At 39.7% G+C, this 144,179-nt stretch overlaps 2 protein-coding genes across 4 annotated transcripts; one reads left to right on the top strand and one right to left on the bottom strand.

Moving 5' to 3' along the window:
* Positions 1-38,578: 38,578 nt before the first annotated feature.
* Positions 38,579-53,331, bottom strand: PDCD10 (programmed cell death 10). Its single transcript, XM_065640068.1, has 8 exons — positions 53,256-53,331; positions 46,511-46,722; positions 45,815-45,868; positions 44,379-44,496; positions 43,612-43,738; positions 43,151-43,229; positions 42,761-42,843; positions 38,579-39,691 (listed from the first exon to the last, which is right to left on the bottom strand). The coding sequence occupies exons 2-8, from the start codon at positions 46,604-46,606 to the stop codon at positions 39,610-39,612; spliced, it is 639 nt and encodes a 212-aa protein (XP_065496140.1). The 5' UTR covers positions 46,607-46,722; positions 53,256-53,331; the 3' UTR covers positions 38,579-39,609.
* A 231-nt stretch (positions 53,332-53,562) lies between these two features.
* On the top strand, positions 53,563-104,041 carry SERPINI1 (serpin family I member 1). Of its 3 annotated transcripts, XM_065640037.1 has the most exons (11): positions 53,568-53,640; positions 76,586-76,669; positions 78,074-78,341; positions 80,041-80,271; positions 82,865-83,059; positions 83,895-84,099; positions 91,767-91,864; positions 97,709-97,795; positions 99,074-99,163; positions 100,933-101,055; positions 101,303-104,041. In XM_065640037.1, exons 3-10 carry the CDS (start codon positions 78,092-78,094, stop codon positions 101,007-101,009), a joined length of 1,233 nt encoding a protein of 410 aa, XP_065496109.1. In that variant the 5' UTR covers positions 53,568-53,640; positions 76,586-76,669; positions 78,074-78,091; the 3' UTR covers positions 101,010-101,055; positions 101,303-104,041. The 3 variants fall into 3 exon arrangements, with proteins under 3 accessions (XP_065496110.1, XP_065496109.1, XP_065496108.1); XM_065640036.1 differs by lacking the exon at positions 101,303-104,041 and having other exon boundaries at positions 100,933-101,231; XM_065640038.1 differs by lacking the exons at positions 76,586-76,669; positions 101,303-104,041 and having other exon boundaries at positions 53,563-53,640; positions 100,933-101,231.
* Positions 104,042-144,179: the final 40,138 nt, after the last annotated feature.

Raw genomic sequence — 144,179 nt, 5'->3', positions numbered from 1 at the left:
CATTCAAGCTTCACTTTTAAAATTGCATCGCCCACACTATTCTTATGGCATTAACTCTCATTTCTCTCTCATTTTGAGCATATCACAGTGATGTGAGAAGTGCAAGACTTATTCTTCTTTTGCCTGGCAAGGATGAGCTTTGGGTAAAATTAAAGCTAAAACAGTGGGAAAGTTCTGAAATGCTGGAATTGCCTATAATAAAACAGTATTTTACACCTTGCCTTTCACAGGAAAAGCAGAGAGAGACATGGCAAATTAAATCCTTAATGAGAAATAGCATCCCTTGGTCGGATGAAAACAGGCACCTGATTCAAAAAATTAATGCTCATATAACAATTAATTCGGTTGGCCTTGCTGAGTCTCCTGCAAACTGTCTAAGACAATCAGGTTCTTTCAGCTCATTTCTTTCCGTCAGCTTCACTACTGCCCTTTGCTGTCCATCTCACCGAAAGCTGATAGTGCCTCACAGATACCATCAAATTCTGACCTTCGAATAGCTGATATTTGCGTCTACAAACCGCGATCAGTTGAATCTTGTAACGTGCATGGTCCTAAGTGTCGTGTATCCTTCATACCACGCGCAGGTTGGTAGCTGTCACGTTTTGAGAGGAGGTTTTCTAAATAAAAGGGAGAAACTGCAAAGCAAATTGCAAAGCCATCAGAAAGCCTCATCACACTAATGAATGCACAAGTCAACTTCTTTAATACATCAAATTCAGCAGTTATAAACACCTTGCCAAGAGGCAGCTTGACTTGAACAGTGGAAAGGTGTCTCTGAAGTGAGATGACACCGAGATACCGAATGCTGATTTTAAGGAGGCCGACATGCTGACATTTTACTGGGACTTCGATTAGTGTTTGGTAGGGACACGTAAAGCAGAAGGTTGTGTCTGAAGGTGCTTGGTAAGGAGAATACAGAAGTAACTGAGTTTTTCCAGCCTCCTTTTTTAGTGCTATATTTCCTTTCGAAACATTTCCAACTTTGTTCCGTTTCATGAAAAATGTGTTTTTAATGACTGCTTAAGCCATCACCAGGCACTTACACATTCAGCGTTGGGCAGGGAAATGAGGAGTTGTCTGATGCTGCTGGGTTTTGGCTGCAACTTCTCCAAGGAGAAAATTAGTTCTCAAGTTCAGTGAAGCAGCTGCTTGCCCAGCTTTCGTTCTCCCATCTTCAGTCATCAGTTATGTGTTCCAAAAGGACGGAGGGAAGTCTTTCGTCTTATTAAACATCACGCCTGGGCAGAAATCATCTGGTAGAATATCCAAATATCATTTCCCTCTCATACTCTTGGACATATCTTCTAAAAACCTGTTCACAAATTAAAATCCTTTTTTCTTCAGTCAAACAAATTCAGAAGTCAGTATTTCAGACTCATTTTTTTTCAATTAACCTGTAGAGCCTGATCCAGTGCCTAATGAAAGAAGTTCTGATTTTTCCAATCAAATTCAGCGGGTTATGGAACATGCCCTTACAAAGTAAGGATTATGTGTCTTACTACTTACTTGAAGCCTCAAATCTGCTGCTAAGCCATAAATCTTGGAGTTCTCTATTACCTTCATCTCATTTTAGCACAGATGGTAAAAGCGAGTGACCTTTATTTTTTGCCTTTCTGCACTGAGAGCTGGAGTAATGAGAATGTAATGAAGGTCTACTTATTTTCCAGCAGCCTAGCAAGGCTCAGATTTTCAGAGCACCACTCCTCTGTCTTTTCCCAGAAGTATTTCTCAGGGAGAAGAACAAAGTCAGACTCGTTCGTGCCATCCATCTCCTTGAGGGCTCCAATATTCAATGACTTAAACACACCTTAAAAATCCAGTTTTCCTGAAAAACCAAATGTAGTTGTGCTTCTGTGAGAAGTTAACTTTTCTTATCTAATCTTCATAATATTACTCTACCAGGCAGACAATCTAGTTACAGGCAAAAAATGTTCAGGACCTCTAAACAGGTGTGTAGGATAAAAAGATGATTATTCTTTTCTGTAAGACACAGTCGAATACTTTACTATCTCTCAGGAGAAAATAAAAAAGTTACCTTTCTTTCCTAAAACCAGCTTCCACTTGTGTTAGGAAGCCAAAGCTCTGCCTGCTCCAGACGGCATCCTTCCTAAATGAGATGAACGCAGCTAGTACAGTAAGCACTGGGAAATTGGGCCAGCCTCTTGAAGATAACTAACAGTGTGAATGACAACTTCATTTTGAGAAAACAAGCCTGTACCGAGAAAAATTCAGGTGCTGTGTTTCATTTGTTGCTGAAATATTTAGATGTCATTTGCGACAATGATACTGAGAGAGTTGGGCTCATATCAAAGGCAAAAATGTCTGTGGCGCAGCCGAAATAAATCTGTACTTGGCTGCGAGTCGCATCTCTCACGGACTCCCCGAGCACAGCGAAGGGAATGGAAGGATCTGCCTCAAGGTCGGGCTTACCGGAAGGATCTGCCCCTATTGATCCGGGGAGCAAGTTATTCGCTGTTTGCGTGTCAATGCCCACATTGCCATGTCGCACATGCTGTCGCCTTCCATCTTTTGCTTACACATAGAACTGCGAGATTCATCTGCATTTGAAAAGCATTTGGGGGAGATATTCTCTTTATATATACATTTTATATATTTATTTTAAAATATTTATGTAGTTATATATTTCTATATGTATGTAAATACGAAACAGACCTTTAGGGAGGAATGCAGAATAAAAATTTTATTGCTTGTGAGCTAAATAGGAAGGTTTAGGCAGCCACAAGTGCTCTGCTTTTAGATAAATCCCTTTTATAACGTGTCTGAAGAAAGAGGTTTGAAACTATAACCGTCCTTTTGTAGGAAGGCCCTTTTGTATTAACCATTCTGAAAAGAAAAATTAAAAAACCACCCCAGAATAGTCTGTGCTTAGCTCTACACGTAACTAGGGAAATTATGTCAAAAGAGCTGTGTACCACTTCACTGCTTCATGTTGGTTTGGCTTTTAAAAGTTTCTTTCCTCTGTGAATTTTTCCCAGGCAAATGAAACGCTTTTTGGCTACAGTATAAATAGAAAACCCAAAGGGTCGCATGGACTCTCTCCTTTCGCTGGGATGAGACCCCTTTTCAGAAATAGCCACAATTTCCACAATAGGGTGAAGGGACGGGGCAGGCAAATGTGTTTGCAAGTCTGTGCAGCTTCTGTTTCAGCAAGTGTAAGCAACACAACTAGTCGTAGCAACTTATGGTCAAATTAAAAGCCCTTTAAATCCAGATTCTTCACGGTTTTGGAGGGCTTCAGCTATTTGCAAATTGTACGTGAAATGACCCACTCGTCGTGCAAATACGAGCTAGAAGTTTAGTGAGTGAGTCAGAAATGCGACTTACATAATAAGGCTCCTGATCATCATTTTTTAATGAAGTTTTAATGATGTAAAAATTAGTAACTGCTCCAGAGGTTTATACATTACCATAAAAAAAGAACACACTCTCAGAAATGCCTCGCGTCACTGCAGAATTGGAAACTAGGCCACGTTGATGTGATCCCAAAGCAATTTTTACTAAAAGCACTATTTCTGAGGAGTCTGGCTCTAACAAAAGAGAAAATCCCTCGTGAGGCCAATTTCTAGTAAAATATTTACAAGAACACCCAACAGCCAGTTTCTTTTTCATGCACTTGTAAAAATGTACCCAAAGTGGAACAACTTGATCTATTTCTCTTTTGGCACTTCTGGAACTCAGAGACAAAATCTCTGCCATCCCGTCCCTAAAGCCGCCTCCCGAGGCTGGAAGGTGGCAGAAGGGGTTGGGAAAAGGCAAAAACCAGCAATACCTCAGAAAAATGCAAAGAAAACTACACTTACTTAGCAATAAGCAATTCTCCTATCAGAATAATATAAACTACGATGCTGGGCCAAATCCAGGTCTGATTTCTAACTGCTTTATAGAGCAAAATCTAAGGGGAATGCTTTGAAATTCGATTCTAAAGCATATTAAAAATATTTTTCACTCTCTTCTTTTTATCTGCCTCTCAGTCTTTCACAAATACTATATCCCGTGTAGAAATGACTCCACAGAGAACAAAATTACCTTCAATTTTAATTCATTTTGATGATTCAGATGGTATAGTTAAGATTAAATTTGTGAATGTTATCTAAAAAGTATTTTCATACTGTAAGCATTTCAAGATTTTATGTTCAGAAAAATTAATGCAAGGACATATTTTAGTACAACCGCCTTTTATTCTGCTTTTGTTTTGTATAGTCCATGCTACAGAAGGTTACTGAAGAATGAAATGCTTAAAAGTGTACCAACGCAATAAAGATTTCGTACATCATATTGTCAGCAGGACTAAATATTATCTTTCATAATAGCATCTAACAAAGCGTACGTAATTTTTGTGAAAATAGAGTCCATAAATGTAATAATAATGCCATATACACTATATTAGCAAACAGGCATCACGCTATACCGTCCCCTTTCCATTTGAAGGGGACATTTTTGGGCACATAAACAAGATGCGCTCAGCACCCGCCATCCAGGTGATGCTGGAAAATTCCATTTGCTCTTTGAATCCTACATTCCTAACTGGATGGTGGGGAAAGCAAAGCATGAAAAACTTGAGAAAGCACCTGAATTTACTTAAAATATCATTTCTATTACGTTAACAAACAAATGGTTCAAATTAGAGACAATTTCAATCTTTTATTTTAACATAAAATCTTGAGGTCTTCCAACATTGTCAAAAAAATTGCGGCTGAAGTGTCCTATATTTTTTGGCTTTTTATCCAGTTTTGATGTAATAGGTCAAAACGTAGCACTGCATAAACCCACCTTTTATAAGTTAAATTACTGTTTGTCCTCCATGCCAAAATTAGGAGATTCCTCTTCAAGACAAGGGCATTGTTTTTCATTGTGCCTTCATCCTCATCAGCCTTTTTCCTGGTACTTGTTTTTGGCAACATCCTTCCTGTGAAAGGCAAGATTTTCAACTTGCTGATTTTCTCCCTGAAAGTACGGAGCAAAGAGTCGCTCAAAGCTTGAATAATTTCTTGCAGTCTTCAAATAAAATAGGCAGACTCTCCTACATATAAATAGATCAATTGTCATCCTTTTCGCAAAAGAGAAAAAAGAGACAAAGCAAGCTAGAACAAATCTCCCCTGAGACATCTGTAGAGCTGGAGTATTTATTTCTACCATGGCAGTTCTAAAGAGTGTTGTTTTTAAAAGTCAGAATAACTACCATGCCACGGCTATTTTTTGTGTTTCATATTTCTACCCAAGCACTATCTAGAGAGGGAAAAGTCACTCCTAAGATATTCCAGCCTTGCCGAGAAAGAGCTGGTCGAGCTGAGCAGAACGAGCGGGCTGGGGCTCCCCAGGCACAAACAAATATACCTAGAATAGGGGCAGGAGGTGCCCAGGGCAGTGGTGGAGTCACCATCCCTGGAGGGGTTTAAAAGGCCTTTAGATGAAGTTCTCAGGGACATGGTTTAGTACTAGCTGGAGTTCGGTTAGGTTATGGTTGGACTCGATAATCCTGAGGGTCTCTTCCAACCGAAATGATTCCGTGATTCTATGAAAGCTTCCCCAGGACCATGGGTGACCGCTGGTGACCCTGGCCCTGGAAGGCTGATATGGAAAAGTCTCCTTCTGCTGATCCCTATTTGTGGTGGGTGAGAGGGAAAAGAGTTTTTCTTTAGGTGCCTGGTTGAACACTCCTTAGGGGCAGGTAAAGGGCTCCTGGGGACTTTGCTCAGTAGCTTAGACCTGATGTTTGAAGCTTTGGCCCATTTTTCCCTTTGATAAATAAAATAAAGCCACAAGTGAAAACTAATTCCTTTGCACTTCTCCTACCAAATTAGAGAACAACAACAACAAAAAAATGTAGACCAATTTCTTCGTATTCTACTCTATATTTTCACTTTCCTGACCTGTTAGGAGACACTGACTCACTTCACCAGCAGCCGTGATGGATCCAGCTCCAGTGTGAGCGTCTCACCCACCATCAGCTTCCAGGGATAACAAAGTTTGCTCCACACTCCTCCTAAAACATGAGTGTGGCCAAATGGGCAGGCTGAGCAATTCTGCAGAAAGCAACCTCTGTTGTGCACGAACCGATTGTTCCGGCCACTTTTAAAATATCTAATGGGACAAATCCGCTAATAAATTTCATCCGCGTGAAATACATATTCCAAGTGGGTTGCTAGAAGCATCCATTTCCCAAAGAAATACGAAATGCAAAAGAATTACAGCACCAAAAAAAAAAAAGTTCTTTCAGAAATGTAACCTTTATTTCCTGTTCATGAATACTGTGATCCAAATCTCTGTATAAACAGTTTTCTTTATAGGAGTGAAAGTAACTGGTGAAAACTGCATATGGATGCAGAAAAAAAAAATTTTTTTAAATCAATAGCCCTATGAACAGATTTCTTCAAACATAGTAAATAAATCCACAGCTTTTCAAATCATTTTGTAGACATATGATCCAGATTGGAAGAATGCCCAGTAGAAGCAACAGAGTATAATTCACATTCTCAAGACAGAAAGCAGCTGAAGATACCAGTACAAAACCAAAATGTGCCCTGACATATTTCCTATGCAACCTCACTGACTTTGGAGCAATTTCACAGGCCATAAGTCTGCACATATTATAATTCTACGCTTGTTGTCAGACTGAGTTTACACTATTTAAATTCCCCGTCAGTATCAATTATGTTCAAATCATTTCACAAGAAAGTGAAATGGATCCATAACGAGACTTAATGCTTTGTTGTTTGAAAAACTATTCCAACAGGCAATTAAAACCTCCAAGGTCTCTAATTGCACTGGTTTTGGTTTTTTGGGTTTTTTTGGTGGGTTTTTTTTAGAAAGAAAATTAAAGATTGTTACACACTTAATAAATCAGAGTCATTAATAACCCCTCTTCTCACTAAATCTCATTTTACTCGTTATAGACAAATTGAGCCAAGGCAGTGTACAGAAAATACTTTAAAACACCTGTCAATGAAATATTCCTTCTACCATCTAGAAAGAAAAGCCTCGAAGCAAACTGCTGAAATCGGTGTCAGTCATTAAAATCACCTGCAGACATCGTGTGCCTTCCAGAAGTCCTTTAAGCACAAGCACATTGCTGTTTTAGTCACTGCTTATCTACAAGAGATATTCCCGGCTTTTATCAAGGAGCTGGTGTTTGTAAATAGGCATTACAAAAACTCACAGTCAATTTTCCCGGTTTTGTACTTCACCGGCTTTATGAATCCCGATCTCTTTTGAAGAGAATTTGCACATTCGTGCAATTTTATTATAGCGAGCTAAATTCTGCCACCCTTCATCAAGATAAAGAAAATCATATCCCAGAGATTAATCACTGAATTTCAGTAGAACCATTCATTGACTAATGATCAAACTCAACAAACAAGGCGGCAGATGGCGGCCATATGAGATTTCTCGTGCCTTCTCTAATGAGCACAAAACAGCCTCCATCTCATTTGCACATCCCAGCCACTACATCAATGAGTTGTCTACACACAAGCAGCTGTTTGAACGGAAAAAGCGGTGCCTAATTACGGGGCCGCATCCTCAGCTGATGGAAATCTGTCTTGTTGCTTTTAGATCAGCAGAGTTAGAGAATTTATGTGACCTGAACATCGGGTTGGGGACTTCTGGAGGGGTTTGTGTGACTGCAGGATCACCAGAGACACCTTTTCCAGGGAGCTCCGGGGCTGCTTGCTCAGGATTCCAGCAGCAGGCTGAAGAATAACACCTAAAAGCTCAATAAGCTGATTGCTCCTTTGACATATCGCTGACATTCACAGGATTGTGAGCCTTCCTCTTCTAAAATATTTAGCTCCTTCGAAGCAGTCAAACAGATATGCATCCTCGCTGGCATACACACACAGGAGATCACTAATTTATTTCTTACAGCCCCCCTGGGTGCTGTATGTGCAGAGACAACTGCATTCCCAGAAACAGCCATAAATATCTGTATTTATTTTCCCATCATGCTGACTGGGGAGTTGGGGAGCAAGAGCTAGAATAAGAATCATAGAGAGAAAACGGCTTGACAAATACTCTCAATACCCTTCCTTCGGTGGAGTACTCAACATTATTTCTCATCTACTGCGCTATAGTTTGGAGTGGGCCATAATTACAGATTTCCAACCGGCATGATGATTATTATATATTAGATTTTAGTCCGTAAAGACTGTCAAACCAATGAAATGTTCAGGTTTTGAGTGGCCTCCAGGGTCAGGCTCCGCAAATCTCAGTTTCACGAGCAGTTAGCGTTATGTATAGTCTAGAACTAAACAAGGTAGAAATGAAGGGAACGCTGCTCGCTGAAGGTAACGATATGAAAATGCTGCTGCAGGTCTGTGACAGCAGACAGAGCAACAGCCTTGGGAATATATTGAAAGTGTGGAGGTGAACAGAGTGAGCAGCACCTCAGGGCTGCTCTTCGTCACTCTGACAGGACAAAGTCGTAAATAATCCCCCCCAGCCTACACTCAATTATCAGTAATTTACTAGAACCCAGGATATTATATGCATGGGAAAATACAGCATGTCACCTGCAATTCTCAACAAAATCACCTGGGTAAGTTATTTTTTCACCTGATTTGGATTGCAGAGGCTTTGGAGATTGAAGCGCAGTTTAAGATAGATATTTTCCATACTGTTGTTCCAAACAACTTTTCCACCATAGCTCCCTGCTCTAAACAACAGTAACTTTAAATGAATTGGCCAATCACGAGCCAAAATTACAGAAAAAACAAAAACCAAAAAAAAAAAAACAAAACCAAAAAACTTACCAAACCAAACATATACATGTGCTATATGAAGGTTCACCTTAGAAAGAGTAACAGAACTTGCATTCCTATATGGGTGTAACACTAGTCACTGGAGGAAAAATAAAATAAAATAAAATTGCATTTTGTGAAGATCAGACTATTAAAATATTGGTAAATGTTTTCTAAGGAAGGGAGAAATGAGTCTTAGGGCCTGTGCTGGTCTGTATATCACAACTCCCACTCCTGCCCGGATTGATTCCTTCAGGCTTTGAGATGGGGATGGGAAATGTGGGGTGGGCGAAGCTTTTCTCTCTGCCCCTATTAGGCAGGAATAAGGTTCATTCTCAAGGGCTTTCAGTCCTGCCTCCTTGAAGTCAAGACACGAGCTTTGCCTTGTATCTTCTTTTCAGTGCCTGTGTAATTGCCAATTCTATTAGCAAGAACTGAACTTGCAATCTTCAGTATCAAAAAGGATCTAAATTAAAGGCTGAAATGCGTTACCTGCTATCGCTGCTACAACAAGATGCTAAGGAACACACACCAACTAAGTCAGCAAGTTATTTAAACAGCTAAAACCACACTGATTCAAAATGAAATCAGTGAGGAGTAAAGATTACATATAGCACTACACTGGAAATGTTTTTTTGGAGTGTGTACATTGTACTTTCATGCACGATGTGCTACACAGAATGTTATTTTGATGCGTGTAGGATGATACGCACCCAACTGTCCTCTCAGCCACTGTAAATCACGCACATCCCCACACGCCTCTGGGAAAAAAAAAATGCCATATTTGAGAAAAACTTGTCCACAGTACACCAATATAAATGTACATTTGTCCTTGACTCTCAAAATGATCCGATTCGGTCATGTCTGGTAAATAATAGAGCTTGGCCACCAGCCAGCGCCTCGGTCCACCCACCGAACCATCGAGCAGCCGCGGTGATAACGGTGGCACGTTCCCGGCTGATCTATGAGGCAATAAACATTCTGCTATCTGTAACGAGTGAAACAATGCAGCACGAGGGTAGGATACGGACAGATATGGATAGCGACCCCCCCTTCCCTTCTTCGGCTTGAATGGAAAATTGCTGCAGGTTGTTCAGGTGGAAGGCTGTAATTACCCTCATAAAAGATGCACAAATAAACCAGGCGCAAACAAATTAATCTAGTCACGCCTTACTGCTACAGAGGTGTGTTTTATCTGTATTGTCTTAAATATGATTATTATTTCTAATAGGTTGAACTGAATTTTGAACTGAGCTGCCATAAAAATGCCATCTGCTGATAAATCAAAGGATGAAACAGTAAGTGCCACAAATGCTGCTTCTCACCAGCACTGAACACTGCCCCGAATACTACTTATATCATGGCTACAGTGGCCCAAATATATATATATATGTGTGTGTGTGTATATATATAAATATGTGTGTGTATATATATAAATATATGACCATACCAGTATCTCAGAACATCTGTTACCTACAAAGTACAACGACATCCTAACCTCAAATGATACTCGGATCTACAACATGGGTATGTGGATCTTACCACCTGAAGAGGTGGTTGATGCTTTTCCAATGACCAGCACTTAGGGGGATGTCAGTACTTATCCGGAATTGTAGGAAAGCCAAGGAAATTTCACTTAGGCATTTCATTGATAAAATTCATTGCATTTCTATTTAGCTATTGATTGGAAAGAGAGAAACAGAACCAGATAGCAAAATTGGTATCTCCCCAAGCAAGATTATATAGGATACAGGTGGACATGGCAAAGTTTTGAACAGGGAAAACGGCTGTCTGTGTACCTATGGTAATTCAATAAGACTTTGCCAGATAGAAATAGGAGGTAGAAATTATCAGTAACAATAATATTTTCTTTAATTTTACCATTTGCTTTTAGGAGGGAAGAAAGGCAAGTCAGTCAAGTGATCCCAGCTGAAAAATGACAGGCTCAATAACCTGGTAGAAAGGTAACAGACTGATCTTCACCAAAACAGAGGTCTTTCAATCCTGTCTAATGTACAGATTACAAACAGAATTTAGTCTGTCTGCTACTGTATTTTGCACAGCACAGCGATGTTTTATTGTCTGTAGACTAACATTGACTTTCTGCTCACCATGCCAAACAAAACTGTATTTAAAAGAATCAAAGCCATATCTACAATTGGAAAAAAGAACAACAATTCACTGAAAGGACAGTGTGGAAAATAAAACAAACTCCATGGCTCCAGTTAGAGCCTGAAGTGCCTGTGTGAGAACAAAGGTGGGTTGTCCCCAAGCAGAAGTCACCAAGGACATTGGCCTTGGAGCTCACCATAAAGCCCAGAGGGACCAACTGGCTCCAGAGAGCTTGGGCAGAAACTCAGCATTCCAATAGCTCCAGAAAATGAGTTGACAGCTCGTGGGGATTCATTTCATCTTGTTGTCAGTCACCTGTACATTGGATCTAAACCAGTTCCTTAGTCTTCTACTACGGTCAACGGAGCTTTAGAAAGCAGCTCATCCCACCCACGAGACAAAAACCTGGAGACAAAAATATAAAGAAAAAGAAAATCAAGCATTTAGATGATTGAATTTGGGTGAGGTCAAGTTTAGACCCAGGTCTCAATTGAAAACAATGTAATAATGAATATTCTCAGTTCATTGCCATCACGGATTCAGGGGTTCAAAGGGAGTTTTAGCTACTGAGGAGCAGTGATGGCTTTGCAGGCAGGTGTGAACAGCAACAGTGTGTTCCCACCTTGCAGCCGGTGGTTATTTCATAAAAACAGTGAGTACTATAAATACTGCAAAATACAGAGAGATCCCATGCACATTGGTACTAAAAGGCATTTTTCCCCATTTCCAGTGTGCTGCCAATGTATTATCTCCAGCACGCTTTTGGTCCTAACTGGGTATTTTCCTTATTGAATTTATATCCTAAAAGGCACAGAAAGATATCTGGTTTGAAAGTTTCAAAGGAGACAAAGACACTAAAGCAATTTATCCCTTTTTATCCCTCATTTCACAGCAAACGACTGCTGTGTAAGTCATCTCCGATAAAAAAACATCTGCATTCTTTGAAATTCCAAGTTTACAAATGAAATGTTTGCAAATTATGCCTCAATATTTTTCATAATAATGGTATAAAAATTTAGCAGAAAAGTACTTTTTATAGCTTCAGTTCTCGGATGATCTCGAACAATTTTAAAGTGCATTTTCTTCTCTACTATAAAGCAGAGAGAACAAAGCCTTGGGAAGTCAATGTTGCGGCAACCCTGTGCTGTAAACACCAATTTTACAATAGCCTGAATAGGGACAGACCCGTGGCTGGAAACACGGCTCAGGATTCACCCTGCAGAGCTGGTGCTGTAGTTTGCAAGAGGTACAGTAACACGTTTCTGCAACTTTTAAAGCAACATTCAGTGCTGTGCCAGACTTAAATCTTCATCCTGCACCGAGTTGCCAGCCAGTGAGTTACTAATTTGAGAAAATTAGACTTTGATAGATTTTTATCTTAAAGCTGAAGCAAACAATACATTTCAAGAATATATTTTCTCCTGTTTTAAGTTATATTACGTACAATACCTGTCCTAACATGTAACCATTATCATCCTCTTCAGTGCCAGGATCTGGGAGATGTCAACTGCTCTGTCCTTTCCGACACGAAGTTCACGATCACCGTGAAATCAAACTTTTAAATAAGAAACCAAAAAGAAGTTAGTGTAGGTGAAGCAGAAAAATGCTCTAGTATTTCAGAGCCAACAAAGCAAAGGAGGAATATAGCAAAAATAAACATGATATAAGCAAAAAAAATAGGCGACAGGAATTACTAAGGCACACGCTGCTATGGCTAAGTCAAATACCTCCCATTATGGCTTTTTTCCCCTCGATACACAGAGAAAAGCAGCATCGACAGTATGTCCCGTTTTACAGGCAGAGGAAATGGACAGAAAATCAAATTACGCGTTGCAGGTCATAACATAAGACAATAACAGAACTGTGTATCAGAGGCAGGACACGAACCAACGACATGATGCAAATTTTATCCAAATCTCCACGCTTCTGTTTGCACAACTGAATGCTTTGAATGAAACTCCTCTGTTTTTAGTTAATCCTATGCATAGGATTGTATAACTGAGTTTTCCCTGCATTAGCCCAACATCATGCTAAAAAACCCCATAAATTCGCGTCTGTACATTGCCACACGCCAATATCTGCTTTTCCTAGGCTGACATTCATTAATTTACAGTCTGGCTTCCACAGCTTAAAATAGCTTTTCACATGACACAGTTTGGGGAAATATTGATAGTACATCTCATTTTAAATGCAATATAATTCACGCAGTGATAATTTATATTGACAGTAATTTCAAATAAGATGTATTTGCCACTAAAGATGGAACGCATTGCACCTGTTGGTATTGCAGCTATGCATATTTCTTGGCAGGAATCTATTTCAAAGGCATTGCATACACTTGTTTTATGCAAGTGAGATTCAGGGAGGCTTCATCTTCAAGTTTTATTTACAAGACAGAAAAACTAAAATAAGGAATTCTGCTGCTATATCATCCCTGCTGGAAACACTCGACCTCAGCTTCAGGATACTAATTTCAAAATCTGACAGTTAAAATTTGGGCTTCCCCACCTTTATTCTTTTAAGAGCACAACCATTGCACCTTTTTTTTTTTTTTCTTTTTATACCTATTTAAAATAGGGCTATGGTTTTGAAATGCTACTTTTTAAAAGTTGAAATGGAAGACAGGTATAATACCTAGAAGACCTAACAGACCTAATGTTCTAAGACAGAACTTTGGTATTTAGACAAGGCCTAATGCAGCATTAAGAGAAGCCTCTTTTCCAGGAAATGCTTATTACTGTTACTATTATTAGGTCTTCCCATTTCTCTGAAGCGACATTCCTCTGAGAATACTACTTATTAGACAAAGCCAAGAGTTTAATTCACATTAACCTCGGCACCAGCATCATGGATAACAGGGAAAGGCATAAGGGCATAAGCTTGACCTTTGTCACAAGACTGAGATCAAGGCAGCAAGAATGTAACATTTAAAAGAATTTGCCATTATATAGAGAAGTTTCTGCCTGTGAGGTACCACCAGATACCAGAAATACTTTGAACTCCTACATTCGATTTTGACTGTCGTGTCTCAGCTACACAGTGCGCACCTAACTTGCAGTGACTTTGGTGACTGACTTAAGTCAGTCCTTTAGTCCAGGGTAAACCAGATAAGCAGTGTGCTTGGAACCAAATCTAGTGATTTCCTAAAGCATCACCAGAGAAGTTCAGCAGCAGCACGGTCTGGCCAGCAAGCACCACGCTGGGAACCACCACACTGATTCCTTGTCAGCTCAGCTGCTGAATTCATGCGTTACTTTTACTAACCTTGCGCTCTTTCCACTGCCACCCTTCACTCTGCAGGACCATGAACTCTCTGCACATGGATTTTCTGCTAGTGGCTGTGAATATATATGACATGTTTTATTATAGAGCTCGTAAATGAAATTGGATGTGGCAGAGCTGGCCCCTCTGAAGATGCCAGTTTGGGCAGTAAGTTAGAAAGACTTTTGTGTGCGTTCAGCTTAACAATTTACAGCACTACATACTGGCCAGTTCTTTGCAAAGCAGCTATTTTCACCTGGAGCATATAGGCCAAGGTCCAAGACTAAAGTCTCCTTAGTTCAAGCAGTGGTCTGCAACATCACCAAACATTTGAGAACATTACGAACCTGTTTAATTCTGATTGCCTTTTAACACACCGGTGTTTGAATACACACCGCCAGTGTGTCAACTAGCATGTTTATAATCTTTACTGACATAACTCCCATCTGAAAATATTTATATTGCAGCAGCAAACATATTAACCAGTTGATGACACATCTCTCTAACTGATGAGTGCTCCAATTAAAAGTCCTGCTTCGGTTTTCAAAAGCCTCACACTACGCTGGGCCTGGCACGTTGTAGGGACTGCTCAAAAGCTGCGCTAAAAGGCACCAGAAACCAGTGAGGTCAGCTCCTTGTCTGATTTCTGATACAGCCTCTCTCATTTAGCTGCCTAGAAAGAACTGAGTAAGAAAAGCAGGATTTCTACCAGATGTTGCACTGCCCTTGAGGAAAGGATGTTACGGTTTATGTGTCTATCTAGGATTTTAGACAAGTAATGAAATCAAACTATTTCCTCAACAGCATTATAGCTTTAACATCTATCTTAGCAAGGCAGTGGAAAACAATATACGATTCTTCTGACATTTCGTATTTGGGTAAAACTGCAAGAGAAGCCAATATCTCGAAAGGCTGAAGGAGAAGGATGAGCTTTCCTGCACCTTTACAGTTCCACATGTGCTCCCGGTGAAAAGCCTCGTCTCGCTTGCATCCAGAGCTACAGTGCTAAAGAACTCCACATCACCATGACAACCGGTAAACGGTTTGATTTTCCGCCCACTGTCAGTCAGCAAGAAGGTAACAGCAGATCCTGTGTTCCAGCTGAGTACCTGGGGGAAAGCAGAAACTGCGATGAAATATGAAGTCTTGTTATATACATCCTCGTTACAATAACCTCATACACACGTGCTCTGAACTTACGAAATGCTTGAATCCGAAATGCAAATCACAGAGCAGTTGGCACTGATTTGTATTTCTTCCTGCTCTTTTTCATTAAAAAGATCTTTGATCTTGCACTATTGAAGCTCCTGGGAAGATGGTGAAACAGGGCAGCAAATCCAGCCACGAGCCGCTCACAATTTGGGAGGCACGACAAGCAGGAGCTGGTTGGTGCTGAGGCAGATCTTTCTTATTTCCCTCAAACAACCAACACACCTTGAGTAATGAATTACCAGCCCCTGGAAAGTGAAATTCAAGGAGACTGAGAAGAGAGCAGATGTGCTTTAGAATTCATCAGTCAAATCAGATTTACAAGTTAGGAGAAATTTCATTTAAAATCCACTGTAATTGTTTCTTTCCTGTGTTTCGGTCAACGGACATGAACTTGCTCCAAGTTAGAGCCCTGTCATCATTTGCTGTAAAGTTACACCAGAGAGTCATGCCTGATCACCTTACTTCAATCTAAAGCCAAGAAATCATCTTGCGATGCATCAGAAGGCATCATTTCTAGTTGTACTATGACAGTTAAAGCCCTATTTTTATAACATAAAACTATCGGGCACTTCAAACTTAAGAGGCATCATCGCGAGTCTTCTACATGTCAGCTCAGGACGGAGCCTCTGTGCGGGTAAAGGTGCTTCAGACTCATTCTGTATTATTTGTATCTCACAAGTAAGACACACACACTGCACTGTCTGATGCAAAAATAACACAGGAATTTTTCCTGGAAGCAAATGCATAATACCTTCCAAATTCTTTGCACAAAAGTTTCTCACTGTTTTTAAGAGACAACTTCGAAAGTTGTAGTTCTTCATAACGCAATTCAAATCTAAGAAAATACCCTGGGGTTTGCAGCCAATGCACACGACTAAACTGGAGAAACTTATATCATAAACTAATGCTTGATCTTAACACAAAAGGCCATAAATTTAATACTAATCTATTCTAGCAACAACTGGTCGAAACTATCAGAAATATTTTTTGTACACTCGTAAAAAAAATTAATTGAAGTGAGGCAGCATGAAGCTGCTCTTTAGAAGGTCTTATAATATTTAATTACTTAAACCTATTTGAGAAGCAACATACTTCATACTTACTACATTACAAAGGCTGCTTCTGCCCTTAAAAAAATCTCAAACAGAGCAAAAACTAAACTCTGAGTATCAACATTCATGTTAAAAGGAAATTTGCTTATATTTTCTTATGCATTCTAAGCTCTTTATTACTGAAGGATGCTGAGAGGGTACAGGTTGCTCAGAAAGGGGAAAAAAAGAAATATTGTATATTAAGGAATTATGCACTGTCTCAAAAATATGCTGGTAAAGTTAAAGGAAAAAACATCATGGCAGCTATCATGACTCAGATCACTGATTTCAGAGGTTTTATACATACATGCATATATATATATAAATAGTGCTTTATAAGGAACTAGCAGAATCAAGAGCACTGAACAGTACAATCACACAAATGTGAAAGGACAAGAATTAAATAAAAAATTAAAAATCCCAAGGCACACTACAGCAAGAAGCAATTTGCCAGAGTCAAAGATAAGAAGAATAAGAGGAAAATCAGGAAAAATGTTGGTTCATTAGAGAGAGAGTAAGATTTGGGCAATGCCAAGAAGGCCAAAGTGTTCAGTGTATTATTAAATTAGGCTTATTAAAGATGTCAAGCAGGTGGTTAATAGCAATGACAGAAGGGCAAGAGCTCTCCATGAAATAGGTCAGCTCATAATCAGACAAGACGGGTGTTTGCAAAGTCTGAGCAGCAAAACCTCAAAATCTCAATAGTTCTCACTTGAGGAATCATGGAAAAATGTGCAATAGCAGGAACCTGGAAATGGCAAGTGTTCTCCTTGTCTGCTAGAAGAGGGAGAAAAGAGATGAGAAAGAAAAACATGACAGCATTATTTCCATCCCGGAAAAAAAATAATAATGAATAATATAATCATATTACTGGTAAGCAGCACAGGGTAGCGAGAGGTGAGGAGGGGTCAGCACTCACTCATCAGGAACAAAACATCTCATTTCCTTGCACAGCAACGTCGCAGAAAGCAGTTAATTGCATATGTCTTGATTTTAGGCCGGCATTCTCCTAATTAGTTGTCAAGATGAAGCTGTTCTAGGAGAGAAGCAAAGCAGGTGGACGGTCCTGATTTACTGCCGGCGTGGGAGGGCGCGCGATGTCAGCATGTCAGAGCTCTGGATCCGTCCGTGACTTCATTTACCATCTGGATCGTGGAAGGGATCTGGAGACATGGATCTGGGAGGAGACTGAATTAGAAATCATGATAATTCTAGCTGTTATTCTTCTGCAAACCCCAGAAGTTAATGATGTATTGACATACCTGTGAGACCTTTGAGGCATTAGAACTGGTCAAGCTTCCCGTGCAACACCAGCCCAGCGCTGGAGAGAGGTCCAGAGAAGATGCGGATCAAGGAGAACAACGAGACATCCAGACATGATTATTTTAGTGTAGAGGAGGCTGAGGAAAAATACGATAACAATTTCCAATTACCTGTGGGCTGTTGCACAGTGAGAAGGGAATAACCTGTTGTCTGTGGCCACGGGGGGACAGACAAGCGTTGGCAACCTCAAATTGCAGGAAGGAAAAATCTAGTTAGACATTAGAAAAAACATTTTTAAAGCTTTTTTTTTTTGAATTATTCTAGACTTATGTTCTCTAAAAAAATTAATTATTTGAGGAATTAACAAAGACTCCATTACCAGAAGTTTTTAATGGCCCAGGGCTGCCGGCCGGGACCTTGTTTCTCCTCCATGGCAGAGGCTTCTGATCAACTCGTCCAAGTTAATTTAAACAGGGAGCATGAGAGAGAAGTTCTTATCTAGTCATAAAGAAATAGAAAAAAAATAAACAAGATAATTAAAAGAACTGACACCAAGAAATGTAAGCTCTGTTGCTGACTATGTCAAAATTGTCAGATAAAAGGTACAAGACACAGAAAATGTGGTTGTACCCCAGTATGAGAGAAGGTCAAAAGGTGGGGAAATTTGTTTAGCACTGGGCAATTCTGGTTACAGCTCCAGATATCTTTTAGAAACTAAAGAATAAAGTGTCAATATTGCTCTTGTGTGATTTGATTACCAAAGCAGTAGAATTCAAGGTTTACTTGACCTAACAAGCATTTCATGGCCAAGTCAGCAGACCAGTTACTTCAGTGAAGGCTTTTCTGTTCAAGCTTACCCACGGTTTGGGATACGATCACTTTGGATGCTGACAACAGTGTTGAATTTAGCATTAAATTCTACACCTCACTTCCCCGCTTTTGTAAAGACCAGTTTCCTGGATGAGGCGTTATACGAGGATTTTTTTACCCCCTTTTAAACCATTTCTAACAGGTATTAACACATTTAGTGGTAATTGCAAACAATTTTCAGTGTATAGCTGCATAGTTAAATCTTGCCTTTTAAACCAGGCAGACAGTATCCTAACTGAATAACTCAGTTTTTACAACACGGTTCCAGTAGGATAAGAAATGAAGTTTTATATAAGAGAATTGTGTATCAATGGGTGATACTGAATATGCCAATCTCAATAGATGTACTTACTGGAAGACAGAGGCTGCTCATTTTAAAAAAAAATCAGCATCTAAAATTGAATGAGTAGAAGACTAAATAGCAGAGGGGAAAATAAAACACAGGGCAAGGGATATGAAAGGCCCATACACCAGTGTAAGTGAAGATGAACATTTATAGCCCAGAAAATGTATATTTCACAGGTACCTGCCCTGAATGTTCTTTATTTTCACACTTCAGCAAGGCTCCAGATACTAAAAAAGCCAAACTAGATTTAGTAATAAAAACCATAAGCCAGAGGGCAAGGAGTTAGGTTTAAATCTAGACACTAACTACCCTAAATATCTGAGGGAATAAATCTGTAACCTAGATCACATCCATTTATAGATGCAAGACAGATTTGCTCTATGGAAGAGGCTGATTCATCTAAATAGATACCAGACTTGTATTTTAAGTTTTTCTGAGATGCTTCTGTTCTCTTTCACACGGACCTTATTTTATTACAAGCTTTCTTGAAGAAGTGTTTAATTTCAGAAAAGTCAACTAAAAATGCAACATCTCATGTGAAATCCATGATGCTCATTGCCGCCAGAATTAGCTGTGGTATTTAAGCGTTTATTCCCAAATCACCATGCAGCAAGATCTCACCTTGTTCCTCTGAGCCTCTCCAGTAGTTATGTGAAATGCCGTATGCAGAAATAAGAGAGAAATTGATAAATAGTCCACAGCAAGCAAAAAGGTTTATAACGAACAATAACTACCGTTTTTTCCCCAATTTCAAATTGAGAATTTTTCAAATTTTAAATATAGGCTTAATTTCAAGAGGGAATGTTCTTGATAGAAAGCCTGGACTAAGTTGAGCAGTAGGTGTCTCCATTTGGCAAGGGCAAGATTTTTTCCATGAATTTTGTACACAGTGATGTTTTAGAATCCTGAAGTAAACAAAACCAAACAAGCAGTAAGAGGTCCAAAGACACGTCTAGAATGTAGAGACTGAGCTGAGGACCCATCACTCCGCCCAGCACTGCCACAGGTCTCAGTGCTGCCACTTTGGTTTCACCCTCTTGGCAGCATTTTGTGTCACAAATTACGGTCTGTGCTTTGGGTATTTAACTTTTTGGTGTTACATCACAACAGATTGACTATCCAAATTCACATATATGTCTAGCTTTTGACTATCACTGCCAAAAACCCCTTATAGGTGGTTTTGTTCCCAAAATAAAGGCAGCCAGGGATGCTGCTGTCTTAAGAGAGTTACTCATCCTTTCCTTTGGATTCTGGTTTTGTGGCTCACAGAGCCTTCAATTTCAACAGCTAAGCCGAAAATGCATTTACCTTGAAAATAGTATTCCTCTTGCTAAGCAAGACTTTATTATTAACAAAATTAATTTTATACTTAATGCTCCAAATCCCTTTGAAGTCTTAGACAGAAAACATACAGGAACTGGTCCAGGGAACTTCTGCTACTGCCACAATAAATGCATGCATTTGTTTTATAGCGTTAGAGTAGTAAAGTAGAACTCAGTCAATTACCAACAGGAGAGGATTTGCACTGGCAAAATGCAAGAGTCATGGCTGAAAACCAGGTAGGAGACCAGTGCTAAAGACTCAGCTTTTCCTGTAGCTTCTTCAGCCACTGTGCAGAGTTGGGCTTACTGACCACAGCTGAAATTCAGCCTGTTTACCCCAACGTCAGCACCAAGTCCTGCATCTCCTTAGCTGCTCGCTCAGTTCACCCGCGTGTTCCCACAGGAACACAGAAGTTGCTCTCAGCCCACAGCCGTGTTTCCCTGTCACGGCTCGGGCACCAACACTGAGCTGGAGACAATTTTCCTCTGACACGCTGGCAAGTGACATTTTGATTCAGCTTCCCAAGACAGGAAAAAACTCTCAAATACCGATCTCATCTGATCCAAATACGAACTACACTTGAAGATGATAGATTTCCAGCGTACCCAAAGCTATTTGGGAAAGACAATTTACCAGCATCAGCTCCCAATGATTCTAAAAGCTGTTTTAGCACTGTGCGATGGCTGACAAAAAAATTGTAAAGGGATAATTGCTAATTGTGCAGGCTCCTAAGAAGAGATTGCATTAGCGTCCCCATTAACGAAACAGCAAAGTAACTTCTTGTAAACAGGGTTAAAATCATCTCAACTTCTCTCAAAGCTTTAGGAAACATATTTAAGAAATATTTGTTTCTTTAACCTGAAAACACTCAGTCCAGAGGGAGAGGATTCTGAATTGTGTTTTCAGAGAGATGGGCACAGACAGATGGCTTTGACAGCAAACTAGATCACTGGCTGCTTTGCTTTGGCTTTTTTTTTTCCTTATATTTTTTTAACAAGATTGTAGCACTGCTGCCACACTACAAACATTCATTTGCACCAAACAAAGCGATGAAAAAAAGACACAATACCCCGTATCAGAACACAATAGGCTCCTAGGTTTGCATCTCAGGCAGTAGGTATAAAAAGATGCTGTTTGGGCTGAGCTCTAGAAAATGTTATCGGAGGCGTTTCCCTGTGTAACAACCACAGCTCTTCATTGAGATGCAGGTGCTGCTGCGATCCCAACGTCTGCAGCGCATCGTTAAAGTCCTGTGAAGACAAACAACACTCGGGCTGCATACCAAGTGGTGTTACATTTAACAGAATCACTTCAGTATGAACACATTCAGGTCTGCCACCGGGAGCCACTTGTGTAAAAAGTGCCGCCAGAAACGGACCTGCACTAATCACATTTCATACGTATTTCAGAATTGACCTCAGGGGTAGGGAAAGGTGGTAATAAAGAGGAATTTTGTAACTAAGTTCATTTGCAACTGGCAGCCGCAGGAAGACTGGCTTTCCTCAGAGATAACCCCAGATCAGGAGGTTTATTTCTATTACGGTTGTTTCACTGAAGCACAGGACACATGAAGATTTTGTATCTCTTTGAAACACCAAAAGTTTATCAGAAACTGAACCACTTTCAACCGTGAAAGGCTGGAGCACTTGAGCTGATGTGCCAGTGGCACTGGAGTTTAGGAGAAGCCGATTACCCGCATTTCTCTCCAGGGAGCAGCACAAAACATCACAATTAGGCTACAACAGTATGAGATCATTTCCTATCCAAAGTCAAGGGTGGTTTCTTTTCATTCCTCTGAGCTTTTGGAAATCTTTTCCAAGGACATATTTCCAAGCTTTTTAGCAGGGACATGCAAACAGGTCAGTTTGCCTTATTCCTTTACCTGGCTCAAGACCCAACAGCTCAGACACAACTATCGGCTTTCTCACTGTCTCCGATGCTTCTAGTTTCCTGCTCCATTTCCAATACCTTCAGTTCATTCTTAAAAGAGATAAAGGGCCATCTCTGAGCTTCATTAAAATAGAGAGAAGAATGGGATTTCAGGTCTCTGGGAACAAGCCAGCAATCTTCTGGATGTGCCACTGATGCCGAATGTCTCAGATCCTCAACACCTGTGAACGTAATAGAGAAATCACCAGTTATCTCCACTTTCTGCTTCAGAATGGAATTCAGAAATTAATAGCTTGCACTGCAGCAGGTCTGCCTTGCTTATTATTTTCCTCATTTGCCACTAAACATATTTTGGTTTGCCTTGTAAGGAGCTGTCAACCACCGTTTTCCATCATTATTTGTTTCGATCCAATAGCCAGGGCTCTGTTGTACTATTCTTCATTGCATGAATACACAATATATTTCAGCGACACCCTGTTCCTACTCCGGCACGTTATACTTTATGGTTTTCACATTCCCTTACAAAAGATTTTATGTTATTGTATGGAGCTGCAGAGAGAGGTTTGTGACTTGCGATACACGTGGTTGTGAAGCGGTGGGGACACCCGAAATAAAAAACAGTGCGGAGGTGCCTGTGATTGTGAGGGAATCGACTCCATGATCCCCGGCAGCGCTTCTAGTCATCTATTCTGAAGACACAGTCTTTGTCTAGACGGGCTTATGTATTGCATGTTCAAAGCGGGGGAAAAAACCAAGCAAATAGGTGATTTATCCAAGGTGACGAAGTAGATAAAGGGCACAGTTAGCGATCAGTCCTGGTTCTGATCTCAATACAATGGCTCGGCTAATGAATCACGCTCATTTTCTCTTCCACAGTTCGTGACTTTCTCATTTGATGCATCTGCATGGAAACGTATTTGGTTTATAATCAGGCAAATGAGAGGAAGCAAAGCCATTATGACTAAAATCTCTTGCACGCAGAAGGAAATCAGTTATCAGAAAAGCTGAAACCTCAGCAGTGGCAGAGCTATGTTTTGCAAGGGTCTCCAAAGACCTGGAAATATTATATATTAGCTCTGCAGCTAATCAGGCCGGTTAGGAAGCGATACAGTAAAAGTCTCCTGTGGAATCACACAGGGACTGATGCAAGAGACCAGCGGCTTAGAAGGAAATACCATGGTCTGTTGTGCACATAAATGAATAGCCAATTTCTAAAGCAATATTTACTCGGTGTGTCGTAAAGGGCTTTTCATAAGCCTGTGGCAGTAACTGCGACAGATCTCAAGAACTTGCCTGTTCTGCAGGGACACCGGGGGTCCGTCCTTTGTAGCAGTCCTGAAAACATAGAGCTGCAAGATATCAATAACTAAATGCAGACAAGTAATCGATATGCAGGCTCCTTCAAACAGGGCTCGCCACACATTTCCTCTGGAAGGCAAAGATTTTACTGAATGAACTAATCCCATTTCTCAAAAAAATGAGTGGACTATATCCTTGATATATCATCTTAAAATCTAAACATTTATTACAGTGGTAATTATACGTAACGTTTTTACCTTTAATTCCATCTTCGACTACCCAAAATTTCACCCAACTTATATTCCAGACTGAATCTTCTCTTTTTACAAGGTGATTTGTCATTTGAAATCACAGTCACCATTTAATTGCTGCGATAATTCACCCCGCTGGGTGATGTGCACACAGGTAAAGATCCATAAAGAAACAGTAAATGCTGGCACCTGACTTGGGAACCACAACTTCTCAACACAAATACTCTACGGTGTGACAGGATCAAAATGCATAATGACCTGACAAATCCTCATGTTATTTTTTCTAGTTAAAACTAAAATGCATTTTTAATTTTTGCTCTGCAGTCCATAAGGGAAGACAAATGAGGAAGCTTAAAAGCCTGACTGGTGCTCGAGGACTCGAATCTGCAAGGTTGTAAGTGGCATTTATGAAAAGTTGTGTTTCGCGAGCTTGGCAATTTGCAATTTGTTACAAACTCATTTCTGATTAAATTGTATTGTAAGTCATGCTCCTCAGAGGACGTCTGACTAAAAGGTGATGTTGAAGTAATTTCTATAACATCAAACTATGCAACAAATTAAAAACTTCGCAGAGGAGCAAACTGGGGAAAAGGAGCAGGCTGAGATGGAACAGATTTCTTTATGGTAGCACTCAAAAGGGGAAAATTCAGCTATTGCTCTGAAAACTGTGATGCTAAACCTCTCTTAAAAAGCACAGCATTTGATTTTCAGCTGTTTGACAATGTCTTACTTCATTCTTAGAAATCATTTTTCAGCAGCATCCAGATACCCAGTAAAACGTTCTCCAAGAAGCGGAGCCCCCGCCGGTGCCCACCAGCATAGCCACCACCATTTGGGAGCTTCGTTGCATGGGGATCTGGGCCCCAAAGTTATAATAAGCAAGATGAAAACCAATTCTCACATCCTAAAGAAAGGATTGAATCTGCATGTACTCCAGCAATCACAATAATGTGAGATTCTGAGGGGAAAGATTATTTCATCATTCAAGAAAGAAAACATTTGCAGCCTTCCTCTTAAGAACTGGCTGATCATTTGAATGAGCAAACTAGAGCAGTGAAGAAAATAACTTTTACCTGCCAAAGACAGACCTAACGAGGAGGAAAAAAAAGGTTCTATCAACCTTGAAATTTCAAATCAGGACATTTATCAAGGTGGTTGCACCAACTGCAGCATGGAGATCCCATCTTGTTAACAATCCCTGTCTGGCAGGTCTTTACATTTTAGCATCACTGTGGTAGCTATTTTCCTTAACGAGATTGAAGGTGGTTTTCTTATGAGAGATTGAAAGACCTAAACATGTACAACTTGGGCATGTGACAAATAAGGTGGTGACAAAGTGAGAGAGTCATTGAAGGCAGCCAATGTAAATAGGAAAAAACCTGTTTAGTATAGTAGGATGATTATAAATGTGAGGAATTGCGTGCAGCAAAGATGAGGGTAATTTATCCTGAATATTAGAACAAGCTCTAACAGTGAGACTGAATTCATGTTCTGTGCTGTCAAGGGAATGGACTAAATGACATGAGAGAGTTGGTTTTTTTTTCTCCTGTAATTTCCATCATCTTATGATTCAGTGATATTTCCTTCCTACCTTTGTGTTTCATTCCAGTCATGCACAGGTACCGCACCAGCACAAATCTCCTAAGCCACTGGGTTGAAACCTGCGATGCTGGGAGCAATTTATAATAAAGTCTTTTCAGAAATTTAGTAATATCTCTCTCAAATGCAGTAATGCCAACTGGAGATTTTCTTGTTGTTGGATAGTTTGTATTTTCTTCTCACAGTTTCCACTGGACAGCTGTAAAACTACTCACCCTAATGATGACAGCACAACTAAATCATTCAAGGGCAGTTTATCTATGTTCTTGTGCTAGTACTGTCCTTTCACCTGGCTACATTTTTTCCAGCCCATTTATTACCCTAAAATATATATGAATGCCACCACACGATGCAAAGAATGAGGACTTTACCTTCTCATTTACTTAATGGAGATATTTTTCATTTTAAACTGGATTGAAAGTTATTATAGAATTTTTATCAAAGTATGACTACGACATTATGTTTAAATGAGTGTCCGGACATTACTACCTATGAATGTCAGAGTGACTTCATGCTGACCATGACTTCCTATCAAAGCTTGCACGTCGCAGTGCTCCTGTACAGTCTGTACTGAGGACTTGCTGGAATTTGGGTTACAGCAGCAAATCTGTTTAGTTGCAAGAACAACAGCTATAGAAGAGCCACCACAAATTAAAAAAAATAATGCATTCAATAACTTACATATCCCTCTAACAGAAAGGATTTTACAGAAACTTCCATGAATCGGTTACTGGTTATTGTTGGTACCAACTGGCAGCAGGATGTCTGATTGCTCAAGTTGACTCATTTCACCCTGGAGACTCTAAAAAGGGCAAGAAAATAACTACAGTGTGGCTTCTGTTGCTCATAAATCTAAAATTGTACTTACCAAGGAGCCAAATCAGCTTAATTATGAGTTGTATCCATGCCACCAGTTCTGAAAGATCGCCAAATATCTTGTTATCACAATTGAAATGACCCATCTGTAATTTTAATTATCAGCAAAAAGTAAAACACATTCAAATAATAATTCTTGTCAGCATTGTCACCTCCAAAGTTGACATAAAAATGTTCAGACTCAGAAGACCAGTCCTAATCTCATGATCAATACGGAAAGGCTGTGCCAACATGTAACAATGACGCAGTAAGGTCAGTATTTGAAAAAAATAAGAGGCACATATTTTGAACTTTAGACAGAATTGATAGTTGTGGCGACTTCCCTGACATTCAAGGATGAGTTTACTCGACAGCAAGGGATGAAGCGTATGTGCCAGCACTTGCTATAATCTACAACTGTAACGACAAGAGTGAATTTCATACATTCTATTCAGCTCAAAAAAAAGCAGTAATTCCAACATCTTTCAATTCCCTGGAGAATACACAGCGGTATTGCTTTCTCTCTGGGCCACTCATTCTGCTGAACCTCCAAAAGGTGTAAATTAATTCCAGGTCTAATGAGGTGGTTTTTTTGTTTGTTTTGGTTTTGATTTTTTTTTTTTTTTTGAGCTTTGGACACCTGAGAACAGAAGTTTATTTCAGATGATCTATTGATTAGCTGTTGGATGGTAACGATTTTTGATGTGGCAAAATTGGCTGGAAGCTCCTGTATCTCATCAGTGATCTCCTCGGCAGTTACCGTGGAGCACAGTTTACCTCGATTGCTTCAGTTGTCCTTTACTAGCAACAAGTATGGACTTCTTTCGGGCAGGGTGGTGGAAAATAAATTTAGGAATACAATCCCACTTCTTCCTGACAAATTCCCGTCTATACCAGTAAATTTTTATGATAAATAAAAATATGAGAAATAAAGTTAAATTCAGCTTCATAATACCTGTGAGGAAAAAATCACAACTAATTCTTATATCAGTTCTATTAATATTTTCTTATTACTATTTCTGCTAGTCTATATTCCACATTATCATGATAGTCTAGACTGCAAACAATATATTTGAAGAAAAACTTATTTCACTCATGAGAATGCTTTATGAAATGTAAATATACCTGGATTTTCTAAGGTGCGAAGCAACCCACACTAAATGCTTTGCCAGCGGGACAGTAAGAGCAGAGACAGAACAACTTACGTTGTGTCTTGGTGGCTGAAACCTAAAGTCAAATGGGAACAAAACAAAATCATTTTTCACATTGTGATGTATAAGAAGTCCTCAAGCTGAATCATGAGTTTTCTTTTACTAGAAATGTTTTAAGACTTAAAAAAAAAAGCCTAAAAATTAAATTTCTGAGTGTACATTTTTTAAAAGTGTAAAGGTTTGGGTTTTTTTTTGCAAGTGTTGAACGAAGAAATCTTGATTTTTTTTTAAAAATAATATTTCCCCCATGTACACACTTCTATTTTGGTAGTTAAGTACCAACTTCAATCTGTTTTTACAGCCAGTTTCAATCAGTCCAAAGCAGCACTTTTCACCGCAAAAGAATTTTGCGGTCGAGAAAGCTCACTTAAACTTTACACGAGAATGGAGCTTCGGTACATCCGCTCATTGTATCATCACATGCTCTAGGTCACAACCCCCTTCCAAGCCATTTACAATTTATAAGAGCTCTAAAGAATATCTGATAAAGGGAATTGCCGTTGTCTCACACCCCTGCAGTTCATCACGCTGAGTTCACACTCTCCAGGTGCTCAATCGGTTCCTCCCGTAGCAGCCTCAGCGCTGTGTCCATCTGGCTGCAGCCAGATCGCTCACTTAGAAAGCAAAGCCCAAACATCCCACCAAAAAGAAATAAAGAAACTACAGTTTTCTGTCGGGGAGAATTGCATCCCTGGCCCCCAGCAGCAGCTTGTGATGGGGACGGCGCAAAGGCTCACGTGGAAATCAGCCGCTTTGCAGCCACTCACCCTTGCGGACAGATAAGCCTCAGGTATTTATAGACTTTATCTAATTTCCTGTCCCCAGAAACTCCCCTGCACAGTTACACAAGGTCTTCCAAGAACTCTAATTCCACCTTAAGGCCATTTAGGTTCTTTTTGCTTTTAAGGTGTTTGGAAGAGCACACAAATTCTTCCTTAAACAAGGAGGAACCTCCACTTTTAATAGCTAACAACTGTAGACATCATATTGTCATAATAATACCAACGTACAACCACATCACCTCTTAGCTTAAGCAATTCTCTTTTTATGACTCTCTAATATTAATGCAGAGAGTCATAATCTCTCTTCTGACCTTGATTAGATTTTGAACAAGCCAAACCCTTAATCTCTCTTCACAAAAAGATTAATCGATTCCCTTGATCTTCTTAACCGCACTTCTCTGGTTCCATTTCCATTCAAGGCAATCTCTGCGAAGAGGTTCCCAGAACCACCCACACACATTTCCAAGTCACCACTGCCCATTATAATTAAAAAATACTTCTCTGACTCTAAAGGTGTTGGAGATGCTTCATCTACTCTCTTCCAAAAAATAAAGGGGATGCTTCTCATGGCTCTCATGCTGGTGCCCACAATCATCCTTCAATCCAGATACACATCTGAGATGTCCTACATGTAAGCGATCTGCCTGGACTCACCGAGATATTAAAAAAAATTCTGCTTCTTTTCCAGCGTGGGACTCTCAAAATGTCATCTACAGGTGCACCAGTGCTCAGGCTGCTTACAAGTGTTACTCTGCAGCAAAGAGAAAAAATAGTAATTGTTAATTACCGCAGGCATACTATATAAAGAAAGTATTAGGGCAATGATTTCCCAAGATACGCACCACGTTTTCATTTTTTATTTTCAACAGACAAAGCATTAAAGCCTTGGTCAGGCAAAACCAAAGGACTTGGCCTACTGTAAACACATATTTAACCACAAAGACAGTATGTGCCAAAACATCTTCAGAACTGGGTCTGTCAATCTAACCTACAGATGCGCTTAATGTAAAAACATTTTCTTTACCCCTTTTGACACCATCGCCTTCCTCTTTTTCCATTTGATCATCTTGTGTCAATTACAAAATGTAACTTACAAATTAACTTGTAGAGTCAAATTGCTGCCATCTCCTGAGTAGCCTCTGAAGGAAAAGATTGGTTGTTATAACAATAAATCTAATTTGCCCAGCTCTCCACTCTTTTTGCCCCGGTATCAGCACGTGATGCTGACCAAGGATTAGGAAGACGTAGAGTGCACGACCCTGAATACAGTTTGAAGTCCAAGATCAGGCTGTTCCCCACCAGCACCACCTTACATCAAGGGATTTTTTTTTTTATTGCAATACCGCAAACTATATTACACTTTTGTGTGATTTTCTGTGATACTCTGTCCTAATGTCTTTGTTCCTGAAATCAGACGATGGGGTTTTCCCCTTGCAGACACAGGCTGGTCTACACAGAAGTGACATAATTCAATAGTTTGGACAAAAGGCATAGGGAACCTTGTTTCTTCTTACATTATGCCAGCAATCTTTGGCAAAACTCTTTCCTGTTCTACGAGTCATCCTGGTTTGAACTCCAAGCTCTTTCACCCCTAATTTATCTCCGCACAAAATGAAGCACAACAGGACCTCACTCTGAACTGACAGCTTTCAGTATTACAATACAATAAATAATGCTGTATTTCGGGAACAAGCTTGAAATAGAGACCACCTAGGATTCATTTCTCATAAAGATTAGGAGCTCCTACTATATTCTTAAAACAGAAATGATGCTGAAGACGACATTTTGTTGAAGCCAGCATGTTATACAGCAGCCCCAGAAGCCTTGAATTGGGAATAAAGCAGATATCTCAGCCTGATATCTCCAGTCTTGGAGAACGATGTGTGTCCTGTGTGTCATGGTACTTACCGATGCCAGCAGGAGGACACGCGGCAATAGGTGGCTGCAAGATGTCCAAATATTGTCCTGGCCCATGGAGCCGCAGGAACCACAGCTCAGTTCCACCTGCACCTCTGCAGGTGCCGCAGTGAGGAACGGGCCATTTCAGACACCATTTGCATTTTCCCGCTCTGGGAAGAAAACACGTAGTAGACATTTTAATGAGACAGTAAAGATTTTTACATTCCACACAACCATTTTCTACAAATTATGACTATTCTTCCCTCCCAGTATTTGTTTCTCTGATTTTGTTCTGCAAATATAATCCATGCAGAAAATTGTCAGAGTTCTTTAGCTCAAAGACACTTGTTTTACCGCAATTCTAAAATATTTAGAGGGTACCATCTAGTTTTTGAATGTTCCCATACTGCAAGTGATTTGCCTTTGCTCACATTAAAACGTTTCTCATTCTAAAGACTATGCAGCACTGTAAAATGTGACAGACTCATTGGCTTGCAAATCTTTCCTTTCTGCTTGGGAAATTTTATTATTATTACAGTAACATAGCTGAGATCAAGGCCCCGTTGTGTACTCCTTAAATAATGAGCAAGGAACTGAGGCAGGGAGAAATTAAACATGCCAAAGGAGGTCAGACAAAGGTTGGGATTGCTGGAACTGCAGCCACCGTTTGGGATAAGGCCACCCTTGTTCTCTGCTGGCCTGTGCTGTGGTGTCAAAACTGCCCCAAAACTAGAGACAAAACAACCCATCCACCACTTTTAACAAAAAAGGGACCACTTACACCAGCCATACAGCAGAAATACATGAAGAATGAGACAAATGCATGAGTCCAGTATAGACGAGATGCACGTGGTCTCACATCCCTGTTCCTCCAGGCTCTATCCCAGCTATAATATTACTTTATTGTGCCAGAACGGGTACGAATTCACGCTGCCTACCAGGTCCAAGGCAAGTCCCAGCAGACATTTCCATCTGTGTCATGTACAACATAATAGGATCTGCCTTTATTCCGTTAAAATGGGAAATAAATCTTGTGGCATCGCAAATTTGCTGGCAGCATCAAGAACAAATGTTATATTTTTGTCACTGACCAGAGTTAGGAATGGGGGCTGTGGGTTCGAGGCATGGTTAAAAGATATTAAAGGGGTTTTATGTTTATTTTAAAAGTCCCAGGTTATGGCAGTTCTGACTTGAGCATTGAATATTGTCACACAAAAGAGAGATTTTTCACAAGAAGCAAACTGGCCCTAACAATAGTGATCCATGCAAAAAGGAAAGTGAATCCCCCCTGCACCTGCAAGCATTACTGGGATTTGATTTTCCTTTTCAACTTAGAATTACCTCTGATTGATATTCTACACATTGCGAAAACGTTGATATACTTTGGATATGCAGATATATAGTGTTTGCAAAACAAAGAGAGACCTTTATCAGCTAGAGACATTCCAACACTATGTCTAAGGTAGGAAGGAATTGTTGTGAGGTTGTGAACAAGCAATAGCAGGAGTCCCGGGCTTGCAAAAGCCACTGCAGGTTTGATTTCCGTAAGCCAGCACTTGGCTACAGAGCAGGGCTTCCAAAATCTGCCACGTCTGGAAACCTATTTGCACTGACGGGGGCATCTCTCGGGGATAAACTTCCAGTGTCGCGCTTTTCATAAGGAAAATTTCAATACTTATTTTAATACTTAATAACAGAATTTCAGACACCGTCTTTCTAGTTTTCAGTTTCCATTCATAATAGCATTAGTTCTTTTGTCCAGCTTGGAGTTCTTTAACTGAGATGAATCAGCAGAAAAGCAGCTTTTTACTGCAGAGACTGGAGGACAGAGAATTTTCAGCACATCATCCCTGAGAGATGCAGATTGTGTGTTGGCTTCCAGAACTCAGTTCAGGAATGAAATACAAAATCACCTCTTTGGTTTCTGTTGCCAATCCAGCTATAAAAATCCAAAATATGCAGCAGCTTTTACAACTCCTTTGCTTCATTGGAAGGAGAGATCATTTCAGCAAAGCAGCGAGAGTCTTGCAACTGGTCCTAAACATAACCACCCAAAACGTGTAAAATCCCCGCACATCAAGCTATGCTCATACACTATAGTCTACAATATACACACCATATAGTTAAGACTCTACCAATGGCACAGGAAAAGGCAGTTAGAAGAGAAGCAATGTCATCCCAACAACAGTAAGCATATACAGTATATATAACCAAAAATCTCATCCTGCTTCCACTGTGGTGGGGTAGCCACACATTTAATTCAGATGGAAACATTTTCAGACATTATTTAAAGGTTTAAGTAACTTGAAATCAGCATCACCTGACCCCACCCCCAAAAAATAACAACCCATGAGACTAACACTCACCGCTTTGAATATTTACATCTGTTTTGTTGGCCTCTGGAAAAGGCCAAGTTTTTCATTCATTCATTTCTACCACATTATTCTCCAAACAGCTTCCTATCTAGAGACGAACAGAAGCAACACTAGTTTGCAGCTTGACCATTCCCCTAGTAAAATCCATTTTTCACGGTGAACTTTTCCACTTGTTCCTAAAGTCAAGCTCAAAGGACAGTGAATTCTGTGATTCTGTGAATAATTGTGTGGAAAAGAATTGGAGCTTGTGGTCTGAACACACCAAAGGCCAGTGACTGCTGCTATGAAAATAAATGGCAGCGTGTAGATGTACCTTGTCCAGATGAACTCCGTCCATTTTAAGCAGCCTCAGAGGCCACAGGAGCAGAAGAGTCTGGAAACAAAGTCTGTGCTGAAAGTTATGCCCCTGAGCCAAAGCTGTCGCCTGGCAAAGAACAGCCGCGGGCAGAGTGGGGACCAAGAGGTCTCTCGAGTTCACCCACCCTCAACCAAGCGACTCCAGGTTCTTGCTCTAAACCCAAGAGCTGGACCAAGAGACACAGTTGGGGCCTGTAGAAATTAAGGAGGATTTTGTCTCAAAATTGTTAAATAAACAAACCAGCAGGTTTGCATCTGCTTCTTCTTACATTTTAGAATTGCGATATATATAATATCATGTGGAAGACGACGTGGTAGTTGTTCATTGACTCAAGAATTGGGTGGACAAAGCAATATCGGCTCAGACCGGGGGTGCTGTTGGTTTTGTCCCCCGGCAAAGCTGATGTGAGAACACCCAGCGTGTCCCACGGGGCTCCGCATCCTTGCGGACAAAGCACTGGCACAAGGTTACACATCACACTTGACACCTCAGTAAATGAGAATTGGCCAAATGACAGGTTTGATCTCCAATTATTCCAGAGCGTCAGCCTTGCTGTTCAATTTGTGTCTAACAGACATGACTACTGCAGGTTTTTTTCGCACCTCAGCTGTATTTTTCTTACGCATTATTATGCAAATGCAAGTTGATTTCTTATATTGGCAGAGAATTACAGAAGCATTATTGCATGTTCATGAGAAAAAGCTCCGACAGAAAGAAGCCAACAGGTCGAACTTCACTTTGGCATCGTCAGCAGTTGTTATTGCTTGTATTTCATGATAAAACCATCTCTATGCTAGAAGTGAAAAAACATAGTTAGCTTTTCTGTCCTGGTAACGCAGACATTTGTTTTCTTTTTGAAAACAGTTCTCATCTGGGTAGAAGGCTTTACTGTTAAATCTTTGCTTTGGTTTTTATTTTTAAAATTATGTAAAAATGCAGGTTAAAGTCAGCTCTAATTATGTTTTCCTTTGCCCCGTAACTTTTGTAATTCTTATTGAATAGAAACAGATAGGATTTTTTTCTCCCATTACCTACAGCAACCAAGGCTCTTTGTGAGAGAAACTTGCACGAAATTTGAGTTTGACAAGACTCTGATCGGCAGCACAATTCCCTAAATACTAGTGCTGGCTTAACTGACCACAATTTGACTCCACCTGTGGTGTCACACACATGGGACCTTTACTTAGATATCACTATTGCAGAGATGGTCTAGATTGAGAGGAACCCTCCAGCTGAGATTGATTTGCTTCTTCGCCTTCAGAGCTAAGATTTATTTATTATCCTTCCCGCATCACATCCTTGACAGGAATTTCTGATCTCCCATTCCAAACCGCTTAAAATTCTGTTTGTCCCTCATCAAGTAGCTGCAGAAAACCACACCAAATTATTAATACCAGAAATCTACGCAAACAGCAGTGAAAATTGTAGCCACATTTGCCTTGGTAAGCAAGGCAAAATCCTTCCAATTAACATTTTAATTAGAAATTTCACTTACTATGAAAGTGTCCCGCATTTTCTTAAACGTTATAACTCAGTCTCCTTTCAAATTCTTCCATTTTTCACTGTGGTTCTATCCAAGATGAGACACCCAGCAGCAAAAAGGGAGTTTAAGTGAATTAAACTTGTAGCTCATACTTGATTCTCTTTACTTTAAAAGTTCAGGCACTCAGGCTTCTATTTCACCCGTCACTTGTCCTTGGAGCCAAATGCAGCTTCGGGGAAAAAAAAAGCAATTACCTACTGAGAAAAGTCTAGTAGTTACAATTATGATTTAATAAAATGTCAAAGATTTCTAATTTAGATAGAGAGTTTTAAACTTTTTAGCTTAGTGAAATCCTACAAAATATTCTCTAAAATCATTATATCCACCAGGTACAACGACCCCTTTGACTGTGATACCACGTGCAAATTCACAAACATTTACACAGCACATCTGAGCGTGCATTAGAAATCAGCAAATTGAAAATCTGTTTTGCTTACCTTGTCACCAATAATGGAACTACGGCGCTAAGAAACACGTTTCCTTCCTGAATATACTTTGTCAGTGGAACACTTGTGTCTGTAAGCTGAAAGGAGTTTAACGTTACCAACACTCAGTGTTTTTCTTCCTCTCAGTGCTCACGAGTCTCACAGTCCCTGACAGTCCCGACAAAAACACCTGAATTTCCCTCCACAGCCACCTTTGGCTTCTGGTTTAAAAAGGAAGCACCTATAGGTCTTTAATAGCAAGAAAGAAATCCCAAAGGAATACCAATAGAACATCTAAACAAGGACAAACCAACTGGAATCTTCTGACCAAACTCATCTTTACCCAGCAATGCCCATTTTTCCGGAATGACTCCTAAACTGCAAATTCTCACCGCACGCGCTGCCAGATCTGAGCCATCGTAACACCGTTTGACAGGTGATAAGAGCACTGCAAGGTGGCAGAGACGGGGAAGAGATTAAACCTTTTATCCGATAATTGCGTCCCCTGATAGCGTGCAGGAATCTTTATCACACTCCAAGCTTTTCATGTGTGCAACGCAGCCACAAACAATTCTTGCGCCTCCCATATTGCTGAGTTGCACTCCTCATCCTTACAATGTTTTTTTTAAAAAAAAAAAAACAAAAAAAAGAGTTGTGTTTGCACAGATCTTCATCTCGGAAAACAAACAGTATGTCTACGAAATCAGGGAGAGGCAGAAGAGAGGGCGCGAGAGGCCAAGAAGGGACATCAATTCCACAGAAGTCTCCGGATGAGTCAAATCCTCCACCTTGGAGACACCAACTCCAATCAATTTGGTTGCAAAACTCAAGTTTGTGTTATGAAGACAAGGAAAAAAAATTCTCAGCCTCAAAAGAGCAAATTTATCATTGCCTACTAACTCTGCTCTTCTTAGAGAGGACTAAAAACTGGGATTATGCATCTTTAAAAGGCAAAGTCCAAGATGGTATCCAGTTCATCCCAAGACTAAGCGAAGAAGTGAAAAAGAACAGTTGGTTGCGGACAAGGTTAGCGAGTTCTTTATCATAAATTAAATTTATGCAGCATATTAAACTTGAGTATTTGAAGGTTTTTTTTCTTTTAGACTGTTTTAAGGTGACATCTAACAATAGGAATAAGGACAAAGAAGTTGGCTTTAAAATAGAACCTGACAGATTTATGACCAACATTATATGATACTTTTTAACTTCTGCAACAGGGAGCCAAACTCGATGACCCAGGAGTATCTTTTCAGTCCTATTTTTTAGCACTGAGGTTACTGCTGGGAAGCACATTTCCTACTAATCTCTTTTGAAAGCAACATCTGCCCAGAGGAATATGAGGAAAAGCAAAACAACGGAGTGAAAAATGACAAAATGAACAAATGCACAGAATCGTTATGCAAAGTTTGAAGAATTCCCAGACCTCACAATCGGAAATTCCCTGTAACCCCTTTTTCCAAAGGCTCTGGTGGGTCCTGCAGAAGGACAAGCCAGGCTGAGCACAGCAGAGCAACGTTCTCCAGCACGACAGCCAGCGACTACTCCAGAGATAAGCGATAATCATAATCCAGTTATTAGTACTGCACACATCAAGTTGCATTTATTTCATCTCCCTTTCATAATGGAATAATCTCAAACTTAGATTTATGGCAAACTTGTCTAGATAACCTTCTTTTCGCTCCCCACCCAATTCAGAGAAGCAGACACAGTCTCTTTGTAGAATAAAGAGATCAGATAACACCTGCAGAATAAACAAGGCACGTCCTCCCTTGACTTATGGTGAAAGATCTGAAAAGAACATCAGGAAAGAACACTTCAGCGGTAATCTAGGTAAGATCACGTGAAAAGATAATGCTTAATCAAGACTGATACCATCCTGTCTTACTGTCTGGATAAATGGAAGTTCTGACACCAGAACACTGAAATTTCATACTTACCACTTTATGTCAACTCAAGATAAAACTTCTATTGAGCTGGGCACCTGGCACATCTTACGGAATTTTAAACAAAACTTTTTATCAGTATTGAAACAAGAAGCTTCTAACCAGAAATAAATCAAAACTTCTTCATTTCTTTATAGGCTGAGAAAGATCAAAACAAGTGATTAAGACATTCCTTTGCTTCATTAACAAATATACAAAGTTTTATTTTGTTTATTAGATTGGTTTTCTGTACGTTAACATTATCATATCCATTATAACCCATAATCACATGAGAAATTTTCTAATAGCATTTTGCGACGCTAACTGCTGTATTAGAAATCCTTAAGAGAAACTTATCTTTAGCTACTCAGGTAACTTGAATAATAAAGTGCAAAACCACAATAAAAATTGACAGACGTATGCTCCAGACCATATTCAGTGGAAAACAAAAGTTTGTAAGACCACTAGAGAGGGATTCAACTGCACACAATAGATGAGCATGACCTGAAGACATCTGGTTTCAAGTTTTCCCATTACAATGAATAATTTTCCTTTAAGGGTAACAAAAAGAAATCACAATAAAGTTACAAATGAAACATCATATTGGCCAGACTACCCGAAGCTTAGCCCTCAACTTGGTACCTTTTACCCAATAAAGGTTTTAGGAAGCACTGATGAACAGAACAGTTCATTTCTTGATAAACTCTTTGATTTTAACTTCAAGGAATCAATCAGCAGGACATAACAGCATCTTGTTCGGGATCCAAATCAATTATTTACTTTTTTTCCTATGCCTGCAGACAAACGTGGTATCATTCAATCAATCAGGATTGCCCACACTACCGTCCCTCTCAATCCAAGAAAATTCCAACAAAATTCTGAGATTTCTATTAAGTCCAACTCACAAAGTATAACCAAAGCTTTCATGTCTCCCCTTGCAGCCACTGGTGCAACCTCCCCAGTACCAAACACTCTTCTCAAGACAAATGAAATATCAAACTCTGGGTGCTTTTCCCTTTCTTCTACCTAATTAGTTTTCATTAAACCCTTTGGTCCTACAATTTAAAGTTCACATCATTCGCAAGGAAGACTACTCAACCTTCTCACAGCATTCAAAAATGCAAATTAAATACTACTCCAATGGAGTCAGCCTGCCTCCTCAGGACCTGCTGACATCGCTTCTCTCCTATCACTTTCCAAGAAATTAGTTTAGCATGCCAGGCCTTAATAAATAACAAAAATTTTAACTATAAATTGTATGCGCATCCCTTTGTCACATTTCTAAGCTCAATTTACTGGAAAACACTAAATACTGTCAGAACAGCAACCAGCCTGAACAGCCAGCTTTAAGGACCATGTCCTGTTTATAGCTTCCTGTAACCAAGAACTTCAAAAATACATTCCCAAGGACTCATTTTTATATAATAATCTCATTGATGATATTTCACTAGTCAGTGCTTTCATCAAGGGAACTCTTCTATGCACAGATATATGGCAGAACATCCAGAGCTATTTTGGAGGGCCGAAAAGAGCGTTTTCTGCTTTTATTTCATTTACACAGATAACCAAGTTCCAAGACCCAGCAGTTGTCCTCTGGATAAGGCACTTGCCCCAAAGGAGCAATACAGCACCAGGCTAGTGTGCAAGAAAAGTCTGGATGTACCTTTTCATCATTTGTACCTAAACAAGGAATATAATAGTTGTGTAGCAACTGTGCTTTCAGTCTGAAGTGATCCTTCTGCAACAGCTTGTGCAGCTTTACAAACTCCTTCACATTCTTCCCCAAACTTACTAGTTGCGTAAATATTTTGAAAGTTTCCAGAGGTTTATTCTATAAAGATTCTTTTTCAAAATAAACTCAAGGTGCACCTCAAAGGGGCAGGCAAGATATTCGTGACAACTTGCGAAATATTACCATGAAATCACAATGCTAACATTTGAATCTGGCCATCAGCAGTTCTTAACCATCTACATCGACAAGTTTTGTCAATCGAGGTCTCACAGGATTTCAGTCCCTGGAAAAAAAAAAAAATAGTTGCCTTATTGGCATGCATAGTATAGACATCACTAGTGCTACCTGGACGAGTTCCGTCTTCTCCTCCCTCCCAACAGGGCACCAATATAAAACCCAGTTAGCTTAATATTTTAAATTCACCCTTTGCTGCATAGTCGACTGCATCTATATAAGTTATTTTCTGCTCAAAACCTCAGAGTAGTCTCAGAGTAAAAAAAAGAAAAAAAACCCACACACATTAACTCACCACCAACAGAAGATTAAGAAAAAGGGGAATTTAGTTTCTACCAAAAACAAATGCACACCTCACTTCTGGGGTTCTATATGATTTTGCCAAAGACATTTAAATAGAATTATTCTAAGTATTCTGGTCTAGTATTATATCACAGGCAAAAATATCAGCTTTAAGGGAAGACCCTTATTTTGTACTGATTTGAACTGCCAGTAGTTTTAGGCACCCCAATAATTTCAATTTTTCCATGTAACGAATGTTCCGCAGTTCTAGAAAGATGAGTTCTGCATTGTTGTTCACATACAAAAAGACAGTCTAACAGATGTAAACTATTTATTGAATATTTGCCACCAATATTGTTAAATACATAATCTTGCAGTTTTCCCGCTTTCAAGTTAAAATGTCAGAAACAGAACACCAAATATTTACAATTCTTATAAGGAATGTTACATAATGACACATTAAGGCGAAAATTCTTTTGGCTTATAATTCTGAAAAGAATGATAATAGCAAAAAGTGATGCAAAATCTTCATTGTGAGATTATGATTAAGCTACAATGTTTTACAAAAATATGGTGTAAGATGGCAATAATCCCATTCAAAATCCTGCATTAGGCCCCTCAAGAGGGACTGATAATTTATACAGTCAAAACTTTAAAATTTACATATAAAGGTACCCTATCCACCATTGAAAAGTACAACTCTCAACATATACAGTTTTCAGGCCACAGTTTTGAAGGTCTGGAGTATCAAGTTGGTTTGATGAATTAGTCGGTTGGCACTTATGAACACATTTATTGCCCTGTTAAAAGAGAAAGATACTGCATCAGACATTTCCAGAAACATATCATTCAATAAATACAGCATCAACTTTAGGCAACTAAATATATTGGCATCTGGGCTCTACAACTTGGAAGCATATTGATGTTTTACCCTATGGTGATTCACCTGAAGCTCACCGCTGGCAAACAGACTGATTTGCATAGCTAATCCTAGAAAGACTACATTTATTGGCAGAAACTTAAAGACTTGGCTCTCAATCATCACTGACATCTCAATCATGTAGCTCTGAGGTGTTAGCTGACCGAGAGTGGATAATCATTAAATGCCTCTTCTTTTCAAAGCTGAACACTCCATCCCCTAGTAATTTCAGAATTTGCAACTCATTCCTCATGAAACACTAAGCATGTGGAAGCGACATACTATTTTAGTTATCTTTTTGTTAGCTCAATAATGACATCCGTGAGCATGATTTTGTTTAGTGCTGTTACTTTCCAGTGGGAGCGCAGTATCATCTTTGACATGCAGTTCAGACAGATTTAAATTACTTCTGATTCCACAAGGATATGAAATACAAGCTTTACCTGGGATTTCTTGCAATATTGATAACACTCACACTTAAATTATGCCCACAATACACAGCACAGTATTCACTTCACGCAGGGCTAAACAGAGCTGGTGTCTTTCAGTACCATGGGGGTACATGCACAATATCCAACTCTTTCCCCATTTTTTCAGTCAAATACTTTTCTAATCAACTGAGACTGTTTAGATCTAGTCCATGTGAAACTTATCCATGCCTCTGTTCAGTCAAAGCTAACAAGGTCTAAATTTCTCATTTTGGTATAACCAAATTTAGCCCCGATTTCAGTAAGAGTAGGAAAAAGAATCTTTGATAGGTAACGTACTATCCCCTGGGTGCTGTTAGCCTTTGCCAAGCTCAAGACCAGACATGAAAGTTAGTTCTCATCTTTAAAACAGTAGCACATGGAACACGTTGCCACTGTCAAGATCTGAGTGGAATACACTCAAAATCCAAACCGGTCACTACAGTGAAATGTAACAGTAGTGACTTCAAACCCAAGGTGAAGACCTGAAAAAAGCCTCAGTTTGAAGGCTAAAATATTCAAATATAAAAAGATAAATGAGCGGAATAACTCCAAATACTGTGAAGCACTATAAGGAGCTATAAAGGACAATAAAAATGTAAATCAAAGAAAGCACTGCACAGATGTTTAGTGTTTGCAAATGGTATTTCAAATAGGTACACTACTATTTTTTTTTTTTAATAAAGCACAATTTTTTGTCACTGAAAAAAACCACACAAGGCCATGAAATTTAACTTCACATATTCAAATTGAAAGCTAATTCCACACATGGGTGTTGTATGGTGGTGCATTTAAAATACTTCCCTTCCCTCAAAAGCATTACAACAGGAATAAAAGTATTTTAAAGCAGCTATGGTGGCCTGAGGACACAGATGAGGAAGAAAAATTAGGAAGTCCTGAAGAAGGCAGCTTATCACAGAATCACAGAATCACAGAATGTTAGGGATTGGAAGGGACCTCGAAAGATCATCTAGTCCAATCCCCCTGCCAGAGCAGGAACACCTAGGTGAGGTTACACAGGAAGGCGTCCAGGCGGGTTTTGAATGTCTCCGGAGAAGGAGAATCCACAACCCCCCTGGGCAGCCTGTTCCAGTGTTCCGTCACCCTCACTGAGAAGAAGTTTCTTCTCACATTTAAGTGGAACCTCTTGTGTTCCAGCTTGAACCCATTACCCCTTGTCTTACTGTTGGTTGTCACCAAGAAGAGCCTGGCTCCATCCTCGTGACACCCACCCTTTATATATTTATAAACATTGATGAGGTCACCCCTCAGTCTCCTCTTCTCCAAGCTAAAGAGACCCAGCTCCCTCAGCCTTTCCTCACACGGGAGATGCTCCACTCCCTTAATCATCTTTGTGGCCCTGCGCTGGACTCTCTCCAGCAGTTCCCTGTCCTTCTTGAACTGAGGGGCCCAGAACTGGACACAATATTCCAGATGAGGTCTCACCAGGGCAGAGTAGAGGGGAAGGAGAACCTCTCTGGACCTACTAACCACCCCCCTTCTAATACACCCCAGGATGCCATTGGCCTTCTTGGCCACAAGGGCACAGTGCTGGCTCATGGTCATCCTGCTGTCCACCAGGACCCCCAGGTCCCTTTCCCCTACACTGCTCTCTAATAGGTCATTCCCCAACCTGTACTGGAACCTGGGGTTGTTCCTGCCCAGATGCAAGACTCTACATTTCCCCTTGTTATATTTCATTAAATTTTTCCCCGCCCAACTCTCTAGCCTGTCCAGATCTCGCTGGATGGCAGCACAGCCTTCTGGCGTGTCAGCCACTCCTCCCAGCTTGGTGTCATCAGCAAACTTACTGATAGTACACTCAATTCCCTCATCCAAGTCATTGATGAATATATTGAACAGTATTGGTCCCAGAACTGACCCTTGAGGCACTCCACTAGATACAGGCCTCCAACCAGACTCTGCCCCATTGATCACAACTCTCTGGCTTCTCTCCTTCAGCCAGTTTGCAGTCCACCTCACTACCCGATCATCCAGTCCACACTTCCTCAGTTTTGCCGTGAGGATGCTGTGGGAGACGGTGTCAAATGCTTTGCTGAAGTCAAGGTAGACCACATCCACTGCTCTGCCATCGTCAATCCACCTTGTTACGTCTTCATAAAAGGCTATGAGGTTGGTCAAACACGACTTCCCCTTGGTGAAGCCATGTTGACTGTCCCTGATGACCCTCTTATCCTTGATATGTCTTAAGATGGCACCAAGGATAAGGTGTTCCATCACTTTCCCAGGGATGGAGGTGAGGCTGACCGGTCTATAGTTGCCCGGGTCCTCCTTCTTGCCCTTTTTGAAGACCGGAGTGACATTTGCTTTCCTCCAGTCCTCAGGCACCTCTCCCGTTTCCCAAGACTTGGCAAAGATGATGGAGAGCAGTTTGAGCGGATGCCCAAAAGCTTGTCTTATTTTCCCCTGTTAGTCAAGAAGATCTGCCATTACATAAAACATTAGTATAAAAACATACTTACTTTCCATCTTTAAAATAAGTTTTCAGAGTATCGCTGAAACTTTTGGAGTATTTTACAAACTCTTTCTTTTGGTGCTCAAGTGCCTAAGAAACAAAACCACCAAGAGCAGAGTCTTAGTTCACATATGGTTGGGTACAGTCAGAATCTTGATGTTAAACTGAGAAGATTGGCTAACATTAAGGAAGTATAGAAATTTTGATGTTTTATTAGATGATGTGCAGAGAAATCACCTTCTTTCTATCAAAATGCTGAGATCTACCAAAAAACAATCCTGTTGTTAAAGTATTATGTCATTGACCAGTTAAGCTCTCCTATTAATCCTTTGATCAAAAGGATACACTTCCTCTTATACTATTAAAAATATCGTGTAAAAACAGTTATTGCACATACCCGCCGGTTCTGGTATTGGTATTTCTTGAAGACATTATTTACTGTGTCAAGAAGTTCCTTTATTGCACTCGCGATGTCCCTGTTTGGCAATAAAAAGATAGGTGTAATATCCTTAAGATATCCTATTTAAATGTTGGAACTTAATCCCCTTCTCATAGTCAAATATTTCTTAAAACAGTCTCTACAGAATAAGTAGCAGACAGGATATAGCAAGATCAAATTCAAAATGCCAGATCAGTGGACATGGGAATTCAAACTACAAATCAGCAATTTAAGTCCAGTCTAGTAATGTGGGGCTCTCGTTAACAAAAAATCCTCAAATCTGTCCATTTATAAGCGAGGATCAGGCTCCTTTCCAAGGGAAACAGTGTTGTTAGCATCTCCTACAGCACCTGAACATTCCGATTTCAATAAAAAGTTTGACCCCTCAATCTGTAAAACATACATAATACAGTACTTACTTGATTGTCTGAAGAAACCTCACTCTGTCATTGATCTCGTCAGGAATCTTACTAAGAATCTGTTTAAGTGCTCGTGCCTTTTCATTAAGATCTTGGAATTCTGGTTCTGGTCTTTCAATCATATACTCTAAGAAAAAGAACATATCCAAAAATACCATTACTTTTTCCTCAAGTCTCTAGTGGCAGCTAAAACCACGACTTCTCAAAATGCAGCAGTATTGCCATGTTACACTTGAAAGCAAACAGCACAAAAATAGCCACGATCAGAAAACTGCAGTGAATACACCCTGCATCAATAGAAACACAGTGCAACAATAATCTTTATTGCGGCAAGTTGGAAAAAGAGCTCATCTTTATTTTAGTGAGACACTGAAGACATTGTACTAATCAAGTACAGTATTAAAATAACTTAAAGCCTACTGTATGCTCTGACAGTGTAACTACTGCTTTTCATTTGAAGCAGAGAAAAGGAAGGTGTATTATACTCCACATACACTTTTTTCTAGTTGTTAGCATCAGAGAAGGCGAACTATGCACACACATAAACATAGTTCTAAACATTCATTTTCTTTCTCTTATTAGTCAACTATGTTTTTCAGGGAGATTTAACTTCTCCAAAAGAGGCATTCAGAAAATACAAATATTATTTTGCCAAGCTGAAAAAAGCTATTTAGAAACAAATAACCTGTTCTGAAAACAGGCATCTAGAAATACATGTTCCTAGTTAACAGTGTAATGAAAAATACTTATTCCACATAAGATATTACCTTCTACATCATCAGCTGCCATACGCAGGAGAGACTCTGTGAAGTTGACATCCACACTTTTTTTCTCCAGAATTTTCATAATTATGTCCTGTGTAAGACCTGGATTTTCTTTTTCAGCCTGGATGGCAAAGAAAATTTTTTTTCTTTAATAGGCAAGACCTGAATATTGCAAGCACAAAGGCAGATTTTCATGTCACTTGCTTCATATACTGCAGGACTTTGCCAGAAACTTTACAAGTCTGATGGCTTTAAACTAGCAGACTGCATTGAAAACCATATTTCCATGACAACACCCATTTTTCTCAGATTACAGTGATTTTGAACAAACAACTTTTCCAATAAGCTTTTCCACTCATTTCAATTTGAATAAAAGTTTTTCATGAATTCTATATTCTGTCATATTTCCCTAAACACTAAGCTTTGAGACAAAGACATTGTATCCACTGGGATTTCATTCACTCAAATACAGGTGCTACTCCCCCATGACTTTTTGTAAATGTGCCTCTTACGAATCACATCATATGCTCAAACATCATCTTGGAATTGCTTTTTTTAAAACAAACAAAACTTTTGTTTGATGATATATTTAAGTAAAGCTAAGCTAGACTAGCATTGGAGGTACTCCCACTACCTGTGCTGCTATCAAAAAATTACGAGGGTGTGTGGTTTTTTTTTAGGTAGCACTACCGTTTCCATCAATATCTCAGATTGACATTATTTGTGTTTAGCTTAGCTCCTTACCACCATTCGTAAAAGTATTTAAATTGTACAAGCTCCAGTTGAGACTTAAGACTGCCTATGTACACTCGGTAGTGTAGAAAGTGTAGAAACAGGAGAGTGTTGCTTAGTTGAATAGCTCATATGTTAAGATATGCCATGTGTACAATTATTTTTCTTTAAAGAATTTCAGATGATCACCACTTCAATAAAGCACTATAAAGGAATATCTGTATTTTCATTCTTTAGGAAAAGTTATATGAATCTTTTTTCTATTTGATGCAAATACAAACATTGAACTTATCCTCATCCGCAAAAAATCCCATTACCATTCACTTTGTAAACGATTTTCAAGTCTGCTATATGCCTGTTTCTCATGAGCACCTATTCTACATAGTCTCATCATATTTAGACTAAGTTTATTACCTTAACACCTTCACTGACTGATTCCTCATTTAAGCTTTTATACTACGTAGACAAGATTCTATTTGTTTAAAATTGCTCAACATGCTTGTATCATTCAGATTTCTACTAGTAAAATTTGCAGACATCTCAAACTTATGGTCCATTGCAATTGTCCACTTTATTTTCAGACTATTGGATCACGGATACATTCTTCAAACATGAAAACACAAGGAAACAAGGCAGCTGAGATTTTGGCTTCGTCATGTACGGTTTATCTCTTAAACATGCATTCTTCAATACAAGTTGCTTCTCACCTTAATAAAAGCTGCTCTCAGTGTCTGAGCTGCAGACAGATTTACTCTTTCTAGCTGCAACAGAAGTTGAGAATTATTAGCAATTCTAATGTTATCAGAACAAAACAAGTATTCATGCCTTGCCTTATACAGCATAATAAAAAGGGGAACTGACAGAAGTATTCAAATTACTGGTCTCATTTGAGGGAGAGATACTATAAAGTTTCATCCCAAAGGAAAGACTTCCCCCCTGCTCCAAAATAAAAACATTAAAATCAAACATGTCACTGCACATATTTTGCATTTACCCAGACTACAGCAGAGGTGTCACGGAAGCTTTTGAGAATATCTCAACCACCTCCGATATTCACAGAAGAGCAAATATCGTATTAAATTATATCATTTTGCTGCTAATGGCTATGTATCAAACTGCTCGCAGGTACATGTTCAACTGTATGTTACTTCGTGCCATCAAATGCAGGACCTAGCATTTTCGTGAAAATCCTCTATAAAGGGTAAGAAAAAAAGATAAGGTCCAAGACAACTAGCAAACTTTGATGAGCAAGAAATTGTATTTACAGAAAAAAGGATAAAACAGTACATAGAAAGATGGTGCTGGACACAAAACTTCCCCAGTGAAGAGGAGCAACCTGCTACCGTGATCATATTTCCCAAAGTAAAGGGGATTATTACATTTTAAAGCAAAATGTAGCTTACCTCGTTAAAGACTGGGTACATAACAGCATAGAGAGGCATGGAAACCATAGAAGTGGTCTCTGCTTCATTCTTCATCTCTTCCATTGTCATCCTCATTCAAAGACCCACTTCTCAAGGAAAACACTATAGAAGCAAGGAACTCCTCATTCACTGGAATGTTTTTCCTTTTTCCTCGTTGTGCAAGAATACTTGAACTTGAAAAATATACAGTCCTTAGGTTGTGCAAGAAAACAAAACAAAACCACAATTATGAATGCTCCTGACTGGCAGGTTCTAAAAATGAAAAGGCACAGAACAACATTAATTTGTTACTGCCTAGAAACTAGGAATTACTTATGACATTAGTTGAGTAAATATGGAATGACTACTTCATGTAACTTCAAAACCTTAACTGAAATCTATTAAGTACACAGATATTTTAAAGAGTAAGGTATTACCCAAGACATTTTACTTCAAGTTCTCATGGAATTAATTTTTCTGAAGAGGTTTTATTTGATATGTATTACAAAAAACTTGCCACCACTTGTAAGAAGCAGCATAAAATTCCTGACAACTCACATATATAAAAAGCCTGAAAAGCATTTCATGCTGTAAACCCAGACCCCCTACAGATGCATTACAACAATTAACATTAAGGCTACCTATAAATATTCGGTATTTTTGCATATGGTCAAGCTGTGATTCTGCTGGAGATCAGTGCCTACTTTCTGCCCATTTGAATTCCAAATACTACATCTTTGTTTTTATATAAGCAAAAATCTTAAGTCATGTTTCCACTCAGGGTGTGTCAACAGCTACGTTAACTCAATGGAAAATTATTGTTCCAGTAACTGAATCGAGGTTTTGGAAATTCTCCACCCAGTCCAGCTCATCATATCCAACACAGAGTGATCATTGCTCAGACCCAGAAATTATGTGGAAAAGAAAAAAGGTCACCCTAGAGTTCATAATAAATCTTTATTACAGCCTGCTACATTTTCTGTTAATAAGATTATTTAAAAATATTTTATGTGACATAATTGAGTTCAAAGACCTGAAGTCCAAGTTAGGAATAAAGATACAGAGAAAGAAATTAACAGTTTAAATTTTTAGATTTGCCTGGAGTATTGAATGCACGAGAGGAGTTTTTTCCTCCTAACAAGCTTCAGACATCAGGCATTTGTATGTTTGTGTACTGATTTTATTGATATTTTAGTAAGAAGCAAAAAAAGTGAAATTTTTAAGAAACAGCTGAAGCTACTACAGTAATCGACATCACTTTCCAATAGCTTGAACAGGTTACAAAATGCAAGGCATTTTTACAAGCTATACTCCACACTTGCTAAAAATCTTCAGGCTGTTTAAACAGAAGAACAGATATACTTTTTTTGCCCAGGGCAGGTATATAGTAGTTTAGTTATCATTATATAAGTGAAATTTGTTATTTATTACAGTAAGCATAGAGAAGAACTTGGATGAGTAGAAAAATCATACGTCTCATCTGAGCATAAGATTAAGCAGTATGAATATACCCGAAAAGTGAGAAAACAAGTGAAAAACTGGTCACGCTACAGAAAGAGCCAACCGTTAAAACCTGAGTTGAAGAAAAATGAAACATGACGATAGTAACAAGCAACAGCTCTTTATACAAGTCTTCCAACATGGACAACTGATGGCAAAAATCTCATCTTTGTTTCTCTTACTGTTCCAATCCTTCAACATGACATACATGAGCAGATTCCTGTAGGCACAGAACGAGATTACCGGGACTTTAAAAAGGGTTCTGTGTAGATGAGATGCGTCCCCATGGATGGAAGTGCAAAAAATCAGGGCTCTCATATTGTTTATCACCTACCCGTTGATATTCTACAGCTGTCGAGAACATGGAAGAATACGAGTGAGTATTTACCATTCCTCAAAAAGTTGAATATCTTTAAAGAACTTGTTTCAGAGTTACATAAATTCATGCAAGGTCTACTCACGTGGCAGGAGGAAACTTGTCTGAACAAGTTTTCACTCACAACTGCAGGTACAAGCTGTCCCATTTATTATACATGAATGTTCCCTGCACTACAGACTCTGGTGTGTAAGGGGCAGAGTGGATGGAGAGCTGTTTGTTTTACCGCTTAATTCAGTGTTACTGGAAGTTCAGTAAAAATATATACTCATGCAAGATACTACACTAACAAGCATCACAGAAGACAGCCTTCACAGATTAATTCACTGCAAGTTTTTATCTAGATTACTGTATTGTCAACAGAATAAGTTTTTCAAATAGTCAAATCAGGTCATTGAACATTGTTCTAGTCTACCCAGAAGATTTTTCATCAGAGGAAGAAGGGCAAAAAAAGGACAAAATAACCATTAGATACAATTACTTTGGTTTTATGGGTTAGCAGTATCCACAACGAAAAGGAACTTCTAACTGAAATGATGGATTTTTATGATGATGAAAAGCTATTACACTGTGGACTACCATGAAGAACTCATTTTCTCCTGAAGAGCCATAAGCTATTGTTACAAATCCACAGTATAGTTAAACTCTCCATATAAAAACAATTATACACCATCTATTACTGCTTTACCAGACACTGACACTCTTCGAACAACACACAAACCCTTGGATTTATATTAACACAAAGGATACAAGTGTTGCGACTGAAGACAAGAGGTAGATTCAAATACACATGCACAGAAGAAATACATAAGAACAAATACTTTTGTTGTCAACATATGAAGAGAAACGTATCCAATATATCGCACTGGTTGTTCGTTATTCCAGAAATCTTCCCATTTTCCAGAAGATACTTGCACCAGAGCCTGACATTACCTTGTGTATCTGACTGCTAACGTTGCCACACTATTTGTCTTTGCATCCAGGGATCAACTTCTCGACATCTTTCAGATGTAACTTAGATGCACTGCAGTCTTTTCTAGCGTTAAATAGCAGGGATAAAAATCTTCACCAAAAAAACGCCCACATTTATTTGTATTAGAGAAAGATAGTTTGTCATAGCTGAACTATACCACATACAAACACCTTTGAAGAAAGTCCCAATCCAGATTGTGGCCCAAATCCCCATGAAAACTCAACTTTTTGTTCTATTATTTAGATCAATCATTAGAAAGTCCACTAGCTTTCAAAATAGCCTGACTAAAGCCAAAGTTCAATGCACGTTATCACGCAGCAACTAGGAGTTTTCAGTATTTCTTTCAGTATGTGATCACTAGCAGCCACCTGTCAAGCTTTATGGCAACGCTGTCTTCTAAAGGCTTAACTTCCGTTCACTACAGTCTCAAAACAATCTTATTTGAGATGAGTTTACACTAGTTTTGCCTGCCAATTAGTTCTTCACATTCTCAAAAAAAGGTGGAATAAGATTCCATGAGAAGGTGATCTATTAGAACAGCACAACGTGGTTGTGCTGTTCAGAAAATCCTGGCAAATTGCTGTAAGATCCGAAAAAAGGTGTCACTCTGCTGGCAAACTCGTTAATTGGTCTGAGAGGGAAGATAAGGACAAGACTTATATATTCATCTGCACACAAGATTCTTTTTTTGCTACAGTGATCCCACAGATTCAAATCTGCTTACGTGCCATCAGAATCGTGCTTCATGCTACATCAGATAAAAATCAACCATCGGAGAGAATGTACAGAACAGTACAGAGGATTTAAAGAGAATCTAAATTTGAAAACTACGCTAAGATGCCAGCTAATACAATCCCAGCTGCTCAGTCTTAAACCATCAAACACATCAAGCTGTATTCCAGGAGATGTACTAACATGGAACATATACTTTCAGTGTTACTATAAATTTTATATTCTAACCTTTAAGTTGCAGCACTAAAATATTATCCCAAATATTCAGCAAACACTGAGAGAACTGGTACATTTTAGATGAGGAACAAATTCAGATTTTTGATAGACCTATTCCCCAACGTCCATCCAATAATATTTTAAATCATTCAACTGAACTTTATGAGGAAAAAAAAAAGAGAAAAACACCCACAAAAACATTAAAATAAACTTCCTGTAAGCCAAAAAGGGTAAACAGCAAAAAAAACACACTTCCCAAAATGTACAGCTACTGTTATCAGTATCTTAGGTGACAATTTGTTTAATCTGTGTCATTTACTGACAGACTTCAGGTCATGCACTAAAATCAAGCAGCAGAACTGCAGAGCTATTAATAAGAACGTAACCATCACAATGTAAGTGCAGAGTGCAGTCACCTTCCACAAACCCACATCTGCTCATTGGCCAATGACAAAAACAAGCAAGGTATCCATGACAGAAAGGTGTTTGATTAAAACTACCTTTTCAAACAGCGCTGAAAGAGAACAGTTTCACAATTAGAACCTTTAAAGAGTCTTAAAACAACAGAAACATTAGGGATCAACTGGCAGGATTACAATCTTTGCTTATGTCATCAGTAGATCTACCTATACTGATGTTGTCTCTATTCCCTTCTCCAGGCTCCACCTACCTTAGATGTGAAAAACTAAGCACCTAGACATTAATACTCTTTTTTAGAAAAGTACTAATGAGGAGCAAGGCCTGAGGCAGTGATCTACCAGAATGATTATTTCAACGGCTGAGTTCTAGCAAAAATTACAGCTCTATTCCCGCTAGAAAAGGCTGCCCTTACTGCCAAGAAGCTCAGCTTCACTTTTTGCAGTGAGGATTCAAGAAGAGGTTTGACTTTTAGCCTGATCTATGACCCCTGAATTACCAGAAAAACTAATTTAAGTTCAGGAAGAAAGAGTAGGGGGAGGGAAATAGCAGCATGAGTTCCATCCTGAATTCAGCAGCAAAGAGTTTGGCTTCTGTTTGAAGAACCAACATGCACGGGAGAAGGGAGTTTTGGTAATTCACTAATTACAGTTGCAAATTTTACAGAAGAAGAAAAAACTGCAGAGTATGCTCTTTTTAACTACATGCATACCCCACACACAGCTGGGTAACTAAGTTTCCATTATTAATGGCCACTTAAATAAAAAAACCCACGCTCCTTTTCCTTATCAGATGGTAACTTACCTACCAGCAATGTATTTCAATTATAGATTGCAATTATTTCCCATTGTATAACTTAGATCTTATGGTAAAAAGCTTAAAGGCTTTGTGCTTCAGATACAGAACTACTTTCCTTCTTTTTAAAGCTGATATGGCTTTACGGCAGTATGGTTGAATTAACTGGAATTGTATATAGATCAACTGCTACAATAACAATGTCTGTATTTTAAAAATCAGTAAAGATAACGAGAAACTTTAAAAAGGTACTCTGCTGTACTGATGCTATATTCTTCTAATGCTTACACTCAGCAGCTTCACTAAAGGAATGTCATTAGAAAATAGCATTGAAGTTTTAAAGTATCTTTAATTGCCTCTCACTAGAGCAGAGATTGGCAGTTTTCAACTATCCATACGCGTAAAACAGCCACTTACAGTTGAGTTCACTCTGACAAAGCGTAACTGCTTATGCATTATTTTAAGAGCAAGTCGTATGACTAATTCAGAAGTCACACAAACTCACAAGAAGTCCAAGATGTCTATTTGTAGAATCACATCAACCTAAAAACAAACAAACAAACCCAAACAAAATCCAGGCCTGCTCTTAAAACAGATTTACAATTAGTTCATGTTCTTTTGCAATGCTGAACTTCATGATTTAGTCTGTCCTAATACATCCAGCTTTTGTGTTTGCTTACCCCATGGGAAACTATAGCCTCCTGCACTGTGCCCCAAATTCAGTAGTTAGAAACACTGAAATTATTATACAGTATAACTGAAACAAGTCATGGTTCTTAGCTGATGTAATCACAACGTATCCCTGGTTTTGTCTTTCTTTTTTCCCTCTCTGGAAACATGAAAGTAAAGCTGTTACTCTACAAATACTAACAGCTAAGGCACAGTTTCAAACATATAAACACATTCCAACAAACCAACAAATACCAGAGGGCAATCAGTTCCTCCGATAACAGGAACAGCACCAGCCTGGCCCGGGGTTTCTGCCATCCGCCCGTGCCCCAGTGTGTGTAGGCTCCAGGAAAGGAACCAACCAAACCCCCCCAGCTCAGTGAGCAGCTCAGTGGGACACTGAGCGTCTCCCCAGCCCGTCCCGTGTCTCAGGGGTGCACACCGCGGTACCGGTTGCCCCTGCCCGGCAGTTTCACCCCGGAGCCGCCAGGTTGGGGGAGAGGAGCCGAGACGCCTTTTCCTCCCCTCACACCTGGGAGGGCCCTGCCGGCGCCGCCGCCACCTGCTGGGGCTCCGCTTCGACCTTAGGACGAGCTAAAAATAAGACACATAGCCGGGCCTACGCTGCCCGGGGCCGCCTCAGGCCGGGCAGCCCCCTCGGCCGCTCCCCCGCCCCGGAAGGGCAGGGAGAAGGACGAGCCCTCGTCCCGCTGCACCCCCGCCCCGAGGGGAGAGGAAACAGCGCCGGACCGGCCCCTGTGAGGGAGGGACGGGCAGGGACACCCTCCGCCTGCGCCGCACGGCGAGGCCCGAGGCTGCGCTCACCTGCGGCGGGAGGTCCCGGAGCACCTGCCCCCGCCCCGTCCTCCCGCCGCCGCCAGGCCCCGGTGCTGGAAGGAGTTTGAGGCGGCGCAGCCCCGGAGGGCGAGCCAGGCCCTGCGCAAACACACTAACGGGCCTCCCCACCCTCCCGACGCGCTCGCTCCCCTGCGGACACACGCCGGGAAGGGAAGGGAGGCGGTAAAGCCCAGCGGCAAAGCCCAGCCCCTCACCGGCCCCCACCTCACCTCCCCCGGAGCCCTCGAGTGCGCCGCTCGCCGCGCCGGAAGCGCCCGCGAGGAGGAAGCGTCGGCCGCGGTTACCACACAGCAGGCGTTGCCCGGAACTAACCGGCGGCCGCGCGGGGCCCTGGGGGTTGTAGTCCCGCCTCCCGCGACTACAAGCCCCACAATGCAACGCGAGGGAGTGGGGGGCGGAGACAGGCGGGGAAGAAGTAGGCGGGAGTGGCCAATCAGAGCGTGAGGCCGGCGGGTGGGGGCGGAGCTTCTGCGCGGCGGCGAGACTACCCCCGCGGCGGCGGCGGGGGGAGCACACCCGCGGCGGAGCGTGGAGCGGAGGGAGCTCCGGCGGGCAGCGGGCGGGGGTGCGTGTGGCGGCACCGGCAGCGGTCCGGTGAGTGCGCTCGTCGGGTCGCTGCTGGGAGTGCGCGTGCTGGGCGGCGGCTCCGGTTTGTTTCTTGAATTGCGGGGCGCTTCACGCCGCTCTGTTTCGGCACTAAGCGGGTGTTGGTAACGGCGGTGCGGCGGAGCGTCCCCCCACCCCCGCGCCGGGGCCGCCGGTGGGAGCGCCGGCACGAGCTCAGGAAGGCGCCTCCGCAGCGGCGTCGGTGCCGTTAGTGCCTGAGGGGCGGGAGGACGCGCCCGGCGGGGGGAGGCGGCGGCGGGGATGGAGGCGCTTGGGAGTGGGGGCGCTTCCCCGCCGCTCAGAGAACTTAACGCGGGGGGGAAACCGAACCCTGAAGTGCTTCAAGTGTTCAGTCCCCCTTTGTCCCTCCACCTGCCGGCAGCGGCGGGGAGGATCCCGCTCCCGTCTCCCGGGAGCTGAGGCGGCCCCAGCCCCGCTCGCCACCGTCTGCGCCGCAGCCCCAGCACTTCGTTGTCAAGTTGCACTGTGGTAAGTGTTGCAGCAACAGTTCATAAAAACCCGTCCGTGCCGAAGAAGGAGGTGTCGGGCGGGTCCGTGTGGCCGGAGCTGGAGCCCTTTTCTGAGGAGATTTTTTTTCGTGGTTGGCACAATCGTGCTGTTAATTTGTTCAGTGCTCTGCAGACCCTGTGCTTAGATGGAGTTTTTTGTCTATTAAAAAAAAAAAAAAACTTCACTAAACTTGTATGTTGTTCATCGAGATAGCTGTGTTACTGGGAAGCTTTAAGACTTGGAGCTTTTGATATTTTAAATCAACTCTATTATTGAGCTGCTAATTCAGTTTTGGATTTGATTTGCGCTTCTGATGCATCAGTGTGAAAACTCGTCTTTTTTTAAAAATACTGATCAGCATCACCTGTGCTAACAAGACAGATGGATTCCAGTGCAAGCAGGTGAATTAGGCGGTAAATAATTAAACTTGTCAAATGTTGGCTGTAAGTTGTAGCAGTGAGATGGCAAAGTGGGAAGACTGTCTGTGGGAACAGCCAAATCCTGTGCACAGACTGTCACCGGTCCCCATCACCATCGTGTAGGTGAGCAAAGAACACTGGGGACAGGGAAAGAAAAAAAAACCACCTGGATTGTTATATTTGTTATGTGCACAGAGTTCTCCCCCTGCCACCTTGTTTTATTTTAATCAGGTCTGTGTATGATTTAGCATATACCAAATACTCCACGCATCTTGGTATTGAAGGGCTACTTAAAATTTGCATAATGTGTATGAATTGTGTGTTGTTAATCACAGAGTATCTGTGATTCCTCAATTCTTGTCTCATCATTTTCGATGCAATCAGTACTTCAGTCTAATGGAGAATGATGCCATTCCGCTTAGGTGAGAGACGTTTACCAAAATGTCATAGCGTGGATTGAGCCAAATGCATGTCTATGGTGTTTTATCTGTTCAGTGAAATGAGTATGTTTTCAAGTAAAGCTACAAAGCTGCAATCCTACTGGTGCTAACACTTGAAATAGAATATGTCATCCCCCTCCATCAATTTTGTGATACTTCTCCAGAGTCTGTCCTTTTTGATTGTTTGTTATAAAAACAACGAGGTCTTGGACCAGATTCATATTTTCTTATTTTTATGTACATGGTATTTTTCAGAATTGTTGTGGCTTAGTTGAGTGTGTTGAGGAATAATTGTCAAGGAGCTGAGTGGTTGAATGGTTGTTGGCTTTTCTGTAAGGTCTGGGTTGTCTACAGAATTACAGCGGGCAACTTAAGAGGTAGTACAAGGTGAAGGCTTGTTAAGTTTGCTGTTAAATGCAGTCATGAGTTCCAAAATTTATCTTCACAAGACTGTCCGTCTTATGTGTTCACTTTCTCAAGTCGAGTTTGAAATTGAGTTTGGGTTTTCAAATTTGCTTTGGCTTTGTCTCCCCATCTACCGTTTTCAGGGAATGGTTTGTTCACACGCTGATGAAAATATTGGTGAAGTTGTCACTCATCTACTTTCATATTCATTGTTGAAAACACACAATATCCTGTGTGTCTGCTGGTCTACTGAACGCCATGGTTACGGTGCTGCTGGCTCAAATTGATTCCAAAAATGGCCTGGGATTAACGCACCTCTGAGCTGCGGAGTGACCGGTGTGGTGTGTTTCTGTGCCCCTTAAGACCAGGGTCTCTTGTGACCTCCTCTCCTATGGAAGAACGTGTATGTGTTCATATATAGTCTAGCAGAGTTCTGGGAGCGCATGGCTGTGAATGCTACAGAGTTGTGATAACTCTTTTGAAATTTGTTCTGTAGATGTAAATGTCATGTTTACATGTAGTTTAATTCAACTTCTGATCTTAAATATCACAAAATATAGCAGTGGAGAGGAGTTAGTACTGGTAGGATTCTTCACATCGAGATCAAGCTACTCTCAGCTCTTCAAAATCCTTTTCAACTAACATATCTAATGGTTTTTTTCCTCAAAATTTTGTGTTTGTTTTTTCGTTGCTCATCATTCATGAAGACACATTTTTGATATGGCTGAATACCTTTTGAAAGAATTTCTGCCAGTTTGTGTTCTGTGTAGGCAATATGTTATTCTGTCTCTGTAAAACACGGGCTGAATATGAATTAAGATAGGGAACATCTGTCCTATACTCAGTCTTTAAGTTGTCCTCACCTTAAATGCGCTGTGTGGTCAAAATAATGTTAAAAAATGGTGTGTAAACATGGCTTTTAAAATGAATGCCTGATTTTCTTTATTTTGTGTACACTTGCCTGTCTCTGCTTACATGTCAGTATAATGGGTACATGGTAGGGAAAGATGTCCATATAGTCAACTGTGATTAGTAATAGCTTTGTATTTTTCCTCAACTATATGAAAGACCAGCGTAGTTAAATTTGGAAATGTCTTTAAAATTTGGGGATTTAATTAGTGTCTTTTGAGTGCTGTTAGTCTTGTGAACTGGATGTCAAAAGGTTAGTGGAACTTAGGGTGGAAATAATGCAACATGTGTTCCTGCGGGAGGAAAGGAAATGCTTTCTGAATCTTGGATGACTGACTTGACATAATAACACATTTTCTTCAAATTTATTTGTAAAATTATGCTGGAGATAATGAAGCTGTCCACATCAAGACCAAAAAAAAAATCACCATTAAATAATAAGAGTAAAGTTTTGGACTTACTTTCCATTCTGTGCTCGGCATTTGAAGCACTACAAAATGATAAAGATGTAAGTAAACTGCATCAATCACATGAGGAATATATATATTTTTTATCATGTAAATAGCTTAGTGCAGTCATTAGCAAGGGGGTTTGTGTTGGAGAAGGTCTGTAACAGCTCAGTGCTGCAACAATTCAAGTAGGATGAATGCTGGTGTGAAACCGCTTCAATTTCCTGACTTCACTGCAAGAACGCCATGTCATCTTTTTTCATTTTCCCTCCTCAAAATTCTATTTCTACAAAGGTAAACATAAATGTAGATAGTCTGTGCTTTTTGCTAATAAGTAAAGCTATGCCACACTGCATTATTTTAAAACTAAAAGCTTCCATTTCTTTTTTCTCCTGGCGTCGTACACGTGAGTGCATTGTGCTTCTTGCTGATCTCTCAGCCCAGTCAAGATTCGAGGGTCGTGTTGGTGGTTTTCTGGTGGCTTCACATTTAAAAGCAGCAAAGCTCCTTTGCAGGAGGGTCACCCTTTGGCTTTTTCTGCCCATTTGTGTTTTAGGTCACTCTGAATAGCATCTCGTTCGATGGCAAAGTGTGCATGGTAAAGAGTTGTTCTTATGTGGCATGATTAAAATATCAACTGTAAGGTCATATTCTGCTTTGTTTAATATGCTTCAAAGCTAATGATTATGAAAACTGCAGACTGTGGCTAATGTGATAAAAGCTGCGAGAGTTATCCACATCCTTTTTGGTCTTCTAGAGTGACTGCAAAGCAGCTGTAGCTGTGAGATGGGAAAAGAGAAAATTTCTTATTGATACAAGCTAATGAGTTAAATATGTGTCTGGCTTTTGGGTTAATAAGATTTGACCTCTTGTATTGTAAAGGATTTTTGGTTTAGTTGAGTGTTTAAATATTATGATAATCCTTCAGAGCTATTTTTTGAGACCTTGAGACTATTCTTTCAGGAAGAATCAATAATGCCAAGTTATATTCTGGCTAGAAGAAGAAAGTTAAACAATGTGGTTGTATTCAGTTTTAACAAAATAGCTAAGTTATTAATCAGGAGGCTTCTTAGCACTTCTTTATGTACTTCAGCCCTGCAGTCCTTCACCATTGCCATTACATCTAAAAAATTGTTAAATGATGGAAGCTATTTCTAATCTGTTGTGTATGTCTGACAATTCTAAAGCCGTGATGACTTGATGGGGCTAATGGACAATTGGTTTCCTCTAGAAAGATCAGCTCTGTCAGAATTGAAACTGAAACTGTACCATGTGTGCAGTGGGATTTCTTAAGTATAGAAAAACCAAGCACTTGTTAGCTAGGAATGATCTCTCCAAACCTCAGAAGAACTTCAGGTCCTGTGCCTTCATCTATTTTTGTCTCCATGTTTCTGTATGTGCAGTGGGCCTGGGGGACTTCTTCATCTGAGAAGAGAGAACCATCATTTCCTTTCTAGCTTCTTTGAACAACATATTTAAGGCTTTGTTTTGCTTTTGGAATTCTGACCGAATTCTGAGAATTTTGCTCAGACACCACGGGAAAGCAAACACTTTAATTGCCTTTGCAATAAGACAATATGCCCAAACACTTGCTCACTAGTTGCATTTTGCATCTGGTACTTCTTGAGCAGCGATGCCATTCCAGCCCTTGGTTCTCCTGTAGAAGTTTGGAGTAAACTGGAGAACTTGAACATCTACTTTTCAATGTGATTTTTATTTATTCTTTTTTTTTTTAACTGACCTTGGCCTGTCAAGGTAACACTAGGAACATGAGTGCTTTGCCGGGCAGCCTGTCTGAACTCCTCACCATCACTGAGCTGCTCTCCTTCTGTGACAGGAGAGCAAAACATCATTTTTCAGTAACAGTTTTTGTCTTGGAGGTAATATTCACTGCCCCGGTTTTCCCCATACATCTCAGTTATGTAAGTTGTAGTTAGAAAGAAAATAAGTTTAAAGATTTAAGACGTCATTAATTGCTACGCTAAAACTGCCCCTTTGAAAGGTTTCCTTTCCACATTTAAATTAAAGCAGTTCTTGGAGCACTTAATGATTGTGTACTTCACAAAGCAATTCGAGTTCACTGAAGCAACTCATGTTTTCTTTCTCGGATACCTTTTTTATAAGAAAAGTGTTTGCTCTACTTTCTAAACTATTTAAAGATATTAATCAAAACCTAAGACAACAAGAACAGCTTACTGTAGTATCAGGTCTTCAACTTGGGATCCTGTTGATGTAAAGGAAAGCTGCATAGGTCCCTACCCAAGTTGCTGTAAATATATGCAAAGCCTGTAGGTGAATGAGAACCTTTTAATCTGCAAAGAGAAACATGAGAAGTAGGAGGAAGAAGAGAGGGAAGCCAAGTTATTTTTACTGTAAATATATCAGTTTATTGACTTGTTAATTTCAGATTTATGCAAAAAAAGCAGGAGGAGGAAACAGTAATGTCTGCCAAAAACAAAGTAATTAGTGGGAGTTGAAATATGTCTAATGATTCTTACAAGTACTAAAGAGGAATAAACTAGTCTCTTATGAAAGTGGATATGGACTTTTAAAACACTGTAGTAGTTCTATTTTGTCTCTGAAAGCATGTGCACTTGCATATGGTGAATAAAAACCTCTTTATAAAGTAACATTGTTTATTCACAGTAATGTTACAGGCAACAAGTGTTTTTGTAATTTTTTTTGTTTTTTAAAGGAAGAAACCAAAGCTGACTCCACACTTCTAAAATAAAGGTTCAGAGAATACTTGACAAAGCTTTTGCCTTTGCTTTAGATCATTCCTCTGCAGCAGAACTGGGCCTTTCCTCTTCGTGTGCTATTCCTCGATGCCCAGACCTGACCCTGGAGACGTCCCTCTGCAGCTTCTGTGCCCATCTTTGCTGCTTCTGATCTCCAGGGGGCATTGCCCACCTCCTTCTGCCACCTGAAATGCCATTTCAAGGGAGCAGGACTGTCAGGACTGCTAGCTGTGGCTTTCTTTTCAGAGTACGAAGAAGTAACTTTTTATTACCTCTTCAAACAGGAAATAACAGTAGTCTCTGAAATATCCTACCCCATGAGAACTTGTTCAGAAGAGGGGTTGTTTTAAAGTTTGGTTTTTTAAGCCAGAGGCAAGAGAATGATGAAAAGCTGCTTCCCATGTCTCCCCCTGCCCCTTGTCTGACAAACTCAGGTGTGTAAAGAGCATCTCTAAATACCTGTTGGGAATTCAGCAAGGCGTGAGGTAACATTCTCAAGACAAGTATGATGTCTGGTAGGACTGAGCAGCCTGAAACAATGTGTGCGGTGCTTTGTAGCTGGAAGTTTTCTTGTTATTCTTTGTGGAGATGGGTTCTGAAGTCTCACATGCCATGCACGCCTTTATGCAGCTTCTCAGTTTGATGTCACCTGCGTGGTCACTGCATGCTACAATCACACTTTTTCTCAATTTCCTGCAGGAGAGTGTCTTTGATTAGTCCTCCCCAGCATCTCTGAGGCACAGAAAATGTCATGGTAGCACAGGAACCCATGTGGATTTTAGAGCTTTTGGAGTCTCCACTTGCACAGAAGCTACTTGGCGTTATCTGTAGCTTGCAGTTTCCATCTGCTCTCCCTACCGTGCATTGTGTTGGAATATTAGAGAAAGCAGGATGTTAGATCTGTGAGGAGATACCAAGAAAAACAAATATCAGAAAAACAAGCAAGCATAAATATCTAATTATGTGGGATATGGAGCAGCAGGGCATATAGAGAAGATAGATATCCATGAAAGTGAGTAAGAAACAAATTGACTGTAAGTAGATTTATTTCAGGGGGATGATATGCATGAAGTGAAAAAATGCCATTGGTAATTTTTCATATAAGAATGTGAGGGAGGAAAATGTACATACAATATCAAAACACAGTGCACTTGTGAATTTGACAGAACTGATACCAGGTCTTCCTATATGAAGTGACAGCAAAAACCCTTTAGCTTGAAGAGGGCAAGCCTTCACTCAGTCACAATTCAAATAAATTATTGAGCTGATGGAAGCTTATTTCTCAACAAGAACACTAGGATATCTTGTATTTTGAAGGAGAAGAAAGCAACATAAATTCAAATCCGCATATAAAAGTTGTTTCAAGGAGCTGGGTCTAATATGGTATCATCTTTACCTGTAGTGAAAGCCCTATGGAGGCAGATGTGTGATAATGTGTTCCTAATATTTGTCACTTCAGGATTGGTAGTGACTAATTGAATTGATATTCAGCATCCTTTCCTAATCCTTATCTATGTAACTGCCCTATATTTGAGTTATTACTTTATCTCTTAAGAATTGTAGGGCTTTAGAAGAATCCCCAGAAATATTGCTGAAGCGTCAAGAGATCAAGAAAAAAATCAAATTCTTGCTTTCAGAAGCTCTAGGATTGTCATAGGTGCTCAGAGAAGGTAATGCCAATGGATAGCATGGGTTTAAAGTAATAAGAAAAAAAGCTTGCTTGTTTTTAGATCATTTGGTAATGGATAAGTCATTTAATCTGTACTTAACCTGTGCTTCCCCAATATAAAATGAGTCATCTTACTCATAAAATAAAATCTAGTAATGAGCATGAGGCATCTGAGTATTAGTTTGTTAAAAGGTGAAGGTCTCTTTGAATGTGATTAATACTTTTAAGAACCATAATGTATTTGTATATAAGCCATGTAAGCAACTAGGTGGCCATATAATTCATCAGGCATGGCAGGCTTTGCTCTGCTAGAGCAGCTTGGTATAGATTTTTTAGATATATTAGATCATTCATTTTACTTACTCTAAGGATAAATGGTAAAATTTATCATAGACTTCCCATTTTTATTTTCTAAATCTTTCAGTACAATGATTGAATAACATTTAAGAGCTAACAATTGCAAATCCTAGATATCGTTCGAATTGTAGAGGTATTTTGTACTGTCCTGATCAAAGTAACATGTCATCAGTAGATTTACATAACACATAAATGTTATGTATGTTCAAGGAGACCATTAGAATACAGCATTCATTTGGGAAATATTTGAGATAATAATGTATCGTTCACTCATAGAAAAATTCAATATTGAGTTGAATTTCAATCAAGGCTGTGAAAATACTTTATCCTTTAGAAACAAGAAATTGTGCCATCTCTGAAGTCTTTCAAGGTTGTGCATAGACAGGAAACAGCGAATTAACATAAAATTTCCATCTTTTTTCATGCTTAAATGGAGTAGATGTGAAGTGAGTTCATTCAACAAAGCACCAATTTGGAGCTACTTTACAGAATTTGAGACAACGTGCTCTTGCTAGTTCACTTGAATATGGATTATGGTAACTCCTGAAGATTTTTTTCGCATTTAAATTACAATTTTTTTTTTTCTTTTTACCTGGTTGACTAGAGAAATTTTTCTCACTGTCTTCTGGCTTACACAAAATATAGTTAATTAAGACATGCTATACTTTCTCCCCAGAGTCAAAGTATAATGTTCAGCTGGCCGACTTGCATGAATAATCCATCACTGTGAATCATTAATTTAGAAGACAAGCTATGGTAATTGATGTCTTTATGCAAGCTATGGAAATGCTTAGGGAAATCACTTATTTTTCTTGTTGGTACATTTTAAAATTTGTTCTAGAATATTTCTAGGCCTGAGTAATGTTGGGTTGTAGCCTCTGAGACTAATTCATCTGAGATTAACTGTTCCTTTGGGAACGTGAGCTGTTTCTTCTTTCTGAGTAAAAAAGTGAATATTTGTGTTCTGTAAAACTATTAAAATTGTAAGGCGACCTTGGGCTCATCTTATGCGCATATACTGGATGAACCACTGTTCAGGTTTTGGAAGTTTCTAGTAAAAGGACTTGGCATAGTGATATTAGCAGAAGCCTTTATGTGATAAAAATGCCTTTCAAAACTCATGGTTATTGTATCTGATAATGCAAACAGGGATTGCAAGCGCTAATACCTACTGTGTAAGTTGGAATTTAGACCTTCCTATATTCTGTTATGTTGGAAGAGATTACCTGGTGAGATGGTTCTGCATCAAACTAAGCATATCAAAGGCTGATGATATATATATTTTGTTGGAAGACTTCTGCTTGAAGGTAGTTTAGAACACAATTCATGAAGTCTGCTTATATGTTAAATTATACCCTTACCATCATGTCTGTATGGCAAGAAGTGTTACTAATTTTTGTTTCCTTTGTTAGGAATCTCTTCACTTTCACTCATAATTGAAATATTAGGGTCTGCTAGTCTGCAGCAATACATACCAATTTACAATTATTTTGTCTGTCTTCAAGACACATGCAGCTTGGTCAGTATTTGCCTGGGAACCGACAGCTTGGTGGCGTTTCAGTAGCAGTTCAGAAGCAGAATATCAATAACCCGTTAAAAAGGAGTCAGGTTGCTGAGGTAAACACACCAAGTGGCAATGGCTTTTGTATTATTGCAGATCAAGGTAGTTCCAGTGATCTTTTCTTTTGTTGCTGATCTCCTATATTTGAAAATAAAATGTCTATTCTGTCTCTAAAATTCTTCCTGTATCAGCAACCAAAGATGTTTGTCTTTCAACTTCGTACATTATATTGCAGTTATGGAAAGGTTATGAACTCCTCCTCAAATAGACTTTACATTTTTCATTAGAAAAACAATTTTATGAACTTATGAAAGTTTTTTAATGCATGTGTACAGATTTCATATATGCAAAATATGACAGAATTAAAGTCTTTCAATTTATTTTAATGGGTCTTGTACTACAGGTATGTAGCACTGGGTTGTTTTCTATTCCATAGTGGAAACTTCTTAAATATTTCTAATGTGTTCAGTAACTGAAATGCAAAGTAAACCACTCCTACATATAGTCTTTAAGATGTAATGATTCTTAAAACAACCAGGCATGTGTTTGGCTTTTTTTAACCTGGAGTATTTACCTCCCATTTAGGCACCAAAATAGAGGTTTTTAATCTCATGTGCTTGGCTGCTCCTGTTTGTTCCCAGCTGAGCCCTGGTACGCTGAGCCCCTAGAAACCCAGCCCTGAATTTTGACATTATATACAGGAACAAAAAGAGAACATGTCCACAAGAAACTGACGTTTGAGCTAAATTCAAATAGGCTTTGCCATTTTGGTTCAATTTCACAAGGTATGAGAAGTATCATATTGCTGATAGCTTCAGTTATTGAAAAACGGTAATCACAACTTCTATAAAGGGAGATAAACCGTGTTTATTAATGCTTTCTGTGGACATACAGTGATTTGGCCTTGGAAAATTAAATGAGTAATTGGATTGTGTAATTAACTTTTTTCCCCCTATGGACTGAATGGCTAAACATGAAAAATTTTGAGTAGCTCCAAAATAATTTTGTAATATTAGTTCAAGGCAAGGGAAAAAAAAATTAATTTTTCAGGCCTTTTAAATAAAAGCAAAAACGCATAGTGAACAGAACTTATCTCCTAATGGGGTTTGCATGCCAGCCATAAAACTCACAGAACAGTGACTACTTCTGTGTTTCCACACCTGGTGCGGAAGAGAGATTTGAACCTTAATTGCCTGCTGGGCCAAAGAATTCCAAAATCATTGAACCAAAACAGATTTTGAGCTGGACCTTTCTTAGTTTTCCTATAACATTTGTTTCATTCTGTGTAGAACATATGTTGGGAGCAGGTTTATGTGGTCTTTTTGTCTTGCTTTCCCTCATGCACCTCCCAGGCAACCTGTTCAAGAGCTTTGTTTTATTTACTGGCAAAATGCTTTCGTTCAAGTCCAGCCTGATGTTTTGTTACTGTAATTTGAGACTCTTCTTGTCCCATCCACTATGTGCACAGAATCAGAATAGTATTTTAAATCTTTTTTTTTCTTTTCCCTCAGTGATTGATATCAAAGAAACTGGAATAAAATGTTACCAAACTGGCAAAATTTGAGCTTTTAAATCCACGTTACTTTCATACTTGTCTACCTCAACTGGCATTGCTGTTATTCAGATTAAAAAATAAGCACCTGCTTTAAATAATTCATAGCTGAACTCATGTCGCAGACAAGCTTGGGAGAAAATAACTTAGATGTAGAAAATACTTCTGTTTTTTGAAAAGCACTGCTTTTATTTCACAGTAACCAGCTTGACCTCTTTGAAAATTCATTAGCAATATCGTAAACCAAATATACTATCTGAGATGTTTCCCTGTAGTGTCCTGATCAAACTGTGGACATTTCTAGTATGCATTCTTGAATAAAATCATCTCAGCAATTGTTAGAGGGAGTGATGAGCTGCCAGTGTCAGATAGCAGGTGAATATGGTTGTGGTTCCCTTCCTGAAACAACTCAGCAAAAATACAATGGTGAGACCTACAAAAATCTGAACAATCTGAGGACTTTGAGGTAGTTAGTGCTGTAATACCATGGTCTGACTCTTTGTATAAACAGGTTGAACTAGTAGAACCTTTAAAACAAGTACAAAGCAATATTTGTTTAATAAGGCCATGGTAAAGATTTTTTTTCCTAATGCAGACTGAGAGAATGGGAGTGGAAGCAGTTTGAGGTTAGGGATCAGCTGTGCCCATTCAGGCTCGTAATTACAGCTGTGATAAGTGTATTTTCAAGTCTTGCTGTACTGAGAGTTTTCTTAATCCATTATTTTATTAGGCCTTTCATTGCCCCTCCTATTATATCATAACAATTCCTGAAGCCCTGTGAATCACGGGAAAGCAAATGTTAGGCTATTAATTTCTAGCTATATAGAGACATAGGTTTAAGTCTTACCTAGGCAAGTGTGTGGTCATGTCTGACAATATTATATTTTGTAGCCATGGTAAGTGCGTGAATATTACAACTATATATGCAGCAAAGGCTAGACTATTTAAAGTCTAGCTTTTTAATTTAGCATTCGGGAAAAAAATGTGAACTCTTAGTTTATTATTAATAGGCTTGGTTACTGTGGACTTTAAGAGCTAGGAAAGATGTGTCCTGTTTAAGGTGTGATGTTTGCTGCAGTTGCTTTCCCTATATTTGGATGAAAAGAAGCACGGAGCTGATGTCTCACTGATTCCCGTGTGCTCTTTGAGCCCTGTGGAGATCCAGGCCATGGAGTGTCGAACAGGGTTGGACACTTGGTACAGTGGAGCTGTGTTCACCTGTTCGTGGGCAGTTTACTGCGTAATACAACAAATCTCTCAGTATTGTTCTTTGTGTATTTTCCACCTTGGATGACTTTGAATAAATAAGAAATAAACTTAAAAAGAACTTTGGGTGCATAATTTCATACTTTTATCTGCTGATGAGGCGGAGGCGGCTGAGGTATGCAGTCTGGTTTCCACAAGGTGTACAGCTGATCTCTGTGTGCTTCTTCAAGGATTAACAGATTCCTTGTATGATTAGAGATGAGCTTTTGTCCGTTTACACTTCAGAAGGTATTTGATTCCAATAGAATAACTGTTCTGTGGTGAATAACTAAAAAAAGTGTGCATGCTTTGGGCAGTGCTTTGCACACAGCTGCACCAACTCCAGGAGGTCCATATGAGGCAACACATTCTGGTTAATGGTTGGCTAATGAGTTTGTTGCTGAGATATATTGATTGAAAATTAAAATATCTTTCCTGCTGTGACTGTGTTAATGGAACTGGTTGGTACAAACTGGGTCTAAATTCCTTATGTTGAGGTACAGCTGTCCACCTCACCTACTTAATAATGTAATTTAGACATCATGATCAGAACCTGTGGAAAGCTTGAAAATTGGCATCTTGGATACAGGCACAAGGATTCAGGTTGGCAGGTTTAGTCTTCAAAGCCACGCTAATTAAAAAGATTAACCTAATTTTTAATAAGAATGCGTATATTATCCACAGATGTGAAATATTAGACGCACATGAATCATAGCATATAATATAAAAAATGGGAGTAGTACTGCAGTCTCTCTAACAAAAGGTAGAATTAATATTAACTTACTGTAGGAAATCCTAGAGGAAACACCTATGACTTGCTGGAAAACAGGTAGTCTGGTTTTTGGGAGGGGGAAGACAATGAGGTTTCAATGCTCATTTTTCACACTGAGTGTTGGAAATGATTACTTTCTGTAGGCTCTTGAAGTTTTTGAATTACGAAAACCCATTTAAAAAATCTTGAAAATTAAAACCAAAAAATCCACAAAAAAGCAACCAACCAAAACCCAAACACCCTATGTAAAACATACCATGGGGGTGTTCATGTAGCCACAGGTTGCTCGTATAGATGTGAAACAGTGAACAACAGAAGTTGACTTCATGATTGCTCTTCATGTGAATTGCTTTAGCATTTAGAATCAGATCTAACATGATACAAACTTCTCTGTGTGGGAGCATAAGCAAGATTAAGAGAAATTCAGCTCCCTGCATGTGTTGTTTAAAAGGCTCATCATCGCGAGGACACTTGGAACAGCAGCAGTTCCCATAAACACAAAGCAATGAGGCTTGAACAGCGATGGCAGAACCGCGCTCTGAGGCCAGATTCCGCACACAGCTTGAAAACTGGACTCTAAACTGAGTCGTTCTGTATGTGGTGAGCCAAGAGGGATATATCAACAGCTACAAGTCTCCAAGGCCACGATAAACAAAGCTATTAGAACAAAAATATGAATATTTCCTTTTTTTATTTTCTTTCCCCAAGTGAAATGAGCCTTGTTTTTTGCCTCTAACTGAAGAAACTCTATTTCTTTGGTTGTCGCATATCTTCTGTTGTGGATAAGATACTTGCACAGCAGGGATTGTTTTATTCTGCTCTGCCTTTCTCTTTATGTTTCCAACTTTCCCATTTATCCCTTGAAACTGTTGCTGTTCCAGGTATTCTCTCTGAACAATTTCAGTCACACATGCAGGGCGCTGAATTTGCTTCTCGTCTTCATACCCTGCCAGCTCACCCACTTTGAACAGGATGAGGCTACTACTGTTTCCTTTTTTTTTTTTTTTTTTTGCTTAAGCTGGATGCTTAGGAAAAAGAGGGAGGGAGGAAGGAATTGAATGATGTGGGGATTTTAGTGGCAGTTCTGTCCTCTATGCCACGCTAGCTGGTTTTTCCTCCTGTCCAGATATTATGGGAGCTGATCAGTTGCTTGTCTGTAATCAGGCAGACACTCTGGGTGCTTTCCTCTTTTTTTTTTTCCTTTCAAACATATTTGCAGAGCTACTCTTGAGTGGAAGCAATAGAAAATTGGAATTCTGGAGCTGAAGAAATCATGGAGATAAGGGAAAAAATGAAAATATTTGAAAGTATATGAAAACTACTAGCAGAGCAGATGGCAGTGATGTGGAAGCCCAAGAGGCAAGAATTGGAATTGGCCTTGGGGCAGGAGAAGTTGGATTTTCTTCTGCACATGGTCTTTCCGTGCTTCTCACTCCTTTGGGAATATCAGTGATCAGCTTGCATCACATCAAAAAGAAATTCTGATCATATGCCTTCTTTGGAGTTTTCCACTGTGTGAAATATAGGCTGAAAAATTCTGCTAGTAGCTGAATTTTGCATCCAGATTACTCTGTAGTTTTTAGAAAAAAAGTGTTTATTTTGTAACAGATGTTATGGTGTTAGAGTAATATTTGAAGTGGTGAAGCTTACATGGATGTGCTATATTTTTATCTCAGAGTTACTGATTTTTTGATGAAATGAACTTTTTCACTGACTCCATTTTGCTGGTTCAAAAGTAAACACCCTCTGAGTGCCTCTTCTTTCTCATCCTTTTGTCTCTGAAATTTGTGTGCAAGACCAGCTTTACCGGGTGTTTGCATTTTGACTTTTGTACCAGCTTTGCTGCTGGTCAGGCTCAGCACAGTTGCCGAAACAGTGCATTATAAATAACAATCCTTGTAAGGATGAATGCTATTTGTAATTAATCAGAGGATAACATCTACTTTTATTGCTAGGGTTATTTTTTAAGCAATCTGTATGTCTTATTACTCTACTTTAAGAAATTAATTCTGATCTGAGTAGTATTAACACTATAACAACTTTTTTGGCAATAGCAACATTACCTAAATATGAATGGAGCTCAATGTTGATGGAAGGTCTGAAGCCAATATTGTTTTTAGGAAAGCAAGTTGGTTTGTATGTCACACTTGCATTCAGTTTATCAAGTGATAGACTCCTTTTCTGAAATCCTAATACATCTTAATTTAATCTTCTTGACATAGTTATATCATCTTTCTTCTGAAGTCCTTGTGAAGGAAGCTGAACAGTGTATTGAAAACTTAACTCCTGCTTTGAACTTCTGAAAGGCTGTCTCACAGCTAATATAGACCTTGTCTATTTAGTTATTTTTGGGTGATTTGAGGATCATCGTTCTTCATTGCATTTTGTCAAAGACATTTGAGAATTTTCATGAGTTTTTGAAATGTATTCAGCAAGTCTCCTCCAAAGAGACACAATTTTAAGGTACTTTTGAAGCAATATTCTATATTCCTATGAATCACAGAATAGGGAAGGGCTCCTGTTCTGTTTTGTTTATCCCTAATTAGTTGTGTCCTTCAGTCTTCCAGCTTCTGGAGGTTTAAAATTGCCAGTGAGATGTTGTATTAATATAATGCCAGCCAAAGTATATAGTTTAATGTAACATATCTCAAGTGACTTTATGGAATTGCAAGAAAAAGTGTATGGCACTCGAAACATCGTGTTCCGAACTCACTTGCTGTAAATGCTTTCACCCAATGTATTATTAATATTTTTTGGTTCTGCTGAAATGATAATATCATAATGCATTACGGCAATGTCTGTGACATAAGTGACAGCTTTCAGCGCTTATAAAACTACACTCCAGTACAGGGAGTAATGTCGCCTTTAGACTTAAACTGCAATGATTGCATCTGGCAGTTGCATATGGTGAAACTTCTCTACTGCCCTTTTAATTAAATTATAGTTAGGAGCTTGCTTCTGGGAGCTTGCTCATCAACTGAATTTCACAGTAAAATAACAGAAATGTGATTGTCTGTAAGTAAGGGAATTCACAGTGCGCGCAAGAACAGGCAAGAAGTTGTTCTTGTATTTGAAACAACTGATTGCAGTGTGTCTTCTCACTGTTTCTGGTAGAAAATGACTATTACAGAACCCGATCACAGCCTCTCCTTTCCTTTCCCAAACAACCCTAAGGAAATCTGAGGGAGAGAAAATAATCTACTGTATCATTTGGGGTATCTTCCTTAGATGGTTCCATTGTGAGTGAAGTACTGCGTGGGCCTTTTCATTCAAAAGAAAAGAACCCAACAAATCCAAAAGTGTAACTTGTTGGAATTGTTTCTGAAGAGCTTGTAAGACCCAACCTTACCTCCAATATCTGGGCATTGTCCCTCCCGCCGTAGTAGAACCAAGTCAACATGTTCACCACAAGATCAATACGAGTGAGAGCGACCTCATTTGGAGTAGTGTACAGGACTGACAACCCTCACTAAAATAGAAAGATATGTAAAAAAAGCTATCAGTCTATGCCTGGTTAAGCTGCTTTTATGGAACTTGACAGGTAGACCCCTCCTTTTGATCTGTTGAAAGCAGATCCTACATAGTGTTTCAACCTCTAGATTTGCCTTGAAACTCACCCTGGTTGGGCTTTTTTGACTTTCTTAGAAGAGACATGTGCACACCCCTGATTCTGAACCTTAAGAAATCCTAAATCCTCTAATACTTCAAGTCTTGCCCTTCACAGAGCTTGTTTGATTTGTGTTTTCTTATTCATAGCTTTTACTTTGTGGGGCACATTGTAGCTGTCACAAATAAAAGCACTCTGCCAAAGGATTTATAAAAGTTGTTTTCCTTCTAGACAGAAAATACAAATAGAGGAATTGTATATGGGTCCTCACAACTACAGGCCTTATAGTAGTAGTTTTTGAAATAAGACCACCTTTTCATAATTGTCTAGGCATGAATTTAGATGTTTGCTTTAGGCTATTCAAATTTAAGTATTTTGGACATGGCTTCTCAGCATCCCTTTGTATTTTTTAATTGGAGCTGAGGGATTATGCTTGAGGAAGCTCAATTAAGACAACTTTGGCTTGCATAATTGCCTCAGCAGGTTGGTGACTCAGTGCCAAGCTCCATGAAAGTTTAAAAACATTTGGGATTTAATGGTAGAAATTGTCAATATGAAAGTTTGCAGTGTATGATTTTCCTTTCAGGTTTTCTCGAAGCTGCTGCTGTTATGAGGTCATTTAAAAAAACAGAAATAAAGAATCCTGAGGGGCATGCCTTGCCGTGTGTTGGAGAGCAAGGTTTTAGTATGATCCAAACACTTATAGAATGACTCTTCATTGTTTTCGTTCCTATATACTAGAGGTTTAAATACCCTAGTATTTGATATATTGTTACTGTGCTGCTTTCTAATGAAATTAACCTCAAGGTTTCCTGCTCCAGAAGGCAGCAACTCCATAATTGACAGATGATGATAAAACCCCATAACTTTATTACTAACATTTGCGCAAATTGAAATATAGATGTCATTGCACATCTCTGAAATGAACAGATTCAAACGGGATTAATGATTCTAGATGTGTCTGTAGAATCTGTTTGACAAGGTCATATGCTCACATAAGCTAAGGATAAACATTTTTTTGCAACACAGAAAATGTAAATATGTACCCTGATATGAAGGAGTTGACTTGCTGGCTAAATATAATATGTGTCATAGCACTTATGTGCCTGCCTCGTACCAAGAGGTGTGTAAGATTTCACATGATTGTCACCACTTCCAATAACCAAGCTACTTCTAGTAACCAAAGTACTTTGTAGATACCTTCATGTGCTGCTTGCACTGTCCATGACAGCCCTAACTTAAAACATTTCATGGACATCTAGTTATTCTCCCATTTCCTTGGGTATATTCTTCTGGCCACAAGCAATAATACCTCATGAATTGTGTATCTGTTGCTCTGAGAACTGGTACTTTCATTTACCTCCCATCACCTTCAGGCAGACTCTCCTGTGTCTCAGTTCCAGGTGTAAGCATTTCCCAGTGGATTGTCTAAGCAAACCCTTACATCACTTGGTAGGATGTAGATTTTTTGCCTGTTTGCACTCGTTATGTAAAAGAAATTATTTTTCAGGTTAAGCCGACTCAGGTTATACCTAGTTGCACAGCATGCTGTCTGTCAGTCTGTGTGCCGCAGGGAGAGAGCAGCTGAAGGACTGGCAGGAAAAGGGTGATGAACAGAGTCAGCAATTGATGGAAGTGCCACATTACTTCTGTGGGATTTTCTACAGTTAAAACCACAACGTTCCAGGCATGAGAGTACTTTGCCTCTCCAGCTAGCGTTGCTGGAGGAAATTTTTGCCCAATCTTTAAGTAAAAATCTGAAAGGTTGGGTTACTGGACAAAGCAGAAAGGATTGGAAAAAAACCTGTTCTTAAATTGTTCTGCAGTACAAATGGATCAAGTGGATTTGTAAGAACCTTGAGATGTGTGGTAGCAGCCCCATTCCCCTGTCGTTGCAGGGCAGCGTGCCAGAGGCAAGCCTAAGGTGGCCCAAAGCTCAGCCCAGGAGCTCAGCCCTACGCTGGTCCCTCCTCTGCACATCTCTGGGGTAGCCATGACAACCATGCCTGGTCCTGGGAACAGCTGATGGGCTTGTAAACTGCTCAGTGCATCTCTTCTGCTCAACTGCTCTTCACCGGTGGCTGTTTGGATTGATTTTCTAAATTATTATTACTAGTTATGCAGTCCCTCCATCTTTGATATTGTGTTAGTTGATAAGATTGTCAACAAGAAGTCATCTAGAGTAAAGGTGCCTGTGGCAATTGTCATGTTTACTAACTGGAAAAGCACTAGTGACTGAATTTCACCAAACTTGTCCATCCTTTTATAATTATCTGTCAAAACCATGATATACCTGTGGTTGTGTTTGAGAGGAAGGAGGAGGCACCCAGCTCCTACCTAGACCCCTCAGTAAATTCAGCTCTCGCTTTATAAAATTGTTCTGCCAGACTTCTGTCTGTTTCTGCAGATGCTCTTTACAGAAGAGGGTGTAATCAGTCCTGTTACCATGCTTGTTTTTCTCCTGAAGTGTTGCTTTCCTGTACTGATCAGAAGGAATCAGTAGTTCCTCTCGTTGGTGCTTCCCACACCTTTGGTGTTTAGCTTGCTTGCAGCCAAGCATAATCTTTAATGCAACTAATCTTAGTGTAGTAGTCTCTGTGTGCTGAGGAACTAAGGCGATATATCACAGTTTTATTTGGTAGGTTTTTAAAGCCATAAATGGGTTTCTTTATAAAACCCACAGTCTGTAAAGGTGTAAAAGACAAGGAAATTATAACCCCTTTTTTCAACCTGTCTGGCATGTGCAAGGTACTGGAATTCAGCCCTTAACTGAATTTTTGGCACCTTCCTACACTGAGTCCAATTCTTGCTGTTTCAAAATTCATGGTACTTCATGTCTGTGAACTCAGTTTAAGTTTGTTGAGATATCTCTCAAAATATCTTGGCTTACAGAGGATGCTTGCCCCTTTTGCATTTTTCTGAAAGCATATGTACCAAACTGAATAGTTCAGAGTTTGTGGGTGTGAGGAGGCGATGTTGTTCTGCTTCCTCTTAGTCATTGCGGCCTTATGCTTGGGGAAAGGCAAAAGCTATAGTTAATCAGTCCTCTATTCTAGCCTATGAATGTTTTTCTTCAAACATTACTAAAACTGGTGGGTTTTGTGCCTGTGTACAGGAGTGCATCTGTGCTGGCCATGGGCAAATGAACAGAAATGCTGCCCTTAGCCCAGGCTGGTTGTGACCTGGTGTGGAAACGTGATAGGCTGGACTTCAGGACTGATGAAATCTTTACAGAAGGTTTCTGAAATTTCGAATGAGAAAGTTTCCTGGGAATTGAACTAGTGATGGCCTCAATGCAAGTACTTACTGCACAACATGTATCTGAAATATCTTTTTTTTTTATTCTTTCAGTAATGTGTGAGGGAAGTGGCCAAAAAAAAAAAATCAGAATTGACTCCAAGAAGCTCTTAAAACTAGTACAGAACAGTGTCCAGAAGCCCTCAGACAAACCAGGCATGTCTCTGTACCCAGAGTAGAAGCACCAGAAGAATCACACAGGAATGTCAAAACTGAGTGGAGCTGGTATTCAAGTAAAGACATATATGTACATTTGAGAATCCAGTTAGTGAAGTTGTTGTAAAAGTTGCCAAATAACGCCAGTGCGGGTATAACTGTGCAATAAGGTCTCATCTAGAGGTTACAGATGTTTCTCAGGTTTTTTTTTTTTGAAGCAATACTGCATTGTTTAGTGTTCTGTTGCTGGTGGTTGTTTTTTCCTGAGAACAGTTGCAAGTAAGAACGAAACCAGTACTCTGACAAATTTCTTTAGCAAGCGATGATTTGCAATATGCAATTGTTTGTCAAGAAGAGGCTGTTGCAAGGAGAGTATTTGTTTGCACTGATTCTTTGATTGCCTGGAAGGAGAGAGTGGTGTTCATGTCTCAATTAAGATAAAACAGAACTTAGATTCTATCTGAGCTTGGCCCTCAAATAAGAAATTAATATCTTTGATCTTAACATCTGTGTGATTGAGGAGTGAAGGTAATTTAAACAGCTTTTTTCATTCATATAGGTAGTCAATAAACGCAAAATGCACACAGTAACATTTAAAAAAAAATCAAGAACCATGTGTTTCAAACACTGTTCGATGTGGACTTTGACTCCTTTTCAGATGATGCAGTATTATTTAACTGGATTGCACAGATGCAGAACAGCTATGACAGACTGTACTGCTGATCACACTGAGGAAGAGTCTATTTAGACTGACTAAAAAGTTTTATTATACTCATGGGAATTGTTTAACTTCCTGGACATACATTACATAATGTTCAGCTTCATTTCCTTCACTTAAAGTACGTTTGAATAGGGTACAGTCAATTTTTAAAAATGCTCCCTGTATTGCTGCAGAAACAAAAGAGTGCCCTCGACTCTGACTGAGAGATGCTGGGAACATGCTGCATTGCAAGAAGCGCTCAGCTGTTTGTTGGATCAAGACCTGCTGCATGAGGAAGCATAAAACCAAAAGTACTATTGCCTAAAGTAAAGCAGAATCAGAGAAGCAGTAACTGTCATGACTAGAATGATAATTAAGAGCTGGTTTCCCAGTTGTCAGCAGAACAGTATATGCTTGTACCAGAAGTGCAAGAAGAATTGGACTGGAGAATTTACCCCAGACATCTCACGTTAGACCATTTTCACATTGGCTGGCAAGGCTTCATCAGATGTCTGTTCTGTTTTATAGTCTTCTCCCCACTTAGTATCTCCCACATATCTTCGGTTTGCTTTAAAACATCTTCCCTTGCATTGTACTCTTATCTGGACCTTGTGAGAGAGCTGTGTTTTCACCAGTATCTTCAGAGAGCACTGCCAGCACAAGAGCTGGTGGCATCCTACGCGTGTACCGGGATGCTCATGCACGTCTCCTTGGCTCCTTTCTTCTTCCCTGGACATGTATATGGGCAACTTCACTGTGAACTCTTATTAGAAAACCTCTCTAGGCTCAAAGTGTTGTTGAAGGGGGAAATCTAAACTGTTTGGCTTTCATTCCTACTGGGAACTTTAATTCTGCACAGCTTAACCTCTTGCATTGCCATCAATGAGGTTGCAGCATGTATTTAAAAACTGAGTTTAGGTTTGGTGCTTTGTCTTGTAAGAGCATTTCAGTATAAACTTGATTTGTCCTCATCTATAGACATGCTATATATTTTTGTCCAACTAAATAATTAAAAATATTATAACTTGGTTGTTTCACATGAGGAGCTTTTGCAGAGTGGTCAGTAAGAAAGATGATTTTGATTTGTGTACATATATATATAATTGTCTGATACCAAATATTTTATTAGCATCCAAATAGTCTAGCCTACATGTTAAGCCCTTCACTAAGTTGTATAGATTTCCCCACTTCCCCCCTTGCAATTATTTAGGACTGTCTGGCACATAAAACAAATATGAGTGGTGGGAGTGTGGAATAGTTGCCTCTGCAACTATAAAAGGCTGGGGAAATTTCCCATTTTAAACCTGAAGTTTATCTTACGTCTATTGTAACTTTGTCAGCTCTCAAAGTGAGCTCAGTTATGGATACAGGGAAAAGCTTTGCAATCTGTGTAATTCCATCCGCATTTTAGGGTGAGACACTCATATGTGGGCTCAGTCTATCGCAGTGATGTGCTGAATGAAGCCTTGTATTTATGTAACATCAGAAGAGATGCATGCTCTGTTTTGGTTGTCTTTTTAGTTTTTTTTTTTAAGAAAGAAATCTAGAATACTCAGAATCATTAAAAAATTGAGAAATCTAGTTATTTTCTATAATAGCAACCTTAATATCCTTAAGTGAATAATTATTTTTTTTAGCCTGTCCATTTGTTAACTGCTATGAAAAAAAAAAAAAGCAGTTATTGGGCAACTTTGTGGTTTGGTGATAAATATTTAGAAAAAATAAAAAGATTCTCAGCCTTTATGAAATAAACAGCGATGGTCATTGCCCAGACTGATATATTTTCTTTTGGGCAGCAGTGAAGTGCTGGGAAGGGTTATAAGTGTTCTAAAATGTGTATTCATCAAGTAGTAAGCACAATGTGAAACTGGTGACTTAGGCTCATATAACTTACTGTGTTCTGTTCTTAAATAGAATAAGATATCGTGCTAAGAATCTCTCAAAGGGAGATCGATCAGGTAGTCCTGAGAGATGAAGTGATGCTGGCATAGAGGAGGACTTGTTAGAAGCGATGAAAAGGGGTGTATTTCTTACATACATGGGAGCAATAATCAGTAAGGAGAAACAAGGCTCTCCCTACCGTGTTGCCCTTTTCCCCTGGAGCATGTGCGATTGCTGCACCAGTTCATCTCTTTAATTTTTTTCAGTGCAAAAATAAACAAAAGGCCAATCCGCGGGGAGGGGACAGGAAGAATCTTTACTAGTGACTGCATCGCTTGCTGCCAAGGCACGTATGTGTTGCTTTTATGTTTTCTCAGCTATAAAATGGGAGTAATAATGCTTAAATTGTGTATCGTTCAGTGCTGTGCGAGTTAATTAGGTAATGCTACATAGTCCTTTGAAGAGAAATGTATAATATTAATGTTGTGTAGAGCTTACTAAGTGTGTCAGGTGCACACAAACCCGTGGTAGCTGCAGAGCTGGGAAGCACAAGGCAGAGACGCTTGGGCTGGGTGAATGCAAACTGACTTCAGCTGAGCAACAGAATAGCACATTCCCATAAATTTGTCCCGTGCTGACACAGCAACATGTAAACACTTCTGGACTAAAGCTACTGCTTCGGGAAACTTTGCTTTGTGATGTGTTTTAAGTGGCCAGGAGGAGGAACTGAAGTGCAGGCTCTGTTGGTTTGGTATTTCTGCCCCAGGACACTTGGCAGGAATGGATGAGATGCTGAGGCAGCATGGAGTCCAAAGGAAGAGGGGAAGGATGGACACACAAACGCTGCTCCAGGAGCTGGAATTCTAGTGTTGGTAGTTGTGTGATGAGCTAAACTGGGATAGAGTGAGAACTGTTGCTTCCTGAAGCAGTTTAGCAAAGCTTGGAGGATGGATTAGTCAAAAGCATTAGTGCTAACCCTTTTTTCTACTTAGTTTACTGTCTTGTTTCCCCTGTTTGGATCTCAACTTTACCCTCTGAAGATCTCTGAGCAGCTGTTGTCCCTCAGCTAGCATAAGGACCCATCTTTTCACCATTGTTTACTAACAAAAGGGATTTAATTTGGTAACTAAGGCATGATTTATTTTTCTTTCAAAGAATTTTTGGCTGCTTGCCATGTGTTTTGCAGCTGAGCAACATCATGGTACATTTCGTTTATCACCGGTGTTGGCAAGCTCTCATACACTGCTTGAAATAGTTGTACCATTTTGGGGCTTAGAGGGACTTAGATGAATAAGTTGCATCTTACTGGAAGGTCAAATGAAAGAAAGGCGGATTTTTAAGTCTCCTTGGTGAAAAAGTACAGAAATACACACCAATTCCAGGTCAGCATTGCTTAACAACGACAACAACAAAATTAAAATGTAAAAGTAGGAAAGGCGTTGCTATGTCTTTGAGGTCTTTTTCTGTAGAAGCTGTGTTTTGTTAATCTGTTGCTGAAAGATTTCAAAAGCATAAAGTCACATAATGAAGTAGTTTCAGTTTGGGGTTTTTTTGAAAGTAGATCGTTATTTCAGTTTGAACAGTGTATGTCTTTCTTTCTCCTCCAAACAACTGAATTGTGTATTGAACTCCATAATTATTTTTTTCCACACAGATCTAAAACTAAAAGCTTACTATTCTTTTTTTTTCTTTTGAGTTGAATCTTTTATTACTTAAACAAGGTTAAATTGTTTTCTCTAAAATTTATCTTGCAGATCTTAGAATCTCAAGACATGTATTTCCTTGGACTGTTGTCTTTGCTTGTTTTGCCAAGCAAAGCCATCAAGACAAATCTTCCTGATGAAACCATTGCTGAGCTTTCTGTGAATGTCTACAATCAGCTGCGAGCTACAAGAGAAGATGAGAATATTCTTTTCTCTCCTCTGAGCATTGCCATAGCCATGGGAATGGTAGAGCTTGGAGCCCACGGAACCACTCTGAAAGAAATTCGACATTCCATGGGTTTTGACAGCTTAAAAAATGGTAAGGCCTTTTAGTCACGTTGTATTATGGAGCTTTTTGTCTTAAAGAAACAGATGGTGATGCCTGAACAATGACAGAGGTGACCTGGTCATGTCCCTGGGTTGTGAACCAGGTGGCTGAAGCTGTGGTGGATTCTGCATAAGCTGAGAGATGCCAATGTACAGTCCTGGCTTGGACACCTCAATCTTCAGCAATTGCAGTTAACCGTTGATCTTGGTTTCTTTCTGCAAAATAAAGCACGCCTGTGCTTCTAGAGTTATAAGAAGATTTTTAGAAACATCTTCTTTAGGGGTTATAATGAAACCTGAAAAGGAAAGTAGTAGTTTAGTGATATTCATTACAAGAAAATATGAAAATCTTAGTAGGAGACTTTTCCAGTTAAATTACTTTGATACAACTTCTTTGCTGCTTGTAGGTAGAACCTGTAGGTTCTTTACCTTGATTCTATATCCCAAATGGTCTGTCTGCATTGCATAATGTCACATACAGGTGTACAAGCTAATTTAGAAAATAGAAGCATCTTAACTATTTCAGCACGATATGCCACGCGTTTCCATCAGCCTTTGAGAAACAGGATTGATTTATTTTGTGGAGAACGATATTACCAGCCAGTCCCATCTGTGGTAGGGGATGGGCAAAGTCGTGTGTCGATCAGTGCTGCACTGTGGGATGCGAGCAACTGGCATGTGACTGCACATGGAGGGGACGAGGAAATGGCAAAAATTACTTTGAAGGTGCAATTTCAATGAATTCTGATGTCCAAGTGATTGGTTTGAAACATGTATGATATTTCTTATATAATGTACTGGACTTTAAGTCTTCAGCGAAAGGATCTTGGGGAAGAATTTGTGAATACAGTGTTCAAAATGTGTTAAACGATGCCACTGCATGGATAATGCTCTGTGGAGACTACAGCACATATTTAGTTCTGCAGTTTGTCTTTGAAAGATAGATAAATTAACCCCTAGCTATAATTGAAGAAGTCTTATACAGTTGATTTGAACCGGGCCATTCACTGTTCCTGCATGTGAGGGCTATTCAGTGAAATACTCCAATGATTTCTGCTTGGAATGTATCATTGCATTCAATTTTTAAGTTGTCTTTAAAAATGAATTAGAAACTTCAGCTCCAGGTAGCCAATGCGACAGTACAAGCTTTCTATTTAAAAAAAAAAAAACCCTACTTCAGTCCTACACAGGATTCCTTATTACTCAAGCAAATGATTCTGTACTACCTCATGCAGGATCGTGGTGAATTCTAAACCTGTTGTTTTGCTGAGAGAAATCTATGTGGAAGTCCTTGGCTTCAAAACTTGAAGTCTGTTTTTCCTCAAACAACTGGCTTTTAGGATGTAACATTCTTTTTTGCCATTTGTGATGGCAAGACATAAGTGTGACTTAGAATAATTTTTTGTGGTTACTCTTCTGGTGTTGAAAGGATTACCATTGATAGCTTTGTCTGTGATGGCATCCAAAAGTCTTGTTAATTACACTAATTATAGGTAGCAGAAAAAATAAACTCTAAATAATATGTTCTGCCTTGTAGATTGTTCTTTTGGATCTGAAGGCGTGTGTAGGTTTAGAAACAAGCTTATTTAAAAAAGCCTTTTTTTAATAAAATGTGTTTGTTAATTTCCAGCAGAAAAAAGCATGGAATAAGTTTCTTTTCTGAAACACTGGATGTATTTTTCTTTCCTCAGGTGAAGAGTTTACCTTCTTGAAGGAACTTTCTGATATGGCAACTACTGAAGAAAGTCATTGTGTTCTGAATATTGCTAATGCTCTCTATGTGCAGAACGGATTTCATATCAGTGACAAATTTCTGCAGTTGGTGAAAAAGTACTTTAAAGCTGAAGTAGAGAATACAGATTTCAGCCAAAGTGCAGCTGTAGCTACCCACATCAATAAGTGGGTGGAGAATCATACAAATAGTAAGTCCACGTGGTTCTTTTATATACCTCTTGCAGTTTCCAAAGTTATACAGTGGTTTTGAATTGTTGCCTTGGCTTTTATCTCTTTTGTGTGAAAAGAATCATAGTATCAGCTCTTTGTGAAATTATATTTTTTTCCTGTGCAAGGACGATCTGTCTTAAGTAATATTAGCTATTGTTAATCATATAGTAGTATCTAAATATTTTTCCTGTGTCTTATTATCTTAAAGTACTCGTAGCATTTGCCAAATGAGAATGCTTTAATGGTAGGCATTTTAATAGTGTTATAAAACTGATTTTTGTATTAAATTAGAAAAATTAAAAAATAAGAACTTATTGCTAACTGTAGAAAAACTGTCTATGAAGGGGTTGTTGGCCTATGCTTGGATGTGTGGAGTATCACTAGTTCTCTGAGGAACTTGTAGTTACAAGGTACTGAGAAACAGAACACTAACAAATACAGAAGCTAATTTGGAACCACAGAATCTGACCCTGGAAACTAGATAGCATGCTGAGAGAGTTGTTGATTTCAGGAAAACTGTCAACAGTTTCACAACAAAAACTTGCAGCAGGGGAGTAAGTGCAAAATTACGGATGTAAATATGCATATTCAGATCCACATGATGTGCTTGCTTTGCTTGTGGAATCCCAAAGATGTGATATTTTCTGAATACATGCAGAGCCTCAAGGTATGGGAGTGAAGTTAGTCCCCCGTTGTAGGGATCAAAGCAGAATGTCGTTCTAGTTCATCTGGCACACTCTGGAGGTTGATGTTTTAAGAGTCATTTATCAGGGATCTGGCTCCAACATCGGTTGTACTGTTGTAAATTTGAAGGTGTTGGAATCCTCTGTATGGAATTAACATATCAACATGTAGTCTGAGCATTTAAGAATCCATAATGCTTTATGGAAATGCATAGCACTAAAGTGGAAAACCACCTTATAATGCTTTTATTCCAATTTGGAAATTATCTATTTTTTCCAAGTGAAAATGGCAGCTATCATATTCATAATAAATTCTGCCCTTTATCTCAAGCTACAGAAATAGAGGGGATTTAAGTGATGCAGCAGACTGCAGAGTGTTTTCAGAGAAGGGAAACGATAATAAAATTATCTTTCTTTTCGAAAGAACAGCAAGTTCTTCTGCTTGACACCTGCCACATGGGCTGCCGGAGCGGTGGCCGTTGCCCTGGCAGGAGCTGAGGTCTCTGAGCTGTAGGTTGCGACAGCACCGGTCCCTCAGCCCTGTCTCTGACCACTGCAGCTCGTTCTCTCCTGCCAGCTCGAAGGAGGAGCCTCATTTTCTCATTATGAAAGGGGTACAAGGCAGGCAAGTTTCCAATTCCAGCTAGGAGCAGAAAACGTAACTGTCAACGATTTCTCCAACCAGAAAAATTCTTAACATTACACTAGTGTATTAACAAGACGAGGCTGGAAAGTATAAGGGACTATGACGTACCAAATAAAAATGGAAAAACTGGAACTGTATTCCTTCTGAATTTTTCTGAACCACAGGGAGTGAGGATGGCAGGATCAGTCACATCTCATTTCTAAGAATGTTCTAGATAAAATAAGTACAAACAGTAACCTAGAAGGAATACTACTGTATGATAAACAAATTTTTCACCAGTTAGTCAATGTCATATGCTCTAGAAAGCAGAATTAATTTGTATTTTAAACTGTGGATTAAGAAATAATAATCAGACTGAGGAATGTGTTTGCAGTGCAATGTCAGTTAAAAATAGAAGTAAGCAAGAGAGCTGTCTGAAGGAGGCTGTAATTCTTCAAGAATAGTGACAAATCTGGTCAGTGCACCAAATTTAACAAACTTGAAATGATTTTGCTGCAAAGCAAGCCATTTAAGATGAGCTAAAGCAGGTAACAGACTGTTTTCTGATGGAAATGACTTATTGAGGAGTAGGCGCAAAGCAGCTGCCATGCTCAGCTGCCATACCTCCCATGAATAGAGCAGATGCTAGATGATTTTTTTCTCTTTTGCTTTTCAAGAGCTAATGTCAGTGCAACAAATGCTGTAAATTTATGTGCATTTTTTGGTGTTTTGTTGTGTGTTTTTCTTTCTTTGGTTGTGGGGTTTTTTTGGTTTTTTATTAGTTCTTACTCTGAAGTTTTTTCTTGATTAGAAACTGAATGGTTCCTTCAGAATTGGCCCAGGTGAAATTCCAATGGATACACTTACTCAATTCAAATTAAGCACCCTTTTAAGTGCTTCTTTGGGTTGGAACCAAAGATTGTAGAAGTTCTGACCTTAAGACCATAGTGCTGAACTCTTATTATAGCACCAGGGTAAACATTCCTTACGTGACCCCTTTTCCGCTCAGTTTCATTGTGGGGTATGTTTAAGTAGTGATCAAGAAACACTTGACTAGTGTGTACTTGATGGAAGGGTTTACGCACCTACACTGTGATTTAGGTTTACAAAACACTGGCAGTTTAATTTGAGATTTAATCAAACATCTGAATTGGAAATTACACGGTAGCATGGCTTTTTATTTTCTTGCATTTTTCAAGCTGTCTTAAGTTTTGATTTAACGCTCAATTTGACATGCAGACTGACAGTTGGTTTTCTTCTTAGATATGATCAAAGATTTTGTGTCTTCGAGAGATTTTGGTGCTCTAACTCATTTGGCTCTCATCAACGCAATCTACTTTAAAGGCAATTGGAAATCACAGTTCAGACCTGAAAATACAAGAACTTTCTCTTTCACTAAGGATGATGAAAGTGAAGTGCAGATTCCAATGATGTACCAACAGGGAGAGTTTTACTATGGTGAGTTGGAGCTTTAGCAATTTAAAGCTGATAAGTCTTCCCTTAATAGGTTTGTTGCAGTAATACTCATTGGTATTGTCTGGTTTTTTTCACCTAGAATTTTAAACTATGAAGGGACTCTGTCTTTTTGTGTGTGCTTGTGTATTATAACTAGATAGCAACACACATAATGACTCCTTTCTTGATTACTTTTTTAGGTATGTGTTTGATGCCACATGGTGGATCTCAGAATGTTTATCCATTTTATCAAACCTCTTTACAATGCTTGAGCTAGTCTTGCTTCTCACTAAAATATTTTTATTGTGCTGCGCTAAATATTCAAATGAATGTTAGCTCTTAATGTTGTAATATCCTTAGAAAGGTAAAATAGGGGTGTTTTGAACGGCAGAACTAATGATTGTTTTCATCTTAAGCTTGAAGTCCAAATGGGTTCTACAGTCTCCAGCATTGACTGCATTTTGTTCAGTCTCATCACTGACAAATAGTCTTTTCTGAATTAAAAAAACCCTCTGCCCACTTCCATGAAAGTCTTGGCAGCTTTAACAACTTCTAGACTTCTTTCTAACCAATCAAAGTTGGGTAATAGGTTCAGAAGTATGATTATCTATGAACTGTGTGATTGCATAAGCTTTTTTTAAGAAAGCAGACGTGGGCCTTGAATTCTATGATGAAGAAACCAATATAAATTTTAGAACAGAATAAAGAGGGTAACTTTTAGTTCCAGTGTTTGGTAAACACTACCTAATATTAGCCTTCTGGTTTTTTTCCTTATCTCCAGTGAAGGCAAAAGAAAATACTTCTACTAGCCTTTTTCATTGTTGTTTTTCTTTTGTAGGAGAGTTCAGTGATGGCTCCAATGAAGCAGGTGGTATCTATCAAGTTCTGGAAATACCGTATGAGGGAGATGAGATGAGTATGATGATCGTTCTTTCCAGACAGGAAGTTCCACTGGTCACACTGGAACCACTGGTCAAAGCCTCCTTGATTAATGAATGGGCTAATTCTGTAAAGAAGCAAAAAGTGGAAGTGTATTTACCCAGGTGAGAATACATTGCTGTGCCAATAGAACAGGTATGGCCGCATTCAAATTGGAGTGGCAGAGTAGGTAAAACTTGAACGTCTTGATCAAGTCTGCAGTTGTGCAGCACCCACGGAATGGTTGGTTTGACAGGAAAGCCCAGGGGGTGCAGTGCAGAATGAGGGTTGTTTGAGGAACAGATGAGTGCTGTGTTTGCGTCCCTTTCATGCATAAGCTCCAGAAAGGAGAATTTCATCATCAGGAATATATCCACCCTGCATGATGCTCATAGTATTTGCAGAACTCGTTATAGATAAGTTCCATTTAGATGGGAACCATAGAAATATTGCAAGTCTAAATTAACAAGAGCTAAAATGTTTCATTTAGGTCCTAATTAGCTTTCTATGTGCTGCTAATTTGAAAAGTTCTAATGGTGTGTGTCTGTGCAGATACAAATGGTTGAGTGTTGAGAGATAATTCCAGTCAATTTGTGTCTTTTGTCTTTTTTTCTTAGTTGTAATAAGTGCTGGTTTCTTTTTCCTTAGAGTAGCAATAGAATAACAAGACATTACTACCAGAAGGGATGAAACTTGTGTCAGTTCATTTGTAGACATAAGTTGTGTGTGCACCATGACGTATTTGCTCACATATACCACTTAGTTATCTTTCCTAGAATTCCGTTTCATCTGTCTTCAAATATTTTCCATGCTTGCCCGACACTTGACTTAGTAACAGAGTTGTTTACTACTACAAGTCACTAATAATGTGTAGTTGAATCATTGTCCTTCAAGTGATTCATAAGGGTTTCATTGAAGTGTTTGTATAACAATACGTCACAAATTTTGACTGGATCTCTTCTACTTATTACACAGAATCACAGAATGTTAGGGATTGGAAGGGACAGAAAAAGTAAAATATAGTGAATCTTTTTAATCATTAAAATAGCTGTTTGTTTTCAGGCAACTTGGAGATTTGAGTTTGCATTTTCACATGTAAAGAGCAGAGCAAGAATTCCGCAGCTCGTCAGCTTCCTTTCCAAAGCAGAGGCAACTTTCACAAAGCCGACAGCAGCTGAGCACAATAATACAAGGCTAGCCAGGATAAATTCTGTTGAGATGGACTGGTGCTGTCAGTGTGCCCTGATGCCAACTCGAGATGGAATTCCACTTCTCTTTATACCTGTTCTGCTTGGAGTCAGAGTGATGAGGGAGCAGCAGCATTTTGGGGTTATTTTTCACTGCCCCATAGTAAGATTTCCTTTCTTTTTTTAAGTGGCGTTTCCTTTGAAGAAGCAGAGAGAGCAGCAAAGAGCTGCATTTCAGGTTGTATACAAACTGAAGCTATTGTACACTATTCCTGTGATTTTTTTTGTTTGTTTGGAGCTTCAAGTCCCAAGGGCTTTAGTATTAACAGCCCACAAAGATGCAGGGGAGGGGTTATTTTCCTGCAGGCTTGGGCAAACCTTACCTAGATGTTCCTGAGAAGTAAAATACAAGGAGTCTTCCATCCCTTAAGCTTTCCTTTTAAAACAGGAGCATTTCACAGCCTGGGCATCAGGTGCTGAAGTTGGACATCTTTTCTCAAAGAATTTCTACAGTGAGAAATGCACAAGAGAAATATCTCTCTGATAATACAGGGAATCTGTGAAAACTACCTTCCAAATTTGACACTTGGGTATCTAAAGTTAAACACATGAATGGCATTGAAAACTTATTAATTGTGTTTATGACTTGAATGAAGATTATAGAGGTAGTTTGACGTTTTGTTTGCTTTTTACTCAAAAGCAGAGACTCCCGGATTCTCTGTTGCGAGGTTCTCAGACGTGAGTTTGAGGTGTAGGTTTTGTGTGATCATGTAACGTTCTTATTTATTCCATCCTCGGGCTAGTTGTCATGCCTGTCACTCTTATCTAAGAACCTCAAAGAACTTGGTAAACATTTTTGAATTAAGGCTATACAAAGGCAAAACAGGTACAACCAGGTGCTGATTACTTGCAGTATCTTCAGATTATAAAGGATTATGACCATGAACTTGAAATCCCATACAGTAATACTGCAGTTTCCTTACAAAAATTCCAAGGTTTAATTGGCTGCTCCCAAGGTGTTGGATTTCCATTAAGGATTCAGAGGTGATCTGCAGGATTTTATCAATGCTCTAAATAAACACTTCATAAATATCTTATGCTCTGACTCAGAAAGGCATGTTATGAAATGTGGCCTGCAGGCTCTGTCCACTGAGAAACTGAAAGCAAGCAGTGGAATAAAATTAAATTTTTATGTCCTGAAAGATGCTATCCAATTATAAAGTGAACATTTTTTAAACTTACACATTTGTAATAGGACCTGAATGAGTAGCCAAAGCAGAGTTAATCACAACTTTCCAATTTCTGTCCGCATTATCTGTGTGCGAATGAAATCGTGCATTATTCCTCTTAATAGCAAAGGAGAGATTTGTACAGAATTGTTAAATTATACTTTCTCATTTTCATTTTCAAATCATTGTTTCCAGCTTAACCCAGACTAAAGTGATCAACATTTTAATCCACTTTTTGCATAGGAGTGAAACAGACCATGAATCTAATTTACAAAGCTGCCTCTTTTACATAAATTATTTGAAGAGCATGGGAGGAACTAGTACCTAATAACAGTGCTAGAGTCTGCAGATCTATTAAGGATTGTTCCACTATACCCAGTTATGTTTTAACCTCCTTGCTTTTTTGTACATTGACAATATCTTTAAAATGCCTTAGATGGTGTGTTAAGTTTCTTTAGCTGGAGGTTTTCTCTCTCAAGGGGAAAAACAAAACAAAACCAAAAAAACCACAACCAACCAACCAAAACCCACAACAACAACAAAGCAGACATTCCTTTTTTTTTTTTAACATGTTCTCTTGAGTCCCCTTTTCATGACGAACAGACCAGTGCTGATTGTTCTTGAGATACAGCCACGGAAGAGGCATCGAACTGTCCCACTGAAATACACACTCAGCCAAGTCTTGCAGTCCATATTTAACCCTGGACAGAAGGACCTTGCCAGAGAAGGAACCACAGCCTGCTGTGTTTCACTTACTCTGGGCAGCTCTGTGGGGTTTTTGGTTGTTTTTAGCTGTTAATGATGTTTTGCTTGTTTGTTTTCAGGCTACTAAATCGTACAAGCTAGTTCTAGCACCTGAGAACAACCCAGCTGGAATTCCAGCCGAAATGTTGGAATCGATATCAGCTGGCAGCTTTGTATTCTGGGCTTCTTGCTCGGTTAAAATAATGACTGAAATCCCAAGGGCCTCTACTCCAACCAAGAATATTGTTGATTTCAAGCAACAGACCCATTTCTTTGCTTAATGTCCTGCAGAATGTCATGTATTAGAACCAATATGAAACCCTGGAATTTCTTGCTTTTGCTCATTCAGAACTCTGTGTAATTTTTGAAATTATAGCCTTTGGATGAGGCACACTAGGCCGTAGATCACTTCTGTTGTGTAACTAAAGAGAGTACCCAAATCCCTCATGGTTCTGTGCATCCTGAGGATCTAAGGACCTCAGGAAAAATTCAGCTGTTCAGAAGGGTCATGCAGCATCACACCTGATGAATGTATCTCTTGAAAGCCTGTAAAACAGGAAAAAGATGGCCTGATATGGTACGTTAAAGTTAGTGCTCTATCCAAAACCTAAAGGTTCAGATACATAACTAAGGAGACTGATTTAAATGCATCATTTTAATCTAATGCTTGTGCAAATTTTAAATTTCATTAAAGTGTTGTCATTCTCTGCTAAGCTCTCCAGAGAAGTGTTAGTTTCGCAATCTAATCCTGTTTCTTAGGCATCTTGTTCAGTTCTTCATTTCATGTGGGAAAAGTGGTGGAAATCAAGGGAAATATTTTTGCTCCGCTATTTGAACTGCATTTCATTTGTAGGAAGTAGAGAGACTCCACAAATAAACATTGCAAAAATAAGTATAGAGCTGACTCACATCTTCAGTTCTTGACGTTAACCATCAGTTGACAGGCAGAGTCACTATCCATTATTGGTATTTTTCTGCTCAGTGCTTTAAGGAGGTCTGTAGAAGCTTTATCCATGGACACTTGTGTTGGTGAACCCTCTAGAACTGCTCAAGTACAGGAGCTTTTCTCTTGACTCAACAGACCAGTCTTTCTGTCCTGGTCCTCATCTTTTCTTCAGCGTCTGAGATTTCTCAGACTTCCCTTTGTGGTTTTTAATGTTCCCGGTTGCAACTATTCCATGGCTTCTGATACTGAAGTATTTGATTTTTGTAGTATTTTTAGCAGAAGCAGCACCTAAAAGACTTGGGGGGGGAAAAATACAACCATCCGGTTCATTATGTGTGACAAACACTGCAAATAGTCAGGGTTAGGATCATGTACCTCGGTATTTCCCAATTCTGGAGGTAAAAGCAAATGCCTGGCTTGGGGAATGAGATTGAACGTCTCTTCTGTGCTCTAGCTTGTCAGCTTTGATTGTGAATACCCACATCACTGACTATGCAGAACGCAAAGAAATCCAAATATGACTGCAGAGTAGCTCGTACTGCATGTTTACATCGGTTTGCGTAGCCTGGAATTATATTTCAAAGTCTAAAGCAGCCCTATTATTTTTCAAAAGAGGCTAGTTCTGATGTCAGCTGAAATATTATTAATAATAGCTTATCTGTAATTCTTGCTGCTTTTCAGAGTATGTGGGAAAGGAGGGGAGATGCTATTTTGAGTAGTGGTTCAGAGTGGGTTTTTACTCTATGGCAAAACTAAAAAGAGAGAAGGGAAGTAATTAGTTTTATTTTCATGAAGGGATAGTTTGATATTTATACAGCTGATGTGATATTTTCCTTCTACTTTGTCTTAAAAAGCAAGAACTTGCTCTTATAGATATTGTAGAGACCTTCACTCATCCATGATGTTCAGCATTAGCCTTTCCAGATGTTTGCATTTTCTTTTTTTCAGGTGCATATTCATCTGGTCTTCATGGTTTTTTGTGAGGGGGGTGGTGGTGGTTGTTGTGTGTGTGTATATATATATATTTCCCAAAAATACCTCCCAGACCTTTTCCATGATTACTACGCAGAGCATCTTTTGTCGTGCTTTCTTTCTGGGTCACAATTCATCACTTAGCAGATAAGTGTGTTTTCTGTCTAGTGGTCCAGAGACTTAAACCCACATGATTTCCATTTATATCTTATAGTGGTTCTCTGCAGTTGGAAAAAATGCTTTTTGCAGATTTTTTATTTGTGGCCTCAAATTTTGCTTTTCATTCAGACTTTTCTTGCCTAGTCCCCTATCATAATCTTTACTAGTTTGACATTGCTATTTAATAGCTAAATTATTTTGAAAGCTGGATACATTTAATATTAATTGTGGTGAAAAAAAAGCCAAAAAAGGGGAAAAGACACCATTCTGAAATTTTTTATAAGAAGCATTTTAACATTAACTTGCCTTTTCTGCGTGCTTGTGAGGTAGGTACAGTAGCATGTGTTTTTCAAAATGTTATAGTAGAGTTTTAATATAGAAGGAAATATTTCTGAATTTGTTCAATATGCACAGACAGAACCTTTGTACTGTTTAACTCTGGCATCAGGAGTCAAGTCTTAATTCATCTTTCGTAGGGTTTTTACTCAAGTCTCAAGAGTAGATCTGGGCTTATGTTACAAGTGCGTAGTGAAGGTAGGCTCTAGTTTTGGAGCCTGTAAACCAGTGAGAAATTTGAACAAATGAGCAACTGGCAGATTTGTGTCTCAGCTTAAAGCTAAAATTGTGCAGAAGGTTTTAGGATCTCCCTACCTGTAGGTTTTCAGCAGCCTGAGTGTCCACAGCTTTCCAAGAGGAAGGTGAGTGATGATTCCTCTTGAAGAAGAACCTTAATGGGACACAGTTCCCTTTCCTACATTTCCTACATAGGCTGTTTTCAGGTCATCTCATCGATGTAACCACATCTCATTCATTAAGATAATGCCTTTTTTTATTATTATTTTATACTGCCACACTGACTGGTGCAGAACATGCCAGAACACCATAACCTTCCTCCAGTACATAAGTCTTTGTTGGTCTCTTCTTATTCTTTTGAGAACAGCCAAAACAATAAAATCGCAAGAATCAGTTCTTGTGTTTTTATTCCAGGCATATCCTGGAGTTCATCCGGACTTGTGGTGCCACCAGGGATTTATTGATCCTGAATCATCTCCAGATCTTATTTTAACTTGCATAAAATTCTTCTCTGGGTAATGACTAATATCTGTTCCATCAGAGATTTTTGGCTTCTAATGGCATTTCTACATTCATTTTGAATGTAGATTGTGTAATGGATTTTTCACATTCTGTGTAAATGTTGTGAGGAAGATCCACTTGGCTCTTAACCAGTTGTCTTTTGATATCCAGATTATTCTTTTCCAAACTGCCAAGGCTCGTACGTGCCAAAGTATCACACATCTCAGCTCTTCGTTCAGTTCCCTACTGGGAGTTCTGGCCCATACTTTCTTTTGAAAAGAACATGTTCCTCTCTGTAGCTGAGAAAGTTTTGTCCTGAAAAAGAATCCTTGCAAGAAATTCTGCAGAAACACATTGTATTTGATTTTAGCACAGGCAAGGCCTTCCAGTAAGGACTGCAGAGTCATTGCAGAGTTGTTTCTGACTGAACAGTGTGCTGGAGAAACCCGAACAACATCTTATAGACTACATATTTAGTATTGTAGAGTTATAACCAGTCACTGTCAGCATCATTTAAATCACTGATAATTTGGTCATTCTACAGAGAACCCGTAACTCACGTGTAACAAACAATTATAATTAGTCTCTTGTGTTTATCTGTAGACTTCTGGTATTTTCTGGTTGGAGCTGCCATTCCTGTTATTATTCTGACATTTTTCTGTTTCTTCAGCTGTCCAGTCTGTTTCTCACCATACATAGTCTTTTTTGTCTCATTGACACCAGGCATAACTTTTAAAATGTTTGAAAAGAAGTCTTTGGAAATGGAACAAGCTTTTGTCCAAAATCTTGCCCTCAGGATTAATCTCAATTTGTCATTCCAGCACAGTAACACAGCCTCGAATGTGGCTTTGCAATCTAACCCTGAAATCCTGCCAGGTTGTACTCACATGTGCATTTGCGCTAACAACTATTTGTTTTCCCCGTTCTTTACTCACAATTGAATCCAATTAAAATTTTGCCACCAGAGTAATTAAAAGCTGAGTCAGAAATGCTTTATGTTCGTGTTCATAGCTGCTGGGCTTTGCTTATACTGTCTAAATAAAAATAGAGTATTTTCCTTACTTTCGTACTCCTTTGTCAATAACTGCCTATGAAGTTAGTGCTGTTCTTGGCCTTATTTGATATTCTATTCTAGTATGTTTTCAATTAAATTCAGTTTTTACAGTAAACCTTTTTTATAAAAAGTAAGCATTTACATTAGCTACTGCATAATTTTTCAGTGAGGTTTTATGGTCAGGGACTGTAACACACCATTAGCATCTTTTTGATTGCTTCTGCGTTAGAGAGAAATCCAGCTGTGAGAATAATTTGTTTGTAAGCACTTTTGTAGAAGGTGTCACTGTATTATACTACTAGTACCAAATCTCCTACTTTACATTACTTACCTTGGTGTTTCATTTGTCATTACCTAGACATTTTAACCTTCTATTAACGATAAGTACTGCTTACATCTGAGTTCTTTGTAATTTTCTGTTCCCCAGGTTCACAGTAGAACAGGAAATTGATCTCAAAGATGTCTGGAGAGGTCTCGGAATTACAGAGCTTTTCAGCAGCAGCGCCGACCTCGCTGCCATGTCTGGTAAGAGCTTCTCGTCTTGTCTCTCGAGGTATATGGGGAAGCACTAAAATCACCTAAAGATAACTGATAAGCTCCTCAAAGTGGTTTTATGGAGAGAAGGGAAAAAAAAAAACCAAAACACACCACCACCTCCTTGCAATTTTTTGATCCATTGGGGTTTTTGCGTAATGTCGGAGTGTGGTCACTGTAGGAACACTTGGGGCAGGGAAGAAATCCGTCAGGGTGTATGTGTGCCATGGGGGATTTTTGACCTGGGAAAGTATTTCAGAACTGGATCTCACTAGATATATAGAGAAAATGTAACACTATGCAAGAGGCAGATCCACTTTAGAGCAATATGTGTCTTCAGTGCCTCAATGGCAAATGAGATGCACCCGACGAGGGGGTTGTTGTCATCTTTTATCTCCAGAGGCTGTTTGTTCACAGTGCTAAGAGCATTAAGCTATTGTACAATTAGTCATCTCCCCAGATACCTGCTGGATAGAAGCAGCACAGGGAAGAAAGAATTCAGAGATAAAAGCAATTTAGTCGCATATGCTGCTTGCCTATTTCAATATGTTGTCAACGCTTTATTTTCAGAAGTTGAGACATCCGATACATTTAGAAATTCAGGTGGAAATGAGATAGTCACGGGCTTAATACCTCCTAAAAGGTATTGTGAAGTGGCACAAAAGGTATTTGAGTCATCATGTAGCATGGAGGGGGTTGGTCTCTTCTCCCAAGTAGCAAGTGATAGGACAAGAGGAAATGGCCTTAAGTTGCACCAGGGAAGGTTTAGATTGGATATTAGGAAAAAATTCTTCCCGGAAAGAGTTGTCAGGCATTGGAACAGGCTGCCCAGGGCAGTGGTGGAGTCACCATCCCTGGAGGGGTTTAAAAGGCATTTAGACGAGGTTCATAGGGACATGGGTTAGTGCTAGAGTTAGATTAGGTTATGGTTGGACTCGAGGATCCTGAGGGTCTCTTCCAACTGAAATGATTCTGATTCCATTCTATGATTCTATCTTTGCCTGAGAAGTTCTGTTGCATTTTTGTATAATAAAAGTAGCCACGCAAGCAGTGTGTCTGTCTAGACCTGAGTTTTGGCAAACCCAGTTGCTCTCTGTCTAGAAGCACGTGTCAGTGTGAGGTTGCTGTCGTTGTTCTTGTAATTTATGGTTATTTACTGCTCCCTGGGTGCATTTCTGCTCTGTGGGTTACTGCCTAATCAGCCAGATAGATCCTTCGCTGGTGGGAAATAACTGTTGTTAATTGTCTCTGGAAGCAATCGCACCTGTGTGGCTTATTTGAAATAGTGACAATGAAGGCAAACTTCCCCTAAAACTCACAGCAGAAATGTTTGCATTTTCCATCTCCTTTTCACTGTTGCTAAGTTTGAAATATCGTTTATAGTGTATCACGTAGCTTATTCCATTGTTTTGCCACTTTCACTTTTCCAGTGAAATTGTGGGAAAAGCTGAAGTTAGCTAATGGGCAAAGAATTTGAGTAAATCAAAAAGCCGCCTTTAAAAAAATACAGCTTTTCTAAAGAAAAACGCTTTCAGTTTCTCTGCTGCCCCAAAGTAAGCTTTCCAATGACTTCTGGTCTATACATAAAAAAAATATTTACTTCATGAAAAGTACTAAGGAGAATGGAAGATACACAGGGGAGATTGAACCACAAAGACAGTGTTTGGCTCTTATTTAATTGCATGGAAAATTCACCTATATATCTGGGATTAATTCTGTAGTTGAGAGGGTAGCAGGAAGATGGGAATGTGCTTGTGTTTTAATCCATGTGACTAATGACTTGTTTTAAAGTTTTAGATTTTTGGCAATTGTACTGTACAAAATCAAAATACCATGTTTTGCATGACTGAATTAACTCCTCTGCCATTTAAAGATTAATTTGTTTGTTAAGTAATGTAGAGCGGAGCACAGAGAGAATTCATGAGTTTTACTGTAACATTCTTTTTTCACTTAAAAGGGCATGTGCTACCAGGTGATGAAAAGGGCATTCATAAGTTAAGAATAAGAAAATGTATTTGAAGTAATGTCTTTAATGCAAACCCTGCTGTTGCTGCTAGGGAGATGAAATTTTAAGTAATTAAAATACAGAATATGTTTCCTATTTCTAATTTTCACGGTGTAAAATGGAGGGGGGAGGAGGAAACAAAAGTGCGAAGAAAAGTGTTGAAAGCTTGCTTTTGCAAATACCTGAATAGTATGTCAGGTAACAGGGAAACTGAAGCCCAAAGTTTACACGTCGGCCCTCTGGGAAATTTGGCACTTGATGAAACCTTAAATGCAGATATTTGAACAAAAGGTTTGTCTGGGCACTTTTAATTTAGGAAGATACAAATCATCAAAGAAATTGAAGGAGATTTTTTGAGAAATCCTGTTCCTTTTAAAAATATTCTCCTCCTCCTCCTCTCCTGTTGCTCTTGCTTTTGGATGATTGTCAAGGAAAGCCTTCTGCAATTTCAGCAGTAGCCCTAAGCCTGTAATCAGATCCAGGCACAGATTGCTGAGTTCAGTGGAATTCTAGGTGGGTTTAGTGGATATAAATCAAACTGCAGGATTACAGACTTAGTTTTCAATATTTAGAATTTTTGCTTTTTGTACCCAGTCTCAAAAATGGAAAATAGACAAGTCAGCTTCACCTTCTGGGATGTCTGGATTGTGAGCAACCAAAGAGAAAGTATTAATCCAGATGCACTTTTTAAATAGTATGCCCTTGCAGAAATTAAATTCTTTGTCCATTAACGCAGGTAAGCAGGGGGGCATTACTGTTTGGCTGTGTAGTTGTGTGTATTCTGACTCTGAAAAGACTTTGACAGGTTTGACTTGCATCTCTGATTCCATCAGGTGTTCAGAATAATCTTGAAACAACTTCTGGTATTTGAGATTTTATCATTTACACATCACACAAACTTGCTGCTTGAGTATTTTAACACCACTTAGGACTTACTCTTGAACTGATTTCAATACTAAAATTCCCCTTCCCTTTCAAATGATTATGATATTTCTTACTGTTGTATAATACCTTAAATGGCAACTGCTTTTATCCTCGAGGTGACCCACATTTCAGTAAGCAGAGAAGTAATCTTAATTACTTCTACAATATAAAGTAGTTAGAAGAGCACCAGTCCAGTAAATCGTTCTTCAGAGTCTTGACTGAGGTAGGTATAGTTTTTCTGGGACAACCTAAGCTAGAAAAGCTAATAAACCTACATGCTTTTTTAAAATAAGATTTGCAGAGCAACCAGCTGGCAGCTCTGAGTAGGAGTTTGCAAGCATATGGAACGTAATGACAAACGAAATGTGATGCTAACGGAGTCATGAACATTAGAAGTCAGTCTCAAATTACTCCCACACATTAATGGGTATCTCGGCCAGCGTCTTGCAGAAAGCTTCGACTTTGATACTAAACCTCTACGGGACTTTTCTGAGACGCTAACAATGAAATCGTGTTGGTTCTTACAAAAATCCAGATTCAAATAAGCCACTAGAGAAAAATGGCCTGATAATAGATACTCAGGTAAGCCCAAGCTTATCTGCAGTGAAAGCCAGAAAGGCAACATGTATAATAATGGCAAGATGTGTATGATATTGATGTATTGCAGTCAGTGATTTGACAATCGCAAAAGAGAGCAAAGAGAAGAATGCCTGAACACTAATATGCTTCCATAGGAGAATAGATGTATTCACTTCAGAGAGAGATAAATGAGAGAGGCGTGATAATGGAATATTAAGAGAAGAGTCTAGAGAAAGTAAATTGTGATGTGGAATTGCTCTTTTCAGTATCCAAGGACAAAGCCAATGAAGTGAAAAGCAACAAATTCAAACCAAATAGAAAGCACTTCTGTTATGGAAGACTTAACCACAGAAATCTTTGGGTGTTCTTTGAGGTCATGAGATTGGTAGGATTAAAAAAAAAAATGGCTTCAGAACAATCAAAACTATCTATACTACATTGGATAAAGGTGTTCTGTGTATTCTGTGGATTAGAGACTTTGTTTAAGGTATAAGGCACATGCTAAGTGAGAGTATATTTGTCTCTTGTGCTGTAGTTTTCATCTCTAAGGCTTCTTGTATCTTGTTCTGAAGCAACAACTGGAGCAACGTGCCAGACTAATTGGACTTACTGGTCTTATCTGCAGTGGCACTTCTCTTATTCCTGTCAACTTAACAAAATATTGCCTTTTTTTTTAAATGCTCAGATCCTGAATACATTTACAAGCAGGCCTACTATTATATCTGATGTTAAATATTCGTGCTGTCTGAATTAGGGTCTATAAGGTCATCAGATAGAGACCAATCTTCTAAGGTGCTAAGTGTTCTGACCAGAAATATATCCTTGGAGTATCATAAGCACCACCACACCGTGCCAAATAAAGCATTCAGGATGAAAATACGGAGTATTGAGGTGAATGTTGCAGGTCACAGAGCAGACTTAAGGCTGTAATAAAAAAATTAAAATAACACTTTTTAAAAGTGATTGAAATATGTGATTAGGCTACGTGGGCATTTCTTTGTTATGAAACAAATTTATTCGGTTTTAAGATAAGGGGCTCCAATGTTACTGCTTTTTTTGTCTTACACTGTTTTCTTCAAAGAAAAAACACTGCTTTAAAAATTGCTATAAACAGACTGATGTCCCACACAGGGAAAGATACAGGTCCTACAGTTTTTCTATAAATCATTTTTCTATAAAGACTGCAAAGTTCGTTCTTTTGGTACAGCTCAAATGGTGTAAATCTAGTATATGTTTTACTCCACAGATTCCCAAAGGGAATGATTTGGGGCTGTTGTTGGTGAGATTCCAGTTCAGCAGCTGAACTAGGAGGTTTAGACCAGTTCTGAGTGTACGTAGCAGGAATGATCAGCTGGGGAGAGTCATTTTCAACTGTTCTTGTGTGGTTTTACCTTGCGTTAGGATTAGAACTAGCAGATATCGTAACAATGAGATGAACAGTCCCAAGCTTTCCCTCCTTAGTCAGCCTTCAGCTAGAGTTTTGGTGTTGAACTTTTTTTGAAGGCTCAGAAATGCAAAATGCTGCAGCTGTCTCACTTAGGATGGTTAGATGAGATTTTTATGGCTGTCGAGAAAGCTTTTATTCCCTGCTTAACTGCCAGTTGTGCTCTGTCATTACTGTGGATTTTATGCAAGTACAATAAATGTGTATCTGATCTTTTATGTCTTACTGATGAAATTTACAGATTGTCTTACTTCCTGCAAGGTGCTGAGTATTCCAATGGGTCTGATTATTTAGCCACTGAAGAAAAGTAATGAAACATCCACTGGCTTAAGCAGGAGTAGGCTTGGACTGAAATTAAAATACTGACAAAGAAGGATGGCAAACAAACAAGACTGAAAAAACCACTAGTTTCCTGGTGGTTTTGCAATGAATATTTATCTTCAGCTTATTTTAAATATAATGACAAGAAGAAAGAAAATACCTGATTTTCCTGGAGGAAGTCTGTATTGCACATAATACAGAAATAGAATTCTTTATTTGCCATATAATGTCACAGTCTTTTTTTCCCGGTAGTTGCATTTAAAAATCTTGTTCAAGGATTGTCTTTTACTCTGGTGTACTGGTGCTCTAGGCGGTACCAAGCTATTTTAATATCCATCGTGTAGGAGAGCACTACAAATTCAAGTGAGGTAAATGGTGCTATTAAAGGTATTGGCAGAAGGTGTTTTAATGCAAGTTCTGTGCACAAAGCTCCCATCCTTCCCTGCTTGGTACAGAAGGTAGATAATAGCATTGGGGCTTTTTGACAGTATTTGCTTTGTTTTTTTAAATACTTCAATCTTACTGTTGAGCCACTTGAAATATGTTTCCTTTTCCTCTCCAGATAACAAAGAACTTTACCTTGCAAAGGCATTTCACAAGGCATTTCTAGAAGTTAATGAGGAAGGATCAGAAGCTGCTGCTGCCTCAGGTATCTGACTGAAAAGCAGAACTAAATCAAATGTCTGGTTAATTCTGTGTTAATTAATTTTTTAAAACTGACTTGCTGTGCAGCTAGAAAGCTAAATAGCAGGTAGTCTGAAGACATAGTGTCGCAGGTATACTGCTTTTCAGAAGAGAATTTTGGAAATTGAAAGTTAGTATTTTTTTAACATAGCGTATTTCACAAAGAATTTTGAGCAGCCTGTGGAAAACCTATTTTGCTTCTGATTGTCAGGAGTGTGCAGGCTGCAATTTGTATTTTTGTTATGGAACTTAAGCATTTGTGATTTATTTGATCTGCTAATTGAGATAGATGGTCAAAGGCATTTGATCCAGAATAGTTAGAAGGAGCAGAGCGTTGTAACAATTGCATTTTAATAAACTTGTACAGAGAGGTGAAAGATGGGAAGTGCTAATGGAAACATGTAGCTGGCCCCTATTAATGCTTAGGGACCAGGTGCTTGGTTTACCAGGTTATCACATGCTTTTCCTGAAAATAAAGTACATTAGTTGCCAGTATGTATCATGAAGTGATTTCTAATTGCCTCTACTTGTACCAGCCTTTGAGGAAAGGAAGAATGACTTCCCTGGTCATGAATATCAGTAACTGGATTGAATTGTAACCTTAAATGGACAGAAATTACTGGCATGCATGAATCGTTATTAACAGTGTAGTGAAAGTGTAAAAGTAAATGAAACACTCGGAAATAATAATAATGTCCTGGAGAAATCTACACATCTTCAACTGAAAATAACAAAGGGTCAAATTCTGCCTGATTCCCAGTTAATTTTACTTTTCAGCCTCTGCATTATTTAAAGACTGAAGCTAAAAGCTGCAAGATCAGCCCATTTAGTTGTCGCATATCCCATAGTTATTAAGAGTTATCTTTTGCTATCAACTGCAGGCTCGGAGCTGTTTAAAGCAGGTCAACAGTGCTGTTTAATGTTACGCATTTTCTTTTTACGAGTGAGCGGGAGTCATAACTCCTCTTCAGGTTCTCGGTCTTATAATTTGTAAGCCACTCACTCACCCTGGGAAATTGTGCCACTCTCCCTTGTTAATCATGCTTAAAGCATAAATAGGTGTGCAATTAACTCCGTAGATCTTTCATTATTTTCTTTTTCCTCTTTTGTGCTATTTCTTGGTGACACTTAGTTCTGAGGGTGACTTGAGTGTCTGCTCATGAGCTTCCCAAGAAGCTTCTCGTGAAGAGCAGGAGAATGTGCAATGATATTTAACAAGTTGCCTGTGTTCTTTTTCTTCTAGGAATGATTGCCATTAGCAGAATGGCAGTGCTGTATCCCCAGGTTATAGTCGATCATCCCTTTTTCTTTTTGGTCAGAAACAGAAGAACAGGTGAGAATATTGCAGACTCTTCCACGTTTTTCACAGTACATCAAGTATACAAAAGAAAATTGCACATTTTGAGCAATGAACTGGCCTTGTATTATGAATTTTCTTTAATTTGTCTTAAAATACCTAATATCAAAGGACTGACCTTTTCTTTGTCACCTTAATGTTACTCCAAGTAAGACACCAAAATCTGACATAATCCTGGAAAATATGCACAATTATGTGATTAAAAACCCCAGGGAGGAAAAATTCACCATTTTTCTTCAGAGAACACAGTGTTACCGCCCTGAGTATCCATAATGATTGTATTCTGTAAGAGCTTGGCTGTACTAAGACCAGTGAGATATGTTCCCCGTACCAAATAATTTGCATAATGGACAGATATTATGGCTATGAATAATTCCGTTGTGCTCTTGAAGTGTTCTGTGGCAGACAAGGGATGAGAACTGCACTCACTAGCAAAATGGGCAATGATTAAGCAACTCCTTAGTTTCATATTTGTAATTTGTCTTAATGATGTGGATGTGACTGAGTGGCAAAACATGACAATGCACACAGACTAACGTGGGTCTGTCTGTTGAGGTATCTTCCATGTTCTACAGGCAAACTCTGGTAGGTTCAGTTTGGGGGTTTTTTTTGTGTATTTGAGACCCCCATCGTAGGTATCAATATTTATTAAACAATTTCTCTTGCAGTAATGTTCACAGTCTGGCCAGCTAGGGTCACTCATGTGCAAGGCACAATACCAACTCCTGGGGTTTCTTTTTGACCAAAACTAAGTTGAGTATCCTTGCTCTTGTAGACATTTAGGCAAAAATGTGTCTGGAGGAGGGTATCTGTTCTTTTCCATACTTAATATACAAAAATCTCCACCAAAAGAAAAGTTTAAGTCAAAACAGAGTAGAGCTTGGCAGCCTTCGGACAGTTCTTAACATTGCATAGGCCTTGGTTTGGCATGCAGAAAGAGGAGTCGCCAACAAATCTAGTTAAAGCCCAAAAGCTCATTACTAATCTAGAAATCTAAGGTTAGAAATATTTGGGGAAAAAAAAAAAAATCTGTGATGGGTACCCTTATTCTCCAAAGTACCCTAAGCACTCATGATTGTTTGCTGCATATGTACAAAATGGGAAAGGTGTCAATGGTGCTGAACTAGTGTAGGGGAGCAGTGTTCATGTAGAGAATTCTTGCTTGTGGGTTGCATCCTCTGATATGGGGTAAATCTGCAAACTCAAAGTATCTACCTATTAATAATCATTAACTGATTGGTGTGACTGCTTCTGGAGCTCATGTTTAGTTCTATGAGGAACATTGTCCAGCTGCTCAGGCATGTGAGAAGTGACCAGGAAGGTGACTCTGAGGTGTTGATGCTCCAGTTAAGGTTAGCTGTCACCTTTGGAGACCCCAGCTTAGGAACCGGTCCTGTGTCATAACTACAGTGGCCTTCATGGGCCTGCATCAGAACCACTGAAGTGAAAGTGAACCTTTGTGTAGATTTCTGGTGGGATTTGAATTGAACCTTCAAAATAAGCAGAGGGGCACTAAAATGCAGAGGATTTCACTGTTCTCTGTGCTGTATCACTTCTGAATACAAAGAGATTCTTTTCTCTAAGGCGGCTGATCCACTGCCTTTCATGGCTACCAGGTTCTCTGAGACATACGTTCCTGTAAAAATCGTGCACCACATGCTCTAGAACTTATCATCAGTATTTGTCATCTTATAACCTCAGCTTTTCCTTTCTGTTCTGACTTTTCCTTCCCACTTTTCCCACAGGGACCGTGTTGTTCATGGGAAGGGTCATGCACCCCGAAGCAATGAATTCAAGTGGCCATGACTTTGAAGAGCTTTAACTGCCACCAGCTACCAAAAAGAGGAGATAAGCACATAAAGTTTGAAGTTAATATATTTAAAGTTTACTGTGTTCTCCCCCAAGATATTGTTTAATTTGCTTTCAGATCTAACTGTGTGCAAGTCAGTTTCCAGAGGAAAGCTTTACAGTATTAAAATAATGGTTCCATTTCTGTCATTGTGATCGCAGTGTCCTTAAAATAAAATTGTGTACACGTCAACAACTGTTTCTTGTTCTAGTGAATTGTAAAGCAAAAAACCTTGCAAATCCATTATTTGTCTTTTTTTTTTACAGTCCAAAGACTGACTTGATCAATGAGACAGGAGCAGAATGTGTGCAGCTCTGAATAATGCAGATGGCAAACTGTGATGATAATTTATAGAGTTGAAGAACTACATCTGGAAAATGTGATCTCTTCCTGTTCCTGTAAAAGTAGTAAACAGACTGCGATACACTGTTTCATCAAAGTTAATGGAACAAATTAAGCCTCGTGGATTTTATTCTATCAGACAACTGTGGCAGACTTTGTGTGAACTCTCCCACATGTGATTCTAAGATGTTGCTTTTATGGATGGTCCTGCATGCAACTCTGCACTTCACCTTCCGTAACTGTTGATGCCAATAAAATTTGATCGCATGAATATTTGAGAATGGTCAGTGTAGAATAGCTATGTATGTGACTGCAGTAAAATAGTTGAATAGTAATGTCATTTGTGTGGACATATTTTTCTACCCCTAAGTAGTTGTTCTACTATAATCCTGCCTTTGCAGTACCTTACTTCAGTGATCTAGAATTTTAAGTGTCTAGAAGTGTTTGATTCATAAATAAATGTCTAAAGGAACAACATAATCTTTTTTGTTCACTACCTTTTTATTGACAATAAACTGACAGGAGGATGACACGCATCAGAAGTAAATATTAGCAGGGAAATTAGTTGCTGTTTCCATTTGCAAGAGGATGAGAAGGACCACTTGTCACCAGGGAGGCATAGAATTAATTCTTCCCTAATTGTGCAAAATATGAAAAGAACAGAAATTACTAAAAAGGTAAGAGAGAATAGGAGAAAAGAAGGGAAGAGCTCCTTTGAAACAGATCATAAATACAAAATTTTAGATAAGTGAGTTTCTTCTCAGTCAATAGGAGTTTTGTCTTTTGAATTCTATGGGAACCAAACACATATTGGCTGAACTTCAGTATTAGTTAAAGGCTTCTCCGACATACATTCACTTCAACACGGCATAGATACTGCTTACAAAGTTATTCATGCAAGGAGAACTTCCAAAATTTGACGCATTGTTCACTTCTTTTAATACTGTTGGTGCAAATCATGCAGGTCAAACTGTGAAGTGATGGACATCCTCTGTGGAGGCTGGTTGTGCTCACTCAGAGAAATGGTGCTTGAACACATTTCTAGCCCTGCCTGGAACTTAGTGCTGTTGCATGGAAGAAAAATGGAGCTCCTTAGTGTATTACTGTTGCGTATGACCCTCAGAGTATTAAAGTCTGGACTTGGTGAGACAGTTTTTGTATTCACATTTAGACAAAAATTGTCGTTTTAGTTCTGTGTAGCTAAAAATGTTGTGCTTGGGAGAAGGGGGGGGCGGAAAAAAGGGTGTTTCTAAGGAGGAGCAGGGGCTAATTTTGCCAAGATATAGAACTAGTCTTACTGCTGGTAAAACCAGCTGCTTTGACATGGAGTTACCCAAAGGCTGGTTCTTCACATTTAAATTATTCTACAAGCATCACCTAATGTCTGTAAAAGCAACCGATGTGCTAAGGATTTCATGTGATTTTAACTGTATGGGAGCCAGGTATTACACTCTTTCAAGCTAATTTTTGAGGTGCTCACTCTGAGCTGGAAAGATGTGAGAAAGCAGATGACAACCCTCAATCATGTTTATTTTCAGTCCATCACAAGTTCTTCTTGACCAGTTTTGTGTTCTCTTTGCGTTAGTTCCTTGCAGCACAGATGCTTCTTACCAAGGGCAGGACTGAAGACAGATTTGAACGAAAGCTGTGGAGTTACAGAAGGACAGCTGCCAGTCAGAAATATTTATAGAGGATATCAGGCAAGTGCCCAGACTCCCCAGCAGTTAGACTGAGCATAGGTATTATTGGAATGATGCAGAATCCCATATTCCAAATCTGATTCTGAGACTTGCCTAAATGGATCTATAGGAAAACCAGCAGAAGCAGAAATACAAACACTAGTAGTTTCACTTGATACTCTCCCGGTCCTTAGAGATGCAAAATAGCATTTCATGTTTCCTGAAAATTGAGAATTTTCTATTTGTCAGCAACATGAATTGATTTATTACCAAGTTATGCAAAGATGTTAGTTGCAGGCCACAATGAGAACAGCTCGCAAACAATATTAGTTTTCAGTAGTGATGGTATCCTAAGTATTGTTACCAATTTATTGAGGTATATGAATACTATTCTATTGTGGTTTTTAATCTAGATTTTGTATAATATTCTTTTCAAAGATGCTATTGCTTTTTTGAGACGAAAGTAGCAAAATAATTGTCTTTTTGTTTGGATTATTTTTGGTAAGGGAAATTTGTCAATAGTGGTTCATATGTGAGTTTAGGTGTATAGACTTTAAAAAAAAAATTGTGTTTTGTGTTGGAGGCTATATCAGAAAATAAATAACTGAAACTTCTATAGTTGTGCTGTGTAAGTGACCCATGATGTGACACCATCTACTGAGATCTTTCTGTGATGCAGATGGAGCTTAAGCATGAGATGCAGTTGTCTAGTGTCATCATCTTCTCTTTCTCGCCTGCATCTACTGGAGTTGAAGGTGTTTTTCAGAGCTGCAGCTGGAAAGAATCCTTTCCCTATGAACCCTTTTAACAGTGGTGCTACCACTGGAGACTGATTAATTTAACAATAAGATCCCACTTTTACATGACCTTGAGCACCAAGCACTTTTTTTAGATGAGTACTACGTTTAAACAAAAATGTGTCATGGTGAATTAGAATGTTTTTGTGGCTGTTCCAAGCACTAATTTTCTCTATCCTTCCACAATCCTTGATGGTCAAAAACTGTTGTACCAGTTTCTGTGAATCAAGTACATTATACTCCTCAAACAAGTAAGATCTTAGTGTTATACTAGAAATAAACAAAATCAGTCAAAGCTTTTGTGACTAATTTTTATTTTTCTATGATGGACAAAAGAAGAAACCACAAGATGTCACTCTCTCCTAAGAAGCTGAGAAGTATTTTCCCACTGACAGCTGGAAAGCTGAATATCCCGAATGGGACTCAAGTATATGTAGGTCTTGGTACAATCAAGGAGAGTTGCTTGTGTTTGAGACCATAGTTAGACCCAGCTGCCTGACATTAATAATCAGGGGTGGGGAGAACAAAACTCAAACCTCTTTTGTGTTGCAAACTTTTCTCTGATTCTTGGTAGCGGGTTGCTGGATTGAGTTCATTGCCCTTAGGGGAGTTGTGCAGTTCACCACCTGTGTGATTGCACTGTGTACTCGGTGTGGGGTGAAGTAAAAGTTTAATTCAACCCATCCCCATGAACAGCAGTGGAGCTGGACTGTGGTTATTTCACAGTGTTGATGCTGCAATAGGAGACATTTTTCTTGATTACAAGAGAGAAATAAGTAGGATCAAAGTCATTGAGATGCTGGCCCTTCTGTAGTTCTCTCTTGCTTACCCCTTTTCTTTCTCCCCTCCCCTGCTGCCTTCCACACAGTCACTAGAATTTCTGTGTAAGCAGATTCCCAGCATGTTCTTCCCTTGTACACCACTCTCAGGTGTTCTTCTCTTTTCCTGAGGAGGAGACAATATTGTTCCTATGAGGATTTTCTAAAAAAGACAAGGTGAACTCCAGAAATGGTGTGTACAAGCCAATTCCTGAGTTGTTCCTGACCCTTTTAATGGGCAATCTTTGCTTTTGTCCCTACAGTGGAAATACATGGATTAAAGAGAGATGGATGATTTACACCCAAAACCCAGTGCCAGGGAGGAAGAAAACAGAACTTTAGTAACTCAGATTACCAGCAAGAAGTGAGTTGACTTCCCTTGTGAGCCACTGCATTTACTGACACAGTTGGTGAGAAGTGGGAGATTATTTTAGCTTATAAAACTGTCTGTAGTCCTCCAGGATTTCGGATCAAGCTGCAGTAGTTCCAGGGGTGCAGACAGAATGAAGACGCTGCCTGCTGACCAGGAACCTTTGTTAATGGGTTCAGTAGCTTGTCTTTGGCTTCCAGCTGGGATTGGTTAAGGGCTATAAAACAAAGTTACACATGAGAAGCCATTTGTAGTACACAAACATAACTGGTACTGTGAAACTCATGTACAGCACTGCATATGTTACCCCCATCTACCAGGGCTTCTCAACTGATGTTCTCTTTATATAGTTCTACTGCTCTTACAACAACATACGAATGAATATTTTTCATTTCACAGCACTAATTAGAAGCCTGAGTCATGGACCAGTTGCTGTAGGCATTAGGCAAACAAAAAGATAGACAAAAGTCATGAAATAAAATGCAGTTTAAATTGCAGTTTATAGACAATAGCACAGTGCTGTAAGGCTAATGAAAGATATCAAGCTTATTCACAGTCACTCTGGCAGGCAGGTAAATGGAGAAAGCGGTGAAGATAAATATGTTCTCCAAACAATAAGTGAGTCTTAGCTACACTCGCTGTTTTAGAAATTGTTCAGGCTTTTTCAAAGCAGGAATGCAGCCTCCAAACTCCGTTAATGGCTGTGCCTGGAACTCAGGCAGCTCATTGTTCTCAGGCAGGTTCTCAGCTTGGTTCTCCAAACCAAGCACAGCAAAGCTCAAAATGTTGGCAGCTGTTCCTAAAAAGCACCGCATGCGAAAGGTTTCACAGCGCTCTCCACTTTCAACTGTGATCAAATAGTCTGAAGGTTCTTTTTTGTAATGATGTGTTTGCAACACTGTGTCCTGGAAACTAATCTGGCAGATAGTACTGGTAAAATTCTCAGGTCTACTAGGAACTGGCTGAGGGAAAAAGATTGAAATTGTTCAGCCCATTGCCTGAGTTTTTATCTTTTCAGCCACATTGAATCACAATGTGAATGATGTTTCAGATATGACCCATGCTTTACTGATGACAAGTTGTTTTACCATCTGGCTCTCATAAACACACATCTTCTTTTCTATATGGAAGAGTTATCTTTTGGACAAACTGAGGGAAGAATTCCTACAGAAAAATGATTCTGTATTTGTGTAGAAGTGCTTTTAACTAAGGAAGAAAAAAAGCATACAGAGGAAACACAGGTTATGTTTAAAACATGTATTTGTGCTCTCCTTAAGGGATTAGAATTGGCCATGGAAAAATCCTGGGGTTTTTTTAAGGTGAGCTTCAAACATTCCTTCAAGTACTTTAATGCTACCAAAAGAGTTTAGACTCAATCACTCATTAACATTTTTACTCTGTTCACATGTATTTGTTCAGAGTCATGTTTTAAAACCAAGCAACTTGCAGTGCTGGAATGCTTACAGGCGGTAACTGATAGCATTGCCTGAACAGAATGAAAGAAATATGTCAAAACATGCTAAGAAATAAAAGATATCCAGAAGTCCATCTTGCCCTGAGACTCATAAAGGTCACGGTCTGGACAACGCCAAATCTCACCAGTAACCTGCTCTGATACAAAAAGCCTATTTATTTGAGGCTTTTGGCATTGTCAGTATACTTTGTAAATGGCACATTTCTAAAAGTAGCAGCCAGAAAGCTGGCATAGTTTGACACAGAAATTACTGAAATTTCTCAGGTTTATTACGAAGGAAATACTGGTCTTAAAATTCATTTGGTCTCCCTAGAAATGTTCTCTCTGGGTCAGGCTGGGCTTGGAATTACCAGCGTGTAGTGACAGGCTGTTGTTTTCCAGGAGCAGGACCATATAAAACTGTCCTGCCAACTCTGATCAAAGGATGCATCTTCATCAGCTGAGCTGCTATTAAAACCCTCAGGGAAACCCCCAGAGAAGTGAAAGAGGACTATTCTAATGTTGCTGCTGCCCATTTTACATATGTGTCTCCATTGATTTGTCGTGTACAGAATTTTCTCTTTGGTCTAAACAAAAAGAGGATTGGAGACAATGCGCTACAGTTTATAAGTTCACTTCAGATTTCTTGAGCAGAAATCATTTGTGAATTGTCACAATATTTCAGTGCTCGTCTTACTGCTACAGTTTCGTAGGGTGCAAATTGACCAAGCTAACCTTGAATACTTTAAATTCATTTATTTTCCAGTGTTGTTCCAACTTTAATGTGTAGACATCTATGGAACAAAGTGTTCTGAGGAGGTGATTTTTTTGCATTACTGACCTTTTGAATCATGACACATGTGGAACAGAGCTTGGAATCATTGGTAGAACAGTTTGCCTTGTATCAAGCACTAGATGTTACCAGTCCTTCCTCTTCACTCTGATGATCACAACAAGGTAGGCAGAAGCCATCCTAAGGGAGAAAGTGCACTTACCTCTCAGCAGAAATTAGGAAATGTCTAGTTCCATAACCTTAAATGTTTAAACCAGGGAAATAATCACATAGTGTCCAAAACACCCGTAGCAAAGAGCATCATCAGAAAAAGCTAAATGTAATCAGAGTCATCTGGAGCCTGTTCCAAATCACTTTATATTCCATAAAAAAAAAAAAAAGATTGCCATTAATTTCAGTCAGTTTTGGACCATGTGCAGATGTTTCTTGGGCTGTGCCCTGAAGCATGAGTACAAAGAGCTGGGTGGGAACTGACATAGCTGTGATTTTGTGTGATTACTAAGAATTCAATTTTTGCCCAACTTGCAAAAATGACTTCAGGCTATTTCCTTGAAAATATGAAATGGACTTCTCATCTTCTCACCACAGTGTTTCTACCAAAAAAAAAAGAGACTATAAGTGTGCAAGTCGTAGAATTTATAAAGTTGTATTTTGTGTGTGTACACACGTGCATGCACTCCATTAAATGTGGACATACTGTGAGAATCACAAACACTATTTTGCCGTTATTTTATAGTAAGTAAGCAAAACCTAACCTATCTTTGCATGAAACTGCAAGATATTGCAGTACAAAACAATGAAATTATGCCTCTTGGTTTAGATCCTGGAAGACTTTTCCTTGGTGCAGGATGCTTGTAATGGAATAAACATGTTGTTTGTCCCTTTCTCAGTAACGGCTGAGAGAGCGTGGCTTGGCTGGGTTCCTGTCTTCAGGTCCCCGAAGTTTAATGAGATGAATTCAGGCCTCTTCAGACCGTTGGCAATAGATTCCTCTGCCTACAATCGCTGCACAGAGATTTCACAAGGTAAATGTGAGTGGGCAGATGAAGGCAGAGAATCCAGGGGAAATAAAGGGATATCAGTGTATAACACGATGGGCAGTGGCAAAGCTCAGCAGCCACCCAGCCAGAGGGCTCTGAAGAGGAGCTGCGACCCCTTTTGAGGAGCTGGCAGAATTCACACCCGTATATGTTACCCCTGTATTACTTTGCATGGATTTTCTACATACAGTAACTCGTTAGTGAATTTATAGGCAGGGCACTAAGAGGTATCTTTAAGACAGGTTAATTCAGGCTCTCTTAGCCTTGGTAATATCTGCTTAAAATATGCTTCCTTCTATGAGCAACAAGAGCACAGAGATGATGTGATGGTAGTTCCATGACAAGTGACTTCCACAAAGCAACATGGAAGATTCTGTTTCTGAAGGGGCATTAACCATCTGGCAGCTCATTTTCTGCCCTTCATTGTAAGCCTGATAATCTGAACAGTATTCAGGAAAAATGCAGCTTGAAGTCTTTGCTGTTTCCACAGAAAATGCATCCTGACAACTCTGTAAACAGAGGTTTTCAAGTGGAAAACATGTTTTACATTTATATCTCTCAGGGCTGCAAAGCCCTGCTTATTTTTTAGATTTTTCTGTACAAGGCCTTTTTTTTTAAGTGAAGCTTGGAGATTTATTTTCCAGGTATGTTCACATTCAGCACAGACACAGAGAGAATAAAAAAAACCACACCACAACTAATAAACTAAGGAGGTTCTATGACAGTGTTGTTTTTTTGTGTGTCGTGCTGTTTTAAGTAAGGCAGTAGCGCCACTGGTGACTTATGCTGCTCTAATGTGCTCTAAACCTGCCCAGACACAGCAGTTAGGGCTCAGTTTTCCTCAAAGCAGTTGGTAGAGGAGTATAAAATCAGTCTTTACTCCTGTCCCCAGTCTCAGAGGACTTGACTAGCATGTCTTATGGTCCAGTGGTTTGTGTGCCTGTGTTTCCTTCCCATGCAGGGGAGCTGCAGAGGGATGGTGGTTGGAATTACGCGGTTCTGCTCCAAAACGCAGCTGGAGCACGGCCAGGGCACACACTGCATGGACTCCAAACTAGGCTCTGGTCCACCCATCTGACTGTAGCCCAAGTGTCTCATTCCTTGGAAAATAAAATCATTGTCAGAACAGAGAATGTGACCCTCATGCTGAGTGACCCACAAAGAGAGTTGGTCTAATGCCTTGGGGCAGGGAAGGTGTCCTGCTAGTTTGGCACATAAGCTCAGGTACTTGCTGTTTAAACTCTGGTCGTGTCTTGCTAAGGTTGAAAATAGGAAGGATATGATGCTGTAAATTGCTGATCATAAGCCAAGATGGAAACTGATATGCAGTGACCCACTGTGTCCCAAGCTACTGTCCAAATCACTGGCTCACCTTGTTGGGCCAAAGTGTCGATGGATTTATGGAGTAGGAAAATCCAAGGAACAATCGAAGCGTTTAAAAACAAGCCAACAAATACGAAGCATGCGGGTGCAGCAGCTGATGTTCTCTCAGAGATATAACACGTGATTTCTATAATCATAAAAATACTTTTAATTTTGTTTATTTAAACCAGCCTGTGTTTTGCTCGGAGCATTAATCATCTGGTGTCACACAATAGCACACTGAATGTCACACATTGAATCACGTCTCCTGCGACACTCTTACGAATATTCTGGATCTACTCCACAGCTGTAGAAAGAAATACTTCATGCCTTGCTAGCTTGAGAGCAAACGCTCTTGCAGCTTCATTTTGTATTCAGTAGCTCTACAAAACAGCAAAGGCAGCATGCGAAATGAGGAGGAATGTTACTGAAGCTCAGCTGCTAGTGTTCCACAATTCAGCTGCAAATACTGAGGTCTGAAAGAACACATTGAAGTACGAGTATCAGTAGAAATATTAAACTACCTTAATCAAGAGGATTAAACCTGGTTATTTACTTTTCCAATAAGATTTGTTTGCCTGAAGAAGCAACAACAGCTCATCGTGTGTCCCGCTGAAGACAGGGCTCCCCTTTTTCCCCCAGTGCGAGTCAAGGAGAAAAGGAAATTCACATTTCCCAGCTGCTGGAATCCAGCATGGAGCTGGCAGAGCAAGACAAGGTGGAGCAGCTGAAACATGGGGTTAGTTTACATTTGAGTCTAGTTTGGTGGCCTGGCAGGTCTGTGACTGGAGAATATAGTGACATAAAGTAGTTTAACAGCACCTTCCTAACCTGCCTTTAGGGCAGCAGTGGACTTTGCCTTTTCGAAGTCCAAAGATCAGGATGGATCTGAATAGTATGGGTATTTATTTTCTTTTTTTTCTCTTAAAGAAAAGCTGCTGCTTCTATCACCTCATCTCTGTTAAAGCAAAAATGTAATGGGGAGAAATGAAGCTATGAAACAAATCTAGATTTGTCCTCAGAGGGGATTTTGGATGAAAACAGCTAAAGCAGAGAGAGGCACTGGATGAATTCATTGTATTTCAAGCCAGTGGAACCTTTACTGGACTCTCCTTGAAACTAATCAGTTGACAGGAAAGACTGATGCGTATTGATGGAGTGCTCCCCTTATCAGTGATTGCAAACACATGCTCTGGGAAGTCCCAGCAACAGATCTGGTGTCCTGCAGCACCAGAACTTGGGTGGAATGATAGTTTTGTGTAGAGCAAGGGGAATGTGCATCATCCAGCTGGAGATACTTGAAGGTCTTCTTGTCATTTGAATATACGTGAGTCAAGAATGCCTTTTCCACTGGAGTCAGAACACCTGATTTAAAATAGGTATTTGTATCTGTTCCTTGTGAATGCAAAATGCTCGTTACTCCAAAATTCCTCATTTGCTGAGGCCAACGCTCACACCTGCGTAGCAGCAGGTACAAACACCCGAGGGCCAAAGCAATGGAAAATCAGTCACGAGAATGCTTAAATAACCCCAGTACTGCTGAAAGGAGAAGGTTGTGTTGCCCTCAGGACACATACACTGCGATACAGCAAATGCAGTCTCTGACTTGGACCAGAAACGCATTTTCATTACATTTAATTTCTTTTGGCAGGACGTGCCAGTTTCTAGCTTTAAATGCAGGAATTGTGGACAGCGACAGCGTGTCTGTCTCCGTCCTATAAAAGAAGCACTGGAGAGAAACGAGGCTCTTTCTCCTTTCTTGTAACACAAGGCTGCCATTTTTTCAAGCTGAAAGCAAGTGGGAGCAAATTATTTGGATTTCCTGGCAAAAGCTGCATGAACAAAACACCTTCTCTCATCTTTTCCCCATGATCAGAGGAGTCCCTGCTTTCTGTTTTCAGCCAGAGAACATCTTTATTATCCTTGCAGGCAGTGAATAACAAGACATTCATCTGAAATACATTTTTTTGGCAGTAAGACTTGGAGACAGAATAGGGATAAAAAAATCAGAGATGTCAGGAACGAGTTCTGCCTGTAAATACATGCTCATAGTTTTAAGTTTCTTCTTTGGTTGCAACGAGGGGCAGGTGTTTCTGAATTTTAAACAACTAAATTATGTTTGTCATTCAGCTATATTACTTTTGCATGCTTTGTTGTTCTTTCACTCCTTTCTTAGCATATGTAGAGCTGGGTAGTTTTTACCATCCTGGCCCAGAAATGGAATAACATCAATCAGAAATGTAGTTCAGTAAAACATATCATGTCATTGAAACAACAGTAAGAATGGATAGATCTTGGGAAGAGAGTAGATAGGTTTTAAAGCACGTTCGTACTGACATGTGTGGGTCTTCCATGGAATTTTCATCATTCTGTTCCCCTGCCTGTTGTATGTCTGCATGTACATGAACACACACACACATATATATACATATACAAATAGGCATATCTGTACATATGATTGTAAAATGGGTTTGCTGTGCAGGTGGAGTTTGGTTTATTGTGTGTGCGTGCACACAGCCGAATGTATTTCAGTATAAGAATGAAACAGATGCACACGTGAGGTGGAAGGTCCTGGGGAGAAAAGGAGGGAAAGGTGCAAAGTGTTTCAGACAAAAGGAAAGGCTGCCCACTATAAAAAATTGAGAACTGCTGTTATTGATAACGGCAGACTGAGTCAAATGTATTATGAGTAGTTTTCCCATTCTGTACTTAAAGAGATTACGCCTATTTATCCTAAATATGTAACATATGACAACTTCGTAAAGTCAGTTTAATAAAGAAGTGCTCTAGTGACCCCTAAGTATTCCCATATTTGCAAGATCTGAGTTTCAGGAAGGCAGGGGTTTGATGGATGAAGTGAAACAATTTTTTCAATATAATTCAAGTAATCAATTCTCCACAAAAAAAAAGGAAATGTAACTCTTTAGTAGTTGGCAGCAGTTACATAAATAAAACAATTTCTGTAAATATGGTGGCATCTGCAATGATGAAAGTCAGACAGGAGAATAACCAGAGATACTGCTGCAAATGACACGGTATATAATAAAAGGAAGCTTACCAGACTGCAAAAGGAAATTGTTTATCAAAATGATTTTCATATGATTAAAATTACCTGATTAAACTTACGTTCAATAAATTAGGAAGTACTTAATGAATGTTGTATTCCATTGGGAATTATTAACAATTAACGTATGAAAAGGTGAAACATGAGATTCATACTAAAGATGTGGAGGGAGGCAAATGAGATGGCCCTCAAATTAGAGTTTTCATCTTTGGGTGGCTTCATCAAACATCTGATCTTGTTTGTTTTGGCAGCTTTAGATGTTTCAAATTTTGAGAATTAGACAGAAATGACATTTAGACAAGGGAAGACTGAAAGAAAGCTCATTAAAATGGATAGGCAGTTTGCCTATCAATTTAAATGAGCTCTAACCCATGGCCTCTGTAAAGGAAAGCTCAGTTCAATCTCTTATGAAAAATCTGGCAGATACCTGGCAGATGCCTTTTGGGTTTGGGTTTTTCAATATGCACATGCAAGTTTGGGTCTGCTCCAGTTCGACGGCATTACTCTTAAGGACTAAAAGGTTAAGGGTAAGCTTATGCGCCTCTGTGGATTAGGGATGCAATAATTTTGTTCAATATAAAAAGCCGTGTTTTAAAGTGAAAGGGGAGATATATCTCATCTCAGTGAAACATATAATGGAAGAAGTCATTATTTCACATCAATCAACAGTACTCCTGCATGCCACCAACTTCACGTGGGGTACAATTATGTTTCCTCTTTCATACATGCACAGGTAAGTTGCCAAATGCATAAGAAGGCAAGTTATGTCCATTATTTTTTAAAAATAAACTTCTGAGAAAAAAAAATCTCAGAACATTACTTATACGTGATCTTTCTTTAGTGTCAGAAAAAGCCTACTTCATCCAGAGACGGCTCACCTATGTTTTATTAGAAAAGTCAGATTTGATACTGAAATAAGTTCCTCCTAAAGCAAATAAAAATGCCATTCTTCATCCCATAAACATGTCTTTTTATGGCTTGATCCAAAGGCCATAAAATCAATGGCAAGGCTCAATCTTCAGTGCCCGATATTGTCATTATGTCGTGCAAGCCCGTTTTTTTTCCAGAAGAGAAGAACGAGTTTCAGTACTTGTTGCTTGGTTACAGCCCCTCCAGCCCTCTTGGAATTCATGGTTTATAACACCTTAGAAAACCAGAAGTATATAGTTTTCACTTCAATTATTTATGCAGCTAGTTGTTGATTCCTTTTTGTCTGATAACCCTGACGAAATGTTTCACTGACTCTGTTCTTCTTCTATCCAGGGCTTTATTCTGCTATACTTGGCTTTCCCCTGTGCATGCTCTCCAAGTCCTACCAGTGGGAGTCAGATAGTTTACTGGAATCCTGAATGGGCAGGACAAAAAGACATTTGTTGCCTAGGTAACTCATCAAAATAACCAGTCAGTTTATGCAAGTGTGCCTGCTTATCTGCTGAAGCACAGATGAGCATATATACATTTAATATTGTGTTCTTTTTCTAGTCCTTCCTATGAGTATCCACGCAGATTGTACTAATGAAATATTCAAAGAAAGTCTCTCTAACTGATTCATCCCACACAAATGCGATGGATTCCTGGATATAGTCAAACCAGGTAAGATCAGTATAGAAATTAACTTTCTGCTTTCGCTATAATGTCATTAAGTTTTTAGATCTGATTTTACTGGTGGCATCAACCTAATGGCTTGATATCACCACTAAGTATCAGGCTAACACTAAGTAAAGTAAGAATTTTACATAAAGAACATGAAATTACATCAACAAACTGGTTTTTACAGGCTGCTGTATCCCTGAATCAGAAAAATGTTATAATATTATAATAGAAAGTGTCATTGAAGTATTCTTTAACGATGATTAACATGTCAGATCAGAAAAACTCAGCCATTTAAATGCATAGACTTTAAAGCCAGATCGATCATCTAGTCTGACCTTAACCAAGTCAGACTCTGTGAATCCTGTACGAATGCTGAACCCATTCACATCAACAGAATTTTTGCTGTTGAATACCACAGTGCCAGGATTTCATGGTCTGAGCATTTCAGTTATTTCTATATAAAAGGGGCAGGGGGATAATATTATTTCTTCTGCTCTTTGTCTGACTGCTCTGTTCAGTTAGACTACAAACTCTCTGAGCAAACTTTGTTTTACTGGCTTTCTGTGGTGCCCAGGACAATAGGGCCTCATGTGGCCTGCTCCACTCAGAATAATTTGAATTGTTTCCATCATTAATCAGCTCTCAGGATGAGGTGTATCCTGCCCAGTTCATACATATTGCAGGAGTGCACGAGCTGTATCTGTAGGACACACAGGGAAGTATCTGCTTGGTTCAAATGCAGGTGGGAGAGATGCGTGGTCTACCCTGGATTTGTCCCACTCAGCCATTTCAAAGCCAGAATTACTGCTCAAAACTGGATAAAGTGGGAAGAACTCTTTTATGCAGGGATGGGACATGCTGCTGAATTTCTTGGCAGAAGCACATTTTTTTCGTTCTAAAGATCTGAAAAATATTGTTTATAATAGAAAGGCTGACACTATCTTGAATATGTCACTTCACTGCCATAGCACATAGATAATTTTGCGGATGCTTCATAAGGAATGCATTTGCCAGAGAAGATATGAAGCCCATTATGCTGTGATGTGGACTGATACCTTTCATGTTATATAGAGATGAAAAATGGTGAGTAGAAAGGCCCCAAATTACAGTTTTGTTCAATTTAGAAATAAATATTATATTTCTTTTCTTAGCAGGTAGAGAAAAGATATGCTGAAGTGACCTGATGAAACTCTTAATACCTTGTACTCTGCCCACCCTGTAATAAACTCAGTTTGTACCGCCTAAAGATTTAGTGAGATTTGTGTGGAATCGTTCCTTTGTTAAATTTCAGACAGTGATCTTACAATTCACCATTTGGAACCACAAAATACCTTTGCTTGGGAGCTGAAATTTTCTGATAAAAATTATGCTTCTGTGCTTTACTCGCACAGTGAAGTTTGCCAGCAGAATTCCTAAGAGAATGTTTTAGAGATTTCAGTCACCGTTGGGGAAAGCACATGCCTTTCTATACAGAAAGATTTTATAATGATCAGCCTTTATAATGACCAAGAGGAAGAGAAAAGAGAAATCTGAAGGAAAAGGAGGATAGGGAATCATTTTTCTGTGAAGAAATTGAAATTGAGGTTTGTGACTATATGGTATTTCCAGTTGAATATCCCTGGGCAGAGGGGTTTACTACGTACTTTTTTCCACATTGATCTTAATTTATTTATCCCCTCTTCTTTCAGTATGGAGCCTGGGAGCTGAAGTGAAGAAGGAAATACGCCTGTAATATGGGAGATGGAGATCAACAGGGCATGATTGACTGCTCTGTTAGGACCTAACACAGCACAGCACTGAAACTTGCTTCTTGTAACGACTGGTCGAGTTTAAAAGCCGCCTGAAACCTTCAGCAGGGACTGGCCAATGCCCGTTACAGTGTGGGGCTGCCAGCGGCTGCACTTCGACTGAACCAAGCAAACCTTATTTCAAGCACATTTCAAAATGAATAGCTTCACTAGACCTATTCTCAGAACCTATAGCTTTAATGCTTGAAGAAAAATAGAACATAGAAATAGACATAAAACTGATCTGTTGGTTCCCACCAAGAGCAGAGTCTCTGTGTTTGTTCTCAGATGCAGACCCGAAGAAGGAAGCCTGGAAAATTGTGGATAAAATGGCTGAGCACGTTCAAATGGAGCAAGGACATTCAACAGAGTGAAGAGATGCTCACAAAGAACTTTCATGAACATTACAAGAAATATAAGGCTCTTTAAGTACCTATTAAATTCTGGGATAAACTAATTGGGCATTTGACCGCCATTAATGAAGCAAAGAAAAGATAAACTTCAAGTGGGAAAAAAGTGAAAACTATTCAGAAAAGTGAAGTCGCTGGAGTGAGCACACCAGAGATTCATCTGGCTGATCACGTATCTCGCTACAGGTATCGCCAGCCACCTTCTGGAAAGAGTGTTCATTGATACCAGCTAGATCAGCCCAGGAATTTGTTTGATGTGCTTAAGAGATTGGTAACAAAACCTCCTAACGTGACTGCGTTGCGAGGTGACAGCGTTCCCTTGGAGACGGTGAATCCACGCAGCCCCAGCCAGGATCCCTGCAGGTCCCCTCTCTCCAGAGGATGTAGAACCACCTCTCTATGCGGGGGCAAAGATGGGAAGATAAGCTCTGACTCTAGACAAATAGCCTTATGCGAGATGTGAGGATTTTACGGAACAGCAAGACATGTCTGAAAGGTAGGAGGGTGAAAGAAGAGAAGTTGCTGTAGTCATTGCGCAGCTGGCTTGACATGCTCTGACAACAAAGATAGTGTTACAGGATTGAGTATCTTTTTAAAATGTACCAACCGGTGTTGCTGATGGAGACGGCTGTGCAGTGAAAACAGGAAGAAAAATGGGGTTTTTCTTGGTGGTGTTGGCAGATTACTGGAAGACAAAAGGTCTCTCATCAAAAATGTATAATTTGTTGCAAAAATGTGCAAAAGGCACGTCGATTGAGGTGTGGAATTTGTACTGTTGCAAGGTAGATCCATGAAGAGCTGCATGGAATGTTAGCTGATATATTAGGAATGTGTAATTATGGTGATAAGACCTAATTATGTTAATTACATCATTTTGGGGGGCAATTTTATGATACATAAAGCAAGATAATTGCTGATCCAGCTAACGGCAAGGGTGCATTGTAACCATAACTTACAGGTGTGTTTGTCAGAAAATTATGCTCAGAAGAACTGCTTCGAGGTGTTGCATAATGCCTCATAAAACTCCTATAAAAAATAATGGAAAGGTAATAGAGCATGGAAATAGTATGTCCAAGTCCTCTACTATTCTAAGTTCAGAGAGTTCTGATAATAAATGTTTGCATACAAGCAACAGTAGCTACATAGCAGTAAATTGCCTGCATTTTGAACAAAGCACAGCCTTGAATTCTGAGTTTGCTGTCTCTTAAATACCTAAACAAACTGCGCTTGTAAGTTAACGCTGCAGTTCGTTTCTGTTGATCAGCTTTGGCATGTGCAATAGACTGAGACAACAGAAATAACCGGGTATTTGTATCATGCAAGCAAACAGCTATTTGTGCAAGTGGCTTGGACAGATCCGTAAGCAGCTCTGACCTCGATGCAGAACTCTTCCCTTTGGGAGGGTTTATTGCCCTTTTCTTAGTTTGTTTTGGTTTGGTGTTGGGGTTTTGTGGGGATTTTTTGGTGGTGCACGTGTGGGGGTTTTGTTTGGTTTCTTTGCTTAAGTATGATTTTCAAACACATTAGATTTGCTTCCTTTAGAATGGTCCATGTTTTTCACTTACATGGTAGCAGAACTCAGATAGCTTGGAGCACTTTGCTGTTAAATAACAATCCGACTTCCACTGAGGTCAACTGGCCTTTCCATCATGTGTGTGCTCTGGTTTGGTGGGTTGTGAAGCTGTAGTAGGAATTCTGACTGAACAGGTAGTATAAATAACCCTGCTACTTCTTCCCAAAGGGCATTTCAGATCTACAGGGAAAGCAGCCATGGTTCAGTAGCTGAGGATAAGATGACTGGGAGACACACTAGAGCCCCAAACCACTCAAAACACTGTGACAAAAGCCTTTCAAATCCCTATTGCAAGAGTTTCCTTGTAACCTTCTTTCTCTTCACCTCCACTGAGTTTTCCGTTCACCATTTTCCATGAGGCAAAGCTGAACCTGTGCCGTAGAGTCTAAAATGTTTGTTTATCAAGCCTGCTGGTTATATCAGGAGAAAGGAATCTTTTCACCAACAGTCTTTTCTTAATGGCTAAATATCTAAAATAATACCCAGGAGGAATGTTTTTCACTCAGAATATCTTTCACTGGTGTAGTTTCAGAAGCAGCTCAGCTATAGCTCTTCCACGTATTTCGTGGGCTTTTAATATATTCTACTCTTAAAGTCAGCAGGACTGAAATGTACTTGCACTGCAGTTAGGAAATTCACAGCATATTGCTGCTTATGAAGATTTTGCCAAGAGAAGCAGAGTCGTTTCACGGACACACGACTGACACCAGCATCTTGATAATGTGTGATTTTTATCAGTGAACTCTACAGGGGTTCATGATTTTCCGATATGTGGCCTGATATCTCCTAAATCATGTTTTGAAAAATGCAGTAGCTGTTCTATACTCATTACTTTCAGTTTACAAAATGTTTCAGCCACTCAATTCCCCACTGGGACTTCCAGTGAGGAAAATGCATAAAATACACTGGGTTAGTCACGAGTGCTTTCCCTTACCTCACATTCTGTGCTATTAAACCTCTACTCAGCTCATATGCAGCGCTCTAAACTTCAAGGTGCTAGCAATAATTTGCTTTGTACCATTTTCTGTTTGTTTGTTTAATTATATAGATGAACTGGCTATTTTATAGATTTCCATGAGGCTGCACGGAGCAGAATGATTTCCTTGAGCTTTTTTGAAGTGATCAGAAGTCCTTCTATTTCAAAGCACCTTTCGGCGCTTAAGGTGGGATCCTCCTCATCAACATTCAGATGCCTCGAAGTTGTGTCCACTCAGGGAAGCCTGTGGGTTCCTCAAGTAGACAGGGTGGACTGTGGTTTGCTCCAGCTGAAAACAGTTGATATCGAGGCTGGGTTGAGTACGGGGGTATCTGGATGTACCCACTTGTCTCCACTGGCAGCAGAGGGAGCCAAGAAAATTTGCTAAGCCTGGGTTTGTAACCTGGCAACCCCAGCTAGGTGGGAGAAATCATACTTCAACCAGATGAAGGTTTTAGGTATTTAAGTTTGACGTGAGTATTCTGAATTTTGTATAATACATGGGTTTGATATCAGTGGCAAAGCTGTAGCCGCGATGCGAACAATTAGATTAAGGGCCAGCCTCGGAAATCAGAAGTTGGCGACACACAAGATTTTTCCCCCTTAGCATTTTATTTTTTTTTCCAATCCTTTTTTATAGGATTCATAAAATATAGTCGAGTATCTCTGCTTAAAAGTCACCATAGGTACCCCCCCGCCCCAAGACGAAAGAGAATGGAGGAATGCTACTGCCACAGAGGGTTTCCATTAGTGAAATTAATTCCTCTCTCATAAGAATTTAGGTCTATGATTTATGAAAACCACCAATTTCTCACTGCAGGCAAAGTGAGAGGAAATGACTCAGCCTGGACAGACATCATGAATCTAATTTTTTTTTTCCCCTAATGCTTGACATAATCTAGTGCGCTGCTCCCAGAGGTGTCATTGGAGATTCATACCCAGCCGAAGGGCCCCACAATCAAGGCAGACAATTTTGTTACTTTCATGTATTGTGTGATCTGTAATTGTTTGGGATTGCATCCTGCCTCGTCCATTGCCATTTCTTTCGCATCAATTTTGCAACAGAATAGTAAAGGAAACAAAGCAAGGGAGAGAAAAGCGTGTTGTGCTTGCTCCTTCAGAAAAATCTTCTGTGACATAATGACAGATTCCAGCTGGTGCTTGTTAAACCCAGGCAGTTTTGAGATGAAAAACGCTTCCTTTTGCCACCCTTTCCAATAGGAATCTCACTACTCACCTGATGGGAGAAACCTTATCTATCACATATTGATTCTGGAACTTTGTGTTTTATTTTCTATCACCGATACAGAATTTTGTGAGCGAGTTTCTGCCAAAAGATCAGCATAGATATCATGTTAAATGGTTCGGCTATAATGTTTTATCCCAATTTTCAAGGGACTAGGAGTGTATATTCATGTCTCAGCAGAGCAGGCAGTATCTAGCTGAGAGGAAGGAAGGTTTTGAAAAGCCATGCGGTTATAAATAGCCATTTCAATACCTCTTAACAAATGGCTTCCAAAACTGAGAAGAATAACAGGTCTTCTTAAATATAAAAGAATTTCTACATATTTCTCTGGTACGACCTCATTTAACATACAAGGAAGCAGAGGCAGAACAAATACCAAGATAGGGCTAAGCAAGAGTTCCCAGCACTTTTTTAAAATATTTTTTTTTTGTATCGACCAAATTTCAATCCTCTTTTTACAGGTTTGCCGTGTGTGTGACTGCCCACTGATCTGTAGCAGCAAACACACATGAAAATGGTCTGTTTGCCTCACAGTGACCTCTGAAAATACCCAAGTAAATAGCTGTTATTTTCGGAAATGCTGAGCTTGCTCAGCTTCCTTTAAGTCTCCTACGGTTTATTGTGGCCACTTTGAACTCATTAAATAAAACACCATAAAGCATGAAGGAAGGAGTAGTTCCCTATGTCAGTACTGTTAAGTGCAATCTATATGCACTTTCAGACAAAAGCCAGGAAAGATGCAATATTGGACTTTGATGATGTTTAAAAATGGCAAAACAATTTTACTTAGGTCAACAGAATCTGTCTCTCCATGATTATTTGCCAATAATCTGTAATCATAAGTTTTAACTGCTGTTCTGTTAGCTTGTCTGTTACACTCAATATGAAACTTTCATTACCATCCTCACTAGACCATTTTTAAAGCTGCATTTTATTCTCCATTTCTGTTCCTGACTGTAATTGTTTGAATGATGCTTACTGACAGCTAATACTTTCTGGCAAGCTCACACCGAGCTTGTACAGGAAAATTATAGTGCTGTATGCACACACTAACTTAAAATATTTTTTTTTGAAGTATTCTATGGTAAATTTCTAAATTGCAGCTGCCAGTCTGCAAATTATTCCATCTCTCTAAAGCACAGTTGGAGAAATTTCATCATTTGAGATATGTAAAATGTACTCTGAAAATGTTTTTAGGCAAAGCACACGAGCACGTGACTTCGAGACTCTGTTGAACAAAGTTCAACTCTTCTCTGGAGCCTTGATATTCTACTGAAACATACTCAAGGGATTAAAATAAATAGGCAATTGAGATATCTTTTCATACAGCCTGGATCCATAGAAGCATGGCTTTGCAGGATAGAAGGAGACATTTCATGCTATTGAACAAGTTCAGTTCTTCATTTTCTCCAAGACTGAGATTTCCTAATGATTAGACGTATCTGTGAAAGCCTCGTACCTGTAAATAAATGGTACTTAGATGGCCCCCAAGACCATGTGGCTGTTGTCTGGTAGTAAGTCCTGCCCCTTGCTACTCTGTATTTTCTGTTATTATAAAATAGTTTGCATTTCTCTGAACAGAATTGATTACTGATTTAACATCTCCTCTCTAGTTCCTCAGGTCTGACTACAAGCAATCAAAAATTCTGTCAATCCTATTCATCCTGCCTCTCCATCCTAAGTGATACACACACTATTCCACCAGTTTTAACACAAAACAGAGGAATCATCCGGCAGAACTGTGATTCTGGGCTACCTTCCCCAGTAAGTGTTTGGTTCACCACTCTGATTACACGTTTGTAGAAGAGAGTCATTGACAAAGAGTAACTTATGCAGAAATCTTCCTCAGCTCTGAAGCTGATTATGTTTTGCCTCCTTTTATCTTCCAAAGATAGGTCAGATTATAAATAAGATTATATGATATGGTGTCAACAATGACTCAGCCTTTGAGCACTATGCACAGACCTGGATACAATGGAGAAATATCTAGTGAGTCCTGAAGAGGCTGTGTACATTTGCTATAAAATGTCATAACCAGGAGCGCTATGAAGATATCTGCAAGAAGATCTCATTCCAATATTTGAGCTGATTTGTGGAAGTAAACCAGGATGGGCTGTGGCAAACTACACCTGAACTGTGATTTCCCGCAGCATTTACCAGCTTCTGGCTGTGGCTCTAACGGGAGGGGATGAGTCAGAGGTTCACGCTGCATCCCTCCTCCCTCCTCAGCTCCACCACCATGGTTTCCAGTGAAATAAATGCTGGAAGTTGAAGCAAACGTCAAGCTGCGTTGCACGGAGAGGTTTCCCCGTTGCAAGCAAGCATGGAGCTGTGTCTGTTGGGCACGACACAAATCACACTGACTCCAAACGGCAGAGTTGGAGACTTTGTTCCTTGCCGTCTCTTGGGAGACTGATGCCCTGCAAATTATAGGACATGTTTTAGTGGAAAGCAAAATGGGCAGAAATCTCACATTGCTCAGCGCAGTGGCAGGTTTTCTGTATTTAGATGTAGTGCCTCAGTTGTATTCAGGAGATACTGTATGTAAGCTTGTCCAGAAATGTGTTTACATGCATATGCATGCACAAATGCATGCCATTGTGCCCTCATTTCCATAGATCATTTTGCTATTCACCAGATGGTATTAAGGCAGAAGACATTGTAAACATGTATGAATATTATTTCTGCTGTAATAAGGCCAGAAAAATGAGAAAATACAATGCCAGAAACTGAAAAACCTTAACCAATTCTTTCATATCTTTATTTTGCTTTTTTTAAGCTTCCTTCAGATTCCTTCAAGTATCTCAGGTGGTATGACATAGAAGAACATGATGTTCGAGGAAATCAGCTTCAATGTCCCCGAGTGAGAGAAGGTAACGATCAAAAAGACTTAATCATGTGTAAGCTTTAACTCTCATTTACTTTGAGTATGTTCTAAAATGTTATGAGCTTAAATGAGTTTGCCATTGTTTTGAAAAGAGACCAGATTTTGTCCCATATTGTACATACTTATTTTTTTAATCACTAGGAAAATACTCTTTGTAGTTTTGAAAAGCGGAAACAAAAGCCAAAACCATAACTTGGCATTTTTTAGGATTAATGTGGTGTTGATTACTTGTCTCAAAATTTCATTAACATTTAGATACTGTTCAGAATGCAATAACCATATACCAAACGAGAAACCAAGAGTGAAATCCAGCCCTGCAAACACTGACATGTATTTTATTTTAACACTGAATTGACACAATTACAATCTCTAGACACACTGTAGAGAATGAAAGGTGGATTTTTAAATCTGGTGTTTGCATTTTGGGGACTAGACAGTGGAAAAGTTCCACACTGTCCTTGCTTTAGTTCAGAATGTGAAGATGTGCGTAGCTCTAAGCATTTCAGCAGACCCACTGACTTTAAGCCTTCAGCAGGTGTCGTTCCCAATACACCTCAGGTTTTGATTGTGGATGTTGATCCCAGTTGCAGTTGATGTCAGTAAACTGGAAGTTACAAACATATCCCTTTCTCGGGACAATTAAAGAATACGTAACGGTTACAAAAACTCATAGCATGTGAAATAATTTATATAAATAGTATTTTAGAACTGAGATGCTTATGCTCAACCATTTAGAAAAAGCTTTTATTCTGAGCTGTAGAAGAAATGTCACTTACTAACCATTTACCAAATCATCATGACCTTAAACTGCTTGCTGAATTATGGGCCAAGAAATGGTAGAAAAATCTCCACATTAATTTACTTCTTAGAAGCCTGAAAACCTACACACCTAGAATATTATATATGTTGCTTCACTTCAGAAATCTTCCCAGCTGTATATATAATCTTTGAGCAAGTGACTAAGTGACCATTCCATATCACATCCACTATTGTAAATCTTTTTTTTTTTTTCTTCTGATCAGGGCCTTCAGAAGAAGAGCTATTTTTCAGAGGAGAAGAACATACTTTGAAGAAAAGAAAACAAGTAACTGACACAGAGAAGTGGCAAAAGAAACTGCAAGAGAACTGGGAAAACTGTGCTGTAAAACTTTCTCATTAACATTTTGTATTGTAATAGTAAATAAGCCAAATAATAATGTATTAGCTGCTCATTGCAGTTAACAGTTTGAAAGCTCTGGTTGACACTATAATCTTACAAAATAGAAGTTTTTTACAACCTGGAAGCAACACTGGCATGTGCTTTTATTTGGGTTGTGACCTAAAAGAGTAAACTCCTGTGTTGTGACAGGGCTTCATTTGTGCTCAGGCACATAAGAACTAGTGACATTCTTTGCCTGCTTAGTGCCTTCCTTAAAAAATTGATGATGAATGAATGACTAGAGAAAAATTGATGACAAATGAATGGTTAGAGAATGAGGTCGTTTCATTTCAGCTCTTCCACCCTCTCCTCATCCCAGCCTGAGCAGTTCTTTTGGCTGGAGTTACTATAATACATTATCGCTGGTTCTGATCAGCAGTAAGTTACAACCTCCCTAAGATCAAGGAGGAAGCCGGGGAGTAACTTCATCTAACACTGAGATCCAGTGCTCTGGATCACGCTTCTCGCTATGCAGAAACACTCAATACAGACTGGAGAAAATTGACACCTGGCTGCTGCACAGCACTTTTTTTTCCAGATCAGTTTAGAAGCCAAACCAATAAGCCACGATCACTTATCCCTGCTTTCTCCACCCAGAACACACACCCTGGCATCCCCACTCAAAGAGGAAGGAGGGGCTGGACATTAAGACTGACATGCTTAAGAGATGGTTTCTTTCTTCGTTACTTTACTTTTTTTATACAGTTAATCACTATGATTCTAAGGTGAATTTGGCAATTGGTGCCACCAATTAGCATAAGAGCAGCATAGTGAAATAGATTCACCTTTTAACTAATTCTGACATTGACAAGATTTAAGGAAATACTTATTAGAAAGATAAGATTTCTCTTCTTTTTCTCTTCCCAGGAGCTGAACCTTTCATTTCAGGACCTGGGTGATCTTTACCAGGTGGAAAACTTCAAAAGGATTCTCCAAAGATTAATTCGGGTGGAAAAACTTTGGCTGGTGGACAATTCTTTGACAGATCTAAGTGCCATAAGGTTGCCAAGGTAGGCAAAATATCCTCTGTTTCTATTTTACCCAACATCATAGAAATCAAAACTATTATTTCCCTAAGTAATAGGTGGAACAGGCTCTTGAGACCTGCCAAAATATGATATTTTGGGGGATATTACATTGACAATCTATCAGTATATTGCTATTCTGAGTTGCTGTCACTCCCAAGTTGAGGATGTCAGTTGATGCCTCCTTTGTTCCTGGTGGATAATTCCTGAGTCTCATCAAGTTCAATGATATTTTTACTAAAAAGGAAAGTTGTTGAAACCTGAAGGAAGGTGTATGAGGAGATGGTGGAACATGACCCAAGTAGAGAGGATGTATGTGACCATAACAACTATCTTTTTACAATCCATCTATTGCTATTATGTTGTTGTGTGTCTTGGTATATGGAAAGTTTTAATACTGAGGATGGGAATAATGATGTACATTGTGCAACATAAAGAGAGCTGAGAGTTTAAAGTGTAGGGATCTGATTGTGCAGTCCATGGGTAGGCAAAAATAACACGAATGTAAAACTAGTGTGAAAGCCGGCCTCAAGGAATCAAATTCTTGATTTCCAGTCTCTCATTGGAAGCCCAAAGTTGCCATGATTTCAACTACATGAAGAGCCATCCCTGTGTGGACTAACAAGTATATAATATTAAAGATATGATCAGTGATGTCACATGCTTTGTACTTTACAGATGCAGAGAACTAAATGTCAATAAAAACCACTTCACATCCTTCAAAGAGCTGCCAAAAATACCTCAGATTCAGCACTTATCACTCGCTGAAAATAACATTATGACACTAAGTGGAATATCAGACTTCAGACATACTCCACTTGAATCCCTTGTACTCAAGAGGAATCCCTGTGAGTTTCAAGAAAGATACAGACAACTGTAAGTCTCATTATAATATAGGTAATAAAAGTTGATCAACATAAAGAAATGTTTGTGAGAGAGTTCAAGAGTAATGCTTTACTGAATCTACGATATAAAACTTGTGCAACAGAGTGAAAACTGAAAATTTATAGTTAGCTCTTAGTCAGATAAATTCTGCAACGAATCACAAATCGAAAATTCCAACAATACAAATATATTCTCGATAAGTTTTAATCCACTCTTTATTTTTGTCAGTGTCTCTTTTGTTCTCAACATTTCCAAAGAGTATTTTTCTCAATTTCTGTTTTTCTCTTATCTCTCTTTAAGTGTATTCTCCAGTTTGCCAAATCTGAAAATGCTGGATGGTATCCCAAAACTGCCAGAGGACTGTTCCCCTCCAGATATCAGGTTTTTTTTCAGAATGTGTACTATACTCTAGCACTGTATTTTTGTAGAATCACATCTGTGCTGGAATCACCTCACTTAAAAGATACAATATATCTTGTGCATGGAAGTTACTATTTTTTTCTGATCAAAGAGATGTTGAAGCAGAAATATAATTTTTGAATATGTTTGTTATACCACAGACTTCACGTAAGTATGGATAAATGACATCTAAATATGACATAATGTGTATGCTGAATGTCATGAGTTTGGTGCATTAAAAATATTGGGTGACTTTCTTGTCTAGGAACTCTGTGTAGACAAGAGCTCACGATTATTGACTCTCACTGCGTTTACTTAAAATGTGTCCAAGCTCAGATCACGTGTCCATTGTGGGAAATGGTACAGGGATTAACTTCGAGGCTGAAAAAAAAAAAAGGAAAAAAAGAAATAAAACAAGACAAAACAACTGAATAAAAGAACAGGCTATTCAGTTTCCTTCTCTATGTCTCACCAATGTCCTAGTGTTCTTTAATATACTTTATAGATGGGAAGGGCAGATCCACCTCAATCATTTTGGCCCTTACAAATAAAAAAAAATAATGCAAAAAGTCCTTGCTTGGGAGTTTGGTATGGGTAGAGAGCACTGGGGAGGTAAATTATGGAAAAGGAAAGTCTTTTGACTCATCACTGGCCTTGTTTAGGAATGTCTTTTTGCTTAATAGAGTTTCCTCAGACCGAAGCCACAATGAGGGAAAAGAGCTGTGGAAGCTGAAAAGGGATTTGTGAGGGCTCCCCAGGATATCTGAATGCAATTATCTTTGAGAGGTGTCTGTCCTTGGCTTTGATTCATTTGCTGTTCAATTTTAGCTTTTTTTTTTTCCAGGCAGCTCATGCTGGCACACAAATAGCTGCGCCACTAATGGTTCAGGAAAAGAATGACAGAGCCCTGGAAAATGAAGACAATTAACAGAACTGCCTAATTCCAGAGACAGTCAATAAATTCTCTGCTGTGTATTGGCTGCAGGCTCGCTTTGGTTCAGCTACACGGGGAGGAGTAATGACTGTTCAGCCCCGTGGAGCTCTGCAGTGCAATGACTTATCCACAGAAAGGTCGCAGCAGCTCTATATAATGTCTGTGTTGGATCGGGGCAAGAGAAATGACCAGCCTGGAAAGTTTCCAGGCTTTCCCTTAACACCGTCCTTATGTCTCCCACAGCCTCGCAGTCAAAACAGCTGATCATAATATTGCACGAACTAGATCTCAACATTTGGGATGTATAACAGTTATTGAGCTCAGAGTGTTTTCTACAGTTGTGAAAGGAAAAAGACAATGGACCACTGCAAAGAGGTGTCAGGCTGAGGGCTCACACCCAAGAAATATTCTTGCAATTCACAGAAGCAAAACGGTTCCTTCCCAGACATGGGTATTTTTATGCTCACAGACTTTGATAACGGGATCCTGTCAGTGTAGGCCACCCCAGCAACATGAACAGGCCACGCTATGGCAAACCCCTCCATAAACATACTACAGAATCTAGGTGGTACAGTGCAACAGTGCACGGCAACACATTTTTAGAGATTCAGAGGAGACGTCATGTGGTTTATGCAGAAACAACAAGAAAACTAGGGCTTCGTAGATGAAAAGCAGAACATTGTGTGCTGTACAGCATGGCAAACTGGTCCAGAGGAACAGGAATCTTTCACATGCAGAGGATAAGAACAGAAAACCTGAAAGCTTTCTGAGTGAGGCTAGTATTCGACCTCAGATCTAGAGACTAACCCAGATATACTAGAATACAGTAATCAACATAGAACCCCCACTGTTATGTTTGCAAATGGAAAGGATAAAAAAACCCCAAAGGATGGAATATACCCTTTCAACTGAGGATGTGTGTGAGCGAACACCATCTCAGATGCAAGGCAGGGAGTGAAAACAGAGAAGAACTGGAACCTGAAGGACCAGTCCTACTGACCCAGCCAGAGACCGACAGCAGCGTGAGGCTGTGAGTCTGGAGATGAGACAGTGAAACAATCTCTTCACCAGGTCTCGAAAACTAGGGAGCGCTCAAATCAGGAACGTTCAAATCGCAGCTAAAAGCCCTTGAGGACTAGGCTCTCTTCCCAGAATTCACCATTAGAAAGTGAATGTGAGCTGGGAAATTGCCTCTGTCCCATGGGTAGACGTTTCACTTAGAAGCTCCTGGTGAAGCTACCACCCACTTCTTGCACATGTAATTAGGGGCTGGTTGATTCTTTCCTGGGAACAGGCTCAGAGGTTTTGCTCTTTAGACCTGAGGCCTGGGTCGGTCACAAGAAAGAGGCAGAAACAGTGATTTATTCTTTCCGGACAGGAATATGTTTCCACTCCCGTAATTTTTCCTTTCATGATGTTAATGCTCTGGCTTTGGAATCCCAGAGAAACACAAGGTAATATCTGGGGATCTTTGCTGATTTTATTTAAAGTGCATCCAGGAGCACGAACGTACTGGTAAAGTTTGAGTCACTTTGCTGCAATGAGCTTTAAATGAGATGTTCGCTATTAGCGATGTCACATGGGAAACTGGGAAAAAAGAGCAATTATGCTCCAGCTGGTTGACTGGACAACAGCCAGAAGACCGAGGAAGCACACTGGATACATTTCAACATTACTGGTCAACTAGAAACCCCAGCAGCAGGAACCTTTTGAAACTGGCCTCAAGTTCATGCCAAACCAGGGATAAATTAATATACATTTTGGGTACTAAATTAGATTATTACTATCTAACTTGCTTTTCCTGCCAAACTTACACTCAGCTTCACCCAAGAAAAAATGGGCCTGTGGCAAATCACTCTTCGAGTTTTTACTCACTTGCTTTTCCACAGTTACGTTGTGGAGTGGTCTAATCTAAGCCTAATCTATGACTTCAGGAAAATCTGGAAGGAATAGAACAAGAGGAGAGCCTTTATTTTGATAGAGATTTGGAGATTTCAGCTATTGTGATTGCACTCTGAAATCTAAAATAACAGTTATCACCTGTAACCTCAGTATCAAGGTATCATGAAATCAACTGTGTATTTCCAAATATTCATAAGGATTCTGATATTTCATGAGAATTTAACAGTGTTCCCAAAGTCTTGCCTAACATCATGGGACAGGTCCAGGGCTGACACAGTTCAGAAATGAGTTTCCAAGTCTCATTTTAACTGTCCTTTCATTTCTCATTGCATCTAAATCTCTCGATACAAAATGAAAAGTGAGCAATATAAAATCAAAAGACAGATCCCTTAAAGGAACAGCGAGAAACCAAGACTTTTCATTCAATTCATTTATTATGATCCCAGGAATTCCAGAGCAGGGTTTAAAGCACTTGAAATAATTATAGTACTTGGATCGTGGAAATAACCAAAGTTGTAACAGAAAAGAAATCATCAGCTAATAAGGAACATTTCAAAGACCTTTTGCTCATATACACATTAATATACAGGAAACACAAACATTATGTTCATGTCAGTCCAAAAGACTTAAATCACTCAGGAAATCAAGACTGTGAGCCAATATCCTTCTCCAGTTGTGTGCATTGAAGCACCAGTACTAGATGTGAATACAGGGAGGAGGAAAGCAGTGACTTCCCTTGCAAAAGGAGGAGACCTTGCAAAAATGTCTAGTTTTAGTTCCTTGCACTGAACTTCAGAGGCTGAGGGAGCATCAGAGGCAAATCAGAGTGGAGCAGTTAAGCCTGTACTTCATCAGGACAAATGTTAATGGAAATGGCTCAAGCTCAGATTTCTACGCCGGCATGAGGTATCAATAAATAGCTTGTCCAGATTCCCTAGAGTTGAGCCTGTTGGTGCTGGAGCACAAGAGGGTTGTAAGGACATCACAAGGGACTTCCTGGGGTCCTGGGCAACTCTCAGGTCACTGTATTGTAAGAAATTTGCCTGGCACTTTGAAATACACTGTGCGAAAGGACCTGAGTGACGTTGCAGGTCATGGTGCTTCTGCCTCATCGTAAACCATGAAACTGCCGGTGCAGGGGACTGCATGGGTACGGCGTGCCCGCATTTCACTGCGTGGCAGCTCGGCTTTGCTGCTGCTACAGCCAGTCCAGCTCCTCGTCCGTGGACCAACTTGCATGTTCTGGTGGCCACCAAGGGGCCCAGGCTTCTGGTGGTGACATCCATGGTTTGGTGGTGCCAGGACAGCAGTGCTTTCAGTGCTTGTTTATCCCCTCACCAAACACAAGTGATGGCCAAAGTCCTTCCCACGTTAAATTCAACAGCAAAACCTCCAGTGGCCTCGAAGCTGCAGCCGCACAGCTTTATTCTGGGTGGAAGGAAGGAAACTGCTCACAAATCAGGGATCAGGTTACCAAAAAGGGCACCAAGAGCCTGTTAAGCTTTGAGGAGCAGAGCACTCCCCCTTTCCCTGGAGAACCTCTTTCTGAAGATCAGAGTAGATTCATTTGTTTTACCATTTCCTTCCTGGCTGATTAAAATCAACAACCTCTTAGTCTACGGAAGGCAGCTTTCCATCGCTGCCACTTAAGTTTTGCTGCTCAATAAAGAACCAGCTTTTTAAATTATTTCCTTGCTATCAGCACTAAAAGAAAAAAGGAATTTAGTGAATATACTGACCGATGTTTTGATCTTTTCGGATACATGTATGAGATATGCAGAGGCACACTGGCAGGATGCATGGGTGGAAATAAGCTATTAAGATGTCCCAGAGCATTAATTTTTCATTTGTAATCTATCATCCAAGATACCTTTGCTTTGGAACTGCCAGGTACCATACTACAGGATGTAACTGAAAACACCAAAGAAAGTTGGCCATTGACGGCATGTGCTTTGGATAAAAGCGGCAATAAACACAATGACTGTAACAGGGACAAACGTGGACAGTAACAAATTGGGAACGACCAGAAACTTCATGAATACAGGAAATAGTGAAGTCAGCCTTGGGAAGTGAAATCCAAGCCATTTTTTTTTTCCTTTTTCATACTGATACTTTTATTTTTACTATATGTGAACGCAATATATTTCCCATTCCTGCTTTACATACAGTCTATTTTCTTTCTAATAGATTGCTATAATTACTTTGCTTGACCTGACCACCGAGCCACTTTAAGGATGCTCCTATTAAGAGTCATTGATTATGAAGTCAGATGTTTCTTTGCTGCAATATTTTCTGTGCAAAATGTACAATGTTCCAGGATACATGATAGAGGAATGTGTTCAGCTTGGAGGACGTTTGAGATCAACAGTGTCTAAAAGACAGAATAAAGATCTCCGACCTGCTGCATTTCTTCACTCAGCTAATGTTTTACCACTCATTTTAACTTGAAGTATTGGCAATCTGCTTTCCTCTGCTGTTTTTTGGTTTTCCTTTTCCTTTCCTTTCCTTTCCTTTCCCTTCCTCTCCTGTCCTGTCCTGTCCTGTCCTGTCCTGTCCTGTCCTCTCCTCTCCTCTCCTCTCCTCTCCTCTCCTCTCCTCTCCTCTCCTTTCTCCTTTCCTTTCTCCTTTCCTTTCCTTTCCTCTCCTCTCCTCTCCTTTCCTTTCCTTTCCTTTCCTTTCCTTTCTTTTCCTTTCTTTTCGTATTGTCTTCCCTTAAACATTACAAAGAATACAACTATAAAACCAGAGCTTAAGCTCCAAAGGGTAGCTGTATGCCTGTAGAGAAAATGGAATATAATGTTAATTCTTCAGAGGAAAGTGCTCAAAGTGCTTATCATGTCCTATGCCAGAAAGATTAGGTGCAAATATCCTAAGCTTTTTGCTGTGACAGTATCACTCTCAAGCACTCTGAACCAAACTCCTCACAGTAACAGAGTGCCTAATTATTTTATTCAGCACCTAATATTTGTCAGCTTGAAGATGCTGAAATAAATCGAGGACAAATTTCTCTGCAGATATAATGCCATTTATTTGCCAGGTTTATTTACACCCCAGATGTCTGTTGGTAATTGAAAAGCCCATAACTAAGTCCACTCTAAATCTGCCTTTAACTTCTGGATTTCAACATCCCAGTTCGGTGTGCCGCCTGGATGCCTGGAGTCGTTTGGGTGCAGGATGCAGGGTAACGTTCGCACGGCATGCGTGAGCTCGGGCAGGACCACAGACCAGCAGTTCATATGACGGAAGGTGTGTGAGTTCCAGCATCGCTGTGTGGCACCGCAGAGTCCTGCCCAGCCCCGGCCAGGGGACAGACCAGTACGTACAGGTCTCTCTGTCCTTGCCATAACAAGGCAAAGCCTCGGGGGTCTGGAAGATGTACCACGGTGCCTTCGTTGTGACCAATGCAGTGCTCACTGCAGAGTTATCTCCAAATTTAGCACGGTAACCATAGCTGGAAAGGTAATGCCTTCCATTGTATGGACCAGAGGAAAAAGTCCAGGTGAGTAATAAAAGCCCCAGATATCCCAACCATTTACATTCACAGGAAAACAGAATGTGACATAGTAAATGTGTGTGTATATTTAATGTCAAGTAACTTCACAGTATGTGCAGCTCTGTAGAGCAGTTCATAATGTAATAGAAGAACCAGGGGTTTTGGGGAGGTGGATGATTTGCTTAGTAAATGTTTGTGAATAGTCATCTCTGAGAGAAACTCAGTATTTTTAAAAATAGCTACAGTGAAAGGTATTACATGATAATATTAGGAGAAAACAAATATCTCAGTTTCTGTTTCTAATTACAAACATTTGTGTAAAATGAAAGCCATTTCCCCCTCCATTAGCAGATCTCATCCACGTGCCCGATTCCTCTGAAGGGCAGGAATCCAGTATGGATACTGTAAGGCCCAGCATTAGGTCAACTGGGCTGCCTGATGTGCTCATATTCCAGTTGCTACTGGTCTTCCCATTACTCCATCTCCTCCTTTCCCTTCTTGTAAATTAAAATATACACTACCTTGCAGGCCTGGAGCCCATTCTCCTATCTCCAGCCGCCCTCCTAACGTGGGCAGGGTTTTTTTAGGCTCTCTGGGAAGCTGAGGATGGAGGTCAACAGTCTGCTACGAAGCAGAACGGGTGACGGGCATATAAATAAAACCCAGAGGAGAAGTGCTAGCCACCTACAGCCAGTGGACCAAGACGTCTGTGAGCTCTGCCTAACAAGGTACAACTTGGTGAACGGAACTTTGGAGGCTCCAAAGAAAGAGCAGGTGAAGGGCTGGGATGTGCATGGAGTGGCCGGGAAGGGGGGATCATTGAGATTGAATTGGTTTGTGCAAGTGCTTATCGCACAGGACTGACGTACTGCTGTTTGCTCTTCCAGACCGGGCAGATTTACTGAAGCCTCATTTCTTCCTGCTAATCTGAGGACAGTTAGCAACCTGTGAGTGAAAACAAATAAGGAGACAACATGGTGCTAAACAAGGTAAGCCAGTTATTACACACCTTTTCACAGACCAGAAAACTTGGATTATTATTCCCTGAATGCGACTTTGCTGGAGAAAAGTGGATGGTAAACAAGTTTCTTGAAAGACCATATATAGCTGAATGTTAACACACTCCTTGCATTTCTCTGCTTTCTAAGAGGGCTGTCTGCTTTCCAGCATGGGACGGGGTGCTGCAACACCCTCTCTGGGCACTGCGCTGTAAATTCCGGGTGCATTTCGTGCCATGCAAGTGGCACGTCTTCTGTTCTGCCTGCTGGAGCTTTCAGTCTTTCAGAAGCAGACCGCTGCTGTGCTCCCGCTCAGTCTCTGTTCCTTTTTCTTTCTAAATACAGACTGACTTTGGATGGAGTGATTTCTGTGCTTGGGAAGTATACCGTGGTAAAGGAGTATATCTGTGAAGCCTCAGGAGAGTTGTGCCTCCTGGGAATAACTAATGGAAATTCTTGTGCTGCTGATGTATGGTACCCAAATGTCTCCTCTCAAAGCGCTGTGGGGACTGGAGTTCCCTTAGGACTGTTCAGAGTTCATCCTTCCTTCTCCAGCCTTCTGGTGGTGTTTTGATTAAGTTGTAATTCGTATCTTTCTTTAAACAAACTTTTTCTCATTTACTCGGAGATGCATGCTTTAATTTGAGATAGGGCTATATGGATAATTGCTATTTGCCGCAGAGCCAAGGTAAAATCTTTCAAGGAAAATGAATGGGGTATCTCAGCTCTGCTGAGCATTTGGCCTTTCCTAGAGACGGGCGAAGGGCAAGTCCGCCCGTTACCAGCCGGTCCGGGTTCATCCCTGAAGCTTGATAACTCCCTTAGTATTAATTTTAGCTGCTCACTATAAAATCTCCTTTTATTCATTTCAGTGTATAATCCTATTTTAACAAAGCCCATTGATTGCAAGAAAAGATATTCACAGAATTAGTGGTGGATCTGTTAGATAGATATCTGTATGAGCACTGAAAACTGTCGCAGCAGTTAATATTGTCTTGGGCGAAATAATATGACCTGAACCATCCAACAGTAAGAACTGTAGAGAGCAGAGAAACCAGCACACCCTGGCCAATAAACCGCAGTGCAACTGCCAAAAGCTAAAATTAATTAGAAAAATAGAAAAGATTTTTTTTTTTCCAGTGGAACGAACTACAGCCAAAAGCAAGACCAATTTCACAGAGAAACACTCAACTTTTGGACAGTATCAATGAGGTGCAATGTGCTGCTCTTCCTCCCATCCGTAAGCCATTCTGGGTCTCTCGGTTTTTGACTTTTTGCTAAAAGTAGAGTCTGTTATGTCCAGCATGCCTGAAAGAACCTGCCCGAGGTAACTGGCCATAGGCCTTGGACTTAAAGTGCCTTTTTCCCTCTTTGTGCTAATTTTTTGGGTTGTGGAAATTTTTCTTCAGGGGTTCCTGTTTCATAGGATTCCTAAAGGAATAAAAACTCTTTATGCTGGTGCTTCTTAAAATTAACTAGATGTTCATTTTAAAGGTCTCTCTTTAGACTCACAAGGTGCCATTTCTGTGCAGAGATACTGAGCTGCCAACAAATACTGTAGAGCTGAGCACATTCTACTCCCCATGTATCTGTCACGAAGTCTTTCTGTTGCTCTTTGTTTAACCATTTCTTCCTACAAAATTATGAAATTTAATTTTCTCCCTATAACTTCCACTTCAAATGAACGCATATCAATATTTTCATTCCTCAGTTTGAATGTATGTTAGTGAACAGCCCCTGTTGCTCCACATTTGCTCTCATCTGGTCATCAAGTATATTTTTTTCCTTGCCCAAGGCAGCTGGGTTTGATTGCCAGCCCCACAGGTGTGTCTTGTTGCTGGAATATATTGGAATGGTCAGGACAAGGTAACTCAGTGTTAGTGCTTGGGATAGAAAGGTTGTGATGAACATTGTGTCGCAGGTTGGTTCTGGTTGGAACAGACACCTCTGGAGTTCATCTGGTCCAGCCTCACCCAGGTAAGGGAGGGTCCTGTATCCAAAAGGTTTCTTTGCTTGGATTGGTAGCACAAGCTGATGAGTTTTACAAATGTTCTAGATTTGGTACCGGTTATACCAGGGATCTCTGCTTTCATACAGTTTCTGTATTATTGAGTGCATTGGAAATAAACTCTACAGAGTACAGCACTAAGCTGTGCTTTGAGAGCAGTATTTAAGTGATGACGTCAAAGTAATGATATACTGTACTTTGCCTGGATGTCAGTTGACAAGTGAAAGGGGCTTGAGACAATAAGTTTTTACCCAGCATTTTTCCCAGATGTAATAATGTCCAGTATAGCTTTTTCATCCACTCAGCTGCCCATGGGAATCAGGATGTTATATACAGGGAAAAATAGCTCTTGTAGTCTATTTTTTAGAGCTTTTTTGTTAAGTTTTTATTGTGTAATGGAGAGCACAGCCTACTTCAATGTCTTAGCTAGCTCAGTCACCCATATTCCTAATCCTTCCACAATGAAGTAAATATTTTTTCCTTTCTTGAGAGATATTAGCAATCCCACTTACAAAGAAAAGCTAAACAACAAAAATTTGTGTAAAATTAAATTGAATGCAGTCATACTGAGAAGGCGTTTCAAAGACAGCAAAGCCTACACAGAAAGGTAACTCCAGCCAGACACTGCTGTCTGCAAGCACAGTTTTAAAGTATTTCCGTGGGTTTTATGCTCTTTTCTTTGACCTTTAATTCAAGGCCATCTGTGCTGAGCAGCTGACTTCTCTTGGCCTCTTGAGTGGCTGTTGAAGACAGGCTTCAGTATACATAATGAGGAACAAAACCTGTTAGAAGAGTATATTTTAAAACCTCCCCCCTTCCAGATAAAGTCTGATACAACTAATTTAGCTCTTGAAGGAACAAGTCTATTATCCATTTGATAGCTAATTTAATTCCTGATAATTGATTGTGCTGTATGAGTTGGGAAAACAGCTTCAAATGCCTTTTGGAGGGTAATCGTTATCAGAAAATAAAAAGTTGAAAAATTAGGCAGAGAGAGCTGGAAGTGCCTGGTCGTGTAAGGAGGTTGGCAGCCTGAAGGCTGGAGGCAAGTGCAGTATCTGGGGAGAGGATAAGGCGAAAAACTCGGCTTGAGGGAAAATACATTGTGATTTGAGGCTCGTTTGTCAGTTCAAGGTTTCAGGAGTTTGTGCTTTTCATTGTCAGATAAAAAGGCCCGTTTTAATTTCCTTATTTGAAGAAGTAGGGGGCGATGGTTAAATCTGTTTCTTTTTCCTGAACCTCAGGGATTTATGTAATTTACTTGATTTTATCTATTGTTCCCATAGACCTTTATCTCTAGATATGGCTACAAAGTGCTAATTTGTGTAGATCCCCTGTTGGCTTTTATTGTTGAATGTGAAGGATGGCACTGTGCTCCCGAAGTGAACAGCCAGCTTCAAAACAAGTTATTTGTATGGTAATTCAAAAAGAGATAATTTATTGGCACATGCTGCATTTCTGGCATATGAGGGTAGGTAAATATTCTGCCAGCAAGCTAGGGGAGCAGCGAAGCTACTCGTGTTTGCAGGACATCTTGCATATTAACGTGCATTTTCCCACAAATTCAGCCATCCTGCCACATCAGTGAGCACAGCGCAGCCACTGAAGTCCACATCTCTGAAATATGCATCTTTTCCTCTCGTAATGTATATTGTAGTGCCACAGTTGCTGCCAATCTCATTTGATGGCTGCCATGTGTTAACAATTTTCCTAACATAAAACCAGCTAGCGAATACTGCATCTTTCTGCTTTGGTTGGGCCTCGGACCGTGACCCAGATTTCAAGGCATGTGGGAGCCCTGCTCCTGTTTTAATTTGTAGCCTTATCATAGACTTTTCCGTTTGTTTTCAGGCTGCTTTCTCTCTCTCTGTGCCTCCTTCTTTAAAGTGGAGTGATAACATTATTAGTGAATAACTTGCTTGTTTGAAGTTCGTTAGGTAGAGAGCAGGACATGAAAATAAACCCTGCAGTTGAAAGAGGTGTTTGCACATCTCGACCGACTGATGTCACATTCCCTCCAGCATCCCCCTCACTCTGTGGCTTTCGGCGGGTTCAGCCCAGTGAGGTTTGAAGGGTTTTCTGCTGTCTCGCCATATTTTGGGGACCTGACACCATGTGGGCACGTCCTTGCCCCTGGTTGACTCTCCAGCCCATGGGTTCCTGGTTCTTTCCAGGGGCAAAGCTGTTAGGACTGACAGGTTGTTAGAGATTCATTTTCACTTATGAGCCATGAAATAAAGCTCATCTCCCCAGCAACTTGCTACTCTGCAGCGTGTTGATTTTTATAGGAGTTGCCCAGTGTTTCATAACAATGTAATTCCATTATTTTGTGGGGGCATTTCTGATTTGCCCATCGTTCACTTGATGGTTCAGTCAGAAGCCCACTGAGCTTTTTATAGTATTTGAATGGGAGACATTAGCATAGCATGGATGCTTTAATGCACTCATTATGAATCTTTAATATATTCTATTGATCAATTCCTTGTATGATAACGAAGCGCTGTCCTTCCCACGTACACAGAAAAAAAATTGAAACGCAGAAAGGAAACTAATTGCAAATGTCATATGTAGCATCTAGCAACAAAGGCTTAAAACCACTTACTCCAAATCTAGTGTTCTAACTCCAGGATGATCCTTTTTCATTTGTGAAGGTTTTTTGCTGCCATTTGTAGGTGTCAGAGTTGATGGTGCACAGAAGGAGTCTTGTTGTCTCTGTCTCTTTGGTTATTTGTTACGCGCTGCTGTGTCTGGTTTAGTGAGGCTTAATCCTGCTCTGCCCCGAGTCTTGATTTACAATTAGAATTGTTGCAAAGGAGCTAAATTGGCTTCTAGGGTCTAAAAAGCCCTAAAGACAATTATTAATTTACGAGGGTAAATTGTTGGCAAGACTATATGAGCATGTGGAAACAGCTCTTGGGGTCATTAAAAAACAAGAACAGATTTATTGGCTGCTCAGATGTCACTAAGCTTCCCTTACGAGCGTGGACATTCTATCTTGTGAGCGAGTTAGAATGGGCAGGGAGGATATCTACTCTGGCTAATACAATATTAAATAGAAATCCTCTCTACTTAATCCTCTTATTAGGTATTTTTTTACCTTGGCTGTGAGCATATTTGCTATCTGGTGGTAAGAGCAAGTAATGAAGTGATCCGTTATTTTCTGAGAACATTGTAAATAATTTGTATAATACAAAAATGAAAAATATATCAGTCAATTTGCATTGTTGCTGTGCAAGAAATGATAGCTGTATGGGCCCAAATCTTGTGAAGGAAACAAAAAACGTTGAAAACTGGAGCCTGAATCTGTACTCGTACTTGAGGTGAATCCTGCATTCTGCAAGAGCCGTGTAGTAGCAAAAATCACCTGCTTGTGACCGGACTAAGAGACTATGAGTGTGAGCAAATTGTGCAGACCAGGCTCTCTGTAATACTAACAATATTAATCACGAAAACGATTAGCTATTTGTGAAACTGCAGTTGTTCCATGTTTTCATGAACCAACTGAGAAAGGCGTGGGATTAACCTATAGAAACAACAATGTTGGGGGTTTTTTTCTTTCTTTTTTTTCCTGATGCTTAAAATACAGTCACCCCGTGCTGGCTCTTAATCCACGCATCTGTGATGCTGGTATGAAAAAAATCCACATCTGTAGCACACCAAAGAGAACCAAGAAATTTTCTAGAAAGCCAGGGCGCTCTGAAATACTCATGAATTTTTAGTGGCTTTCTAAGGTACAGAGAAACTTCATCTTCCCTGCCTTTCCGTAGTATTACATTTAATAGTTTGAGATGTGAAACCTTTGTTACCCAACAAGATGAAAATTCCTCCTCCTTTCTTCCACTCCTTACGACACTGATTATAATTCCTGTAATGCAGACGGCCCACCAACATGGATGTGATATGTGCAGCTCAAATTTTGAATTTAGGTGAATCTAGCTCTGACATTATCTGCAAAGTGCTTAAATCCAGGAGGCTCGATAAAGCAGTTTAGTGTGTAAGGGAAGACCTGGGGTAGTAGTGCCATTTGTGTGGATTTATGTGAAGAAGAGGAAACCCATTGCTCCTAAGAACAACTGGTAAATGCAGGAAACCTTAAAGTATAAATAAAAACAGGGTAAGGAAGGACAGGAAAGCAGTGTAGACCAACCGTTCTTTGTATTAACTGAAGCAATATGATGTGAACATTTGTCTGGATGGGGAAGGTAGCTGCCACTAAGGTAAATTGTGAATTTAATGATATTTTCTGTGAGAACAAGCCCTGAGGGGAATGTCTGACAGTGTGGAACCACCATGCAGAATAACCTGGTGAGCTCCTAATTACATAAGTCAAAATCAATATGGAAAATTGAAGCAAGGCTAGAAGCTATGATGTATTCTTTTCTCATGTTTGCACTGAGTCACCTTAGTTGTAACAGAACCACCAAACAGTTCACACAATCTCTGTGGTTTTGGTTTGGGGCTAGCAGAGTTGGAAATGTCTTCTGGTAGAGTTTATGAACCTCTGTACAAAAATGTCAATGTGAAATTCCTTTCTAAATAACTTTTCTATTATTTTTAAACTACAGAAGGGTGTCAGGTTGTCCAATATTCTAATTTTAAAGAAGTGTTCTGCAGAATAAATCTTAGGAATTACATGGCTTGTGGCTTCTCACATTTATCACTGTGAATTATAACACTTCTACAAAGGCTTTCTTCAATTATAGCATTATTTTCAACAAATGTATTTTTAAAACCCGTCGAAATATTGATCTTGAGATGGGGAAACATCTCAGCATTTTTTGTTATTGCTCCACATCCCCTAATTTTACAAGCAAATCGATCTAATAACACGGCCATCTGACATATCAGTGAAACAAGAAGTGGAACAATTTCCGTGTCTTGTAGAGCAGCTGGAAGCCCAGGCTGTGTAGAGGAGCTCAGTTGTCTCTCCTGTGCCACGTAACGTTTCTGCTCTTCTCTGACAGAGGCCAGTACATCGTAGATGTTCATAAAGGTCTAACTCGAGTTGCAGGAGAAAGGTGGTGGCTGCAAGCTCAGAACTGAGCTCATCTACAGGAGCCTTTGCCCAAGGTTCAGGTAGATGCAGTTCAGCACAAACTGTTTCTTACTGTACCGTATATTTCTGTACACCTGGATATTCTTTGTACGTACCTGTATAGTTTCAGGGTAACTCGGATTGCTCCATGGACAATGAAATCTGGTGTCATGTGGTTTTATATCCTTCACCCCTGCACCTTTTCTGGCTGTATCTCCAATTATTCCCCTTCTCCCACCTCCGCGGTCCCTTCCGTGTCCCCCCATTCCCAGCGATGCTCCAGCTGACGGCTGGTTCTGAGCTGAGCTTGTCCTTTGTGACTGATCAAACAACTGTGACATTCAGGACCTGCCATCAGGTCACTCGGAAGCTCTCAAAGCTGTCGCTGCTGCCATAGGCATTTGCATACGTTCATTTCTAATTCCTGCTGGTGAAATAGAAAACTCCTTTCATCTTCCTTTAATATCAGTTTCCTGGCATGGGCTCTGGTTAGCTGGGGCTGAAATGGAGCGGTTTTTATTGGCGTCACTATTGCTCTGGGCAGACCCCGCCGGAGGTGCCTGGCAATAATCCACCTCCCACTCGTGCTCTGCACCGGCTTTTAAACACATATTCTGATCCCCTCTACGTCTGCCCAGAAACTGATTTTACTCTTCAGCGTTACAGTGTAAAACTACCGGTAAAGCTAAATATGCAGGTAGGACTCGTTTGGCTGTGAGGACGCTGTTTAGTGTTATAAACCATCTCGCCTTAATGTATAGAAGCCATCGCGTTTCTCACCTGTCACAATAAATGAGCGGAAAATTGGCTCCCTGTGATGTGGGAGGGCTGTTCACATCCCGCTTGCAATATCTCCTGTACACAAACAGCTCGGGGCTTCTGCAATCAGGACTATCTTGCGCAGGGCTGACCTGGGTTATCCACCACAATTACTACTTTACAAAGGCACTTTGCGGCTCCTGCCAGGAAAAGATTGAGCCGGGCTTTTCTACAGGTCAGGGAGAAACTGCAGGTCTCGCTATTCTCTTTGACACTAGCGGAATAACGTGTCTCAAATAGTCTGTGAATTAATTTCACAACCTCATTTTTACACAACTTTGGTTATTTTGTCCTGATGAACATCTGACAATATAATTTGTTCATTAATTAAGGATGCTGCCTTTTCCAAAATACCATCTAGGACTGGTTTTTTGGGTGTTTTTTTGTTCCCTTGTCATAAGGCAGTGTATAAAAGTCCTTGTGAAGGAGGCTGCTGATGTGTCAGGTGTACTCAAAGCAGCTTTTTATCTTGCTCTGGATACACAGCTTTGGGTTTCTCATTCTCTTCACCCTGCAAATATTTTGGCTGTAATAATATAAATTTATTTCCTGAGTGTAGCAGAGTAAGAAGTTCCATGTACACAGTAAACACATTTTACGTGCTCAGACTTGAAAAGCCTAGTGAAGGTTGTTTTTAGCAATGACTTTTCCTCCAGCTCCTTTTGTCAGGAAAAACCTGCAGCAAAAGTGGATAAAACTTGTCAGAAACTAGTTTGTACTTCAGTGACAAGTGGATCCCCGTGTTTCATTCCTCATCACAGGGATTTCTGACTGTTTGCTTTAAAGTAGAGCTATCTAGCTCACTTTTCAGCTCAGGTTAGATGACACTGAGTGTTATTGTTTCATGTATTTTATGGCTGGAGCGTGTTATGATGATCCTCTTGACTGACCTTTCGGTTTGTCACAGGCAGTAGAACTTCTCACGTGATGCCCAAACTAGGACTGAACTAGAAAGTCTTTTAAAAGGCATCAGGAATTCATCACAGTCTTTAAAATAATTGCTGCAATGACTAATTAATCCATTACTAAATGTTTACTTTGTATTTCTCGCCTGAATTTTACTGTGGGATTTTCTTTTGTTTTTGACTGAGGCTGGGGACTCCTGTCTCACCAGTTCTCGGGGTTCTCCCAGCCCGCAATGTCACACTGACATTTCTTTCCTGGGCTGGTTGCAGCATGAACTTTCTTTCTATGAGCCAAATTTTCGCATCAGTTTCCCCCCGTTCCCTGAACGGTCTCCAATATTCTAAAGGGTGGATGCTGGACCTGGTCACAGCACACCAAGAGCTGTCCTGCTGCTGCTAAATCCAGAAGTGATGTAACTTTGCCCTTTGAATTTGTACTTTCACCCTGTGTGGGACACTCATTCCCCCTCTTCACCACAGCATCACTTTGGGAATCGCGCTGTGAGCGGTAAAACTGAGCAAGAGCATTTCCCTCTGCTCTTCATCCTGTACACCCACAAGGCTGGAGCTCTGGGCCATCTCCAGTTTATTTTTAGATCACATAAAGGCATTAACTTCTTGATTTAGCAAAGCATTTAGCATTCCCTGTGTCCCAGAGGACACCCTATGGCAATGAGGATCAGCCACGAGGGTCCTCCTTCGAACCAGCAGCTCGTCTACCAGACAGGACCACAGATTCTGGCACTGATGTGTGTTGGGCAAAGAGCTCAGAATCATTTTAGGATGAACAGCTACAGAGCAGGTGCTTGTGTAAGGTCTTATGTGGTTTCCCTGCAGCCTTTGCAAAAAAATCTTGGAAGTCTGAGGGACCACGTTTTGAGTCCTGCCAACCTGAGCTCTGAGACTCTGGCAGGAGCAGCGTTGGCCATGGAGTCATGGGAAAGCCCCAGCAGTTGCTGCTGGGACACGTTGTGAAGATGACACCCTGCTATTGTCAGCTGAGCCTGAAATCTTGCTCAGAAAGTTGATCTTCGGTCAAGTATCCCTCGTCTGATGCGAATAGGCCCTTGGCTCAGGACAGAGCAGGCTTTCATTAAGGTTTTCTTGGCCTTTTCACATGAGACATGGACTTGTTGTGCTTGCTGAAGTAAATATTGCGTCTGCTGTGAATACTGGCTGGTACAGCGCACAACAGGAGCCTTGTTCTGCAGCTTCTCATTCTGGGCAGAGTTCTGTTGTCTCTCTGGACTCCTGCTGGAGCCACAAGTTCTTCAAGTGAAGCCCCACAGTGAACAAAAGGGTATTGTCAAAGCTGCAGAATAAAGACGCCCGATGCCCCGGGGCATTGGGAA

Source organism: Caloenas nicobarica, chromosome 8 (genome assembly GCF_036013445.1).
Source record: "Caloenas nicobarica isolate bCalNic1 chromosome 8, bCalNic1.hap1, whole genome shotgun sequence".
Taxonomy (NCBI): Eukaryota; Metazoa; Chordata; class Aves; order Columbiformes; family Columbidae; genus Caloenas; species Caloenas nicobarica.
Note: the sequence above shows the minus strand (reverse complement) of the source record. Positions and strands in the feature narration are given on the sequence as shown.

Bases quoted from the DNA above. Each gene is read 5' to 3' on its own strand.
- PDCD10 (XM_065640068.1), bottom strand. From the start codon at position 46,606: ATGAGGATGACAATGGAAGAGATGAAGAATGAAGCAGAGACCACTTCT. The intron at 43,739-44,378 runs GTAATATCTTAT...TCTTTTTCTTAG, and splicing joins GGCAGCTGATGATGTAGAAG to AGTATATGATTGAAAGACCA. The intron at 42,844-43,150 runs GTATGTGCAATA...TTTGTTTCTTAG, and splicing joins ACCAATACCAGAACCGGCGG to GCACTTGAGCACCAAAAGAA.
- SERPINI1 (XM_065640037.1), top strand. From the start codon at position 78,092: ATGTATTTCCTTGGACTGTTGTCTTTGCTTGTTTTGCCAAGCAAAGCC. The intron at 78,342-80,040 runs GTAAGGCCTTTT...TTCTTTCCTCAG, and splicing joins TTTTGACAGCTTAAAAAATG to GTGAAGAGTTTACCTTCTTG. The intron at 80,272-82,864 runs GTAAGTCCACGT...TTTTCTTCTTAG, and splicing joins GGTGGAGAATCATACAAATA to ATATGATCAAAGATTTTGTG.